Raw genomic sequence first — 132,424 nt, forward strand, 5'->3', positions numbered from 1 at the left:
TTAACATGTATTGCAAGTGTGGAAACATTAGATCAGCAAGGCTAGTGTTTGAGAGGATGCCGAAAAAGAATGATGTTTCTTGGAACTCCATTATAAATGGGTTGGCTTATAATGGACATAATGAAGAATCGCTTGCAGTGTTTGAAAGGATGATTATAGCAAAAGTAAAGCCTAATGAAGTCACATTTCTCGGAGTGTTATCAGCTTGTTGCCACACAGGTCTAGTTGATGAAGGCATGAGAATTCTCAACTTAATGACAAAGCATGGTTTGAAGCCAAGACCAGAACACTATGCTATCATGATTGATTTGCTTGGAAGAAAGAACAGACTTAATGATGCAGTAGAGCTTATTGAGAGAGCTCCTGCTGTTTCTGATCATGTTGGAATGTGGGGTGCACTCTTAGGTGCTTGCCGGGTCCATGGAAACACTGAGCTTGCTCGTAAGGCTGCAGAAATGCTATTTAAATTGGAGCCAAGTAATGCTGCTAGATATGTGATGCTGTCAAACGTTTATGCAGCAGGTAAAAGATGGGATGATTCTCGTCATGTGAGAAGGCTAATGGGTGAGAAAGGATTGAGAAAAGACGCGGGTTTAAGTTGGATTGAAGTAAAGAATATCAGGCATGAATTCGTTGCCAAAGACATGTCACATAGTTTTCGAGAACATATATATGAAGTTATCCATGAATTGGTGGATCAAATGAGTGAAGTGGGATATTCTCCTTGTGTTGAGATAGGTCTTGAAGAAGATGAATTGTGTGATTATGATCCAGGTTTTTTTATGACTTAAACAAGTACTGATTATTTTTGAGCTCATGCAATAGTGTGATTTCATCACTCTGCTTTTTCTTCAATTTCAGCTGTAAAATCATCTACCTCCTCAACTTATTTGTGAAACCTATAAATGAGGTTTCTGGAGTAATCACTTGGGTCAAAAAATTATGCAACAAGTGTAAGTAGGCTAACTATGCATGTTGTAGTACATTGAATTCAAGTTTTTGCCTTTATATATAAATTAGCTTATGGTCCCGTGCAATGCACGGATTTACCAAAAATTATAAATATAATTATTTTAACAACTTTTTTATATAGTATTTTTTTTAATGATAAGCATGAAAAAATTCGATATTCTGCTAATTATATTAAAAATTATGCATATCTTTTTAAATAATATTATTTTGCTTAAATTTTCTATAAGTTGTTACAAAATGTTTTATTGAATTTGGGACGGAAAGATTGTGTTTAAGTAGGAAAGTGTTTGGGGTAAAAATACCCTAAACGTGGCCCAATGGCCTAGTGACACGTGGCATCCAGCCGTTGGTCAGCAGGGCTCCAATCCTCTGCTGACACGTGTCCTCTAAACCCAAAAAGGGGAACCATCCCTTCCCCACTATAAATAGTGGAAGGACCCTCATTAATGGGGGTTGGAACATTTGTTGTTCACATTGAATACTCCTCAAAAAGAAAAACACTTACCCCGAGCAATATTAATTGCAGAATTCTCCCATTACGCGAGAAGTAACTTCCACATTACGTGCATTCTACCTCCCGTATCTTTACTAACTTGATCGTCGGAGGCGGAGCTCCTACCGCCAGGAGTCTTCGTGATTTTGCAGGCACAGGCGTCGAAGGGCATTCTTGGAATTGTAACTCTCCCGCAGGACACATCAAAAAACCCCGAAACATTTGGCGCCGTCTGTGGGGAGAGTACTTCTAAGATGACTTCTGATACTGTGTCACCGAATCAGGGAAAACGGCCTGTGGTCGAGCCTGAGGTCCAGACGGACCATGAAAGTGGCGACGAGATTGAAACATATGTGGCCCCGGATGGGTCTTTCAGAACGAAGCACCCTCGTGCTAAAGATAGAAGAGAACGGGAAATCAGCCAAGCTGCTCCCAACAACCCAGCCGGGCAACCGGATGGAATTGCCCAAACGGTAGAGGGCTCAGCCCCCGTTACAAGAAACGAACTCATGTCTTTCATGAATAGTTTCAAGGGTGAGATCAAGAGCCTCATCCGGTCAGCTACTCCAAAGAAGGGTCAGCCGGCCAAGAAGCCTTCTGGAAAGAAGGCGGTCAAAGAACGAGTTCCTACCCCTCATCCCAAGCCAAAGGAGGGGGAGGGCTTAAGGTTTGATCCAAGCAGACTCCGTTTTCCTCAAGGGGAGCTGCGAAAGGCCATCCGGCACGTACAGCGGATGGCTCCAAGAAAACATTCTCAGACGCCCGCACATTTCTCCAAGAGAAGCGAGGTCAGGCGTCTGCGTCGGCCTCAACGTCGACCTTCCCGGACAGTTTCCATGACGTCTCACACAGGCGTACGGGAACGAACCTTAGGAGCCAGACGGGCGAAGCTTCTGCCCGGTCTGGTCCCAAAGTGATCCAGCCTGGCCTATTCGGCACACCGAATGGGTTGGGTGGATCCCCTTTCATGTCACCGGGTCTTTTCGGTGGGCAAGCGCAGCAGCCGTTCCAACCCACGGACTGGCAGCTGCGCCTGCTAAATTTGGGGGAACAGCCAACGGCGTTCTCACCAGAGATAACCTAGGCGGCACAGCCGCCTAAGATCAAGAATGTTTTGGTGGGGGCCTATGATGGCACCACCAGCCCAGAAGACCATCTAATGGCCTACTCTAACCTCATGTACCTCCAGGGGTTAGATGATGCCGTCTGGTGTCGATGCTTCTCGGCTACCCTCAAGGGCATAGCCCAGCGGTGGTTTGGTAACCTACCAGCCGGGTGCATCAACAGCTTTCGAACTTTGGCGTACTTGTTTACGTCAAATTTCTCAATGAATATTCCTGCCAAAAAGACTAGCCTCGACCTAGGGGCAATACAGCAGGGCGACCGGGAGGGCCTCCGGTCGTACGTCAGACGGTTCAATCTGATGAGAATTCAGATTCCAGGACTATCAGACGAAGTGGCCTATACAGACTTCTTTCGAGGTCTGAAGGATGGGTCGACCTTTAAGTTTGACCTCGTCCGGAAGAGGGTTGCTACCCTCCAAGAGGCGTTAATTGAAGCTGAAGCCTATATACAGGCGACGGAGCTTTGTGCTGTCAAGCAGCTGTCAGATTATAAAAAGTCTGACAAAAAAGAGAGCCGGCAACAGCATCAGCCGGCAAGAAAGGAAGAAAAGAGAAAAGGGGTCTGGGCAGCTGACTGATCAGGACAGCCGGCCCAGAAGATCAGGCGGAAGTCAGAACCATATGTCCCCAAATACGAGTTCACAAAAGATTGCTCCACCATCCTCCTGGAAATCAAAGACCGGATGTCTCTCGACAAACCGGCTGAAATGAAAAGCCCCGTGAATAAACGGGACAAGAGCAAGTATTGCCAATACCACGAGGATGTTGGCCACGACACCAATGGCTGCTATAGCCTCAGGCGGCTATTGGACCGTCTGGCAGATGAGGGGGCCCTAAAATCCTATCTACCCAAGGCTAAGGGTAATACCCAGGCCAAGAAAGGGCAGGCGGCAAAAACCGGCCCAGTAAACTCCGAGACGGATGAAGAGACCATCTTCACCATAGCAGGCGGTTTTGCCGGAGGGGGTCCCACCATCCGGGGCACCAAAGACAACATCAGGAAGCTGGTCAACTCAGTGGATGAGGGCCAGGCGTCGAAAGACATCTTCCCTGAGGTCCTTATTTCTGAAAAGGACCGGGGCAAGGTCAGGCGGCCTCATGATGACCCCATCGTCATCGAATGCAAGGTTGGCCGGATCCTAATAGACACCGGGAGCTCGCCTGACCTAATCAGTTATCAGTGCTTGACCAAGCTCAAGTACACATCCGGTAACATGCACCAGGCTCCTCACCCACTAGTCGGTTTTGGGGGTGGAGTAGTGCACCCGGTCGGAAGCATAGATCTTCCGATCCGGCTGGGTGAAAAGGGGCAAGGACGCCACATGATAGTCAAGTTTTTAGTTGTGGAGGATCTGTCCGCCTACAACATGATATTTGGCCGTCCTACCCTCAACGCATCTAAGGCTGTCATCATCCCGTCCCTCATGTTGGTCAAATTTCAAAAGGATGATGGTACAGTCGGTGCCCTAAGCGGGGACCAGAAGACGGCAAGAGAGTGCTATCTCTCTGACGTCAAGACAATTATGGGTGCAGCCGGCCAGGGCGAGCCCATAGATATTGATAACTGCGACCCAACAGTCCCGGCTCCAAGGGCAGCCGGTATGAAAAGAAAGGCGGACCAACTGGCACCCGTCAAAAAGGAGAAATAGCAATCACTAGCCGGGGAAAGGTCAGATGACCAACGACCTCAGCCGGCTGGTGACTGCCTTGATGTCATCCTAGATGACAGCCGTCCTGAAAGAACAGTCAAGGTCGGGACGGTAGCCTTCGAACGGTTGGGAGAAGGTTTGCTCCAGCTGCTGAAGGAATTCAAAGACATCTTTGCCTTTGAAGTGGAAGAGATGCCAGGCGTCAGCCCGGATCTTTCTGTCCACAAACTAGCCGTAGATCCCAAAAAGCAGCCGGTTAGGCAGAAAAAGAGGGATCATGGTGGAGAAAGATCTCAAGCGGCAGCGGCTGAGGTCAAAAAGCTGTTGGATGCTGGATTCATTAGGCAATGCTACTACCCGGATTGGGTGGCAAATGTCGTTCTAGTAAAGAAGTCGAACGGTACTTGGCGGATGTGTGTGGATTACACAGATCTGAACAAAGCATGCCCAAAAGATAGCTACCCGCTTCCAAAGATTGACAGCCTAGTCGACTCAACAGCCGGCCATGCGTTAATGAGCTTTATGGATGCTTATTCCGGCTTCCATCAAATACCTCTCTGGAAGAAAGATCAGGAGAAGACGGCTTTTGTCACTGATCAGGGGTTATTCTGCTATACGGTGATGCCGTTTGGGTTGAAGAATGCACCGGCTACATTCCAGCGCATGATAAACACCGTTTTTATCAACCAGATTGGCAGGAATGTAGAGGCGTATATCGATGACATGATAGTCAAATCCAAGCTACAGACGGATCACCTAGCAGACCTGCGAGAAACCTTCACCACACTCAGGCGGCACCGGGTCATGCTTAACCCAAAGAAATGCGTATTTGGTGTTGAGTCTTGGAAGTTTCTCGGATTCTTGATTGACCAAAGAGGCATCGAAGCTAATCCGGAAAAAATACAGGCGGTAATTGACATGAAGTCTCCCCGCACTGTAAAAGAAGTCCAGAAGTTGACCGGTTTTCTGGCGGCATTGGGGAGGTTCCTCAGCCGGTCAGGTGACAAGTGCCTCTATTTCTTTCAGGCAATCAGGAAGAGGTCAAGGTTTGAATGGGGTGAAGAAGCAGAGGCGGCATTCCAGAGGCTTAAGCAGCACTTGCATTCTTTGCCAAGGCTAGTGAGCCCCCTACCCCGGGAGGTTCTGTACATGTACCTAGCCGTCTCTAATCACGCCCTTAGTGCCGTTCTCCTCGCTGAGAGAGACGACATTCAGCTGCCGGTGTACTTCATCAGCCATGTCTTAAAAAATGCTGAGCTCCGATACCCCATGATCGAAAAATTTGGGTTGGCCTTATTCGTAGCAGTCAAGCGGTTGAAGCCTTATTTTTTGGCACATCCAGTTGTGGTATACACAGATCAGCCGCTCAAGCGTACGATGACTGCTATAGAGTCATCCGGTAGAATGATCAAGTGGGCTGTTGAAATACAAGGCCTTGAGATAACTTTTGAACCCAGGCGGGCAGTGAAAGGTCAGGCGTTTGCCGACTTTATTGTCGAGATGACTAGGCCGGTGCACCCGGAAAACCCTGATCAGGTCTGGAAGTTATTTGTAGACGGCAGCTCTACGGTGAACGGTTGTGGTGCAGGTGTTATCTGTCATTCCCCGGAAGGGGATAAGTTTGAATATGCACTACGGTTTAAGTTCCAAGCCTCCAACAATGAGGCAGAGTATGAAGCCCTGCTAGCCGGATTGCGCATGTGTAAGGCAGCCGGTGCAAGAAAGGTCGACGCCTGCTCAGATTCACAGCTGATCGTTAGCCAATACCTTGGTGACTACGAAGCCACCCATCCGGCTATGATCAAATATTTGCAGGCGGTCAAAGAGGAGGTTGGGTCCTTCGATTAATTTCATCTGCGACAGGTGCCCCGGTCTGAAAACAATCAGGCGGATGCCCTCTCAAAGTTGGCATCATCAGCCTCCGGTGATGCTCCTAGGACGGTCTTTTGCGAAGTCATTGAAAAACGAAGTATTCAGAATGATCCCATTGGAGTCTTGGACAGAACTGCTACCTGGATGGATCCCATCCGGTCCTTTTTGACGGATGGTACCTTGCCGGATGACCCTTCAGAAGCATCAGCGCTCAAGAAGCGTGCTTCAAGTTTTGTTATGCATCAAGGGGAACTCCTCCGGAAGGGATACCTGCAGCCGTTTTTGAAATGTGTAACCCCGGATAGGGGGAGAGAAGTTTTGGAAGATCTGCACGCGGGGTTTTGTGCCTCGCATATTGGCGGCAGGTCCCTGGCCAGAAGAACCAGACGGCAAGGGTACTTCTGGCCCACTCTTGAAGCGGATGCCATGGATCTAGTAAAGAGATGCGACAAGTACCAAAAATTCGCTAAGTTGATACATCAACCGGCAACAGAAATCACGGCAATCCATAGTCCGGTTCCGTTTGCTAAATGGGGCATGGACATTTTGGGACCTTATACGCCTGCGTCAGGCGGCCGCCGCTACATTCTTGTAGCAGTAGACTACTTCACCAAATGGGTTGAGGCAGAGGCGGTAAAAGGGATTAAAACGAAAGACGTGATTTCTTTCATCTGGAGAAACTTCATCACCCGGTTCGGGGTTCCAATGTCCATGGTTTTCGACAACGGACCGCAGTTCGAAACGCCTGTCCTGAAGACCTGGTTGGGAGACCAAGGAATTTCCCATTGTTTTGCATCCGTTGGCCGTCCTCAGGCAAACGGTCAAGTTGAGGCTTTTAACAAGTTGATCTCAGACGGGATAAAGAAGAAAGTAGAAAGAGCCGGTGGACTATGGGCAGAGGAATTACCTCATGTCCTTTGGGCTATCCGGACAACCGAAAAGGGGGCAACCGGTGAGACCCCATTTCTCATGACATACGGCACTGAAGCAGTTCTTCCCATTGAACATTATGAGCCTACACTACGCATTATGTTATATGATGAGGAGGCTAACTAGGAAGCCATGCGGTTGGCATTAGACGCTCTTCCAGAGCGAAGGGGGAATGCTGCCTTGCGTCATGAGATCTACCGTCTGCATATGACTAGAGCCTACAACAAGCGGGTTCGTAAAAGAGCTTTGAAAGAAGGAGATTTTGTGCTTCGCAAAATGGAGGCAACCGGTAGGGCCAATGAACAAGGCAAATTAACCCCAAATTGGGAGGGACCCTACCGGATCTTTGAAGAAGTACGAGACGGCACTTACCGCCTGGAAACTCCAGACGGAAGAAAGTTGCCTAGAACTTGGAATGTAGATAACCTCAAAAAATACTACTTCTAAGTATTGTACATCTTTTGAAAATTTTCAAATGATTAATGAGAATTACATTCAATTTTGTATACAGCCGCCATGTCTTGTGCCTACCACAAGCGGCACCAGTAACTAATTTTTTCATCCGGTGACACCCATACGGGTGAATTCATCGAAGAGAACATCTCCCATTTGGGTGGTAAATTGTTCTAAGCGATCACACAGGCGGACAAATCCGCCTGACGATCCTTCGCACCAAAAAAGGGCAGGCTAGCAACCCCAAACTTGCAGCCGGCTCACTTTTTGGAAGGACAGCCGGTACTCAGTACCGCCGCCTGACTCTCTAAGAGCAGGCCTAAACATTTGGTCTAGGCCGTAATTCATTCAGGGGTATGCTTGCAAAAGCCCAACCGGTGAATGGACATCCTAATCTGGCGTGATTCTTTTGCGAAGTCCCGACCGGGAATTCAGTATAAACCGACTGGCTCCCGAATCTAATGTTGGCACTTAGTGTATATTCGAGCTATATCATATGGATAGTCGCCTGGCTTGCAAAGACCCAGACCGCTATCCAGGGGCAATTACCCAGACGCCATCCGGTTTGGTTTTGGGTCGAAATTTCTTCGCCTAGTTTGCGAAGACCCAGACGGCAGTGTTACCGGTGGGGTCTTCTTGGCAACCCTTGCAAATTTCTTCGCCTAGTTTGCGAAGACCCAGACGGCAGTGTTACCGGTGGGGTCTTCTTGGCAACCCTTGCAAATTTCTTCGCCTAGTTTGCGAAGACCCAGACGGCAGTGTTACCGGTGGAGTCTTCTTGGCAACCCTTGCAAATTTCTTCGCCTAGTTTGCGAAGACCCAGACGGCAGTGTTACCGGTGGGGTCTTCTTGGCAACCCTTGCAAATTTCTTCGCCTAGTTTGCGAAGACCCAGACGGCAGTGTTACCGGTGGGGTCTTCTTGGCAACCCTTGCAAATTTCTTCGCCTAGTTTGCGAAGACCCAGACGGCAGTGTTACCGGTGGGGTCTTCTTGGCAACCCTTGCAAATTTCTTTGCTGTTTGCGAAGACCCAGACGGCAGTGTTACCGGTGGGGTCTTCTTGGCAACCTTTGCAAATTTCTTCGCTGTTTGCGCAGACCCAAGCGGTAGTGTTACCGGCGGGGTTCTTTTGGTTATCCTCGCAGAAATATGTATAAAAAATAACAAGAATTCTAATATTGAAGTGCAGAAACATAAAAAGCATTCAAAAGCCGGCTCAGCCGGTGAAAATGTTTATATTCAAAATAAAAATTATTACAGCTTAGCCCATCTCATCCGGCGCTATTACAAGATAATGCTAGGCACGCAGGCCGGGAAGTAGTTGCTACTCCAGGCGAACAGTGAGCCGGTCCTATTCCGGTTGGTTCTGGGTTGGATCAGGGTGAGCGGCTGCGTCGGCTTCAGGAACGACTTCTTCCTCTTCAGCAGCCTCCGCCTGCCGTCGCGCAATCTCCTCCCTAACCCAAGCGTCATAGGGTCCGGGCCCCGGCTCATTCGCCTCCTCGGCCAGAATGGCAAGATCAGAATATTTGAAGGCGAGTTCCCAGACGGTGAAGTCCGCCTCCGGGTGGATGAGGGAAAACGCCCGTTGCATACGGTTTGCACAGTCATGCTCATTCTCTTCAATGAGCCTCTCCTGCTCCGACTCCAAGGTGGCCTTGAAGTTCTCATTGGCAGCAGCCGCCTCTTTGCGCAGGCGCTCATTCTCTTTGGCAAGGCGGCCATTTTCAGTCTCCGCCTTGCTCAGCCGTTGGAGGGGCTCTGTCTGTTCCTCCAACTTTTTATTGGCATCATCCAGGGACGCCTGCAGTTGGTCAACTTGGTTTTTCAGCTGATCAATCTGCTGTTGGAGGGCTTTGGTCTTCTCCGCCTGTTCCATGCGTATAGATTTAGATTCTAAGCCATGCATGTACAAAGAGTAGTCAGCAACATTATGGGCGTCATCAACAGCCCGTTTGCTTCTCCTTACCTCCTCAGACTTGCGGGTATAAGCTCGTTTGAGCCCCTCTACGCGCAGCATAGCCTGCAAAAATACAGCCGGTTAATACTGCATACTTAAAAATGCACGTCAAGAAAATTACCGCATGGTTGTTGGAGCATACGTCGGCCAGGTCGACCAGCACCCGGTCGGCATTAAAGGAGTTGATCCCAGGGATCGCCTCCTTCTCGTCCCTGGGGACGGCTTTCAGCATGGCCCGGGCATATTGTGCCCCGTCCGGCCAGCGGGGAGAATTATCTACACCAGAAACAGACGGTGAGAAACTCGCATATGCTCTGCCTATAGATTGCCGGCTGATTGGAGAATCCCCCGGCTGCGATCGAGACTGTGAATAAGACTTGACCCGCATGGGCAGATCAAGCAGTGTAAGGTCGAAGTTACCTTGGCGGCCCGAACGGCCTTCAGAGGGACCGGTTGCGGTCCTCAATGGGATGGCAGAAAGCACATCCGCAGATCCAGGCCCGTCTGGGACCCTTATTGATTTGCCGCCGGTAGTTTGCCGGTCGGCTGTCTTCTGCACCTTGGATGCAGACTCGTGTTGGGTCGGCGGAGGCCTGACCTGTTTTTGAAGGGACCGGGGCATCTGCTTCCCGTCCTGTAAACGAGAAAAATATAAGTTATGGGATAAAAGGATTGACATAAACGAGAAGGATCAGACGGTAATACCTTCTTCGCCGCCTGGGCAGCAAGTTTTTTCTCGAGATTGGCTTTCCGGATGTCGGCAGCCGACCTAGCCGGTGTCTTCTCGGTGGGCAGCATTCTCTTGGCTTCTTCTGCAGAGGAAGGCACACGGTTAGAATAATAAATAAGCAAGGAAATAAAAGCATCCGGTTCGAAAGAAACCGGCTGAGTTCCGAATACATACGTTTTTTAAACATGCTGCTTAGACCACAAGCGGACAAGAAGCATTCGTCCCTCAAAAATTCATGTTTGGGCACCCAGTTTCTAGGTACCCTTACTATCTCTCCGGATGAGAGGGTGTCAGGAACTAACTCAAAAAACCCGGAGTCAAGGATGGTCTCTCTATCATCCTCCGGGACAGGGGGCAGGCAGCACTTGGTCCCCAAGAGTTCTGGTTTCCGGTTGTAGATCCGGAATTCTCTGTTCTCTGCCGTAGTTGGGGCCTTAACCAAGTAGAACCGGTGCTTCCAGTCCGACCATTTGGATGGCTTGTCCAAGGTCATAAGGTATTTGGGCTGGGTGGTCAAGGTATACCAGGCTCTCCAGCCGCCTGGGCTCCTACTCAAGTAATGCATGTGGGCAAACGCCTCCCAGCCGGGGTTGAGGCCCTGCATCTCGCAGGCGGCGATATACCCTAAAATATTTACCCATGAGTTGGGGGTTAATTTCCAGAGACCTAGGCCATACCCCCTAAGTATGGCTCTTATTGTGTCGTGGAGAGGGAAGCGGACTCCAGCCACGAAGGCCGCCTCGTAGCACCCGAACCAAGCGTTCGCGTTCGGTTGTCCATCCTCCCACCATATTGTTCCCAGAGCAGCCGGGACTTTTATTGTATAGTCACCCCCCAGCGGCCGCCGTTTGATAAAATCTGGCAGCGCAGCCCGCATGAGCTCGCGGTCCTTAGAGGAGACGGCGATCATGAGAGGATCGTTCCTATTATCCCAAGAAGGCCTCTCCGCCTCCTCGCTATCCTCAGATTCGGTTAAGTAGCTGCTACTGCTACTTTGAACATGACCGGCATCAGAGCCGGCTGGGGAGTTGGAGACCTCCTTATCAGAGCCTACCTGCTCTCTGGTCTCCTGGAGGGGAGCACTCTCTTCGTTTAAAATGCTATCACCCGGGGTGCTAGGAGCGCCCCCGGGTGAGCCTCTCTGCTCTACCTCTCCATGCTCTACTTCACCGCCTGAAGCTGGGACCTCAGGCGGCTGCTCATCTGAGCTCCCACTTCTGTAGTTGGGATCTCTGGCAGTAGACCGGATTCTGGCCATTGTGTCCTGCACAGACACAGAGTCGGTCGATATGGGTGTTGAAAAAGGGTTGTCCCAAAGAACAGAGGCGGCAGACCCAGTTCTAGACTCAGCCGTACTAATAAACCGGCTGAGTTCACAGCTAGGTTCCGGGTATGGGTATAAGGGGTCCATCTACTTATGGGACCAATGAACAAAAATGCGAGTAAAAGACTCAAACGGAAATACATGAAAAAGCTAGAAAGAATAGAGACGGTACCTAGAAGAAAATCTGGAAATTCTCTAGGATGCTTGCGAAGACGCAGGCGGTTCAAAATCCGGCTGGGTTTCTCTGATTACCCTCTCGAAAACCTTTGGCTAGCTTGCAACGACCCAGACGGTCTGTAGACCGGTTGCTCTCAACGAATCTCAACTCCGAATGCTCTCAACTCTCAAATTGCCGGCTGCTCTCAAATCTTCAGAAATTTGGCAAAGTTTGTAAATGAGAGCTCGGGGGACATCTTCTCCTATTTATAGAATTTGTCCCAGAAGGTGAAAAGTCGTGACTCTTCGCCTTCTGCTTTTCCATCCTTCAAAAGGAATCTGAAGAGTAAAAAAAAAAAAAAAAAAAAACCTTTCACCGGCGCCACGTGGCACCCTGCCACGTCAGCACCAGTGAGGGGCAAATGTTTGGGGTAAAAATACCCTAAACACGTGGCCCAATGGCCTAGTGACACGTGGCATCCAGCCGTTGGTCAGCAGGGCTCCAATCCTCTGCTGACACGTGTCCTCTAAAAACCCAAAAAGGGGAATCATCCCTTCCCCACTATAAATAGTGGAAGGACCCTCATTAATGGGGGTTGGAACATTTGTTGTTCACATTGAATACTCCTCAAAAAGAAAAACACTTACCCCGAGCAATATTAATTGCAGAATTCTCCCATTACGCGAGAAGTAACTTCCACATTACGTGCATTCTACCTCCCGTATCTTTACTAACTTGATCGTCGGAGGCGGAGCTCCTACCGCCAGGAGTCTTCGTGATTTTGCAGGCACAGGCGTCGAAGGGCATTCTTGGAATTGTAACTCTCCCGCAGGACACATCAAAAAACCCCGAAACAGAAAGAAAATATTATAGTGTATTAAAATTGCCTAAGATAATCTGACAAAAAAAGGAAAAGAAAAAGTGGAGGGAAATTATTTATATAAATTCTTAAATGGACCTGGTTCACACTAATTTATTGTGGACCACTAACATTAGAGAAAGTATGGTTGTTTTATAAACAAAAAAAAGGTCACTATAATTTTAAAAAAAGGTCACTATGTTGAAATAAAAATCATTTTGGTAATATATAGGCCTAAGTGGATATTTTTGTAATAAAACTAATCAATATGAATAATAAAGGCCACTATGCTAAAATTAGGATAATAGCGTCGTATTTCAAGTTCACAATATTATTAAACGTTGTAGTAGTTTTAATAAAGGTTACTATGTTAAAAATAAGGTTACTATGTTAAAAATAAGGTTACTATGTTAAAAATAATGGTCACTATATTCAATATAATGTCAGTTGCGTGTGTATAGACCTCGGGTCCACAATAATATTATTGTGGACCAGGTCCACGCAAGTGTTTTTGAATTATTTAACCAGATTTTGCCACGTGTCATTTTTTATACGCCTTTAGTATATAGTTATTGATTGATAGTATAAATTCTCCAAAAAAATTTAGTGCATATAAAACCGTTAACCTTTGGGGTAGGTTAATGGGAGAGAGAAAGTGTAAAAATAATAATATAATGAAGAGAGAAAATTTTGCGGAAATTTTGCAATACTCAGGTTTTAGGAATAACCGGTTATTTACATGAGGTCATGTAATAAAATATTGAGACTTGATGGTTTTCATGTCTACCCATGATGATGTGGCACAAGATTGTGACACCCATGGATTTAAGAGCGAGATTGTGTGGTGGAGTTGGATAAATACAACTAATTCGAATTTGATTGAGTTAGACTCCAATTAAGGGAAAGTTATCCCTGCATTTCAAGCTCTTATTGGTTTATTATGGTCAATTTTGTTGAGGTTCATTTGTACCACCTTCCTTTTACTACAATTGCTATCTATAGGTACATGATTTTTGTTTATAAATAAAATAAATTTAAAAAAAATAAAAAATAAAATAAAATAAAATAAATAAAACAAAAATAAAAGAAAGAAAGAAAGAAAACTACATCCCAAGGAATTCATCAAAGATTGAACTAAAAAAAGAGTATACAAATTGTTACAAAGCTTCACCTAAGTCCTAATACTAAGTAATGTAGAGATCAATTTGTACCTTTTGAAGTTTTGAGTACAAGAATACACATTTCGGTTCTTTGATAAGACAAGTTGTTAACAGAGCTGAATTAAGTGCAATCAGCATATATACAAAGCCAATTAAACAATAAACACATTCCATGAACCTAAACATCCTAATGTATTTCTTCTTTTTGTTCCTCTGGAAACAGCTTTATATGGAGAGGCAAGTTGTCATACTTTCAAGAGACTGTACATTCGTCGTCATTCAACTCCCAAAAAGACCAACTTCTTGTTATCAGGCTTCGGTAACAAAAAAAAAATTTAGCTACAAAACACTACTGCTATTTTCTAAAACCTCATTCGCCAAACAACAATTAGCTCTTTTCTTCCTCTTCAGTGTCACAAAGGACAGCTCCTCTGTTTTTGGCTCTGCAGGGAGTACAAGACATTGATTAAGATAGCTTAAAATTTTCAGCAATGTAAAGCACAAAAAAAGCAAAAAGGTCAACGTTGGCAAATACAGCATACCTGCGGTATGCAGGTACAACACGATGAACAACTTTAGCAGATTTGCCTTCAGCAACAGCCTGTTTATCTGGGGTGAAGTAGAGAATACAAGAAGTCAAATTTGTTTTCAAAGCATTTACAAGGCAGAAGTAACAATTACAACAGCAAACTACAGATCTGGGCTGATTTAATAAATACTTGTCAAGTTAAGATTATTCGACATAATTGAGGGCTAAGTAAATGATATTCCATGGTTCAAATTAAAAAGTTTCTTTTGGGTGCTCCTCATTATTCATTTACTAAAGATTCGCCAGCTTTGAGCAAGAGAGTAAACGCTTAATGGCGTGCCATGGTGGCGGGGTGAGTGACTGAGTTCTGTGAGTGAGATTTATGTTGCATTTAGATGTAGGGAAAGCAAAATAAGTAAAATGCGAAGTGACAATTAAAACATAATCATTTGTGAAAGTTAAAGTGGTAGATACCATTTCCAAAAATAGTAAGTTGAGTGTAAATTAAAAGAAACATTCAAAAAAGAAAAGTGAGTAAGAAAGAAAGTCATTTGTAAGTTTGAGCAGGGTTAACTTATTATGGTCTGCTGCAAAAATTTCATTAAATGGTGAAACAACTTACTGTGAAGTTGTTTGAAGAGCTAAAATTTGGAGCTTCTAATTTCCCCTTTGCCAAAGCTAATTTTAGGCTTCTGTAGAAGCAGAAACAACATAAATTATATGCCCCACATACCCACCCCAACAATTGGCCTAATGTCTGTTTTCTCAAGTTGTGAAGCAATGTGAGAAACTTGGCCAAAAGCACCTAACTCCTAGTACAAGAAAAAGGAAGCCAAAGATAAAAGGCCAAAGTAACAACTGAAAAGCCTTGTTTTGACATGCGGTTCCTTTTTTTTTTTTTTTTTTTTTTTTTTTGTTTTTTGGCTAGAGGAAAATGATCGAAGACAAAAAATCCCAGTAATGTAGTCAACTGTGCAAGGAGGAGTCTGCTAATCAAACAAAAAATTACATTCACAAAAGAAATGAAAATTTTCCAAATGAAACATGTTAATACTCAGTACTATATTCACATGGATGTTTGGTTTAGAGAAGAAAAGGATTCAGATAAAATGGGATTATAGGAATAAAATTTGCTTGTCTAGGGGAGTAAAAAGTATCAAGACGAAGGAATAGATGATGGAATAATCAAGAAATGCATATTCACCAAACAACTCCAAAGTAGTTTTTAAGAGATGTTTTGCACTTTTACAGGAAGGATCATACTAGCCTCTCCAAAACAAACATTAGTTAATCAAAATTACATACCTGAGGAATTCAGTGCAGCAGTAACAGATGAAGAGTCAGAGTACATAGGAGAAACTATATTCCCACTCCCTGTTGTTTTCTGTAGCCTTTGTTGGTCCGACTGCATCATATCAAGCTTCCTCTTAATTGCTTGGCTCTTTTCCTATATGGGAAGGAGAAAAGTATATGATGGTCCAAGAAAAAAAAAAAAAAGAAGAATAAAAAAAGGGGGAGATTGATGCAGATCCCACAACATATGATGCCAGCCAATGCAAATGTTAATTCATCCACATCCACTGAGGTAAGCAATTGGCACAAAGAACATTACAATCTGGATGAGAAGCAATGCTTGAAACTTGAATAAGACTATACAGCAAAAGAAAAGTAAAATAATTATCAACAGCCTTCAAAATCCAGGATTTATGGTATCTTCCTTTAACATGGACTATAAGCATTCAGTGCAGCTATGAATGAAACCAAAAATTAGCAATGACAACGTGACCAATGAGTGCCATGACCTAGTCAGGAATCCTAAGAAGCAGATAATGCAGCAAAAGATATATTATGAACTATTGGTTATACTAAAGAAACTAAAATACCTTTTCTGCAGAAATCATCTGGGTCAATTGACAGCAGCGCTCTTGCTCTGGATAAACATTCAAACCAACTGTTTAATGACAGTTGAACAAAAGTGTAGCATGAAGTTGACAAGCAAACATGAAAGCAAAAAAAAATATTCAAGATTCTCATAGCAATATAACATTGTAATGCATACTTCTCAACCAAAAAATAATGTTACACCTATCAGTTCCAATGAGCTTGATAAAACATGCCATCTTTATTACACACTTCCTTTTAGTAGTCCGGTACTACTTATCTATATGCTCCAATCAAGGGTCTATATAGAATTACCGATTTCCAAGTATAGCAGAGGTAATGTTTCACAAAGGCGCAAAGCTATCTCCCAGATTTACAAACAGCCTCGAGGAAGACACTTTTGGGAAATTGGGATCAAAATGAAAAAGAAATAATCATTTAAACACTAGATGCAAGATACACTTACTCTCACAAATCAAGATAGAAGGAGAAACGGAAGATGAAATATCACTATATATGCAGATATTACCATTTTTTTCATGGATACTACGTCACCAATCCTATAAGGCTATCCTCCTTTGTTTGGGGTTTGGGGGGGTTGAGGCTCTGTGGTTCAGTTAGAAGTTATTTGAATTCCTAGCTATACAAGTGCGGAATTCAACTCACAATAGAAGTAAACAATTTTTAAAATGCGGAACTCAACTCAGAATATTAGAAAACAATGCTCATTCAACCTACAGGTATGGGTAACACCAACTACCTTCAAGCAGCTTTGTCAGGCACCTAGATACAAAAAATGTTCATGACTATATGTCTGTCTTTTCTTTGCTTCTTCAATAAGGACCTTTCCAGTCGTGCTTACTGCTTAGACATTGCAAATTTCAGGAGCAAATTTCTTTCCCCTCAATTTGATTCAGAATTCTAGTCTCACAAGTTCATATTTGATTCCAATTCAAAGTTCCGACAAACCACCACATAGTTAGTACTAACTAAAGTTAAAAGGCTTGGCCTGTAGACTTGAACTGAAGTATAATCCCTCAGGTTTTAATTCTGAGATGTATTAAATAGCAAATGGGAGCAGAAATAACCTTTTACAAAAGAATCTTGCAGGATATTGTATGCCTTGTAGAGCTCCAACGACAGATTTTCCACAACTCCACTTGCAGAAGAAGGTCCAAGCTTAGTAAGTGAAATAGATATTAAGGGCATTCCTTTAGTTTTACGAGCAATCAACTTTGCAGATGTAACCCCTACAACGAAGCAAAATTGACAATATTTTTGCAGCTTGAGTCAAGATCAAAAGTTGTAAGAAGTATGAAGCAGATATGGAGGATAAATCAGATGTCGGATCACACATAGATAATATAATTATAAATCACATAGTTAGAAAATTCAGTCAATTATGGGGAACAAATCAAGCTAGCCCGGCAACAATCTTATGAAAAATGGAAACATCCTGGAAAAATGCTACTGATGTAACAAAGACAGCATGTTCTTGTCAGCATCATAAGTTCAGATCCCAAGAAAATTGGTAAGGCACAATCCACAAAACTTGACTAATAAAAAAATTATCAAGAGAACAATAATTGGTAAGTCACAATTCAATAAACATTTACAAAGGAGAAAGTGTAGGCGTGTAAAAGGATCAAAGGAACAGAAAGCAGAAGGAATTCATTTTACTTTATTAGTATGGGTGGTTCAATAAAAAAAAAAGTTAGTGCTTCAGCAATTCACTGAGTTTTTCTTTATAACAAAAGAAAATTAAAGGAGCCATGCTGAAACAAATTTCTCTTGTGAAACAGAAAAGGGTAGAGATGGATTACCACTTAATTTAGGCTGCCAATCCATAATAAGCTTCACATCTTTTGATTTTAAAGAAGCAATTACATAATTCATAAAGTCGGAACAGGAACCACTGATGCCTATGCTATCTCTCTGCACATAGATAAAACAAGTTAGCATGAATAATGAAACAGTGAAAAATCATGAGAGGCATTAAACTTTAATCCACGTAAACTCATATGTCGAATCTCACACTACCTAGAGGAATTAGAGCAGAAACTACCAAAAATTCCTCTATCATGTGCTATATTCAAATAAGATACTATAAACTTTTCTACTCTCGCAGCAGGACAAAAGGTCGTACAGATTAGAAAGGACAGAATATCTAAAAACGATTGTGACAATATTTTTAGGATTTCCTAATTCCCTATAGCTGACATATTATGTACAAGTGGGATATTGAACCAAAGTCCTACCCATAACAGTGAAATCTGCAAGAAACACAATAATAAACAATAGTGACAGATTACGACCTCAAATTTAGTCATAAGTCATAACAAATTGCTTCCTTAATTTATTCACAGAAAAAAACCAAATAACCGAGGCTTCCCTTCCACGGAGTACTTTTGTTGATACTATCTTCTTATACTAGTATATTTTTATGATACTGCCTTCTTAATTCACCAAAGTCCACCTCATAATGTCTTTCTAAACTATGTCCAACTCATAATGTCTTTTCTAAACTATGTACAACTCATAACCATTGTCTTTATAGTACCACCAAAAAATTTTATTGCCAATTTTCTAGCCCTAAAAGTATACTACTTATATATAAAACCCTTAACAAACTATATCGATAATTCGCCAATATCTGGTAAAATCGATACATTTTGGAATCAATTTGCCTAACAACAAATGATATAACTAGCTATAATCATAGGTTAAGAGGGTTAATTCAACACCGCAACAAACTATATGGAGCAATGTGATCCTTATACTTCAGTGTTATAATTATAGCATTTGAACAACATAAAAATATACAGGCATATGTAATTCTGAAAAAACACCCCCAAAATTGTCAACTATACATACAATGATCAATGGACATGATTATAGAACCCACTTCTTAAACCCACCTCATCACAACAGGGTTTTTAGGGTTTCATCCAAAAAATTAGCTGTAATTTTACCCAGAAAACTTCCACAAGTATTAACAGGTATATAAAATTCTGAAAAATGCCCCAAAAATGCCAAATTTCACATACAACGATCAAGGACATGATATCAGAACCCATTTCTTAAACCCCATTTCATCACAGTAGGTTATTTTTAAAAAAAAAAAAAAAAAACTTTTTGGGGTTTAATTAAAGAAAAGTGTTAGAAATATACCCAGAAAAGTTCCACAAGTTTGGATTTTTGCAGCTTTAATTCTGAAAAAATAAAAGGGAAGAAAAAAGAATCAATACCATGTCATCGAGTTGGTGAACAGAGCGAAGAGCCTCCCAAGTGTAGGAACGAAAATCAGTGACATGAAAAGCGAGGTGAGAGGAGTCAACTGCAAAAACCCTGAACAAAAATGGGTTCAAAGCCGGAACTCCATCGCCATTAAAGGTAGCAGAAGCTTCAAACTCAGGTTTTGCTTCGCCGAAAATGGGTTGAAATTCTTCCAAATCAAACCCCATTTTCATGGATCAGTCCTCGAACCCGGGAAGCTAGAGGAATTGCCTTAGTACAGTCTATATTGTCGTTTGATTTTTGAAGGGGAAGAAGGTGTGTGACCTATGAAATCCTAAGATGCAATTCTAGTATTCCATTTTAATTAAGAATCATTCCTTTATACTATGTATAAACTACTTGATAATTCTCAATTCATCTTTGGTTTTTGAAATTAACGGTATTAAAATTAAAACTATAATACGGAAATCTTTAGAGAAATATAAATTAATAGTCAATCTTAAATTTGTTTCATGTCTCATATAATAAGGGATGATAATTTTGTTGCTCATAACTTAGCTAGATTAGTGCCTTTTGGAGATGAACAAGTTTGGGAAAATTATTATTCCCCGTCCATCTCCCCGTATGTACTTATGGACAAGCTTTCCATTGATTGATTATGGTACTTTTCCTTGGTTTCAATATATATATATATATATATAGTTTGATACGTGGGTTATGGGAATAAAAGATTGAGGATTAGAGGGTTGGATTAGGATTGGAGATTAGTTGGTGAAATTCATAAAAATTCGACTAGTGTAATACTAACCTACAATATATCACAAATTCGAGGCATGATTCAATCAATCATAAAAAATTATCATAATAGATGTTCAAAGATTTTTGGTACTCTCATCATGTGCATGTAGAGATGTAAAACTAACTCGATATTAAACCGACTAAAAAAAACCCTCTATAACTTCACCGAACTCAACAAAGACACCCGAATTAACACCTATCAAGCTAGAATGCCCAACAAAAACTCCCACAAATCTATTCCGACTGCACCGAACCGGCGAACCCGACTTAAACATCCAAATTGACACCTACTTAGCGTGTCCAACAAAAAACTCAGCTTTGAGACGCTCACCTTAGCACCTGCTCGTACATGGTCACTCTCGCTAGTCACTACCACACGGTCTTAAGGCTAGGGGTGTACACCAGTCCAAAACCGGACCGGACCTGGACCGGATCTGTTGGGACCGGGACCTGAATCAAGGGATTTTGAGGACCGGAGACCGGACCTGATTCAACAGGTCCGGTTCCGGGTCAGACCTGAAAAATCAGGTCCAATCCGGGTTTGGACCTGAACAGACCTGATTTGTATTTTTTTCGTTTTTTTTTTATTATTAATACATAACCTATTGGACCTGCATATGGACCTGTTTTGTGATTTTTAGACCTGTTACATAATTTAATAATTACATAAAATCTCAAATTATCAATCACAAAATTACATAAATTCTATAAAGCCCCAATTTTCAAACACCAAAAATACAAACCTTGTAAAATTAACAAATAATTCATAAAATTACATAAAGTTTCTAAGGCGTCAAATACTAGAAATACATAAATTCTCCAAAGACAACTTGAATTTTGACGAGTTATTTTCCCTTTGATTGCGTGATTCACACTAATGAGTCCACAAAAACAACTTCGTGTGAACTGGCCCAGTGTTTAGTAGTGTGAACTGGCAGCATTAATGATAATCTTCAAGCATGCCAAGGTTAACATATCCTGTAGTCAAAATCTGTCAATCTTGACAGTGAGAAAAAAGCACAGATTCCCTCCTCCCTCAACTAGCCAGCCACTTAGGCAAGGCCTGCAAGGGTACATAACAGCCTTGGTTGCAGACTTGCAGTTACAAGTAGTCGCCCTGAGACCAGACTGAATGTTTTACAAGTATCAATGATAGAAGCAGCATAAACAGAAATAGATGAACAGATAAGAGCAGCAATGAGCCTAGTATCTGATAATAACCAATGCAGCTTATGGTGGCATCCAAACTACAAGAAGTATCGATCTTCTAATAGCAATTTACCAACAAGTAGTAAAAATATATGAAGTATATCATACCATATAGAATAGAAAGGCCATTTATGTTTAGAGATGCAAGATCCTCTGCATTACAGAGTAGTTAATTACAAAACAGCCAACTGATGACATACAAAAACATTTATTGGTAAAATAACAGCATAAAAATCACTCTCGCCAACAAAAAAGAGTGGGAAAAATAATGAGCATAACAAGGAAAATTTGAGTCCAGGATCATCAAGGTGTAAAATTCAATTTGCCAACAGAAAATTATATGATAGTGACTGTAAGAGTGTACTAGAAACTCCTAACAAAACCAAATCTAAGTAGGCATATAAAGAATGGAAAATGAATGGCAAAAAAGCATCTGCGTATCTATTTCTAAATATTTAATCAAGTATACACGAAGCAAGTAATGAGCAAACAAAAACATGTCAGTAAATGAAGCAAGAGAGTAGTAAACCAACACTAATGCATATCGGAGATTATGAATAAAGTATAGGATTAATAGGTGATTGTATTGATTATTGATAAGAGGAATACAACGCTGTATATATAGCCATACAGAGGGATTGTTCTTTGCTAAGAAAAAGTTCAAGTTTAAGACATTTCAAGAGCACAACATTATGTATGTAGATGAATCAAAGAACTAGGAGGGCACAATGGACATACCAAAAATTCATGTATTACACCCTGCCTCAACGCACAAATTTAAATTACTTAGTACTCCGTATTATATAGTTCACTTTCCTTGTTCTTGTTGAAAAAGTGTTACACCCTGCCTCAACGCATAAACAATACAATCAGTACTGCGGTACATACTCCCTTATCTTTGTCATAAACAACACAATCAGTACCCACACGATACTCCACCCCTAGCCAGCCCCGAATACCTCTACCCCAAAAGTAAAAAAAGAAAAAACAGAAATTAAACTCACAATTCGAAAGAAACCAAAATTCAACAAGAATTCGAAACAAATGAAATCGAAAACAGTTACTTAAACTAAAAAAAAAAATAAAAAACAAAAAAAGAAAACATGAATTTGAAAGAAATGAACTAAAAAAGAAAAAAGAAATTCAACATGCAAACATCAAACAATCATTATAACCAATTGAAACATGAATAATCATATAATCACACTAAATTTATTATTTCGAATACAAAATACCCGAATATAATTAGATTTACATTAAAAAAAACAAAACAAACTTACAATGCCAAGCGGTGGCTGATGCAGCGTGCAGAAGGGCGGTGGGCGTCTAGTGTCTGGTGGACGTGGTGGTCGCCTGAGAGCGTGAGGGAGGAAGGCTTGCTGGGAGGGTGTCGGCCGAGAGTCTCTGAGAGCAGAGAGAGTGAGGGAGTTACGGAACTTAGGGTTACTGAGGCATGAGGGTTAGAGATGAAAAGTCAGGGATGGGTTGTTTTGATTTTTGAAAAAAAAAAATCACAATTTCCCGGGTTTCAGGTCCGGACCTGAAAACCCCGGTTTTGGACCTGATCCGGACCGGAACCGGAAACCTTGATTTTCAAGGACCAGGAGCGGACCTGAATCTACAGGTCCGGATCAGGTCCGGTCCCAACAGGTCCGGTTCAGGCCGGTTTTCAGGTCCGGTCCTTTTTATATTCACCCCTACTTAAGGCCATCAGCATTCTGCCCTCCCTACCCTCCCTAAGAAAACTTTGTCGGCCAAACCAAAAAAAAAAAAAAAGTAAAGAAAGAGCAAATTCATGCAAATCAACCGCGCTAAATCAAAGAAATCAAACCCAAATCTTGTGTCACTTAGTTCAGTGAAGATGCGGAACGGCAGAGTTTCATCCAAGAAATCATCTTTGTTAACTCGCACTCTCTATATAATTCTTCTTTTTGCTATTTCAATCTTCTTCTTTCTCCTATATTCTAAGGATGTTTTAGAAGATGAACAAAACCCACTTTTTAATAATGATTTTCAGTCTATTTCTAACCCTCATCATCAATCTGAGCAGGTAAAATTGATTCTTTTTACATGGGTAATCCCCAATTTCAATTAATTTGATATTGTTCTGTGTTCTTGAGCTTTTTTTGTAATCTCAAATTTCTGCCTTTCTGGGGTTGTTTTGTCTTGTGATTTTATGAATGAATGTTGATTTTGTTTCATTAATCATTATTATTCTATTATTGGGGTTTTGATCATTTGGGGTTCGGGAGATGATTAGATGTGATGAGGTCTGCTCAATTTGCTGTAAATCTGTGTAGATTGTCTATGTTATTGAAGTTGGAAATTTTAGTTGGGATAAAAAGTTGATGAATGTTACCTATTTTTAATTACTGTAATATTTGTTACCTGTGCTCTAGATTGACATTCAAATGATAAAAAGGATACTGAAGAATAATAAACTGTTTACTGGTATCTCTTTCTATGTTTTAAGTAATCTGAAATTGCTTCTATCTGTAGATAAGGAGTCCTGTGCACTATGTTGATGAGCATTTACCAGCTCGGACTTTCAGCCGTGACCTGCGCCCTTGTGTCAAGCCTACTGCTAGATACCAAGGTTAAATGTTTTGCAGTCATTCTTGCTTTTTCTTGAAGAAAGTAATAGTTGGAATTATTGTAACAGAAATTCTTAAGTGCTGCTGAAACTTTTTGATCTTGATCGCTATCATGTCAATGTTTACTAATGGGATATTTCCTTGACTACTTATTAAAGCGTACTAATATACTTACTAACTTGGTTCTGTATTTTCATATATGGTCAGTTGCTCAGGAATCTAACAGATATTTGACTGTAAAAAGCAATGGAGGGCTAAATCAAATGCGTACTGGTGTAAGTTACTTTGGCTTTTTTCTCTTATGATTTGTATAAGCTGGTATAGCGGCTTTGTTGAATTCATTTGCCAAAGTAAGATGCTGGCAATAAATTATTAGATATAGGTTTTAATCCGTTTGGATGGAAAATACCTGTAATAATTTAACTAGAAAAAGAATGCAATTTACCAAAACCTTTGCTAGTGCATACATGCTTGAGCTTAAATTCTTGTTCATGTGTATTTGAAGTATACATGTGTGAGTTTGCATGCATTTTTTGCAATGATGTATTGATGTGTACCTGATTCTGGCCTATTTATTTGAATGTTCATATATGCATATCTAGCAATGTTGAATATCCACACAATTAAGCATAAGCACATGATTTTACTCGGTTGCAGATTTACTCCTGTACCTTTTGTTGTTATTGATATTGATGTAAATGAAGCAAAATTCCAATCAGTGAAGCTTGAATTGTACTGAATCATAACCATCATATTGAGAAATTTGCTTTCTTTTTCAAGTTGTTTAAGCTTTCTTCCATGTTCTATTTGTTTGCTTTTTTTTCATTGTTGTAATAAATACCCTTGTCCCTAGATTGCTGATATGGTGGCTGTGGCACGCATTATGAATGCAACCCTGGTGATTCCCACTCTGGATAAACGTTCATTTTGGCAGGATTCAAGGTCTCTTTGGCAGCCCTTTGTAAAAGCTCTTCTTTGTTTCTGCTCTGTGGTTTCTTACCATATTTTAATTTTCTTGATCAGTGTATTTGGGGACATATTTGATGAGCTCTATTTCATGAGAAGCTTGCATCAGGATGTGAGAATTGTGAAGGAACTTCCTAAACAGCTGGAATCTGCTCCTCGAGCCCGCAAACACTTTGGTTCCTGGTCAGGGATGAGCTATTATGAGAATATGACACATTTGTGGAGGGAATATCAGGTGGGCCTTTTGAATTATTTATTGTTTTTTTTTCTTCTTTGTGGTACTTGGATGAGCAATTCTGTTTCCATATTCAGAACTTTTTTTTTTTTTTTTTTTTTTGGGGGGGGGGGGTATCTTGAGTTAAGCAAACCATTGTAAACCGTCTGGATGGTGTTTTCCCAAAGTATAATGGAATTTGACTTGTCTAGTCATGATATTCAGGTGATTCATGTTGCAAAATCAGATTCTCGGCTTGCAAATAATGATCTGCCTCTTGACATTCAAAGGCTCCGATGCCGTGCTCTATACCATGCTTTACATTTCTCTCCCCCTATTGAACATTTGGGCAAGGTGAATTTCTACGTTTACTTTACCTTGCTGTCTGAAGAAAACAGATTTTGTGGAGAAAGCCATTAAAAGAACTTCTAGTATTTGCAAGAGCTTTCCATGTTTTCAGTGTTTCCTTTAGAATGATTTCAAGAGGCACACTATGGGGTATGTTTTAAATCAGGTTCTGACTTTATGGCAGTGACACCACAGAGGCTTGTGGAGCGGCTAAGGTCACGTGAGGGTCAGTACATTGCTCTTCATCTTAGATATGAGAAGGACATGCTTGCTTTTACTGGGTGTACCTATGGTCTTTCTGATGCAGAATCTGAGGAGTTGAGGAATATGAGGTACTGATATTTATATTTGCAAACACCAAATGTATATGAAGCATATGCTTCAAAGTCTAAATCTACTGCAAGAAATGCTTAGAAGCACTTCTGGTTTGTCGTAAATGGAGCTTTAGTTTCAAGACAAGGACTGGCAAAATATAGACTTTCCCAAATTTGCTGCCTAAGGAGCAGTAATCTGCAAAAAGCAACATAATGGACATAATCTAAATTAACCGATTTGTAGAACCTGATTAGGTTCAGAGGGATACAAAAATGAATAGAAAAGGCAACATAATGGACATAACCTAAATGAACCGATTTGTAGAACCTGATTAGGTTCGGAGGGATGCAAAAATGAATAGAAAAGTTTTCATGTCAACTGATGTTTGTGGTGTGTATCAATAAGCCTTCACACCACCACTATTACATGGAAGATTTAACAACCTCCCATGTTTTTTTACATAACAAACTGATGCTTCTCTGCCCAAAATTGTCAGGGAGAACACACACCACTGGAAAGTAAAGAAAATAAACTCCACAGAGCAGAGGAATGCAGGCCTTTGTCCACTTACACCCAGAGAGGTTGGGATCTTTATTAAGGCTCTTGGTTATCCTCCGTCAACGTTAATTTATATTGCTGCCGGAGAGATTTATGGAGGTGCTAAGCGATTGGCTGAGCTGACTTTGCGATTTCCTAATGTGATTTTTAAAGTATGCACTAAAATTACATGCTTTTCCTTGTTAATCGACCCCCTACATTTTTTAGGACATTTGTGGAGAAGCTATCTTGGATTCCATCATTAGCTAGTTTTTTGTTGGCAGGAAATGCTGGCTACCCAAGATGAATTAGGAGCTTTTTCCCATCATGCTACTCAAGCTGCTGCTATTGATTATATCATTTCTGTGGAGAGCGATGTGTTCATTTCTTCTCATTCAGGGAACATGGCAAGAGCAGTTGAGGGTCATAGGCGGTTCCTGGAGCACAGAAAGACAATTACGCCTGACAGGTAATTGGCTGCTGGTTTGAAATACCAATGTGTCTTTATTTGTCCTTAGTGCTTGTGATGGAGTTCTTTTTTTTTTTTTTTTTAGGGTAATCAAACCATAAGATGGTTTGCTAAACTATCCTGAAACTAGAACCATATTTCCAAATAAAATTTCCAGTTATTAGAACCAAAAGTTATCAGAAGATTTTATTTGAAGGTAGAGAAGCCCTATTGTTTCTTTGGTTTGTTGGGGAATGTCGTATCTGTTGTTTTGTTGAAGTAACGACTATTGAAACGTAAAGAAGTTGCAGTTTCTCATAGTTTGCCGGTCAAGTTGGTGGTCAAAAGTATTTTTTTACTGTCAATAACTATTCTGTTTCTTATCTAGTTAATACTCTCATGAATTGCCAACATAGGAGGCCATTTGGGGTCAACACTAGTGAAGTAGTGAGATTGTAAACCATAACAATCTTCCATCCGTTCCTTTTCACTTTGGTGGTAGGTCCCTTGGATTGACATTCTTTAGGGGGGAGGTGGTGGCCTGTTGTGAAGGTTTAGGTTGGGATTTGGGAGAAGAAGGGGTTTCTATATCTATTTGCATATGTGGATGATACTATTCATTTCTGCATACAGTTGTCAGGAGGCCTGAATGCTTGTGTATTAATATAGACAACAAATCGATTAGTGATGTCAAATGTTCTATCTTGTGTATTAATTTTGTTATGTTTTCTAATATCATATGTTGACCTGTTTTCTGCAGGAAGGGTCTAATTGAAGTATTCGATAAGTTGGATTCTGGAAAACTACAGGAAGGGCCATCCGTATCCAATATTGTCAAAAGGATGCACAGGAATAGGTAAGATTAAAAGAGCTATACTTCAGTTGTGTTTAGGAAGTAGGCCATTAGCCATACTTTCTCCTTGCGACATAATTTTATATATCGTGCCAATATTGGTAAGTGTCACACTCTCGTTCTCTTTTACATTATAGGCAAGGGGCTCCAAGGAAAAGGAGTGTCCCTCCACCAGGAATTAAGGGCAGAGCACGATTCCGGTTTGAAGAATCATTTTATCAGAATCCGTACCCAGAATGCATATGCAAGTCATAGGATCATTTGCTGCAACTTTAACATGAATTCTTTTTTGTGAATCTGCTGATGGTTTTATGACTCCAGAGTATTTTTTTGGGCATGGCTTCACCTTATGTCCTTGTCACGAATGTGCAAAAATGAGCTAGGATATATGTTACTTTCCCTTTGTTGTAAAAATATATATCTACAATTTTGTTATCATTTTTTTTGGTAATTCTTTTTGTTTCATTACATCATTTAGAGGATTAGGGCTCTAAATTGGGTTAATGTTGTACATTTTACATTCTGATTGCGGCATCATCAGCTACTAAATTAGCTTCTCGAGCTTTTTATTCGTTATGCTTGTGTTTCCTGATATAAACGATATTTGATGTTTAATTCATGCATTGAATATACTTCTAGTTGTTATGCTTATTGAGTGTTTCTTTTAGCAAAAGAATTTTTTTAAAAAAAAGTTTGAAGGAGCTATGCAGCTAATGCTTGAATTTTAATTTTAAAAAAGTAGTTACATTGTAATTCATAAAATCAGAGCAAGAACCACCCATGCCTATGCTATTTCTCAAGAATAATGTAAAATTCGAAATTTTAGGCACTAAAACAAGGTAATAAGAATAATGTAAGTATATAACATTCTTAGATTGTGAAACATCATAACCAAAAGAAAAGATTATTATGAGCGTAATTTAATTACCGGTTCACTTCACTTAAAAAAAAAATATTGAGTAAAAATAATTTCTGTTTAGCAAATTCAGTATTCTTAAACAAGAATTATAATTGAAAATCAGTAAAAATAATTTCAATTCAGTAAAATTAATTTAAATTTAGTAAAAATAATTTAAGTTCCGCAAATATAATTTTGTTTCAATTGTATGTAGGTTATTATTGCCGCCAACATAAAATAAAAAACTGTAAAATTTTGGGCAACATTAAGCTTGAAACCGCCAAAGAATTAAAAAAAAAAAAAAAAAAAAAAAAAAAAAAAAAAAAAAACCACCCACCCACAAAATCAATCCTTGAGTTTCATCCTCCCATAGCAGCAAATTCGTTGATGTGTTGCGCAATTTCATCAGAAATTCATTGGTTGTCTTGATCGTGATCTTGGGTATAATCGAAATCGTGCTTCCAATTTCAGGTAATCTCTGATTTATGATGGTTCTTTTAATTTTATTTACATATTTTTCAAGAATCTATCAAAATCAAGTTTTTTATTTTTGTTGTAATTGAATTCTGATTTTAGTTTTTAGAGAAATTACATGCAAATTCATAAGTTTTGATTATAAGATGAAAATTGCAATTTTGGTGTGCTGGGATAGTTTATGATGCTTGAAATTCACAAGTTTTGATTATAAGTAGAGTGTTCTGCGTCCTTTTCCCCTTCCAAACTGATGCATGAATTGATTTGCGTTATATAGAAAGATTGTAAGGGTGAATATTATAAAGGCTATGCAATTCAATGTTGGATAAAATTCTGGTGTACACACGCACAAAGCACTTAAAGTTATGTACACCCGGGTGTATCGTACACCATTAGTATTTTGTTCACATTTTGATGATTGTTTATTTGTTTTCTTTCATCATCAAATGAAGTGCAAAAACTAACGTTGGTTAGTTGGGTGTATGGTACACCCGGGTGTATATAACAAATACCACGCACAAAGAAAATATAGAAATGAAGAGGGTATGTAGAAAACTGACCATAGTACTAAGCAGAACAACAATGAGAGTACAACTGATCATCATTCATCAATCATCACTCATTTGATACCTCTACAGAACCTGAAAAATGCAGTAATATAATTTCATTAAAAAAAAAAACCATCAGTTTGTTTATTCTATTTTGGCAAGGTAGCTTATGATGTTTATACTAGCGAGAATTAGCTTGGTGTTCTTTGGATCATAATCTATTAATACATCTGCATAATTTTACCAGACAGACTTTGAATCTGAATCTATTCGTTTCTGTTTTTTATCTTTTGGAAAATTATAGAGGATGGTTTCCGAATCCAGTATAGTTGGTGTTCTGCCCTCCAAACAAACATTACAGCATAGCCCAAGGTTACTGCAGGACAAGGAGTTAACTACAAGGTTAAGTCCCCAAATTAACTTTTCCACTCCATCAACACCAAGCAGTTCCCATAGTGAGCCACAAATCAGTAGGAAACGCTGTCGATTTTGTGAATCACAGCCCAGTTTTCATGCTACTAACCAGATTAATCTAGGCCTCAGTGATGAGAATTCATCAATAAAGCGAGATGTCCCTTTTGTTAGTTGGCCACAAAACTTTACATTTCAAAGTCATGAGGTGAATAAGTTTGTTCAAGGCTCTGAAACAAAACAGCCTTCTTTTTTTGTTAAGAATCATCATGAATTTCCAAGGAAAACATCACCTTCTGGAATTGGAATGAACTTGAACAATGCCGGTTTGTTTCCTTTAGATGGAAATAATAAGGGAAGTGATGAGGAAGAAGTGGATTCGTCTGTGGATTTTTCCAAGGCAATTGAGGATGCAATAAGCAGAATTGAGTCCCTTATTCCATCACTTCAAAAGCTTGTTAAAACTGACCAGTCATCAAACCAAAAGAGTGTTGATGATTTGGTTATGCCCAATATCTCAAGTTCAGCAAATCCTTTACGCAAGGAAAAAGACTTGGTAGCAACAAATGAGCTACGCCTCACTGACAATTTGGCTGTATTTGGTGAAAATATGTTTTTTAACCAAGGGAGTCCAATGGTTAGAAAAGGCAACTCTCCAGATCTTTCTCAGGTCAAATGGAGCAGGAATATTGATTCTGTAGGTCATGGTGATGGTATGCGACAACAGATGCTTTATCAGAATGGAGATTTTGATCCTATGAGAGGTGAGATCAAATGCTCGAATGTGACGCATAGATTGGTTGATAAACCGTCAGGTTGGGTATCAGCTCAAAGTGATGATAGAATGAATGGAGTAGAGTTGGTGAAGAATTCAAATGTTCAGTCAATCAGCCAGGTTCCTGGGCCTATGTTTAAGGCCGTCTTTGGTAGACCTGAGTCACTTGAAGGTAAATTGAGTAGGAATGAATCTTTTTCAAGTCATGCCTCAAAACATGTACAAGGTTTGAGCCTCATGCCACATCAGTCCTATTGTGGAGAGGCTATTAAAAGAGAAGCGACATTGAGGCCCTGCACACATGTTCCATCTGCGGGGTCTACAAGTTCCATGAGACATAACAGAACAAGTAATGCGCGTCCTCCTCATCAGAAATGGAGTCAGAGTCATACAAGTGGAAGAATTGCACAAGAAATGGGCCAATCATCGAAGATGATCAGGTCTAGGGATTCTTTTAACAGAAATAGTCTAATCAGGAAAAGTATTAAGGGGCCTTTGCACAGCAAGGTTGCACCTCATGATCAAATCTCAGAGGAAACGAGTTGGAATTCATGCACTTCTTCTGGCTCAACAACTCAACAAAGTGGCTCGCCGTCTTCTTTGAGTGGGAGTTATGAATTATCAGGAAGTGATAGTTATGATAGTGATGAAAGTGAGCCACTGCATGAGAAAGTGAGCCACTCAACAAGGATGAGAGAACAGCCTGGATACACTGATATTATCACTTCAGGATACAATGATACTTCTTCCTATTCTAACAGTAGAGATGACTACTCTGATGCAAAATCCTCGAGCCAAATGAGTTCAGAACGGTTACATAAGTGGGACCCACAAAAGGAAGGAGGAAAAAGGAAAGGGAGATTGAGGAGACTTGGAAAGAAGCTAGGGATGATTTTTCACCACCATCACCATCACCACCACCATCATTATAGGGATGAATCCGATGCACGTCATGCTAGATCATTTTGGAAACGACTTGGAGAGATGTTTCATCATACAAAAAATGCCAATCATCGTCAGAAACTAAAGTCAGAGAAGCCAAGAAAATCTGAGGTCAAGACTTTGGTGAAGAGGAAACAACCAGGACATTTTTATGCACTTGTAAGTGGGCTAATGAAGCACATGAGGCATTCTAAGAAACCTAAACAAGTGAAGAATGGTTTCAAGGGGCTTGGAAGTGGTCGTCATGGGGGTAAAAAGAAGGGGAAAAAACTGCTTTGGTGGCCGAAAATTCATGGGGGAAGAGGCAGAGTGAAGGTGCCCAACAAAGGAAAGGCCAGGCTCGGAAATTATAGGACAAAAAGTTTTGCTGCAGCTAAGATGATTTTGAAGAAATGAAAGTGTCTCATTTTATTTGTATCAATTATGTATATGTATGTTAACAATGTAGCATTTATTTTTCAAAGTTGCAAACATGAAAATCTCTTTCATATCAAAAAGATAAACTGCCTAGTATTTCTACATAATGTAATATTTTATAATTTCTTCCTACGTTTACTTATTGAATATCATATGGATGATGAAAACACATTAAGGTAATAAACAACTGTTATAATCAGGTCGGGTCATTTCCAAGTTAGGTCATTCTTGGATTCAAGTCGGGTTATGTTCAAGTCAATAATTTACAGGTTACAATCAGGTCGGGTCATTTCCAAGTCAGGTCATATTCATGTTCAACTAACTATAAATAGATAATTATCATTTTTATCAAGCTAATTATTTCCTTTGACTATAATATATATGACAATATACTAAGGAACTATAATCTATAATTTAGGAAGATAATTATCTCCTTTGACCATACAACAAATATATACTATATTTAACCTTAAATTTGAGGATGATGCTCCTTTATTTTGCTGGCCTGGACCAACTTGGTCTCTCAAGACAAAATGCTTTAATCAACAATAATAAGGTGGTCTAAATTGCATTTAAGGTGATTTGAAATCGGGTCAGGAACAATTTGGGTTGAATCTAGGTCTGGTCAATAACAAGTCGTGTTAATTTTGAGTCGAGTTAGTAACAAATCGGGTTGAATTTTTGGGTTGGGTAAGTAATAGGTAAGGTAAAATTTGGGTCAGGTCAATAACAAGTCGGGTTGAATTTGGGTCAGGTCAATAACAAGTCGGGTTAATTTCGGGTCGGGTTGAATTCAGGTCAGGTTAGTAACAAGTCGGGTTAAATTCGGGTTTTGACGAGTAAAAACGGGTTTGGGTCAATTTCGGTTCAAGTCGGGTTTGGTGCAAGTTAATTAAATTGGCCGTTGTAAACCGGTAATTCGATTCAAGTTGTAAACCGGTAAATTGGCCGTTTAAAAGCAAACTGAATGGTTCCACACACCCAATTGGACTCCCAAAAGGTATTTGGTACCATGGTAAACATTTCGGCAATTTTTATTTCTGGGTGAAAAAAAGTCAAAAAATTCCAAAATTGAAGGCTAATATCCACACTTTTTAAGAATTTTGGAGGTTCCGGGGCCCGGTGTCGAAAAGTCTTGAAATTCTATGGGATACATCTCGGGGTCATATAATGCCGTTTGGAACCATATATGATCATTATTTGTTGTCATAAATGTTTGTGGAAGGCTTGAATTAATGAAATCGGTGCAAGTTGTAAACCGGTAAATTGGTCGTTTAAAGGCAAATTGGATGGTTCCACCCACCCAATTAGACTTTCGGAGGGTATTAGGGACCATGGTAAACATTTCGGCAATTTTTAATTCCGAGCGAAAAAAAAAATCAAAAATTTTCAAAATTGAAGGCTAATATCCACGTTTTTTGAGATATTTTGGAGGTTTCGGGTCCTAGTGTAGAAAAGTATTAATATTTTAGGGGATACATCTCGGGGTCATATAATGCCATTTGGGACCATATATGATCATTATATGTTGTCATAAATGTTCGTAGTAGACTTGAGCTAATGAAATCCGTGCAAGTTGTAAACCGGTAATTAAATTGGTCTTTTAAAGGCAAGTTGGATGGTTCCACCAACCCAATTGGACTCCCGGAGTATATTAGGGACCTTGGTAAACATTTCGGCAATTTTTATTTCCGGGAGAAAAAAAAGTAAAAAAATTCCAAAATTGAAATTTGCGCTTTTTGAGAAATTTGGGATGTTTCGAGGCCCGATGTCGAAAAGTTTTGAGATTTAAGGGGATACATCTCAGGGTCATATTATGTCGTTTGGAATCATATAGGATCATTATATGTTCTCATAATTGTTTGTAGTAGGCTTGAGTTATTTTAATCGGTGCAAGTTGTAAACCGATAAATTGGTCGTTTAAAGGCAAATAGGATGGTTCCACCCACCCAATTGGATTCCCGGAGGATATTAGGGACCATGGTAAAAATTTCGGCAATTTTTATTTTCGGGCGAAGAAAAGTAAAAAAATTCCAAAATTGAAGGCTAATATCCACGCTTTTTGAGAAATTTTGGAGGTTTTGGGGCCCAGTGTCGAAAAGCCTTTAGATTTTAGGGGATTAATCTCAAGGTCATATAATGTCGTTTGGAACCATATATGATCATTATATGTTGTCATAAATGTTTGTGGTAGGCTTGAGTTAATGAAATCGGCGTAAGTTGTAAACCGGTAAATTGGCTGTTTAGAGGCAAATTGGATGGTTTCACCCACCCAATTGGACTCCCGGAGGGTATTAGAGACCATGGTAATTATTTTGGCAATTTTTATTTCCGAGTGAAAAAAGTCAAAAAATTCAAAAATTGAAATTTATTATCCACGTTTTTTGAGAATTTTTGGAGTCTTCGGGGCCCAGTGTCGAAAAGTCTTGAAATTCTAGGGAATAGGGGTCATATAATGTCGTTTGGAACCATGTATGATTTTTATTTGTTGTCATAAATATTCGGGGTAGACTTGAATTAATGAAATTGGTGTAAGTTGTAAACCAGTAAATTGGTCGTTTAAAGACAAATTGGATGGTTCCACCCACTCAATTGGACTCCCGGAGGGTATTTGGTAATATGGTAAGCATTTCGGCAATTTTTATATCCGGGCGAAAAAAAGTCAAAAAATTACAAAATTGAAGGCTAATATCCACGCTTTTTGAGAAATTTTGGAGGTTTCGGCCTAAATCCTAGTTTTAGTAGCATTTTCAATCATGAATTTGGTCTTCCCACCTTTCCCACAAATCCTTCCAATGGCTTGAGTCAAGTGATCCCCCTTAAGAGTACGCTTGACATCCAGGATATCGATTGTAGACATATGAAAATAATCATACTTGAGAAAAACATCCCTTACTTGCTCAGGTTCAAACCCCAACATGAAGGCTTGAACATAGCTAGCACACTTGTAAAGGTTGCTAATGTTTGTGGTGTTAGGCATAGTCTTAGTTCAACCTGTTTCGCCTTAAGGTTCATGCGGATGTCAATTTCATGTCATTGCGAATGGGCTCGTAAATCTGGCTTTTCCATGTTTAACAAGAGGTGTGCGACGGTGTGGTGGTGCATTCACAAAGCAGAACTGAAGTTCAACACTATCTGACACTTCTTGAGGCTGAATGGCCTCAAATTTTGGCTTCCTTGCCAATTCCATATTACAAAGAAAACTAAATCTATACATCCAAAGAGTATTAGCGCCTTTTATATACACTCAAATGCACAGAGGTACATGCATCCAAGGGTGGTTTTATAAATAAAATTTTTCAAAAGGGTATACAACCATGAACAACAATCAGACATTAAATTAAACCAACTTCGAGTTCTGCTCGGAGTATCATAAAACATTATATATATCATGCAAATATTACGGTTGAAGAATCCATCCAGCAACTTATTAATTTGGTTACTTTCACAATGATCACAATTCACAAAGGCAACAAATTAAATAATTATACTAAGAAAAATTCACTTTAAAACACCACTAAAATTGTTTGCTTAACCCTCTAAGGCCTAAATTAAGGGGTCGTTTAAATGATTTTAAAGAAGGAGGCACAATTTCAAAGACACACTAAGGGGACGTTTGGTTCATTAAACTGAAAAGGATAGGTATGGAATCTCAAATTAGGGAGGTATGGATTCTAAAACCCATACTTGTCTAAACTTGTTTGGTGTATTCTTTAGAATTATTTTTACATTTCATAAAAGGAGTGGATTGTGAATCTTGGGGGGGAAGGGGGGTAAGGTGGGTATGGGATTTAGGGGGATGGAGTAGAATTAGAACCCCTTACTATGAGATCTCATACCTAAATTGCCTAACCAAACAACAAAATGGATGGAACGTATTTTAACTTCATTCCAATCTATTCCAAAAACTTCAACCAAACAACCCCTAATAAGCTTTGGGTCATGCATGAACATCATTTTAAAAAACTTTAACACATGCACGACAACTTGACATAAAACTAAAGAATTTTTAGGAAGATTGCAGACACGGCATTACATGTGAATCGAGCATAATTGAATTCAATTTATGTAATATAGGCACAAACTTAACACAACACGACTTTTTCTTAGCATATTTGAATTTGATTTATGTAATATAGAAACTATTGGCTTAAACACAAAGTAGTTTTATTTACATTACATGTTGGATTCGGCATACCATTTTTATGTCGACAAAAAATTCAATCTGCATTGAATCCCTAATTTACATTCCTCATCGTTGTTCTCTTCCTCCTCCTATTTTCCCCAAATCATAATTAGGGCTTAGTTTTTTGGTTTTGGAAGACCTTGAATCCTGCTTCAATCGGAGCTTTTCGAGCTCATTCATGGCGTGCGCATCACATTACTCTTTCTTTGGTAAATCTCTCAAAAATCTCTCTTTTTTCTGAATAATTTTTATTATCAATCAATACTTTAATCTGGGTTTCTGCGCTGTTTTTCTGGGTTTTCAGCTATGGCGGCGGCGAGATTCAGCTCACTCTCTTCTCCGCGCCATCCGTAAGCTCTCTTCATTTCTCATTCCTATGTTTTTCATTTTTATTTGCTTTATTTTGGTGTAAATTGAAGTACATTGTATGATATTTCTTGCATTTGTAGTTTAGGGTTTTATTGAATTGCTAATTTCATGATAGTTTAGTAAAAAATACAGTACTTGATTGTGCATTAGTATTAGGTTATGGCAATTTTGGTTGTTAATTGTTGCAATTTTGGTTGTAGATGATTTCCATAAATTTTAGTTGATCATTTTTGTGATTTTAAATCCTTGATTAATAAATTGTTTATGGTAGTAGTTCTTTGTTGAATTCATTATTATATATATGTACAGGATATTTGGATATGATGCAATTGTCATGTTTGTTAAAGATTTAGCCGTGAATGTACGAGACTCTTGTCAACAGATGGTTCAAGGTTCTCCTTCAGGAAGCAATGGCTTTGACGAGGGAGAAGCGCCTCGAGCAGTTTTTAATGTGTTGGATGGCATTATAAAAAGCACCTTGGATCGCTTGAAGACCGTAAGGTGACCTTTTGTTGCAGAGTTTTTCTCTTTGCCATTATTGATTAAATTTTTTTGCTCACATCATCGTGTTTTTTTGGGTTTGCCCCCTTTACTAAATTTATCACCTTTGTCATGTTATGTAAGATTGCTGGATAAGTGAACCACATAAACTACCTAAAAACTACTGCAAGGCTCTAGGATTTTTTGCTGCTAGTTGCCTAATCTTCTCTGTAGCTATAGCGATTCAATGTATATCTTTATTGGGAGTGATTGTGTGTCTGTTGGATTATAGCCTAGCCGACTACCTTTTTTCGTAGAATTATAGTTGTGATTCCTATTTTAGGAAAAAACAATGGCTTTAGTGACATTTTTTTACCCCTAGCATTACTGATTACGTGTAAATGATTGTTCAATTATTTACGTGACATAGCCGATATGGGATCGTAACATAATACTAGTAGTTAAGAGTCTTAGATTCCCATGTTAAGGTTTATTTAATATAGACCAAATGGACCTAACTAGTCTTGGTAGATGCAATTTTGGAGTAATACTATTGGATTATTGAATATATATATGTGATTGATATTGCAGGGAAACTTTGTCAGTACCTGAAATTATCTTGGCGAAGATCTCCACAACCACTGATTTTCGAGAACTTGAAGCTGCTATTAGGCTTTTAAGTTTGGAAGGTAAGTTAGATGTTGCCCTTTGGCTTCGAAGCAAGCTAATCACAAATCATTATGTTCCTGATGTAATTACACACAATCACCTAGTCAATGCATTTTGTAAAGTTGGTTGTTTGGAGAAAGCTGATTATCTTGTTAGAGAGATGTTAGCCCAAGGCCCCTCTCCTAATTGTGCAACTTTCAACACATTTATCAAGGGTTATTGTTTAAAGGGTGATGTAGACAAAGCTTTGTCTTTGTTTTCTTCAATGGCTAATTATGGAATCAAGCCAAACAGGATTACTTGTAATATACTTATTCATGCTTTATGTAAAGAAGGTTTGGTGGAAGGAGCTAGGAATTTCCTTGCAGAGATTTTAAAAGATGAGTCTGAGAGGAAACAGATTGATTTAATTACGTCTACCATACTAATGGATAGTTATTTTAAGAATGGAGATATTGCTGAAGCTCTTGATCAATTGACGAAATTGTTGCAAGAGGGTAAACAATTAGATGTTGTTGCTTTTAATGTTCTTATACATGGTTTTTGCTCAAATCAGGAAATTAAACTTGCATTTAGTTGTTTTGGGGAAATGATTAAGAGAGGAATTCAACCCGATGTAGTTACTTGTAATACCTTTATAAGTTACTTCTGTAAATTTGGAGCTTTTGATGAGGCATTGAACATGCTTAGTATAATGCTTAATATGGGAGTGGCTCCTGATTGCATCACTTATAAGATGATTGTTCAAGGCCTCTGCTTACGTGGAGAGGTTGATAAGGCAGCCAAAATACTCAGCTGTATGTTAGAGAATTCCACTATCCCAGAGCCTGTTATTTGGAATTCCATTATCTATGGTTATGGAAAATGTGGAGACACCAAGAATGCACTGTCTATCAAAGAGAAGATGGTTGCTTTTGGCGTTCCCCTGAATACATACACCTACAATGCAATGATATATGCCTTGTTGAAAGAAGAGAACATCAATGGAGCTCTATCTCTAAAAAGAGAGATGGATCAGAGTGGACAAGTTCCTGATCTAGTGACATACAACATGTTGGTGGGTGCCACTTGTAATCTTGGGTTAATACAGTTTGCACTTCAATTGCATGATGAAATGCTTAGGAGGGGGTATCTTCCAGATGTTGTGACTTACACAGAACTGATCAAAGGTTATTGTTTAAAGGGTCAAGACAAGGAGGCAGAAGAAATATTTTTCAGGATATGGAATTCTGGCCTTCAGGTTGATCACGTCCCATGCCACATATTGGTTAAAAGACACTGCAGAGCTGAAGGGCTTAAGCAGTCACTTAGCCTCTTTGACAATCTATTGGATGGGTAGGAATGTGCATATGCAGGAGACTTAATGTGCATAATGCCTTTGGAGATTATGTAAGAAACTGTTATAAAGTCTAGATGATGCATTATCATCTTGGACTATTATGACTTGAGACTTGAGATGGCTTTGTCTAGATGATGAGCTCTCAGATCAAAGATAGGGGTGCAAGCCAATTTGAGCAGATGGGAGTGGGTGATGATTGACGATCCCTCCGATGACATCATACTGCTTTGTAAGTCAAGTAAACGATATCAAATCCCAGTGTTGTCAAACATTTGTCACTTATGGGTTATTACTTGCCCGAGAGTGCTTACAGACACAGTAGCACTGCAGCTGAGAAATTTGCAGTGCTCCATTTTGAGGTATGTGCCTTGGCATCTTTCATCTCTTTGTTCTGTGATCAGCTTAGCTTATACTGGCTAGGAAGAAATTTTGCAATGGATTTTGTATGATTAAGTCTGACTAGAACAATTAGGATTTGTGCTTGTGCATAGTGCCGTTGTAAGAAAAGAACACATGATTACATCTGGCCTTTTCTGGAAGTAATCTTGGGTATTGATTTCCTTTTTATTTATTTATTTAGTATGCTACTCTGACTTCTAGGTGATGCTAGAACCACTATACAAATCTTCATTCTTTATAGACATTTATACTTGTTTTTGTTCAAAAAAAAAAAAAAAAAAACATTTATACTCGTCTAATGTGCCCTTCAAATTTTACACCTTTTGTCTCCTCAATGAGATACCTACAACAGTTATTCTTAAAGATTCTTTGTGTATTATTTGATAAACAGGTACACTGGATGTCACTATCAATATGATTTGATACGAAGGATTATTGAGATTTCACTAATGGATGAGCACCAAGACTGTGCAGAGTGTTATTTGCTGTCAGGGTTAATCAAGTGGTGAGGAAGGGCTTGTCTAGGCTTTTACAATTCCAGCAAAAAACGAATCTCGGTTTCATTGATGGTTGTGGCAAAATAATACATGGAAGTTTGAGACGGGGGACAATATTGATGTACATAATTTACTCTGCTTGATGAAAAGGGAAAATTGTCTGAGGTGTAACTGTAACCATTGAGGCCAAGCTGGCTGTGGTATGAATATTGATTGCCATATCATTTACTGTTATATTCGCGAAAAGTAATGTTATCATAAACCAACAAACTCGTGAAGAGTTGTTAAAATTAAGTGTATTGCTATACTTGTTTTTCTTGAATTTTAATTCACTTGGGAGGGGATTGTGAAAACTTTGTCCCCCATCATATGTTTGTACACCTGAAATTAACAATTGTCAACCGAATGCCTGACTTATTTTCCCAGAGATTGATCTATTTTCAAAAATTTTGAATGGCTTCATTTTAGTCCTACCTTTTGGTGCTCCAATCTCTCCCTCCCTACCAATGTGAGTTTGCTGGATGCAGTTCAGTATAGTAAAAATTAGAAAGCCGAAAGTTATCCTCATCTAGACCGCCCCCTTAACATCTATGATGTGATTCATTGATCCTTGAATGTTAATTTTGGAGGTTGAATTCCTTTGACATTTCATTCTGAGAATCAATTATGGTTTTTAGCAAGGTTTTTTTAGCTTCATTGAACAAGCCTTCACATCGCAAGCGGCATAAATAATCCTTGGGGCTAGCCATGTTTATACCTCATATCATAGGAGAGTTTCTTACTCATGGAGCAGGTTGATCTCCAAGGATTCCACTGCCATGACATGCCTACCTCGATTGGCAAAACAGACAAAGTTTTCTAAAGATTTTTTGGAAGAAGACCCCAAGACCACAAAGTGTGACTGCGTGAGTCCTGAATGAGCAAGCTACAAAAAAGGAAGGGGGTCTGTAGATGACGACGTTTTCCAGATAATTCTAATGGTGGCATAAATTTTGATAATGAAGACTATGTATTCAACTTACTTATCATTTCTTCTTCGCTTGACAAAAAAAATCATGGTACAATTTGCAACATACAGCTTGCTTTGCAATTTCACAACACCTCACACACCAACAGAGCCAACCCCTCCCCTCAGCCCAAAAAAAAAAAAAAAAAAAAAAAAAAAAAAGGTTTAAGAACAATTTAAGGGTTGCATGTATTGCTCAAAATAATGACGCCGAACCCATCTGAGAGCCTAAACTTGCCTTGATATGCAGCTTCTTCAATGAGTCCATTCATATTATCTTAATGTACCTGAAGAACTGCTATTGATGCCTAAATCTCATCAACTGCTATCAAAATCTGCTATAAATGAGCATGTGTGGAGCTGTATAGAAACGATGATCTCATTTCAAGCTGCAATAACTTCCAACAAGAGATACAAGGTGTAAGATGAGTCTTCTGCTTGAAAATCATGATATCATAGGAAATGGCTAGCCATCAATAGTGCTGGTCTCTCCTTTTCTTCTGCAACCTCAGTCAAAACTTCATCTCTCATCTCATCAACCCTTTTATCCCAAATATCATCTACTAGCTTCCAGGTTTCATCACTAATAATTTGAGTTTCCATGGGACGAGGTGCCCCAAAGGTTGAAAATCCCACATTACCGGGTGCAAAGGTAACCCTCCCTGGACAAGAGATACCATGTAAACCCCATCTTCCAGCATAGACCAAAGCACCATACTCATCAACAGGATCAACAGCTGGCTGAGAAATTCGGGGAGATGTTTCATAAATCTCCCATATTTTTGAGGCATTAATCTCTCCCTTATCAAGGAGTTCATCAGTAATTGTCTCCACAGCAGCATAATGTTCCCTCAACACCGATGAACATTTCTCAATAGAAAAACGCATGTATTCCTCTCTTAGAGCTTCAAGTTTGGGAGCGAGATTTGGGACAAGATCGCGCTGATGTCTATAATATGCTTTTCCAAAAGCTGTCATCCCTGTTTGCAAAATTAAAAACTCAGCTAATCTTGAAGCTTCAAGAGTAGCTTTGGATGAAATCCAGCACAAGTTGTCTATCCCAAAGATCTCTTCTTCAATAACCCTGGGAGCACAAGCTCGAACAATGGAGTTCACATAATCTGATTTTTTCAAGAACACCCTTCCAGAAACTTCAGCATAACGCATTCTAGGCTGGCTTTGAACTGACTTAATGTTGGTCTCAACAAAAGGACGATATGGGTCAGGAAAATAACAAGCCAAGACGGCAATAGCTGCTTCTCTGTAGGCTAATCTCACCTTCAACTCCTCTGGAATTTCCTTTGTATCTTCTATTCCAGTTTCAAATGTACCCTGTTGCCTTTTCAAGGCCTCCAGTAGTTCTTCTCTGCCAATGTGGTCTTGATCTTTCCTAGCAGTCAATATTCCAGCTTCATTGAGAATATTCTGTAGCTCGGCTCCAGTAAAATCTTCAGTTAGCTCTGCCACTTCCTGCAGCAATACTTCTTTTTCCTCTTCAGAACGAAAAAACTTGTTCCTTGCATGTACCTTCAATATAGCCAATCTACCATCTTTGGAGGGTAGACCAACTCTTACAATCTTGTCAAATCTTCCTTTTCTCAGCAAGGCAGGATCAAGGATATCTAGTCGATTGGTAGCTCCGATGACCAATACCTGTGATGTGGAAACTTTAAACCCATCCATTTCAGTTAATATTTGAAGCAGACCTTGTTCTCTTTCAGCCCCGCCACCTCCAATGTCAGGACCACCACGCTTGCTACCAATAGCATCGATCTCATCAATAAAAATGATAGAAGGAGAAAATGATCTAGCACTAGCAAAAAGGTCCTTCACCCGAGATGCTGCTACACCAACAAACATCTCTACAAAATCCGTCCCATTGGCAGCAAAGAAAGGAAGTCCTGCTTCCCCAGCAATAGCTTTAGCTAATAATGTTTTACCAGTTCCTGGAGGGCCATGAAGTAACACACCCTTGGGGCAATAAATGCCTTTATCCTGAAACTCTTCTTCATTTTTTAGAATCCGTACAATCTCTTGCAATTCTCGTTTTATATACTCTTGGCCAGCAAAATCATCAAATGTCACTCCTGTTCTTTCTTCTGCAGATATAAATTTCGCTCGACTCTTCCCCAATGATCCCAATGCACGACGCTTAAGGGGCTGTCTCACCTTTTTGCTGGGTTTCCCCAAATCACAAGGGATTAACTTGGCATATATTGGCCTTGTAACACTATCAATCCATAGATACAACATTATGGAAAGAGCTAGCCTCATAGACCATACGACAGCTGTTGCAACAGAAGAATAGACTTCTGCAGGCACTGTGTTCTCATTTATTACATCAACACTTACCAATTGTTGATGCAACTTATGCCAAACATCATTCCAACAATCAATTGGCATCCGGTCAACTATGTGGCGCTTAAAAACAACTTCCTCTTTTTGGTTTTCTTCAGAGATTCCTTTTACCATCCCATCTTTGTAGTGAGGCAATATCACTGCATAGAAACCCATTAGCAACAAAATTAAAGATCAATTTTTAGGAGCACGAATGAACATAAACTCTCTGATTTGAGGGGAAGACCAGAATATATGAATACTAATATAGAGCTATAACAACAATCAGTTTTTTTTAGAACATCATATCTTAATAACATTAAAAGACACTCATTTTTAGTAAGTTATGAAACATAAAAAGCTGCCACTTTTAGATCGGATAAACTAGTAAATTCTTAAATTTAAAGTGCTTCAGAGCAACTACCCCATCCCCCGTGAACCACCAAGCAAATGTAACTAAGAAAGCGCAGCAAAGAGGAAAAGATAACTAGAGGGGGAGGGGGGAGGCAGATAGATGAAGAATAGAAAACACAAATGAATACAAAGAGACATGTTTTTCTAACCTGATATAGTCTGACCAAAATTTGAGTATTCCATAAATTTGACATTCTTTGTGTTTAAGAGACTCATAAATTCACTATAATCAATTTTGTGTGAATTCACAGGATCCCACTCAGTTCCTTTCAATTTCCCACGCATAGTCAACAAGGTTCTGCTCCATTCAGAGGCCATTACAAGCTGCCTCTCCAACTGCACATTTGCTTTGTTCTCAAACTCTTCCTGCTTCTTTACTCTTTCTCTTTCTGCATCTCTAACTTTCTGAAAGATCGCAGATGTTGAGCAATCATCTTAGTAGTGCAACATGCATAGGTAAAACTAACAGACTGCGGCTCAGCTTATATACTAATACTGTGGTCGTCACTTCCAACTGCCTAAGAAAGATAACTAAACTTTCAAAGCAAAATAGTTTTACAAGCATAAGATCATCATTATATAACAGCCAAAAAATGCTCAAATCGCATTGCCTCAGACACAAGTATTGGAAACAGGGAATGGTTTTGCGCGTGTAGATCATTATCATCATAAAAAACAGTACTAGTCAACAAAATGCTTACATCAAAGATAAAACAGCCCTAGCCAAAAGTATTGGATACAGAGAATTTTAAACAAGTTCAATATTGCCTCAGTAACGGGACACTTATTTTGCCACAATTGAGGTGTACCATATTCTATAACCATATCAAACTATCTAACAACCCTAATTGTATCTTGAAACAAAACAATTTACTTCATATTTGATACCTTGTTTTTTCATGCGTGTGGAGTACAAGCTTGGGTAGTTTGTCTTAGCTTGCATCAGCTCAAAGCCTCAAACTATAGAATAGATCTCAGAAATTCCAGACAAACCTCAGCTAATGACTGGAGCCTCATTAACGAGCTTCAATTATTAGAACATTGTTTTAAGCTATGATTTTCACGTTTCCAGATTTCTTTTAAGCTGTGATATTCCATCCAACAGTTTGCAAATATTTTAAGATTCTCATTAGTGATAAGCTAATATAATAATATTACTCATGTTATAACCCATTTTTAGAATTTATTCTTTGAATTTGCTCACGAGTTTTCAATCAGTTGTATCATGAACATCCTGTTTGCTACTTCAAAATAATATCCCAGTCTCTCCAAGAACACGATAGCATACTAAACTAAAATTCCATTAAATAGCTCCCCTCAAGGTTCGATTAATCCTTAAACATCTGACTATGCAACATGAATATCACTCTCAGAAACTAACAGGTCTTCTTCACTAAGCCAATAAGCATCCAATTAAGCATTTTGAATGCAGTACTTCACCAATTTCGAACAATTAAGCATTTCATCAGCTCCCTACAATAACCATGCTATTAAAAAATAAATAAAAAAAACTATTCTTCCAACAAACATAAACAAACAAAAAAAATTAATCACTAATTTCACCATCATCATCAATTCTAAATGTTAATTCAACTACATTTCAGCAATATTCTTGAAAATAAACCAGAACCCATTTCTCTTATTTAACCGTTCTGCCCAACTAATGGCAATAATAATTAAAATCATACTCATTTTTACAAATATTTCAGTAATTGACACTAAAATATGAAAAAAATAAAAACCCCACATAAAAAAAAATTATAATTGTTACAATAATAATAAGGAACTTAATAAAAGATATGAAATTGATAGAAAAATCGAGTGGAAAAGACCTGAAAAAGCTGAAATGCCTCAGTGTCATCTTCTTCAACTTCATCTGCTTGCTTATTATCTCCAGTTGTTGTTAAATTGGAGTTGGAATTGCAATGGGTTTTAAATTTAAGGGTTTTTCTGGGATTAGAGAGACGAAGGAAGGAATTAATGGAGCAAAAATTGGGAGATTTTGAAGAAATTCTCAACTTAGAAGATGAAGAAGAAGATTTAATGGGGTTTTTAGAGGAAATTAAAAAATGGGTATTGTTGAAGAAAATAAAATCAAAATTTTTGCAGAAATTATTGGTAATTGTCATCATCATCTTGCTGTAATTCTAATGCATAGGATGAGATTAGAGAGGAACTTCACAGTTCACAGTTGACAGGAGGACATTTTTCAGGGGTTTTTGGGATGAACTCACTTTCAGCTTAATGGGGTTTTCTCTTTCTATCTCTCTTTTTTGGGGGTTGGGGGTATTTTTGTAACTTCATAACCTTCAAAATCACAATTTTCTTCCTTGATTTCAAAATTTTCGGATTAATTTTTAATTTGAATTTTAATTTTAATTTTAATTGGACTCAAATTAAATCAACATTCAAATGTGGCTCTAAATTAATGATCTTTAATCTATACTTAGTATATAAAAACTCTAATCAAGTAAAACACATGTCTCCATCCTATTACATTTCAATATCTTATTCTCTAACTCAAGTGCCACATGTCTTCTTACATTATTAATTTTTATTACACTATTTTTCTTTAATTCTTTCATTAAACTTATATTTCATCTTCCATGCCCACTTCATCTTCATCTCCCCTTTTCAATTCAACCTTTTGTTTTTCTCTCTTTAATTTTAGTCCCTCCACCTTCTTTATTTAATCCTCATTTTTAATTAAAATTCCAAAATTTTAATTTTTTAAATCATGTTTTCATTTACACATCATAACCATAATGACTTATTGATATTTTCTAATTCATATTTCAATGCAAATATTCTATGAATAAATTGTGCATTGCACGGGCTAGAAGGCTAGTTAGGGCCTGTTCCAATTGACTGAACTCTGCTGAACTGAACTGAACTGAACTGAACTTATTAATTAGTGATTTTTAATGATCTTTGATTATTTATTGATTATTTATTACTATACAATATTATTATTATTATTATTATTATTAATTATTGATTATTAATATTATTATTATTTATTGATTATTATTATTATTATTATTATTGATGTTATTATTATTGTTATTATTATTATTATTATTTATTGATGATTATTATTATTATTTATTTATTATTATTATTATTAGTATCATTATTTCAATTATTATTGTTATTATTATTATTATTATTATTTATTGATGATTATTATTATTATTATTATTATTATTATTTATTACTTATTGATTATTATTATTATTATTATTATTATTATTATTACTATTATTGTTGTTGTTGTTGTTGTTGTTGTTGTTGTTGTTGTTGTCGTCGTCGTTATAATAAGAGCTTAAAAGAATGAAATTTGGCTTTATATCATTAGCAATATCATTAGACGTAAATTAAGAGTTGAACTGAACTGAATTTCAACGGAAGTGAACATGCCCTTAGTGTAAACAATGTATACCATACCTAGTACTCCCTCTATCCCTTAATTAGATTTCTTTCATTATGTGAGGTATAAATGCTATAAATAGAAATCTAATAAAGAGACGGAGAGAGTATTATAAAACACAAATTACTAATGAAGTAATGATATGTATTCTATTGCTTTAAATAAGTTTATACTTACATAAAATAAAATGTTACTCGTATATTATATTTTTTCACACAAGTTATTATTTTGCTTATCTATATTCTGTACTAAAATAATCACCAAAAATATCCCAAGGATTATATGTGTCAACTCCTCATAAAATATTTTCCCACCCAAAAACTTAGGAGTTTTTTTTTGTTGTTGTGTTTTTTTTTTTTGTTGGTAATTTTATTTTATTTAAAAAAAATATTATTATTTAAGATCCCATATTCAATTTTGACCGAATAATAGATGAAAGGTTTGTTAATTTTGATACTAATTAAATCATCATACATCTAAAAAAAAATCATCAAACAAAATTAATTTTCTATATTATGCATAAAGAAAATTTAACCATATATTACATGAAAAATCCGAGCATGGCTCGAGCATTAACTAGTTTTAATTCTATTACGGAGTACATACTAGACCTTGCTAACTATTTTGTTAAGCTTTGAATCAAACTCAAATTCAAGTCAAATCATGATGCGTTTTGGTTTAATGTTCTTATCATACTTACATGTCCTTTTATCATGCTTTTAATGTTGTAAAAGCATAATCTGCAAACTTTAAAATTACTAACTTATCAATTAAGCTTGCATGTAAATTCAAATAAATAGAATACGGACACAAATTAAAATATTTTTAATCTTACTATGGTCGGAAAATAATGCTTCACTCTATATTTCACTCCAGTATATCGGATTATTTGCTTGCTAAGTTGCTATTGCCTATCAACAAGCAACTAAACCAAAAATTATGATCAACATTTTTCAAGTGGAATATATATATATATATATTATGCATTATTTTCTAGTGTGATATCACCAAAGTAATGACTAGTTGTATGATGAACTGTTTTTTTTTTTTTTTTTTTTTTTTTTTTTTTTTTTTTTTTTTTTTTTTTTTTTTTGTGTGTGTGTGTGGGAAAGAGTGCATAATAAATTGATAAAATCATTGTAGAGACACGTGAAGAATGATACTTTTCTGTCTATATGCTTAAATAAAAATAACCTGACAAATTTCTTCATTTTCCATCATTTTTTCCAAATAATTTCAAATTTAAAAATTATGTACATCAATATTAATTTCCTATTTTCAAGTTTCAAAGAGTTCTGATGTCCAGGGATAAAAAAAAAAAAAAAAAAAAAAAAAAAAAAAAAGTTTCATTGCAATGCCATTGCCAGTGGAATCATCTTAGTGCATTGAGTCTGATCTTGCGGCTCTTATATGTTAGAATCGTAAAAGCCTTGACAAGCTCTTCCTTCACCGTGAAAAGTACAGAGGCAGCGAAAACACTCTGCACAATCTTCGTGCTCATCCCTTTATAAAATCCCAGTAATCCTTCATACCGGATCATTTTTACAATTGCATCCAGTGTACCTGTTGAGCAAAGAATTTGAAGAACACCACCAGAATAAGTGTCTTATAATCTATAGTGGAGAAATAAGCATGTCAGAAGTTGAAGACATTAGATTAAAGTTTGAAGACCAGATGATACTGTGGTCCTGACATCAATCAGAATTTGGAGTGGAATAATGTAAGAAGTATAATGCATCGGGTGCCTTAGAAAATCGAGGTAAATGAGTAAACTTGCAAATTTGCATGAAGCAGACAACAACCTAAAGGTGTACAATTGTATAAGAAATGAAATGTCACACGATTGACAATATCAAGCATTCTACGTGAAGCCTTAAAGATAGTATGCATTTCAGACGCACCTGAGTATCTTAGTGAGACATTACTGCCAATATCTTGTTTTGCCTGTAGTCTTGACTGCAAAATTATTCCAAATTCCACAGTTAGTTAATATTTCAAAAGCCTTTAAGATGATGTGAAAAAATATTCTTCAATTAAACATAATGTACATATCATGTTGAAGAATCACAACATAGCACATGACTGTTCACAAACAACATGGACTTTTAACCCATTATAAAATTATAAATAGTTATAAATTTTTTATATAGCAGGAATCATGTCATGGGATGATTCCCAGGCAGTTGGTAGCAAAGGCAGATCTCAAGGAGGGTGTTGCAGCAGTTGATAGCATATCCAGGTCACAAATTACCTACATCATGGCAGTGCCAGATAAACAGCCCGATTGTTTATGCCTTGAATCCCACACACACACACAAGCATAAACAGGGTGACTAGAGAAATAGACTACTGCAATTTAGTGGCTTTTATTTTGTCACAAGCATTTAGCAAAATCTTTAATATATCAGCAACCAAAATACCTTGACTACCAGCAACGGATATGTTGTAACAGTTGCACCGAGTTTAGCCACAGCACCAAGAAAGAAAACCTGTTCACATAACAGTTAACTCAGATTCTCAACACCTCAATTGATGATACACATCTTATGCGAAATTCGATTAAAAGCATGCTTATAGGAAATTTGCTGAAACAGTCCATAAAATGGGGAAAACGTTGGGAATAATTGGGGGATGGGTTTTTGACACTTGTTACATCCCATAATACCCTTATTATGCTTTTATTCAAGGTTCGGGACCGGGACCGAGAATGTGGTGATTGACCCCATGATGGGGGGACCGTTTGTGTTGTTGGTGATGATCTGATGATGAAATGAGTTAATTGATTGTTTACATGAAGTAAGATATGAGACTTACATCGGTGGCACATCACAAAACATGAGTAGTTTGTCCAAATTTATCAATCAACCCATCACATCATATCAATTAACACACATGGGTAATATGATCATCCATAGTTACTATTGTCAAATCAATCATCATATCATATCATGTATTCATTTCTATTACTATTGTCAAATCACGTCACTATTATTGTTATATGACATCATTTTACCTATATTGACATCACTTATATAACACAATTATACTTTTATGAAATCACTATTGTCAAGTCACATCATATTAGGACATCACATCATTATAAATAAAATTACATATCATTATAGTCAAGTCACATCACTTCAATATACTTTTATGACATCATTATATTTATATGACATCATTATAGTCAAGTCACATCATATTATTACACTCATGTGACATCATTATATTTCAAGATAGAGTCAAAAAACTCATTCTTGGTATTTTATAGACATCTTTATTAGAGCTGTCAATTCGGGTAAACGGGTCGGGTAAGAGTGGGTCGAGTCAACTCTGGTCGGGTCAATTCGGATTAATTCTATAACCTATGTGGGTCGGGTTTGGGTTGGGTAATGCTTGAGTCGGGTCACATCAGGTCATACTTCTTATCGGGTTTGGGTCAGGTTTAGGTCGGGTTAATAACAAGTCGGGTTACAATCGAGTCGGGTGAACAATAGGTTGGGTTTAATTCGGGTTATCACGGGTTAAAAAAGAGTTAGGAAAATTCTCGGGTTCGAGTCGGGTTCGGTTCAAGTCAATAATTTGCGGTTTATAATCAGGTCTTGTCATTCTCAAGTTTGAGTCGAGTTTGGTTCAAGTCAATAATTTGCGGATTAAAATCAGGTCGGGTTATTTTCAAGTTGGGTCAATCTCGGGTTCAAGTCGAATTCGGTTCAAGTCAATAATTTGCGGGTTATAATCAGGTTGGGTCAATTTCAAGTCGGGTCATTCTCGGATTCAAGTCGGGTTATGTTCAACTCAATAATTTGCAGGTTACAATCAGGTCGGGTCATATTCAGGTTCTACTAAATATAAATAGATAATTGTCATTTTTATCAAGCTAATTATTTCCTTTGACTATAATATAAATGACAATATACTAGGAAACTATAGTCTATAATTTAGGAATATAATTATCTCCTTTGACCATACAACAAATATATACTATATTTAACTCTTAAATTTGAGGATGATGCTCCTTTCTTTTGTTGCCTGGACCGACTTGGTCTCCCTAGACAAAATGCTTTGATCAACAATAATAAGGTGATCTAAATTGCATTTAAGGTGATTTAAAATCAAGTCGGGAATAATTTGGGTTGAATTTAGGTCGGGTCAATAACAAGTCGTGTTAATTTCGAGACGGGTTAGTAACAGATCGAGTTTAATTTTTGGGTTGGGTAAGTAATAGGTCTGGTAAAATTCGAGTCGGGTCAATAACAAGTTGGGTTGAATTTTGGTCAGGTCAATAACAAGTCGGGTTGATTTTGGGTCAGGTTTATAACAGGTTAGGTTAAATTCCGGTCGGGTTAGGAACGGGTCGGGTTAGCTTCAGGTTAGTAAAAAGTCAATTTAAATTTGGGTTAAAACAGGTTTGGGTAAATTTCGGTGCAACTCGGGTCCAGTGCAAGTTAATTAAATTGGTCGTTGTAAACCGGTAAATCGGTGCAAGTTGTAAATCGGTAAATTGGCCGTTTAAAAACAAATTGAAAGGTTCCACACACCCAATTGGACACCCGGAGGGTATTAGGGATCATGGTAAACATTTCAGCAATTATTATTTCCGGCGTAAAAAAGTCAAATTTTCCAAAATTAAAGGCTAATATCCACGCTTTTTTAGAAATTTTAGAAGTTTCGGGGCCCAGTGTCGAAAAGTCTTGAAATTCTATGGGATACATCTCGAGGTCACTTAATGCCGTTCGGAACAATATATGATCATTATTTGTTGACATAAATGTTCGTGGTAGGATTAAATTAATGAAATTGGTACAAGTTGTAAACCGGTAAATTGTTCGTTTAAAGGCAAAGTGGATGGTTCCACCCACCCAATTGTACTCCTGGAGGATATTAGGGACCATGATAAACATTTCGGCAATTTTTACTTCCAGGCGAAAAAAAGTCAAAAATTTCCAAAATTGAAGGCTAATATCCACGCTTTTTGAAATTTTTTGGAGGTTTTGGAGCCTGGTGTAGAAAAGTCTTGATATTTTAGGGGATACATCTCGGGATCATATAATGCCGTTTGGAACCATATATGATCATTATACGTTGTTATAAATGGTCGTAGAAGGCTTGAGCTAATGAAACCCGTGCAAGTTGTACACCGGTAATTTTTCCGTTTGAAGGCAAAATGGATGGTTCAACCAACCTAATTTGACTCTCAAAGAGTATTAGGGACCATGGTAAACAATTCGGCAATTTTTATTTGCGGGCGAAAAAAAGTCAAAAAATTCCAAAATTGAAGACTAATATCCACGCTTTTTGAGAAAATTAGGAGGTTTCAAGCCCGGTGTCGAAAAGTCTTGAAATTATAGGGGATATATCTCAGAGTCATATAATGCCGTTTGGAACCATATATGATCATTATTTGTTGTCGTTCGTGGTAGGCTTGAATTAATGAAATCGGTACAAGTTGTAAACCGGTAAATTGGTCGTTTAAAGGCAAATTGGATGGTTTCACCCACCCAATTGGATTCCCTAAGGGTATTAGGACCATGGTAAACATTTTGGCAATTTCTATATCTGGGTTTAAAAAAGTCAAAAAATTCCAAAATTGAAGGCTAATAAATCTACTCTTTTTGAGAAATTTCGAATTTTTCGGGCCCGGTGTCGAAAAGCATTGAGATTTTAGGGGATACATCTCGGGGGTCATATAATGCCGTTTGGAACCATATATGATCATTATATGTTGTCATAAATGTTCGTGCTAGGCTTAAGTTAATGAAATCGGTGCAAGTTGTACACCGGTAAAATTGGATAATTCCACCCATCCAATTGGACTAATGGAGGGTATTAAGGACCATGGTAACATTTCGACAATTTTTATTTTCGGGCAAAAAGAAGTAAAAAATTTCCAAAATTGAAGGCTAATATCCACGCTTTTTGAGAAATATTGGAGATGTCGCTAAGTCTTGAGATTTTAAAGAATACATCTTGGAGTCATATAATGTCGTTTGAAACCATATATGACCATTATATGTTGTCATAGATATTAATGGTAGCCTTGAGTTAATGAAATCGGTGGAAGTTGTAAACCGGTAAATTGGTCGTTCAAAGGCAAATTGGATGATTTCACCCACCAAATTGGACTCCCGAAGGGTATTAAAGACCATGGTAAACATTTCGGCAATTATTATTTTCGGGCGAAATAAAGTAAAACAATTCAAAAATTGAAGGCTAATGTCCACGATTTATGAGAAATTTTGGAGGTTTCGAGGCCCGGTGTCGAAAAGCCTTGAAAAATTAAGGGATACATCTCGGGGTCATAAAATGCCGTTTGGAATCATATACTTCCTCCGTTCTTTTATTATTGCACCACTTGCCTTTTTAGGAAGTTTCACAAATATTGCACCATTTCTTTTTTAGGAAAAAATTTGTTTGTGTTCACATTACAAATACCAAACATACCCTTGCTTTTTCACACTTACTTTTTAATTTATCAATATGTCACATAGGCAATTTTGTATTTTTACCTTTTTCTCTCTTACTTTTTTCAACTACCAAAATATTTGTACCCAACCCTTATGGTGCAATAATAAAAAAACGGAGGAAGTATAATCATTTTATGTTGTCATAAATTTTCGTGGTAAGATTGAGTTAATGAAATCGGTGCAAGTTGTAAACCGGTAAATTGGCCGTTTAAAGGCATATTGGATGGTTCCACCCACCCAATTGGACTCTCAGAGAATATTAGAGACCATTGTAAACATTTCAGCAATTTTTATTTCCTGGCGGAGAAAATAAAAAAATTCCACAATTGAATCCACGCATTTTGCGAAATTTTAGAGATTTCGGTACCGGTGTCGAAAAGTCTTGAATTTCTAGGGGATACATCTCGGGGTCATATAATGCCGTTTTGAACCATTTATAATAAGTATATGTTGTCATAACTGTTCGTGGTTGGCTTGAGTTAATGAAATCAAGGCAAGTTGTAATTCGGTAAATTGGTCGTTTAAAGGCAAATTGGATAGTTCAACACACCTAATTGGACTCCCGCGGGGTATTAGGGACCATGGTAAACATTTCGGCAATTTTTATTTCCGAGCGAAAATAAGTGTAAAAATTACAAAATTTAAGGCTAATATCCACGCTTTTAGAGAAATTTTTAAGGTTTCGGGGCCCGGTGTCGAAAAGACTTGAGATTTTAAAAGATACATCTCGGGGTCATATAATGTCGTTTGGAACCAAATATGATCATTATATGTTGTCATAAATGTTCGTGGTAGGTTTAAGTTAATGAAATCGGTGCAAATTATAAATTGCTAAATTAGCCGTTTAAAGACGAATTGGATGGTTCTACCCACCCAATTGGACTTCCGGAGGGTATTAGGGACCATGGTAAACATTTCAACAATTTTTATTTCCACGCGAAAAAAAAGTCAAAATTTTCCAAAATTGAAAGCTAATATCCACGCCTTTTTAGAAATTTCGAAGGTTTCGGGGGCCTGATGTCAAAAGGCAATGAGATTTTAGGGGATACAACTCGGGGTCATATAATGCTGTTTGGAACAATATATGATCATATACGTTGTCATAAATGTTCGTGGTAGGCTTGAATTAATGAAATCGGTGCAAGTTGTAAACCGGTAAATTGGTCGTTTAAAGGCAAATTTGATGGTTCCAAACAGCCTATTGGACTCTCGGATGTTATTAGGTCCATGGTAAACATTTCATGAATTTTTATTTTCGGGGAAAAAAAAAGTCAAAAAAATCCAAAATTGAAGGCTAAGATCCACGCTTTTTAAGAAATTTTGGAGATTTCGAGGCCCTGTGTCGAAAGGCCTTGAAAATGTAAGGAATACATCTCGGGGTCATATAATACCGTTTGGAATCATATATAATCATTTTATGTTGTCATAAATGTTCATGGTAGGATTGAGTTAATGAAATCAGTGCAAGTTGTAAACCGATAAATTGGTCGTTTAAAGACATATTGGATGGTTCTACCCACCCAATTGGATTCTAGTAAGATATTAGGGTCCATGATAAATATTTCGGCAATTATTATTTCTAGGCGAAAAAAAAGTCGAAAAAATCAAAAAATTGAAGGCTAATATCCACCTTTTTGAGAAATTTTAAGTCTTTAGGGCCCATTGTCTAAAAGTCTCAAAATTCTAGGGAATACATCTCGGGGTCATATAATGTCGTTTTGAACCATATGTGATCATTTTTTGTTTTCTTAAATCTTCGTGGAGGCTTGAGTTAATGAAATTCGTGGAAGTTGTAAACTGGTAAATTGTTCGTTTAAAGGCAAATTGGATGGTTCCGCCCACCCAATTAGACTCACGAAGGGTATTAGAGACCATTGTAAACATTTTGGCAATTTTTATTTCCGACGAAAAATAAAAAAAAAATTCCAAAATTGAAGGCTTATATCCACGCTGTTTGAGAAATTTCGAAGGTTTTGGGGCCCGGTGTCAAAAAGAAGTGAAATTTTAGGAGATACATCATGGGGTCATATAATGCCGTTTGAAACCACAAATGACCATTATATGTTGTCATAAATGTTCGTGGTAGGCTTGAGTTAACTAATCAGTGTAAGTTGTAAGCTAGTAAATTGGTCGTTTAAAGGCAAATTAGATGGTTCCACCTAACCAATTGGACTCCCGGAGGGTATTAAGGACCACGGTAAACATTTCGACAATTTTTATTTGCGAGCGAAAAATGTTAAAAAATTCCAAAATTGAAGACTAATATCCACGTTTTTTGAGAAATTTTGGAGGTTTCGGGACTCGGTGTCGAAAAGACTTGAGATTTTTAGTAATACATCTCAGGATTATATAATGTCGTTTGGAACTATATATGATCATTATTTGTTGTCATAAATGTTCGTGGTAGGCTTGAGTTAATGAAATCGGTGCAAGTTGTAAACCGGTAAATTGGTCGTTTAAAGGCATATTGGATGGTTCCACTCATCCAATTGGAATACCGGAGGGTAAAAGGGACCATAGTAAGCATTTCGACAATTTTAATTTTCGGGCGAAAAAAATTTTCAAAATTGAAGGCTAATATCCACACTGTTTGAGAAAATTTTGAGGTTTCGAGGCCTGTTGTCGAAAATCATTGATGTTAGGGGATATATCTCGGGGTCATATAATATTATTTTAAACCATAAATGATCATTATTTATTGTCATAAACGTTCGTGGTAGCCTTGTGTTAATGAAATCGGTTCAAGTTGTAGAATGTAGATAGGTAAATTCGTCATTTAAAGGCAAATTGGATGGTTCCACCCACCTTATTGGACTCCCGGAGGGTATTAGGAACCATGGTAAACATTTCGGCAATTTTTATTTATAGGTGATAAAAAGTCAAAAATTTCCAAAATATAAGGCTAATATCCACACTTTTTTAGAAATTTTAGAGGTTTCAAGGCCCGGTGTAGAAAATTCTTGAGTTTTTAGGGGATACATCTCGGGGACACAATGCCGTTTGGAACCATATATGATCATTATATGTTGTCATAAATGTTTGTGGTAGGCTTGAATTAATGAAATCGGTGCAAGTTGTAAACCTGTAAATTCGCTATTTAAAGGCAAATCGGATGGTTCCACCCCCTAATTGGACTCCCAAAGGATGTTAGGGAATGTGGTAAACATTTCAGAAATTTTTATTTACAAGCGAAAAAAAAATCAAAAAATTCCAAAATTTAAGGCGAATATCCACGCTTCTGAGAAATTTTGGAGGTTTCAAGGCCCGGTGTCGAGATTTTAGGGGATACATCTCGGGGTCATACAATGCCGTTTGGAACTATATATGATCATTATTTGTTGTCATAAATGTTCGTGGTAGGCTTGAGTTAATGAATTGGTACAAGTTGTAAATAGGAATGTGTAGAGTGCGGTCTATACCGCACCAAGTCGCAAACCAAACCGCAATTTAGCGGTTTGCGGTTTGGAAATTGCGGTGCGATTTTTAAATTTGACCAAACCGTGGTTTTGCGGTTTGGTGCGGTTCCAAAAAAATTTCAAACCAAACCGCAATGTAAAGCGGTTTGCGGTTTGAACCGTAAACCATAAAATCAATTCTATAATATATATTTTAATAAACAAATATAAAAAAAAATCTTGATATTTTTTAGGGTTACTGATGTTATTTTGCAATACCTAGTAGTCGACATTCTCATCTATCCCTCCTCTCCCTCATTTTTCTTCCTCTCTGTATCAATTTGGCAATTTCTACTTCTATTTCTCCTTCAAATCTAAATTTTTGAGAGATCAAGACCATTGAAATTCAGACAATCGACCACCATTTAAACTCCCTTTTTTTCTTTCTTTTCGACAACGGAAAGTATTCTGTAATTTCATATTATCTCGCGTTCTATATTAGAATTAGATAATTATATTAATATTAGTATTCGATTAATTATTAATATTCGATTCATTTTTAATGAATAAATTAGTCTATATAAATATTTAATAATTTTTGATTTTCTAGCGAATGAATGATTCATAAATGAAATTGAAATGACAAAACAATTCTATGGAATTTTGTAAGACGGAAAGATCTTTTGAATCTGATTATTCGATTATATTGACAATTTCAAAAAATTGCTCATATTATATTCATAGTATGATGGAAGTTTAGCCTGTATGCCCCCATCGTCTAGCGGTTCAGGACATCTCTCTTTCAAGGAGACAACGGGGATTCGACTTCCCCTGGGGGTAGGGTACTACAAAAGGAAGTTGATCATAGATTAGCAATAAGCTTCAAATTGAATTGATTCTTCCTGGGTCGATGCCCGAGCGGTTAATGGGGACGGACTGTAAATTCGTTGGCACTATGTCTACGCTGGTTCAAATCCAGCTCGGCCCAATAATCCGCTCATTCATTATGAGACGAAGGTTTTTGTCTTCCCGAAACGGCTGATACACGTAAAAAAATAATCCAATTTTTTGTTATACTTTCTTTTTTCTATTTGTTTGCTTTATTTATTTGTTTCGGGAAATTGAAATTCTGATCAGAATAATGATCTAGATTCATATTATGGTATGGTCTTTAAGTTAAAATTGTTAAAGTATAAATAGAAAAAAAATAGAAAGAAAAAAAGAAAACTCTTTTTCTTTATTTTATCAATAGATTTTGAAATAAGAAAAATTTACTAGCAATTCGTGTCGTTCTCACTAAAGAAAGTCCATATTCATGTGAAATGAAGATAAATATATCACTCGCGTCTCTGTTACAACACAAAAATTCTACCTAGAAATGCTTTGAGTCAAATCATATAAGAAAGTAAAGTATAGATACTGTATACTTTAGTTCCCTGGGATTGTAGTTCAATTGGTTAGAGCACCGCCCTGTCAAGGCGGAAGTTGCGGGTTCGAGCCCCGTCAGTCCCGACGGTTCCAATAATCCATAAATATATCAATGGATCTTTCCACTTTTTTGGAAAAGAACAACAATAGAAATTCACTTTCAATAGGAAGTCTTCGGATGATTCTTAGGTCTTTTTTTTTTCTTTTTGAGTTTATTTTCTTCTCATTTTCAAACAAATAGAAAAATTTCCATTACTTGAACTAGAACTAATTCCTAAAACAGATATGTGGCTTAGTACTAGAAATTTTTTTGATTGGTAAGATTCTATTTAGGATTTCAAAAGATAACATAGTAGGTCTGGTTTTTCAATTTCTCGCGTCTATCTAATGGAATCGAATTCCAGATGTTTCTCGGGAGTACATGTATAAATCGAATTTGTTTCTTGTACAACACCCAATTTTTTATTAAAATTACCTTGACAAAATACTTTTCAGATTGATCCCGTTTCCTTCTATTTTTTGTTTTTGGATTTTTGTAACCAGTGGAAGTGGAAACGAAAAAGTGAAACTTCATTAGATGATTGATTGTAGAAGAAAGACGTCAGGTTCTGGAAAAAAGAGTAAAAAAGAACGATAACTTAAGGGAATTCTTGATTAGATAACAAATTCCATTTTTCTTTTTTTGGATTCAGTATGGATAAAAGAGCTTCCTATGGTATACTATTCAATTCGCGACGGCGAATTGATATGATAGCTCATATATTGTTATTCCTGATATTAATCTGATTCAATATCATCAACAGATAAAATTTGGATCATCTCTATGGGATTAAATCCCGAGTTAATGGTACGTAAAAAAACGATAAGATTATGGAAGTAAATATTCTCGCATTTATTGAAACTGCACTATTCATTCTAGTTCCTACTGCTTTTTTACTTATTATCTATGTAAAAACGGTTAGCCAGAATGATTAATTTGAATGAAACTTGATTTCGTAGTTCTTTGACGGATTCCAATTGCATTTCTTAACTGAAACGAGCAGGAGCGAATCAGCAATATTCGATGAGAGCTGATAGTATGGTAGAAAGATTCATATGAATCTTTCTACCATACTATCAATTAGATTAGTCTTTTTTCGTGTAAGACGCTGTACTATAAACTATAATTTATGATAAAGATACAAACTTAATCCCAGTACCTGCCGAAAGAATCAACGAAAAAAAAGTAAAGTTTGGTATATATTAAGAAAAAACCAAATTAGTAATCTTTTTTTTATCATTGCCAACCCAAGAAGGAAAGTAATTGAATTGATTGGCTGGTGGATAGATGCTCGAAAGAGTTCGATGGTATGAAAACTTCTTTAAATTTTGCAATCAAATATTGAAACAAAAGAGATCCGCTGTTCTCCATTATAATAAAACTTATCTAATTGAATTTTGATAAGAGTCCATTCGTGGAAATTTCAGAAAAATTCAATTAGATAAATTTCCTATCATCTATATCTCCGTTCGAAATATAAACGTGGGAATTATTGAAATATCTTTTTTATTGACATTATTATCTTTAAATACACTTTGCGAAGCGATCGATAAAACAAATGATAATGATACAGTTTTATTCCTCAACGAAACTCAATTAGTATTTCTAGAGTCCACTTCTTCCCCATACTACAAGCGAAAGAGAAAATGTAAAGACTACCATTAAAGCAGCCCAAGTGAGACTTACAATATCCATGTGAATTATGTCCCCTATTTCTATGAATATGAAGGAATTTTTCCATTATTGTTTCATAATAATAGTGAAATCCCTGGTACAGAGTCAAAATTTTTTGGGATTATTCCTTTAATGAACTAATCCAATACCTGAATACTCAGCTCAGAGACTCTTTTGAGTTTGTATACAAACTATATTACGCTTTTCTTTATCCACAATTGGAAATTGGTTAGATATTCCCTCCCGCCGACTTCAAGGCCCAGTCAGTAATCACGTCAATAGGGCTGGAAGGGAATGGAGAGTTTTCGATAGTCCTTCTACTACTTACTAAAAGTCAAATCTTTTCTTGAATCCTAGACACAAAAATTTACAGAACTTTTTTTTTTGAGAACCCCACAAATACAAGTACATACAACTTGATTGCTAATTGCTCGCCTCCACTACAAGATTCACAAAGAAATCTGAAGTAAGTAGTACTTTTTTTAGAAAATTTAAATCTTGTTTAGAAATCTATCATATTCATGTGTAAATGTTGTGTTTTACATGATCAAGTTGTTATAAGCGTTCGTTTTATACATAGCATCAAATTTGATTTTTTTTTTTTTTTTCATTTTATTTTTTGTTTATAACCTCTCAAATTTACAAGTCACAAATTTTATGCAAGTAATTTGTGTGTGGTCTCTTTAATTATAAATTTTGTGCAACTAATTAATTAAATTTTTTTGGTTTAGTTTGTTCATCTCATACAACGGAGTCGAGTACAGGGTCTTGCAAAGTAAGTATTACTTCCTCAATTTATTAGCATTTTTCTACAATATTAAATCATGCATAATGATTTTGCTTACAACTTATTTATTTTTTGATATTTTGACATCTAGATGTCAAGTACAGAAGGTAGTCCAAGTTCTGTGGGGACTCCCCTTGCTGAAGATGATAATGAGGAAGGATTTCTTGAGAAAGAGGATATGCCACAACCTAAACAAAAGAGAAAGGCTACTAAACAAAGGTCAGACATATTGGATCACTTCACTAAATACACTGAACATGGGCAAGGAATATGTAAGTGCAAATATTGTGGTATGTTTTACAATTGACACATGAAAGATTGAAATTGAAGACTTTTGTAAAAACCAATTGTAGAAGAGTATGTCTTACAACTGACACATGGACTTCCTTGCAAAAAATCAATTATATGTGTCTAACTGCCTACTTTATTGATAATGATTGGAAACTAAACAAAATAATATTAAATTTTTGTCAAATATCAAGTCATAAAGGGGAAGCAATTGGTAAGGCAATTGAGAAATGCTTGCTTGCATGGGATATTGAAAATGTCATGACTATTACAGCTAATAATGCAAGCTCTAACGATACATCTATTCTTTATTTGAAAAAAAGAATAAACAATTGGGGGACAAGTGTTTTGAGAGGAGAATTTTTGCATGTACAATGTATTGCTCACATAATGAATTTGGTTGTGAATGATGGTTTAAAAATGATGAATGATTCTGTACATCGTGTTCGAAATGCAATAAGGTTTATTAGGTCATCTTGCAATAGAGTTGAACGGTTTAAAAAATGTGCCGTAGAAGAGAAAATTTCAACTCAAATTATGTTGTGTCTTCATGTTCCAACTCGGTGGAATTTGACTTATTTGATGTTAGACACTGCTGTGAAATATGTAAATGCTTTTGAGAGATATGATGATGAAGACCCACATTATAATGATGATTTATGGGATGTGGATGGTTATGGGAAGGGGTTAGGGAAACCTATGTCAGATGATTAAGATCATGTTCTGATAAAATTGTTGAAAGTTTTTTTATAATTTGAATGTTCGTGTTTCTGGCTCATTATATGTGACTTCTAATGCTTATTTTCATAAGGTTTCTGATGTGGATTGTCTATTAAAGGAATGGTGTGCTAGTTGAGATGATAATTTTAAGAACATGGCTATGAAAATGAAAGAAAAGTGTGAAAAATATTGGGGTGATCCTAAAAAGTTGAATGTAAAGTTGTTTATCTCTGCTATACTTGATCCTCGTTACAAATGGGATTGTGTGGAGTATGGGATTTGTCAAATGTATGAGATTGATGTAGCTTTAAGTATATGCAACACAGTCAAGAAAGCCTTTAAGTATATGTATGATGAGTACAAGGGCTCACAAGTGACAACTAATTCAAATAGTACTCAGAGTGAGGGTTCAACTTCTAGTGGAGTAGATGGTGAACCTAGTATAGGAAATAAGGGAATAATAAGGGCTAGATACAAGAAACTTAAAGCTACAAAAGATGATGTGGATGCCAAATCTGAGCTAGATAAGTATTTAGATGATGATACGGAGGAGGATGTGGATGATATTGATATTTTAAAGTGGTGGAAAACTCATGGTGCACGATATCCTACTCTTTCTATTATAGCTAGTGATATATTAGCTATACCTATTTCTACGGTTGCATCTGAAAGTGCTTTTACCACCAGAGGTCGAGTACTTGATTCATTTAGGAGTTCATTAACTCCTAAAATAGTAGAAGCTCTTGTTTGTGGTCAAGATTGGCTTCATGTATTACCCCTTAATGTTGAAGAGCCACCGGAGGATATTGAAAAATTGGAAAGTGGTATGTAGTTTTGTCCCTTTTATAGCTATATAATTCAATTGTTTAAACTTATCATTTATCTTCCATGTTACATAACACATGAATTTCTTTTATTGTAGATCTCTCCAAGATTAGTTTATCTCCACCCATCATTGACATAGCATGAGGTTTATTGACAAGAAATTACAGAGGTTGCCTCAATTCAGATTTTTAAACTTGGACATAGAAACTAATTTGATTTCATGTCTGACTTATTTCTTGATTTTCTTGGACTGCAGAAAAAATAATGGCTATGCTGTGTACAAGGCCCATTTGTTCATTTCTCTTGTGCTGTTGGAATGAGTTGGTGTGGGAAGAAAACATGGAAAGAAGACTTATATTGTATTTATATTTACTGAATTGTGTGGGCCATAATTGAGAAAACCAAAAGTTTTCCTTCTTACTTTTCGTTTATTATGCTTTAGAGTCGTAAAGCTTTTTCATTTGTGATATAACTTTTGGTTTTTGTATTAGATAAGTTATAATGGAGTAGTTTACTTAATGATTTTGCTTCATGTTTGCCTTTGCATCGTATTTTGCGGTGCGGTTAGTATATAATTGCGGTTTGGTGCGGTTTGATAAAATCACAAACCGCAATTTTGCGGTTTGAGATCCAACCCGCAATTTTGCGGTTTGAGATCCAACCCGCAATTTTGCGGTTTGAAATCCAAACGCACCGTACACAGCCTTAGTTTTAAACCGATAAATTAGCCGTTTAAAGGCAAATTGGATGGTTCCACCCAGCCAATTGGACACCCGGATGGTGTTAGGGACCATGGTAAAAATTTCGGCAATTTTTATTTTACGGGCGAAAAAAGTAAAAAAATTCCAAAACTGAAGGCTAATATCCAGGTTTTTTGAAAAAATTTGTAGGTTTCGGAGCATGGTGTCGAAAAGACTTGAGATTTTAGGTGATAAATTTCCGGATCATATAATGTCGTTTGGAACCATATATGATTATTATATGTTGTCATAAATATTCGTGGTAAGCTTGAGTTAATGATATCGGTGCAAGTTGTAAACCGGTAAATTGGCCATTTAAAGTCAAATTATGTGTTCCACCCTCCCAATTAGACTCCCGGAGAGTATTAAGGATCATGGTAATTATTTCGGTAATTTTTATTTACAGGAGAAAAAGTCGAAAAATTCCAAAATTGAAGGCTAATATCCACGTTTTTTGAGAAATTTTGAAGGTTTCAAGGCCCGGTGTCTAAAATCCCTGAGATTTTTGGAGATACATCTCGGGGTATATAATGCCGTTTGAAACCATATATGATCAATATATGTTGTCATAAATGTTCGTGGTAGCCTTGAGTTAATGATTCGGTGCAATTTGTAAACCGGTAAATTGTCAAGTTGGATGGTTCCACCCAATTGGACTCCTAGAGGGTATTAGGGATCATGGTAAATATTTCGCCAATTTTTATTTACGGACGAAAAAAAAGTCAAAAAATTCAATTGAAGGCTAATATCCACACTTTTGAGAAATTTAGAAGGTTTTGGGGCCTGGTGTCAAAAAGCCTTGATATTTTAGGGGATACATCTCGGAGTTATATAATGCCGTTTGGAATCATATATAATCATTATATGTTGTCATTAATGTTCGTGGTAGGCTTGAGCTAATGAAGTCGATGAAGTTGTAAACCAATAAATTTTGTTTAAAGGCAAGTTGGATATTTTTCACCCACCTAATTAGACTCCCGAAGGATATTAGGGACCAAGGTAAACATATCGATAATTTGTATTTCAAGGAGAAAAAAGTAAAAAAAAAATCCAAAATTGAAGACTAATTCACGCATTGTGCGAAATTTTGAAGGTTTCGAGGCTCGGTGTCGAAAAGTTTTGAAATTCTAGGGAATAAATATTGGAGACATATAACGCCATTTGGAACCATGTATAAATATGTTGTCATAAATGTTCCTGGTAGGCTTGAATTTATGAAATCGGTGCAAGTTGTAAATCGGTAAATTGGTCATTTAAAGGCAAATTGGATTGTTCCGCCTACCCAATTGGACTCCCGGGGGGTATTAGGGACCATGGTAAACATTTTGACAATTTTAATTTCCGGGCGAAAAAAAGTAAAAAAATTGAAGGCTAATATGGTTTTTGATAAATTTTGAAGTCTTCGGGCCCCGTTGTCTAAAAGTCTTGAAATTCTAGGGAATACATCTCGCAGTCATAAAATGTCATTTGGACCCATACATGATCATTATTTGTTGTCATAAATGTTCGTTGTAGGCTTGAGTTAATGAAATCGATGAAAGTTGTAAACCGGTAAGTTCGTCGTTTAAATGCAAATTGGATGGTTCCACCCACCCAATTGGACTCCCAGAGGTATTAGGGACCATGGTATACATTTCCGCAATTTTTATTTCCGTGCGAAAAAAAAGTCAAAAAATTCCAAATTTGAAGGCTAATATCCATGCTTTTTGAGAAATTTCGAAGGTTTCGGGGCCCGTTGTCGAAAATAAATAAGATTTTAGAAGATACATCTCGGGGTCATATAATGTCGTTTGGAACCATTTATGATCATTATATATTGTCATAAATGTTCGTGGCAGGCTTGAGTTAATGAAATCGGTGCAAGTTGTAAACCTGTATATTGGCCCGTTTAAAGGCAAATTGGATGGTTCCACCCATTCAATTGGACTCCCGGAGGGTATTAGGGACCATGGTAAACATTTCGGCAATTTTTATTTCCGGGCAAAAAAATAAAGTAAAAAAAAAATCCAAAATTGAAGGCTAATATCCGAGAATTTTTTGAGGTTTTTTAGGGCCCGGTGTCGAAAAGGCTTGAGATTTTAGGGGATACATATTAGGGTCATATAATGCCATTTGGAAACATATATGATCATTATATGTTGTCATAAATGTTCGTGGTAGGCTTTAATTAATGAAATCGGTACAAGTTGTAAATCGATAAATTGGTCGTTTAAAGGCAAATTGGATGGTTCCACCCACCCAATCGGACTCCCAGAGGGTATTAGGGACTAGGGGTGAGCAAAAATTCCGGGTACCCGGAATTGGAACCGGAACTGGTTAGGAACCGGCGGGTCCGGAACCGAGATTGGACCCGGTGGTTCCAATTCCGGGTAATAAATTAAGGATCCGGTTATAACCAATTCCAATTCCAATTCTCAACTTTTTGGACCCGGAACCGGTTGGGTACCCGGTTACCCAATATATCCTAAATTAAATAAATTTTAAATAATAAAAATATGTTAAATGTATCTAATTTGTACAATAAAAAAAGTATTATTAATACCTAACATGAATACAAATAGCTTAATGCATATATAAATATAAGTATTAAACACTAATAATGATACTAACTAAAATAGAATTATAATTTGTATTATATTTTAACAATTACATACATAAATGGGTACCCGGAACCGGAACCGGTACCCAATGGTTCCAATTCCAATTCCTAAAATTTAGGACCCGGTTTAACCAATTCCAATTCCAGTTCCGAATTTTAGGACCCGGTTCTAACCAATTCCAAGTCCGGGTCCTAAAATTTTGACCGGGTACCCAGTTTGCTCACCCCTATTAGGGACCATGTAAAACATTTCGGCAATTTTTATTTTCGGGCGAAAAAAATTCAAAAAAATTCCAAAATTGAAGGCTAATATCCATGTTTATTGAGAAATTTTGGAGGTTTCGGGACCCGGTGTCGAAAAGTCTTTAGATTATAGGGGATACATCTCGGGGACATATAATGTCGCTTGAAACCTTAAATGATCATTATTTGTTGTCATAAATGTTTGTGGTAAGCTAGAATTAATGAAATCGGTACAAGTTGTAAACCGGTAAATTGGTCGTTTAAAAGCAAATTGGATGGTTTCACCCACACAATTGGATTCCCGGAGGGTATTAGCCTATTAGGGACCATGGTAAACATTTCGGCAATTTCTATACTCAGGCGAAAAAAAAGTTAAAAAATTCCAAAATTGCAGGCTAATATCCACAATTTTTGAGAAATTTCGAATTCTTAGAGGCCCAGTGTCGAAAAGCATTGAGATTTTAAGGGATACATCTCGGGGTCATTAATGTCGTTTGGAACCATATATGATCATTAAATGTTGTCACAAATGTTCGTGGTAGGCCCGAGTTAATGAAATCGGTGCAAGTTGTAAACCGGTAAATTGGTCGTTTAAAGGCAAATTGGATGGTTCCACCCAACCAATTGGACTTCCGGGGGGAATTAGGGACCATGGTAAACATTTCGGCAAGTATTATTTACGGGTGAAAAAAAGTCAAAATATTCCAAAATTGAAGGTTAATATCCACACTTTTTGAGAATTTTTAGACATCTCGTATAGAGTTGTCAATTTGTGTAAACAGGTCGGTAAGAGTGGGTCAGGTCAACTCGGGTCGGGTCAATTCGGATTAATTTCATAACCTATACGGGTCGGGTTTGGGTTGGATCATGCTTAAGTCGGGTCACGTCGGGTCATATTTCTTATCGGGTTTATAACAGGTCGGGTTACATTCGAGTCGGGTGAACAATAGGTCAAGTTTAATTCGGGTTTTCATGGGTTATAACGGGTTATGGTAATTCTTGAGTTCGAGTTAGGTTCGGTTTAAGTCAATAATTTGCGGGTTATAATCGGGTCGGGTCATTCTTAGGTTTGAGTCGTGTTCGGTTCAAGTCAATAATTTGCGGGTTATAATCAGCCAGGTCATTTTCAAGTCGGGTCATTCTCGGGTTCAAGTCGGGTTCAATTCAAATCAATAATTTGCGGGTTATAATCAGGTTGGGTCATTTCCAAGTAGGGTCATTCTCAGATTCAAGTAGGGTTATGTTCAAGTCAATAATTTGCAAGTTACAACGAGGTCGGGTCATTTCCAAATTAGGTCATATTCGGGTTCAACTAACTATAAATAGATGATTATCCTTTTACTATAATATATATGACAATATATACTAGGGAACTATAGTCTATAATTTAGGAAGATAATTATCTCCTTTGACCATACATCAAATATAAACTATATTTAACTCTTAAATTTGAGGATGATGCTCCTTTCTTTTACTGCCTTGACCCACTTGGTCTCATTAAACAAAAGGCTTTGATCAACAATAATAAGGTGGTCTGAATTGCATTTAAGGTGATTTAAAATCAGGTCAGGAACAATTTGGGTTGAATTTAGGTCGGGTCAATAACAAGTTGTGTTGATTTTGAGTCGGGTTAGTAACAGATCGGGTTGAATTTTATGGTCGGGTTAGTAATAGGTCCGGTAAACTTTGAGTCGGGTCAATAACAAGTCGGGTTGAATTTGGGTCGGGTCAATAACAAGTCGGGTTGATTTCGGGTCGGGTTTGTAACAGGTTAGGTTAAATTCAAGTCGGGTTAGAAAGGGGTCGGGTTGAATTCAGGTCAGGTTAGTAACAAGTCGGGTTAAATTTGGGTTTTGACGGGTTAACACGGGTTTTGGTCAATTTCGATTCAAGTCGGAATCGTTTCAGGTCAATAATTTACGGGTTACATTTGGGTCGACTCATCTCCAGGTCAGCTCATGTTCGGGTTCGGGTCTCACATACTCTAGTCAACTAGGGTCTAGGGTTGGTTTAAGGTCGGGTTCGGGTCACCATTTTTTCAAGTTCAGATGGCTCCGTTAATAATCGGTTTGAGTCAGTATTTCAGGTTGGGCCAACTTTTGATAGTTCTGATCTTTATAAGTGTCTTATGGTTTCAAACCTCTTTATATGACCTCGGGAGTCACCCCACACATTCAATTCATTGTTTGAAAAAATGTCGAAATCGTGTATTATAGCCTTCAATTTTGGACAATTTTCCACTTTTTTTGACCTGAAAATAAAAATTGCCAAAATGCTTACCATGGATTCTAATACACACCAGAAGTCCATTTGGGTGGGTACAACCATCTTATATGTCTTTAAACGGTCGATTTACCCGTTTACAACTTTTACTGATTTCATAAACTCAAGCCTATCACGGACATTTATGACAATTTTATAATGGTCATATATGGTTCCAAACGGCATTATATAACCCCGAGATGTATCCTCTAGTATCTCAAGACTTTTCGACACCAGGTCCCGAAACCTCAAAATTCCTCAAAAAAACGTGTATTATAGCCTTCAATTTTTGAAAACTTTGACTTTTCAGATTTTACCATGGACCCTAATACCCTCCGAGACTCCAATTGAGAGGGTGGAACCATCCAATTTTCCTTTAAGCGTCCAATTTACCCATTTACAACTTCCACCGATTACATAAACTCAAGCCTACCACGAACAGTTGTGAATCATGTGATTTTGTATTTACATAAAGAACCAAAAGCAACCAAAAGAAAAACATAGGAAACTTCAGAATAAGTTGCATTAGGGAATGGTAAACGGCTATACGCTGCACCCAGCATTACAACGAAAGACAAATTAGGTCAGTGCAACCCAACCGCTAAGAAAACTGAGGTTCAGCTACATGGGATCAATAAGCATTCCTTACAAAGTTACAAGACCGATTATGAGAGAGGCTATTAGGTGACTAGTGGGTTAGTGGCTTATTCCAATCTTTTTCCTTAACTTATAAATTTGCAGATAGGTCATTCCCTCCCACTCTCCAGCGCGCCCCAACTAACCCCTTGTGGCCTTGGGCGAAGAGTAAATGTGCAAAGGAAGGACCATATCATGCTATCTACATTGGCTTCAACTCATTGTCCTTAATAATATAACCACAAGGGAAGATTTCTAACATAAATATTTTGAACAGAGATCACTACTCGGTTGGCCATTTAGGACAACACTGTGTAAACCTTGCCGAAGAAATCGCAAGGTGTGATGATTTAAGTTGAATTCTGAGTTTGCCAAAAAAAAAAAAAAAAAAAACAAAACAAAACTCAGCATCATCTTACCTCCAAAGCCGTTATTTGCTTCACTCCATGCTTGTTAGTTGCTCGTTTTTCTTTGAGAGACCTTAGTGAAGTTTCATAAATCATGAATTGGATTGATGGGTTGCAAACCTGAAATGGTTCACTATTGTTACTTCAAAGTCAGAAGATTTCCTTTGTTATTATTTCTCATGGATCAATGAGAGACTAACCATTATCAGAGTAGGAATAAGGCCCTTCCAAAATCCTCGAATTCCTGCTTCACTGTAAACCTCACCTGCCTTCAAAGGTTTAAAAGGAGGATTTCAAACGACTATCCACAAAAAATGAAAGTGTATTGACTTAAATTAATTTTCCATATTATTATCATTTTATTTACACAAAACATGTTTCTTGAACATTGACATCCTAAAGATCAAGATCTAAGGGCCAAGCCCACAAGTTCTTTTCCAGGGGTCACACAAAATAGAAGGCTATTCACTGGAATGATGAATGTGATGCTGAATGTCTTATACAGCCCAATTACCCACATACAGAAACATTTTGAATAGGAGTCAAAATGTCAGTGAGGTAAATGATCCAATTGCACCCTTGTATAAGACAAACTAATGCTTTTCCTTGACCCCAAAACATGTAAAACATACTAGACAAAAAAAAATAAATTTTTAACAAATAAACCTTCTCAGATTTGTTCAGAAGTATATATAGTCAAACACCACATAAATAGCATTAGAATGATACTTCTATATTGTGGTCCAACATGTGGTGACTTTTACAAAACAGCTCATTGTCTAATGGAACCTGAATGTGTTTGCAGGAAGCTATCTTGCACTTTTTTTTTAATAAATAATGAATCCAAAATTAACAAAAAAATCATGTCCACCGATACGTACAGCTTGCAGCGTTCCATATGGTTTCGGTTTTGACGATTCAAGTTCAGCTAACTTTACTAGCAAGGTGGATGCTGTCGCACTGTTTTCAGAAGCTTCCTTCAAAAGGGCATCCCTTTTTCTCTCCATTATGTTTCTTTCTGCTTGGGTTTGTGTCTAAAAACAAAGATGCTGTGAGACATTAAATAAACCATGAACTCTGAAGTACATAATGCACACTCTGCAAATTCAAATGTGAAGCATAACCAAAGTTCAACCTCAGAAAGACTACAGGCAATGTGGGTATGAATAATTGAAGACACCTATCTATCATTTTCATCCGGAAAGTTCCCAGTTATTCTAGCTAAATTAGTAAGGTTTTTGAAAGCACAACACAGCACAATTTGCCTTTTGTGTACCTTGAATTTTATATTCAGGGGTCTTTAATTTTCTTCACAGCCCATATTCAAATCTTTAAACCAATCTATTCAGCAGTACTCTGATGCCCTACCCCCCAAAAAAGAAAGAATATGCATGAAGCTCAAACTTTATTACGGTAAGTATGCTAATTAGGATTCCCTCCCAGGGAATCAGGGACCATCAAAATACATGCTTTCTCATACATCACATTATGTAAGGGAATACTCTGAAAGAACCTGCATGCGAGTGACGAGTACCCACATTGGATTTGTCAGCAAAACATTCAAGCATCTGCAAATATATAAAAACATATAAATCACCTATAAATAAAAAAAATACAATATATACACAAGTATAATAATAAAGGAAATTTCTTGATTTTTACATGAAAATGAAAGGATTTAACTCTTTTTCTCAGAGACGAAACTCAATTTTGGTAAACAATCCCAGAGGAAAACTAGAAAAAGAATTGCAAATAAGCAACCATAACTGATGCGCCAAAAATACTAAAATACAATAATGCATCCAAACGGTTTTACCCAGCCATAGCTGCAACAGCAAGCCATGAAATCATTCCAACATTTCCATCACCCAACCCTTTCACCTTGCGTGCTGCTGCAATTGACTCGGCCTTGTTCTTGAAAACTTGGTAGAAGTAATAATAAACACCCTGGAATGAAGAAGATGAGAAGTAAATAGAACAAATTAACATTTAATACAGTACATAATAAACTTTGTCTGGACAGGCTATGATTCCAAAACACAGAAGTATAACAGTCAAGCACTTAGCTTGTTGAGAAGGTGACACACCCTTGGGGCTATTAAAAAAAGAAAATTAATTGAATTTAAATAGAACCTAGTACTCTAATCCATTCCCCAGTAGATCATGAGCTTTTAAGCTATACTTATCTCAAAAAATATCAAGTAGGATGCATAACAGTTGAACATGATAATGCTGCCAGCCGTTCATGGAATAAGAAATTGTACCCGGGAACAAGGTTGAATCATGTCACTGAAACTGGCCATACTATGAAAGTTTCATTTTTCTTTTCATACTTCAGCATAACAGTTTACTTCTTACAATTTAGATGCACAATTTATATGACGATTGTTTCCCTAAGGTAAAAGGTAGAATTTCAAAGAGTATAGACTGACCTGTGAAGCAATAGTTCCAAATAGGGAAGGCTTCAGGCCACTGTAAAGTCCACCCCAACCCTCAGTTTTAATAACCTGAACATTTAAAAGAAAAGAATCAGGTTGCCATTCTTGTGAACTTTGACTTAAAATAAAAAATCAGACATGGAGGATTTGCATCAAGCAAGTATGAAATTGAAATTTATCATATTATTATTGGTGAACTAGAACTAGCCTGAAGCAATTGGACAAGTGTGCCTCCAGGACGCTGATTTCCAGAGGGAGAGGTTCCATGGCCAACATCAAGCCCTTTCTTGACAACTCTCTCAGTTTGCTGGCGTGTGTTAACCTACAATCACAAAGCCACAACCAATTCTACTGGTGCTTTATTAGTTATATGTACAGATTCTACACTAGAAACTCACAAACATATACAGAAAAGTTACACCAGATTTTATACCGTTTGAAGAGGGTATGTTAAAATCTGAGCAATTAAACCACCTCCCGCTCCTGCAAGTCCATTAGCTAAAGCGCTCGACATGCCTTCTCCTGATCAGCGCGTCACAAGAAGAAGCACTGCTTTTCCCAGAAATGTGGATAATATAAGAATTACAAATCTGAATTCTAGAAACAGTATTTTTTATAATTTTTACACATGCAGTGAATTAGTAATTTTACCTATAGGTCTTGATGTCCTATACTAACAATTTCAACAGGTTGTTTAATTGTAATTTTTCTAATCCTACCGTATTCTTCCCATATGAAATATAAAGCTTCTCTTCACATACTATTTTCTCCCGTATAGTTACATCTATTTCCCCACCTCCCACCCCTTTTCCCCAACTTGTGAAAAGTATTTTACGAAACGGATTCTGGGATTCCTTTACTTTTGTACAATTTTAGTTACTTGTGAACCTGTGTAATCATCCACATATCTTTCTTCCCCGGTTCATTAGCCAAATCTTTCGAAAACTCTTTGCTTTATTTAGTTAGTTGATCAAGCCAAAAACTACAGACTCATCCCTCTAGGATTGGACTTAAGCTCTCTGATGAGGCCAATCCCCCATTAATGGCAATTTTTGGTCCCACTCACTCCAGCAGCCCAAAATCTAATGATCTATCTATGTTGACTAAGAAAATAAAGCCTTCTCTTCTGTAGAGATTAGAGAATAAGGGACTCATCGCCAATTTTTACTACTTGTATATGGTATAGCTTAGTCAGTAATAGATAAATTATGTTACTCAGGCTCTACATTTCACCTAAATTACCCGAGTCAAGTATTACTCCAACAAAGATATGGACACTTACGCTTCACATTGGACTAAAGCTATGTAAGATTTTCATTAAATGGCTGACTCAAAACCGGAACACATAATTTTTCCCTTATAGTAATCTAGTCTTAGTTTAGATCACCATGTATGGATGCTATCTTTGGTACCCAGCAAACAGTCAGTTCTCTACACCTCGCACGACACAAAATCCTCTTAAGACCACGAACTTCACACGAATCTATTACCAACAATAATCCAATTAAGGTCTTGCACTCAAACTTTTCCTAGAATCAATTAATCCAAAATGCAACAAACTCCAAAACAAAAACTAAAATTCATCAATCTTTCTCCAACCAGGCCCAGCACCCATCTTCCCCTTTCCTTTTGTATCACTCACACCATAACAACAATTCGGATCAACACCGGCATATAATATGATCTTAGCCGGATTCAATATTCGATAGTTAAATTGATAGTGTTGTCAATCACCCTATGTCCCCATTTCCTTCTTTGGGGATTATAATTCCTAATTTCCACAGAACTATTAGAAAAAATGTCTTAAAATCTCCTGTAAATACTAAAATTTCAGAAACATATTTGTCCAAATCTCTTGAACAAAATGATAAATTTCCTGATTTTTCTAACGTAGTAACTGGTAAGCTATCAATAAAAAAAAATAAAAAATAAAAAATAAAAAAACCAATAACATAAAAATCAGAAAGAAAAAAAGAATAATAATAAAACCATAATTATAATCACTGTATATGTACTCTGATACAAAATTTAAGGGTAACCTTTTAGCAGAGAGAATTAATTCTACCAAAAATTGAGAATAATTTCAATGAATTACAGAAAATAATCAAGGAAATATCAATTAGGCTATGAAAAATGAAGAAGGGGATAAGAGCAAATTACCATTAATCTCGGAGAATCAGTGCGTCAATATTATTTTCCGCAAAAGAGCAATGTAAGAAGTTAAGAACAACTCCTAAACAAGTGGATAACATTTTCTTTAACAGTCAAAAATTACTCACTATTTACTCAATTAACCATTTTGTCACCATTAACATTTACAAGGTTGGAAATTTCAAATTTGGGATATTTGTGTCCATGGCCTGGTTTGCGTCCAAAGTTGCAACACTTTTTATTTCACTGTATCATTTTTTATAAGTTTTAAAGTCCGTGTAATGTCAAGGTTATCACATGTAAAGTATTTCAATACATCTCCAAATTTTTAAGTTGACGTGCTTATTTTAGTCACGTTTGTCAATGTAAATTTAGTAATTAAATCTAATTATTTAGTAATTTGGTGGGTTAAATGTTAATTAGAAGAATTTAGAGTTTAATTAAGTTAATTAGAAGGTAATTAGGGGAATAAGTTTCCTCTCGCAAAAAAAAATTGAATGTAGTGGTTTTTTAAAACCAAAAAGCTTTTTAAAATTATTTTTTCCCAAAATGGTGCTTTTAAAAGGTTTTTTTTCTTACAAATTTACCATGTTAAAATTGTTACAATACGTAAATTAGAAGTCCATTTGCATTCAGCATACAAGTTGTACGTCCTACGAAGGCGGGAAATAAACAATTCTTCAATGTTTTATGCAGTAATGAATTATGTAATTGACAAAACCTACAACAAAAAAAGAAGCTTAATTGAAACTAATTAAATCCTATACAATAAGAATTGTGGATCAATGTCATTTGGTATGGGACGTTCTTCAGGGCATATTGGTAAACAATGAGCTATATTCGTCGCAGTTTCCAAGTATGATGCATACTTATGTTTTAATACTTGTCCTACATTGTAGTCTTCAACTCCATTGTTATCATCTATGCTTAGTACTTGTACATCAGTAGCTAAATTTTGAGTAAAGAAATCGCAATCAATGTCACTTTCATGCATGATTTTCTGATATTTTTGCTTGCTAAAAGTCCATTCTCCAGTTTTCCAATTGAAGTTGTATATTGCTAGGAAACGTTGCCCAAATGAAGCAATCAATTCTAAGGCCAACAAGATGAACTCGAACTCTTGGTTTGATAGATAGTATGGAAAGCTGATCCTCGCCCATCCCGGCTTCACTCCTAGATAGCCCTAAAAAATACAATATAACTATATTTAATGTTCTAAATTTAACTCTATAATTATAAAGATAACATGTACGTACTATGTACATATATGTAACATTGAACTTAATGTTCATGGATTAATACAATGTATAATCAAAACACGATCATTAAAACGTACCTTCTCTACATAAGATCTCAAGGCAAGTGAATGATTGTGATCGATTTTGAGCAATTGATGAGCATAAGGCCCAGCACAAGCACACCCTCCTCTAGCTTGTATCCCAAACAAGTCATTAAGTAGCTTCACAACGAACGCCCCGTGAAGTGGTTTACCTCTTTTCTTACCACTTTCTTCCCACATGTAAAGCCTACTATTATTATCACCTTCACTGGTTTTCTCATCATATGTATATGTTGAATGTGAGTACACTTGAAACGACAAAATCGCTTGTCGTTTTGCTCTCGTGTTACCTAATATAAAGATCCTATGGTTAGGAAGAAGCCTTTCCAAGGCTTTTTCAATGAAATAAGTCTCTTGTTTGTGAATCACTTCACACCCTATATATTCCTTTACCCATATTGCCAAGGCTGCTTTGATCTTTTGGATGATTGGTGGAGTCCCCGCGTTTTCTCTCTCTTCCACATCATCCACATATATCGTGTTCTGCAATTTCAGTAACACGCTATACATTACAATATGTTCAATAATATATAATCTCACTGTCTGAAAATAATTGTCCTCTTTGTAATCTATAACTAAATCGCACCACATAAATCATTTCGATGTATATGCAATGAAATTGTATAAAAAGCTATACAAAAATAAATTCGAACCTCTTCAGTAAAGCAATTAACAAAATCGACTGTGCCACCTCCACAAGTAGAAGGAGGAGAAGATCCCAAATAATATAAAGCTTTGTTCATCATAAGAATGCCAGGAGACCCTGGTCCTCCAAGGAACTTGTGAGGGCTAAGAAATATTGCATCGTAGCCGTCCGTCTCCCCTGATCTCATCTTGATCTCCACATATGGCCCACTGCGTACCACGTATAAAAAATCAAATACAACTAATGTTAGTAAAAAAAGACGTGTAAAAAGGTGTGTATGTAGATGCGAAATTTTCGCATATACACTAATATTAATACGTAGTTCTATTCAAAAAAAAAATACGTAATTTGTATTTTCATATGACCTATCATTAGATAATATGTTAAATGACGGAAATATACCAACCTGGAAGCGAAATCAAAGCAAACAAAGGCTCCATAACGATGAAGAAGAATAGAAATTCTTCTAGTGTCCAAACAAGTCCCAGTTACATTACTACAAGCAGAAAATGATCCCAAAATTGGTCTTTTTCTAGACTTGTAATACTCAAGTTTTTCCTCTAATTCTTCCAAGTTTAGCAACCCATCTTTATTCATCCCAATTTCAACCACTTCAACAAGACTTTGTTTCCAAGAAAGATAGTTAGAATGATGCTCATGTGGCCCCACAAAAACCACCCATCTTTCTTCATTACTTAGAATTTGTAACATTCTATCCCTTAAAATTGATGGCACTGCTACTCCCATGACTTCTTGAAGTCGTTTTATTGCTGATGTTGAACCCGACCCACAAAATATTAGTGCATCGTTTCTACCACCTCCTAAACACGACTTTATGTAATCGTTAGCTTGAGTTACCATCTTTGTTGTCTCCTGACCCACGTAGCTATCACACGTGTGAGTGTTCCCTGTATTCATATATAAACAAAGATATTAACGGTCAAGATTGACAAAGGAAATTTAAGTTAAGACGGAAAGAGGGTCTAACGTACCATAAGAAGGAAGGACGTGTTGCATGATATATTCTTCAATGTAGCGTAGGCACCTCCCACTCGCGGTACAATCTAAATAAGTAACTTTGCGCTTACCAAAAGGAGAAATGAATTCCAAATCATTTCCAATTAAGTTGTTCCTTAGCCAATCTAGCTTCTTCCTTGTGCTAATACCCTCCTTAACACCATACTTAGAGTAATAATTTGGCATTTCATAATTATTAGAAAATTTATGACATTCTAATAAATTACATGAAGAATTAAATAGACACATTTTTATTTAATTATGTTGATTTATGCCACTAAAATTTGGTGTTTGGGACTTTGGATTTGCTCGTTATATATGCATTTATTATAATGTTGGTCCAAGTTAATATTTCAATGGGTCAACTACGTGTAGTTGCTGCTGAAAAATCAATTACCAGCAACTACTTTCTAGTTTCTACTGTATTTTAAAGAATCAATTTGAAATAAAAATAATAATATGATATTACTAAAATAAGTTTGTAGTTTAATGGTGGGAAGCTACTGAACTAGTGAAAATATAATCAGTGGGTGAACATCAACTGCTGGACTTTATAGTAAAATGGTTTTGCATGCACAAGTTGTCAAGTTGACTGCTTGAAAATATACCCCCTTTTTATTTTTTTATTTTTTTAAAATGTGGTTTTGATGATTTCATTAAACCAATTAGAACTTGCTATTGATGTCATTAAGGGCTGTTTAAGCCAATCTACATCAAGTAACTTACACTATTACTCCCTCCACCCTACTTTTACTAAAAATTATTTTAATTATAGTGTAAGCGCAAATGTTTTTTTTTTTTTTTAAACATTTTCAAATAATATAATAAAGTGATCACCCCACTTTTTATTTGGCTAAACATTTAACTTTTTGCCAAAATAAATCTTACTAACACGACATGAAAATGTCCTTACCCACCATGAGCATGACATGACACAAGACATACGGTAACGGGCAATGATCGTACATGGTATCATTTTTTAAAATTTGGCACAATATCATAGGATGAGCGCGAGCAAATTGTCCGTGCGACGCTTGAATCCATAATACTGGATTCAGGTCACCCTTACTTGTATGCATGTGCTACAAGTATTAAATTGGAGAAAACTACACGCAATGTCACTAACTTTACCGCAACACATATAGTAAGACACATAGACATAATCAGGTTGCTCCATATAAGACTTGTTGTACCAAGACATCTGACAACTCGTAAAAACAAGCACGGCTCGCAGCCTAGTTGGTTTAACCAATAATACTAAAAGGGCCCAGCATGTCATGAACAACACGAGTCCAATTCAACATTTTCTCCATTTTTAAATGATTACAGGAGTCCAATTCAACATGAGTTTTACTTAATCCGTTTCATGGATAACCCACTTTAGCGAAAGGCAGTAAGGCACCATAGATCTCGAATTTCCCGCCAAAACAGAAAAGGCGCCAAACACCCTCCTCTTCTTCTTCCTCTATCAGATAGGTAGAAATAACCGAACATTTCCCAAATTATTTCTTAAAACCCTAAAATTTCCGAGTACAATTCTGTCGATCTTGATTAATTTTACTCAATTTCTCATTAATCCACTGAGAAAATGAAAGGAGGAACAGTTCAGATCAATTGGCACGACACTAAGCCAGTTCTAACCCTAGATTTTCATCCCTTTTCTGGACTTCTCGCTACTGGCGGCGCTGATTTCGATATCAAGGTTTTTCTCTTTCTCTCTCCTCTATTACAAGTTTTCAACTCTTTTCAATTAAACCCTGTTTTGAATTTTCGATTGTAAATGCTTTAATTGAAGAAAATCAAATAATGAGCGATATTGTGGGATACTTTAGTATCATTGTAAATTAACCGTCTTTATGTCAATTTTGGGGCTGGATTAGGGTTAGGATTTGTGGGTTCTTGTTAATATTTTCAATTTTGGTTGTAATTTTGATGGCAGTAGTGCTATTAAAAATTCGAATTCAATTAGATCCCATTTTAGGGTAAGTTTGAATCTTGAATAAGTTTGTGCAATTGGGCATGAGAATAACGTTTCTGGGAATGAATGAAAATGATCAAGTATATCATCATAGTAGTCGGTAATATTGAGATTAACATTTCTGTTTTTGATTTTAGGTCTATTATTGTTTTAACAAATATTCTAATCATGTGTCTTTAACATGAAATGGACTTGCTTGCAAACATGCTGCGCATCTTTGGATATTTAGATTCTTGATAGTTTCATTGTTTCGTGTATGTTTAATCTTAAAATCTGTGATGGCATTGACCTGTTCTGAGCGTTCTCCTGTGTTTCAACTGCTTGATGGGATTATTTCAGATTTGGCAAGTGGATTCGGAAGAAGCGCAAAATAAAATTCCAACAGCTTCCTATCAAACTAGTCTTTCTTATCACAGTTCTGCCGTGAATGTTCTTCGATTCGCTCCTTCAGGTAATTAATCTTGCAGACTTGCTCAATGCACTTCCAATTTTTCATTTCCTATTCCCACATGCTAAAGGGTCTGAAGCAAGATAGTATAAAAGATAAAATGCCAGTAGCCTCACCTTTAGGGCTACACTAATATTGTTCTTGGTTGCTGTAATATGTAACAATTGATGATTTGACAAATTTGGCTTTCTCAAGTTTTTTTTTTTTTTTAGTTTGTGAAGTTTATATTTTCTGCCAATGACTCATCACGCTTGATTTTGAAAATTGTTGAACTTATACCTGAAGATTCAGTGATGATGCTAGTGTGCTAGTTGCCTAGTTTTTCAAGAGGAATATGAGTATCTTCCATCAGTTGATGTTCAAACATAAAGTGTCAAACGTTGTGCTACATGATAATATGTTTTATATATTAAGATGATTTGCAGACTAATTGCGTTTAAATTATTGGGAGATAGAGAGGGGGTCTTGGACATGATAGGAGGACTGACTGACGAGATTAATTAGATGAAAGTTTCTTGGTCTGTTCCAAACTTCCAAGCTTTCAATCTGTGTTTGGAAATATTTATGCTTCAATGTCCTTGTTTATGATTTCTTGTGCAGTTAAAGAAGTATGGAGGTCAAATACTCAAAAGTAGGTGGAACTAAAGTTGTACAATGTGTTTGGAAATCCTTGTTTCTAGTTTGCATGAATGTGGACAGTCTGCATATGCATGTATCTAGTTTTGCATGAACTTCCTTGCGGCTTTGATGATTATGCTAATAAACTTTCTTTTGATTGTGCTGTGGACAGGAGAATTAATTGCTTCAGGTGCAGATGGTATGTAAATTACTTGCTGTGAGCCTGTGATATTGAAATTTCGGTTTGGCTTTTCGTTGCTTATTGATTTCTGAATAGAGTTTTTATTAATGTAGGAGGTGAACTTATATTATGGAAGTCTCATCTATCAGATGCTGGTCAAGTTTGGAAAGTTCTGAAGACGTTGTCGTAAGATTACCTTCTGGATCAACTGTTAATCTATCTTTAGCAAACCTTATTTTGTTGATTCTATCTGTAAGCATATTGTTAGGCAGTGTAGAAAAGTAGTGGCTAAATGAGATATGAAAGCAGTCTTTCTGGGTTCAAGTTTATGAAATACATGGAGATTTGTTTACTTTAATCACTGTATAAAACCTGTATATGTCATGACTCGACAGCTTCAATTCTCAAGGGATTGAAAACCATTAATCTAACCTGATTTGATCATTATTCATTGTAGTGAAATCTTGTTTTTGAATACCAGGTATATGCAAATCTGGACTTCCACAATTCCGTTTTCTTAAGATTAATATTGGCTTGTTGTTTATTACGAGTATCTGGGAATCATGATTATCAACTGGGCTATGTGGTTGGTCATTGGTGGAATCAGCAGATTGTATGTTAGAGGACGGGATAGATTGGCATCTATAATAGTTTTTAGTTTTTAAAGTGTTAGCATCCTGTGTGTCTGATGTAACTTTTTTACTTTTTCAGATTTCATAGAAAAGATGTATTGGATCTGCAGTGGTCCAGGAATGGAGCTTATCTTATCTCTGGGTCTGTTGACAATTCTTGCATCATATGGGATGCTGAGAAAGGTACTCAAAGATTTTGAATTGTATGTGAAATACCTGCCTGTTGTTGTTCCATTGTTGTTTAAATGTAAATCTTTGTCATTCAGGCTCTGTCCATCAGATTTTGGATGGACATCAACACTATGTTCAGGGAGTGGCATGGGATCCATTGTCCAAGTTTGTTGCATCTCTTAGTTCTGACAGAACTTGCAGAATTTATGTTAACAAACCTCAGAAGGCAAAGGGAGTAGAGAAGATGAATTATGCTTGTCAGCATGTGATTGTTAAGGCAGAACAGCAATCTGCAGATGATACCAAGGTTAGTAATGACTTGTTCATAGACTTCATACCAACTGTGTTTAGTGTTGATGAGTACTGACATTGTCAAAGTTGGGTATGCAGTGCTTGAAGAGTCATCTCTTTCATGATGAGACGTTGCCATCATTCTTTCGAAGATTAGCCTGGTCACCTGATGGTTCATTTTTACTAGCACCTGCTGGTAGGGATTCATTTACTTGTGAAATTATATGTTTTATCCTTTTTTTTCCCTCTTGGTAGGAGGTAGATTTATCCCCGTTCAGGGGAATTTTCCATTTATTGATAAATGTGGAGTACATCAAGATGAAAATCTTATGAGGATGAAGAATCTGAAGTTTCTAAGAAGCTAATACCAGATATCATGAACTTGATTTTAATTTTAACATTTGACTGCCTTTTGTTGCAGGTTTATACAAATGTTCACCTGATTCTGAATCTATCAATACTGCTTATGTATTTTCCAGAAAAGATCTTTCAAGGTAAGTTGCATCTTTTGACTCCAGAATGGAAAGTTGTTGCCTGCTCCTTTTTTAAACGACTTTTTTGCATTTTAATGCATTATTTTTGTTATTTTCTTGATTCAATGAGTACACCTCCCCTGTTTTGAGCACAACTAATCTATTTTCATTGGCATCCAGACCTGCATTGCAGCTTCCCGGTGCCAGCAAGCCTGTAGTAGCAGTGCAGTTCTGCCCTTTGGCTTTTAACCTTCGTGGATCAAACTCAGGTAGTATAGTTTTTTAGTTTGATGCTATGGTGAATAATTTCACAATTTGATGTTATTAAATGAACCTTTATTGCCTTTGACAGCTGGGTTTTTCAAGCTTCCATACCGGCTCATTTTTGCTGTGGTAACTCTGAATTCACTGTACATTTATGACACAGAAAGTGTTGCCCCTCTAGCTATCTTGGCTGGTCTGCATTATGCAGCCATAACAGATATAGCATGGTAATGTCCTCCCTATACTTATTCCCTTCTGTAGGAATAGCATGGTTAACTTTATTTAGCACTATCATCACAAAATGGATACTGAAACTTGAAGCTTTTGATAGGTCGCCTGATGGAAAGTATTTAGCATTATCATCACAAGATGGATACTGCACATTGGTAGAGTTTCAAAGTGACGAACTGGGAACACCTATCCCTTTTCCAGGTTTGTCTTGTCATTTTTGAGAAATTTTGCCTTTTATTCTGCACATTTTCTATCACTATATTTATTCTTTATATGACTTTCTTAGATGGAAAGACTACTAGTAGTCATGTTGACGAGACTTCTAGTCAAAAGAAGCCTGAAGCAATGGTGGCCAAAGCTTCTGTAAAAGACAGCACTGTTATTTTAGAGAGTAACCAAACTGCAAAAGATAGCCCTGTTGTTTTAAGGAATAACCAAACAGATAACAAACAGGCATCACCAGTGGCAAGCACTCCTGTATCTAGCAAGCCAGCTAAGAGGCGTATTACTCCCATGGCAATCGATCCTTGACTTCCATCATCATCTTTGTAAAGTTCATGTCGTAATCATCTCTCTGCTCCTAATCCCTGAGGTTTGGATTTTCTTCCACATTTTGTATAGTGAGTCATGAACTCTTGAAGGGAAGGGTCCATATATCAGCTAAGATTGCAAGTGTACCATGAAATGATGCTAATACATAATTTGATATCGATTTTAATGTTCAAAACTCTGGAGTTTGCCAGCAACTTAGCAAGTCAGTATCTTCAAGTTTTATGGTTTTTTATTCCAGCAATTGGTTACAAATGCGGACTTAATCTCGCACACTTGAGATGCTGATATTTTGGGGATTTGGTGTTAATGCAGCTGGAGTATCCTGCTTTCACCGTTATTACTGCTTATTAGGAATTTCAGAATTTGGCATTAATGGTGTATTTCCCAGTTAGAAGATTATCATGTCACTGAATCACACTTGACCTTTTGTACTCTGTATGTAATATTAGCCCTTTCATTTGTGTCATTTTTAAAATTTGTTACCAGAAGCATCTGAAAAATGCAATCATAATTTTTTTTTTTCTTATTAAGAAAAATATCTCGTGAAAGAAAGAAAGAATTCTGAACTTTATTTGTTGAAATGTACATACAAATTAGCAAATTTAAAGCATCATGGTTAAACTTATTTCGTTCACCATTGATTTATGTCCTCAGTGCATGCATACATAGCATGTTCTTCAGCTCATTCACGAGTTCTTGTTCTCGATTTGAAATTGATCAGAGTCAGAAGTAGGTGCAGCTGTTTGGAGAAAATGATGAGGATGATGTGCACCCCTATCATGCGAAGTCCCACTCACTATTTCATCAGTTATTTTAGTTTCATGAGTATGGATGTCATCTTCGAAGGTAACGAGCACAGCTTGCTCGCCATAAGGACCACGTACAGCTTCTTCATGAATGTGCATATGTTCATCAACAGTAATATTATCAGTCTCCTTGATCATTCTCTTTCTTCTCTTCTTGATGAAGCAAAACAATGCAGCTGAGAGGAATGCAAGAAAGAAGACGCCTCCAAGAGACACAAAGACAATGATGATGGTAGCATGGTGCCCTGGAGCAGGAGGTGGAGTAGGCACCACATGAGGAGGTGGTGGTGGAAGCTTTGGTGGCAGTGGTGGTGGCTTTACTGCTGGAGCAGGTGGAGGCACATGGTGTGGAGATGGCCTTGGAGGAGGGTTCGAGGGCTTTGGTGGAGAGAAAGGATGTGGAGGCGGTTTGGGTTTTGGTGATGGAGGAGGGTTTGAAGGCTTTGGTGGTGGGAGAGAGTGTGGAGGTGGTTTAGGTGTAGGCGATGGGGGAGGGTTCGAGGGCTTTGGTGGTGGGAGAGAGTGCGGAGGTGGTTTAGGTATCGGCGTTGGAGGAGGGTTTGAGGGCTTTGGTGGAGGGATAGAATGGGGAGGTGGCTTTGGTATCGGGCCTATCGGCGTTGGAGGAGGGTTTGATGGCGATGGTGGGGTTGGTTTTGTTGGAGAAATGGGATGAAAGGGAGGTGCTGGTTTCGGCGGGAACGGGAAAGCATGTGGTGGTGGAAAGGGGAAAAATGGATAGTTGAAATTTTGAGGTTGAGCCATTGAAGCTGATTACAATAAAAGAGAGCAAATGAAGTTTTGAGCAGATGATGTTTAGGTGTTTGAATAAACACATATATAAAGGCGTCCATGAACTCAGTTGCTTGAATGTTGATTGAACTTCTAAGTTCATATAATTAAGAAACTTGCACTTCATTCTAAGATTTTGAGGCTGTCATCTTGTATTTGAAAAATACTTGATGACTCTTGCTAAGTTTGCTTTCACCACTAGGATTTTCCATACTAAAATGTTTGAAAATTGATCAACGAGCTCTTGCATAGTTGCATGTTTTTACTAAAATGACCCATTATGAATCAACCCGTAATCGATAATTTAGTACTCGTATTAAGTAAAATAATTCACATTCATTTTTAACCAAAGGCATATAATTGATTGTAATATGGAATTTTAAAAAATGATTGTAATAAAACATTAGTGAGATTGGAATGTTGTTTGTTTTTTTTTTTTTTTTTTGGTAATTGACTAGTAATTTGTCAATTTAATTTTGAACAGGGTGATTAGAAATATTTAGAACATAGTCTTTCAAAGTGCTAGATCTAGTTTCCGTTAGATTTAAACAAATGCTACTTTGACATTGACACAAAGACTAAAACCAAAATGTATTGCATTCCAAGCATCTTTATAATGAGTGATTGACTGCTTTTAAATACAGAGAAAATAAAATAATTCTATCTTTCTTATTTCTTTTTGTTTTCCTTAAACTTAAAGACCATAAATCACATGGTTATAATTAGTAAAAGCTTGAAGCCAAAGCTTTGAAGACATCTTTGTTTTGCTCATTCTAAATTCATATAATTACAAAATTTATTAATCATATGCTTCTCCCACCCAATTTCGAACCTCAGTCCCCAAACAATCTGAAAATGAGCAGTTTTTCTCTAATCCCTGTTTTTATGAACCGGTATCAAACATGTCGATCAATGATACAATCTTACACAATGCACAGACGTTCTCTGGATATGGAACCAAGTAGCCCGAAGATATTGGAAGAGAAAAGGTATGTACAATTTTGCAACTTATATGTTCTATAATGAACAACTATTCATATTTTCTACATACAACAATTGATCAAAGGTGATTGAAAGAATATAACCTTGAACCTCCCAAGGCTTCATTTACAGCTCTTCTTCATACTGCAAATCGTGGAAGGAAAAATCTGTAGTGAAGGCCAAAGGGCAGTCTCTTTAGCAGAACATCTCTGTACTGATACAAACGCCGCAACTTCTCCAATGTGTACCTGTCCTATCAAATAGAGGACAAGTAATGTATAATGGAGTACGTAAGTCGAAGAATCCAACTTGAACTTTCTCATTTCAGTCATTCTGCAAACAAGAGTGAAATGAAAGTTAGAACTATGTTGATATATCCTGAAGAATGTTTAGAGCAACGAGTTCTCCAAGGAGGAGCTGGAAGTACAATTCCAAAATTGACAAGTACTCCAAAACAGGAATGTGTTCGGAATGTGTTTAAATGTTGGATACAAACATGTAACGCGATTCAAAAGTCTGCATGATTTAGGATATTTAACAGATACTTGAAATGAAAATGCCTTGTACTACTATACATGTTATGGAATAGCTTAAATGTTACGGAATACTTAGTAATAGAGTAATTGAAGCTTTCATCTGATCTAGTGAAATATTTTGGTAGAATGACCACTAATAGGCTAACAGCCTCTATCTATAAAGAATTCCATTTGGAAACTGTTCATGAACCTTCAGCATAACAAAATCCAATAAACAAATGGAATAAAGGATTACCTTGAGGGTCCTTGACCTATCCCCAAAACACAATATAAATGACAATTTTAAAAGATGTGAATTTCTTAGCACATGTGGTCTAAAAATATAATTATTGTTTAACAATGCATTTTCTATTTAATGCCATGAGATGAAACACACGTTCTGGGATTTTATTATTCAATACAACTACACACTGTCAAAACTGACAACCAAGTAGCTAAAGAACTCGGAATAGGCAAGGCCCAAAAGGATAAGAAGACTTCCCTCTAAAATCAACAGTTGTGTTAAAATTATTTAACTGACAATAGAGGTTAGAAACGTTGAAATCAAAATTTGAGCACCCAGCATGACTTAGATGCAAAAAAATGAAATTTAAGGTAATGCAGTAAAATGATAATCAACAATGACATGAAAAAGGGTCAGATAAAATGTTACTTGAAAGATTGAAATCAACCCTATTCTAATCATTTTTAGGCAGTACCTTGTCAGAGAAAAGGTCAGACAACAGAATTTCATTCCAAAAGTCAGGAACCCCAGGCAGACACCAGTGGCTACAATCAGCAAAAGATTTACGGTCACTCCAGTTGCCTACATGTGCATCACCCCTAGAAGCAGACATGGAAGTGATACGCAACATTTTAACAGGAAATCTCATCTTCTTCACTATATCGATTACCACATCTGAGAATGGGCTCTGATGCTTAAAATCATAATCTGATTCTGGAAATTGCATCACTGTGCAATGTGCGCTGGATTGGATACTGGTACAAACAAGATAGGGAAATGAATAAACTAATCAAATCAGTGTATTGCTAGGCCATGCACAGATGCGCATACACAAGCTGTAAAGTAAGGGAATAATTCACAATTGTATTACATACGAAGTTTAAATCACTGAGTAAAGTTATTTGAATGAAATACACTTTATTTTTATTTTCTCAATAAGCTTAAACATTTTCTTTTTTTTTTTTAAAGGGCTAGTTTTTCTTGTAGTTCAACACTCAGATCAATTCATCAATGGCAGAGGCAATAAATGTTTGTGTAGCACATTACGATAAGCTAATTTTGAAGCATGTAGATTGTAGAGGGAATTGCTCAATGTACCTCCAGTGAGATGGCTCAAAAGTACGAAAGTAAACACGTGTTCTCTTTGAATCTACTGAAGCTTCCACCCACGAAGCCCAGGTGGCCATAGCTGTTTTAAAGGCCGAAGGTATTGACATCCCAAGCTTCAGTGAACCACCTAACTGAAAATAGCAACCCCTGTTAGGAGACAATTTAAACGAATTTAGTTTATGAATAGGAAAAAAAAAATAAAAATAAATGCAGCCACACTTAGGGATCTATGCATTTTTAAACTAAAGATTGACACAATCGTAATACATCACAACCAACATGCAATCTAGCAATTGGCATGCCAACCACAAGCTATAATGGCTTGTCTAGGAATTAGGATGTATAAATCAATACCAAGAATAGAATTACTGTTTCCTTATACATGATAGCTGCTCCAATAAGTCTCCACTCTTATGATTCAACAAATATACAAACCATCATCACTTAAAATTATGTCTTCACTGGGTGTTACCCTTTCTATATGTTCAGTCTTGCCCTTTCTATAGTCTAGATCAATGAATTGGCTAGGAGGAAAATGATAGAAAGACACCCTACAAACACTATTCGTGCTTATAGTAATGACAATTTAAATCATTGGCATAAATTTAGCTAATTTCAATTTCCTGTAACATGCTAACTAGTACTGTTCAACATGTTGCATGGAAGGCTATAGAAGTATGTTCCTTAGATCAATTAAGACATATTATATCCATATCTGTCATTCATAACACCAACCAGATCACCCTATTCCAGGCATTCAACACCTGCATTACTCTTCAAGGGACATAATCAAGGAAGGAGCAGAGAAGTATTGACCAATATCCATTGATACTTATTTTTGTCACTCCTACTAACCCATATCCATCTGTTTTAGTATTGACCAATGCAGCTCCCATACGTTAAGGCTGTGAGAGTGACAACATTTTCTTTAGGTCTAGACAAAAATTTAATAAAGAGCAGCTACCATTCAAGAGGTACAATAAGTAAACTTATCAATATGCACTATTAAACTTTTAGCATGGTTGTCTTTCAAGGATGACTGTTGTATTTTCCCCCAAATTTTAAAATCCTCAGAAGTGCTCACAAGATGGCTTTTTCACAAAAATCATTAGAGATAGTTTCTTTGAAAAAGAGGAAGAGAGGTGTAAACCTGTAAAACATAGGCCTGGAAATACATCTGGCTCCACACAAACATACATATAACCCAACATCGAAGTGCACATGCTGAGATACAAGTACACATACACAAAACATAAAAAAAAAATATCGTGTCTTAAGTTATGAGATCACACTAAACTTCACAGAATTGTGAACTCCTAAATATTTTGTGAATACTCTAAATAGTATTATATGACTAAATTCCTCACGTGCAACATCTTTTTGTAAACTACAAAATACAAAGTTGCATAAAATCCATAAACTAACATAGATCACATGCTTTTATATGCATTTGAAGACTTACGTTTCATATAACTTTGACGGTATCCACCAATGTCCCGAGTTGAATATTATTGCATCTGAATTAACCCATTCCTTACTAATGGCATCCATTTTGTCAAGCTTGAGTGTTGACTTCACTCTCTTTGGAGAATGCTTTGTTGCAATACCAGGTTGAACCAAGAAAACAGACCGGTAAAACTCCACAGATAAATTAAAGGAACGAAAGCGAACAGCCAAGTGTCTTGTGGTTTTCGTTATGTTCCTTCCTTTCACTTCGTAAACACTCTTTTTGTCCTCCACTCCTGTCATAAGCAGGCATATAAAAGACTCCCATTGTGTCCGACTCATAGAATCTCCCACAAAAACAACCCTTTTACCTCGAAGCCTTTCCAATATGTTAGATGCATTAAAAGCAGGGATGTCACAATCTTTGGGCTTCCATCTCCATCTAAGGTATTTTTTATTCTTCCTCCCATTGCCCAAGCAATTGAAACCTTGTTCCACAAAAGGACACTCAGAAGAATTGTACAAAGGATAGTTGTAGTCCGATACCCAACTCCCATCAAAGACATCACAATTACTCGATGAAGCTCCATACTTATGAAATACCAACCCCAAATCGGGAAAAATATTGAAATACCCAAAAGATAAACATAAGTAAAAGGTGATCAATGGTCCAGTAATGAAGAGAAAACACAAATTCCGAGGGATCAAGCTATCTCGGCGAAGTCCATTGGAGTTGTCTGACTTATCTTTATGGAGAAACACTTTTGGACTACCAATAGCAGTGGCATTCTTCCTATTTGTAGATGTACTCCTACTAATAGATGAACCACTACTGAAAATGTTCATGGTCTTAAAAGATCACAAAAACACTCCTCGGAATTACACATTACCAAAACCATAGATTCCAAATTACCCTAAATTCCAATTTTCTATAGATTCATTCGACCTCCATCATTCAACTCAAAATTGCATCAAAACCCTCAAACCCCACATACCCATTAATCCAAAAATCAAGCTGAATAAACAACAAACTATTACAACCTGGAAATCTTCTTAGCCTCAAAGCTCAATTTATAATGCAAAGCACAACTGCAAACACAAAGCAATCATATAAACAAATACACAAAATATGGATTAATTTCCAAGATTCACCAACATCAAAGAACAAACACAACAAATTAAAGTATACCCAACTCATTAATCATGTAGAAAAATAAAAGGGTATCATTCAAATCTCAAGAAAATTATGTTTCATACAGAATCATATAATACAATCATATAAGGGTAGTTTAGAAAGAAAAAATGCATGAAAAAATTACCAGTTTAGAAGCTGAAGAACGATCTCCAAGCATCAAATAATGCAGAATTAATGAGTGATTTGACGAAGAAGAGAGAAAATGGGGAGAGAGTGGAGAAGCATGAGAAGAAGATTCGAGGGAGAAAGGGTGGGAGCCGAGCAGCACATGACTGAATGAGACAGAGACTGGACAACGGACTGTATTTTTAAAATCTATTTGAGTAGTTGTTACATTTTGCCAACCCAGAAAATGATATTTTACTGCCAATTTTAGACAAAAAAAAAAAAAAAAAAAAAAAAAAAAAAAAAAAAGGATAATTAGTTTTCAAAAATAGTTGTAAAAAAAATTATCATCTTTAAATGAATTAATTTTCCTTACGAAGTTGCTTGTATTGAAATGATATCCCTCCCTGAGATTATGATGTGTGTAATGTTCTCAAATGAATTATAGATTTTATTAAGATCGGAATATGTTATTGAGTTAAAGTGTTAAACCCATAATTTTGTTTATGGTTAAAGTTTTAGAGACAAAATGATCCGGTCCAAACTGAATTGAGATTTAAAGTGACAACTCTACATTATAGTGGCTTGACCACTTAAAGATTGATACGTTTCTTTTATCATGCTTGTCAATAGAAATATTCAATCGAATATGTCTTTAATTATATTATTGGAAAAAATAACTAAAAATTGAATTTTAATTAAGTACGCATTAAAATGAATGTAAAAAGACCTCACATGACTATGTTTTTTAATACCTTTAAGTCACAAATGTTAGTCAAAGTAAAGTTAATGAATAATGTCAAAAGTCAAAATGTGTCATCTGAAACGAAGGAAAAAACTCATTAATGTAAACCAATTAAATAAGATTAATGTGACTGGTACATTGATAATAATTCTTGGTAAATTAAATTTCAAGGGTTAATGTAAAAAATATAAAAAATTGTTTGTGGGTGAAACCAAAGCTGTCAAAAGTTGACCCGAAATACCGACTCAAACCCGATTATTAACCGACCAATCTGAACCCGAAAAAATGGTGACCCAAACCCGATTTGAAACCAACCCTAGACCCGAATTGACCCGAGTATGTGAGACCCGAACATGAACTGACCTGATACCCCAACCCGAATGTAACTCGTAAATTATTGACTTGAATCGAACCCGACTTGAACCGAAATTGACCCAAACCCGTTTTAACCCGTCAAAACTCGAATTTAACCCGACTTGTTACTAACCTGACCTGAATTCAACCCGACATGTTACTAACCCGACCCGAATTTAACCAAACCTGTTACAAACCCGTCTCGAAATCAACCCAACTTGTTATTGAACTGACCCAAATTCAACCCGACTTGTTATTGACCTGACCCGAATTTTACCAGACCTATTACTAACCCAACCCAAAAATTCAACCCGATCTGTTACTAACCCGACTCGAAATCAACACGACTTGTTATTGACCCGACCTAAATTCAACCCAAATTGTTCCTGACCCGATTTCAAATCACCTTAAATGCAATTTAGACCACCTTATTATTGTTGATCAAAGCAATTTGTCTAGGGAGACCAAGTCGGTCCACGCCAGCAAAAGAAAGGAGCATTATCCACAAATTTAAGAATTAAATATAATATATATTTGTTGTATGGTCAAAGGAGACAATTATCTTCCTAAATTATAAACTATAGTTTCCTAGTATATTGCCTTATATATTATAGTCAAAGAAAATAATTAGCTTGATAAAAATGATAATTATCTATTTTATAGTAAGTTGAACCCGAATATTACCTGACTTGGGAATGAGATCTGATTGTAACGTGCAAATTATTGACTTGAACATAACCCGACTTGACTCTGAGAATGACCCGACTTGGAAATGACCCAACCTGATTATAACCCGCAAATTATTGACATGAACCCGATAATGACACGACTTGAAAATGACCCGACCTGATTATAATCCGCAAGTTATTAACTTGAACTGAACTCGACTCAAACCTGAGAATGACCCAACCTAATTCTAATCCGCAAATTATTGACTTGAATCGAATCCGACTCGAACCCGAGAATTACCCTAACTCGTTTTAACCCGTGAAAACCAGAAATAAACCCGACCTATTATTCACCCGACCCGAATGTAACCAGACCTGTTATTAACCCGACCTAAATCCGACCCAAACCCGGTAAGAAATATGACCCGAAGTGTCCCGACTCAAGTATGACCCGACCCGCATAGGTTATGGAATTAATCCGAATTGACCCGACCCGAGTTGACCTAACCCAAACCCGACCCGTTTACCCGAATTTACAGCTCTACCCGAAACCTCCAAAAATTCTAAAAAAACGTGGATATCAGCCTTCAATTTTGGAATTATTTGACTTTTTTCACCCGGAAATAAAAATTTCCAAAATGTTTACCATGGTCCCTAATATCCTCCGGGAGTCCAATTGGCCGGGTGGAACCATCCAATTTGCCTTTAAACAACCAATTTACTAGTTTACAACTTGCACCGATTTCATTAACTCAAGCTTACCACGAACATTTATGACAACATATAATAATCATATATGGATCCAAACAACATTATAACCCCGAGATGTATCCCCTAAAATCTCAATGCTTTTTGACACTGGGCCCCGAAACATTCGAAATTTCTCAAAAACCGTGGATATTAGCCTTTAGTTTTGGAATTTTTTAACTTTTTTTTGCCCGGATATTAAACATTGCCAAAATGTTTACCATGATCCCAAATTCCTTCCGGGAGTCCAATTGGGTGGGTGGAACCATCCAATTTGCCTTTAAACGACCAATTTATCGGTTTACAACTTACACCATCCCGATTTCATTAATTCAAACCTACCACGAACATTTATGACAATAAATAATAATCATATATTCAAAACGACATTATATGACCCCGAGATGCATTCCCCAAAATTTCAAGATTTTTCGACACCGGGCACCGAAGACTCCAAAAATTCTCAAAAAGCGTGGATAAAAGCCTTCAATTTTTGAATTTTTTGACTTTTTTCGCCCGGGCATAAAAATTGCCGAAATTTTTACCATGGTCTCTAATACCCTCAGGGAGTCCAATTGGGTTGGTGGAACCATCTAATTTGCCTTTAAACGACCAATTTACCGGTTTACAACTTGCACCAATTTTATTAACTCAAGCCGACCACGAACATTTATTACAACAAATAATGATCAAATATGGTTCCAAACGGCATTATATGACCCCGAGATATATCCCCTAGAATTTCAAGACTTTTCGATAACGGGCCCCGAAATCTATAAAATTTCTCAAAAGTGATGATATCAGTCTTCAATTTTGGAATTTTTTGACTTTTTTTGCCCGAAAATAAAAATTGCCGAAATGTTTACCATGGTCCCTAATACCCTATGGGAGTCCAATTGGTTGGATGGAACCATTCAATTTTCCTTTAAACGGCCAATTTACCGATTTACAACTTGCACCGATTTCATTAATTCAAGCCTACCACAAACATTTGTGACAACATATAACGATCATATATGGTTCCAAACGACATTATACGACCCCGAGAAATATCTCCTAAAATCTCAAGCCTTTTCGACACCTGGCCCGAAACCTCCAAAATATCTCAAAAGCATGGATATTAGCCTTCAAGTTTGGAATTTTTTTACTTTTTTCGCACGGAAATAAAAGTTGCAGAAATGTTTGCCATAGTCCCTAATACCCCCCGAGAGTCCAATTGGGTGGGTGGAACCATCCAATTTGCCTTTTAACGACCAATTTACCGGTTTACAACTTGCACCGGTTTCATTAACTCAACCCTACCGCGAACATTTATGACAACAAATAATGATCATATATAATTACAAACAACATTATATAACCCCGAGATGTATTCCCTAAAATTTCAAGACTTTTAGACACTGGGCCCCGTAGACTCCAAATTTCTAAAAAAACGTGGATATTAGTCTTCAATTTTGGAATTTTTTGACTTTTTTACGCGCGGAAATAAAAATTGCCGAAATGTTTACCATGGTCCCTAATAGCCTCCGGAGTAAAATTGGGTGGGTGGAACCATCCAATTTGCCTTTTTAAACGACCTATTTACCGGTTTATAATATGCATCGATTGCATTAACTCAAGCTTACCACGAACATTTAGGACAACAAATAATGATCATATATGGTTCCGAACGACATTAAATGACCTCGAGATGTATCTCCTAGAATTTCAAGACTTTTCGACACCGGGTCCTGAAACCTCCAAAATTTCTCAAAAAGTGTGGATATTAGTCTTCAATTTGGAATTTTTTGACTTTTTTTGCCCGAAAATAAAAAATGCCGAAATGTTTACCATGGTCCCTAATATCCAACGGGAGTCCAATTGGGTTGGCGGAAATCATCCAATTTGCCTTTAAACGGCCAATTTAATTACCGGTTTACAACTTGCACGGATTTCATTAACTCAACCCTACTACGAACATTTATGACAACATATAATGATCATATATGGTTTCATATGACATTATATGACCCTGAGATGTATTCCTTAAAATATTAATACTTTTCTACACCAGGCCCCGAAACCTCTAAAATTTCTCAAAAAGCGTGGATAATGCGTGCCTTCAATTTTGAATTTTTTGATTTTTTTTGGCCCGGAAATAAAATCTGCCGAAATGTTTACCATGGTCTCTAATACCCTTCGGAAGTCCAATTTGGGTGGGTGGAACCATCTAATTTGCCTTTAAACGACCAATTTACCGGTTTACAACTAGCACCGATTTCATTAATTCAAGCCTACCACGAACATTTATGACAACAAATAATGATCATATATGGTTCCAAACTGCATAATATGACCCCGAGATGTACCCCCATAGAATTTCAAGACTTTTCGACACCGGGCCCCAAAACCTCCAAAATTTCTCAAAAAACGTGGATATTAGCCTTCAATTTTGGAATTTTTTGACTTTTTTTTCACCCGAAAATAAAAATTGCCAAAATGTTTACCATGGTTTCTAATACCCTCTGAGAGTCCAATTGGGTGTGTGGAACCATTCAATTTGCTTTTAAACGGCCAATTTATTGATTTACAACTTGCACCGATTTATTGGTTTACAACGGCCAATTTAATTAACTTGCACCGAACCCGACTTGAACCGAAATTGACCCAAAAACGTTTTAACCTGTAAAAACCCGAATTTAACCCGACTTGTTACTAACCTGACCTGAATTCAACCCGACCCGTTCCAAACCGACCCGAATTTTACCCAACCTGTTACAAACTCGACCCGAAATCAACCCGACTTGTTATTGACCTGACCTAAATTCAACCCGACTTGTTATTGAACCGACCCGAATTTTACCATACCTATTAATTACCCAACCCAAAAATTCAACCCGATCTGTTACTAACCCGACTCGAAATTAACACGACTTGTTATTGACCCGATCTAAATTCAACCCAAATTATTCCTGACCCGATTTCAAATCACCTTAAATGCAATTTAGACCACCTTATTATTGTTGATCAAAGAATTTTGTCTTGGGAGACCAAGTCGATCCAGTCCAGCAAAAGAAAGGATCATCATCCTCAAATTTAAGAGTTAAATATAATATATATTTGTTGTATGGTCAAAGGAGATAATTATCTTCCTAAATTATTGACAGTTCCCTAGTATATTTCCATATATATTATAGTCAAAGAAAATAATTAGCTTGATAAAAATGATAATTATCTATTTATAGTTAGTTGAACCCGAATATGACCTGACTTGGAAATAACCCGATCTGAATGTAACCTGCAAATTATTGACTTGAACATAACCCGACGTCAATCCGAGAATGACCCAACTTGGAAATGACCCAACCTAATTATAACCCGCAAATTATTGACTTGAACCGAACCCGACTCAAACCCGAGAATGACCCGACCTGATTCTAACCTGCAAATTATTGACTTGAACCGAACCCGACTCGAACCTGAGAATTACCCTAACCCGTTTTAACACGTGAAAACCCGAATTAAACCCGACTTATAGACTATAGTTCACCCGACCTGTTATTAACCCGACTTAAACCCGACCCAAAACCGGTAAGATGTATGACTCGACGTGATCCGACTCAACCATGACCCAACCTAAACCCGACCCGCATAGGTAATGGAATTAATCTGAATTGACCTGACCTGAGCTAACCCGACCCACTCTTATTCGACCCAAACCCGACCCGTTTACTGAATCGACAGCTCTAGGTGAAACACATACCAAGTATATGATTAATCAAATCCAAGTTTTTGAAGATAAACTCCATAAATGCTTACTTTGAGAAACTAGATGTCTTCATTCGATTTTGAAAGGCATAATTCAAAACTCATGATTAATAGTTGTGTATTTTAATAATGTGACGTTGTACTTTATATCTAGTTGATACTCGAGTCATAATCATACTTCGTACTAATGTAATATTGTACTTAACTTAATGTTCTACTTGGCAGTCTACAAATACGATAAGTGGCCCAAAAGAGATCTGGGCTTGACTTGGATATTCTTCAGATTCTACAAAATGGATTTTCATGTATAACTAGCCCAACACAATATTCCGTTTACCAATATTAAAATTAGACTATCTTCATTTTTTAACCTTCCTTTCCTTTCTTCTTTCTGGGCGTTTAATTTCTTTTTTTTTTTTTTAAACTTATTTCAAGCAAAAATTATTAGATAAGCTTAAAGCTTAAGTAGAATAAATTCTCAGTAATTAGATATAATCATAAACAGTAATATTTTTTTGGTAGTAAGAGAGTTACAAGGCCGAGTGATGAGAATCGATCTATGATCACCAGAAAACGGGAGGGGAACTCTTAACCACTTGAGGTATCCCTCTATCTCACAATAATATTGTTTATGACGGAGTGGCTAGGTAGCTATAATCTATTGTTTCAATACTATGTTGCTTCGATTCGTCCCTCTCCCACCCTAATCCATTTAAACATTTAAATTTAGCTAAACAAAGGTAGCAGTGTGTGTTGTGTGTCTTTGTATGTTAAGTATGAGGGAGGGCCATGGCACAAGGCGTACACCTGCCTAACCAAGGCACGCTACCAAGATACAAGGCATTGTCGCATTGGGCATGGGCATGAGATATGTAGACAAGACATCAAAACACTTTGTCATTAAAAAAAACACTATCTTTTTGCAAATGAGGATACAACCTTGGCTTGCCATAGGCCAATCCAAGGTCACTTCAAGGCAACACAAAGGCCAAACTACTCAAGACATCTTAAGACATGATAATAAGGGGTGAGCCAATACATCACTGAGATGGTTTTAAACACCAAGTTGACCACCTAGGACCCTCTGGGAACCCCAAGAAGCAACTTAAATTAGTGAGTTCTCAGAATGCCAAACTTGAATATACATACACAAAGTTGGATTATTATCAAAGATTTTGGGACCTAGAGTCGAAAATTAAAGTGATGATATGGGAGGTATCTTAGAATCAAATAATGTTGTTTGGAACATATATGTCCACTAGCCAGTCACATAAAGCATGTAGAGACTTTGAGTTAATAAAAGAAGGCATGTACATAACCGGTTAAATTAATAGTTAAATGCAAAAATAGATAGTTTTAACCACTCAAGTGGTCTTTCGAGGTCTCATACTCTCATAGGGTCCATAGGAAACACTTGGATCTCTTTTACTTTTGGGTCTAAAAAAAAAAAAAGTTTGTTTAAATTGAAGGTTATAATCCATGTATTTGGACCAATTATAGAATTTTTTATTTACTCTCAAAATTAAAGTGAGCTTCAAGGTTGAAAGAGAAACGACTGAACTGGAAAAGTACACATCTTTAATATCCCAAGAGAAAAGCCTAGCAAAAGTCGAAGAACAACATGCATATAGAATGACCAAAAAAAGACCCATCAAGATGAATTTACCTTTTAATAAACTTTATCTCAATTAAGAAACATTGGGATACCAAGTAATTTCTTTATCAAACATGTCACTATGAAGTTCGGACTATGAGGAATAAATTTCACCCTTTTTTAATTTTATACCTCCTCCGTCCCATAATAATATAGTTATTGTTTGTGTTTTTTCACGGTAATTAGAAATAGAAGAAAAAAGTGGTGAAGTACATTGATAAAAGTGAAAAGTAGGCCAATTGACCAAATTGGTAAATAAAAAAGACCCTTAGTGGCAAATTGGTAAAAAAAACTTACTCCGGCGACAATTTGGTAAAAAAAAGCTAACTATATGCGACAATTTGGTAAAAAAAATAAACTCCGGCGACATTTAGCCTTAAAAATCTTATTTTTGTCGATAAACTCTTTAAAAATCTTAATTTAATTTGTGTTTTGTGTTTTTAAATTTATTTTTCCCATTTAAGATTTAGAATTACTATGGCCATCCCCTTTTTATTTTGCTAAATCCCAATACCAATTTTTTTTAACCCCTTTTTACAAGAATTTCATTAATAAGGGGTATGAAACTTAAGTGAAATTGATACTTCAACATTTTTTTTCTTGAAATTGTTATTTCCATTAAAAGGGCTGACAAAAAAAAATGAAAAGCAAACTAAATTAAGTATTCGTGAGTACTTTGTCGGAAATTTTTGTATTTTTTGGGTTAATTGTCGCCTGAGATTATTTTATTTACCAAATTGTCGGTTAGGGTTATTTTATTTACCAAATTGTCGTCAGAATTATTTTTTTTTACCAAATTGTCGCTAAGGGTCTTTTTTTATTTACCAATCTGGTCAATTGGCCGTGAAAAGTACAATTATTAACAAAAGTTAAAGAGATAAAATAGAAAAAATACAAGACACGTGCAAAATTCAAGAGTAATTTAGGATGTACAATGAATAAAATTAAAAAAGTGAGGGTATAATAATCTTTACACATTATTCAAAAATATATACGGAGTAGGAAATATGAATAATATTTTGAATCTCCAAAATAGAAAAATAAAAACTATATTATGGAACAGATAGAGTAAGGGCCTATTCACATTTAATGAACTGAGTTGAGCTGAACTGAACTGAACTGATTGAAGCTGAACTGAACTGATTGGAGCTAAACTGAACTGAACTGAGCTGAAATGAATATTTTATGAGAGAGGAAAATTAAGAGCTGAACTGAACTGAACTGAGCTGAAATGAATATTTTATGAGAGAGGAAAATTAAGAGCTGAACTGAACTGAACTGAGCTGAAATGAATATTTTATGAGAGAGGAAAATTAAGAGTTGAACTGAACTGAACTGATTGGAGCTGAACTGAACTGAACTGGTTAGAGCTGAACTGAACTGAAATTAAGTAAATGTGAACAGACCCTAATTTTTAATTAAGGGGTTAGTTGAATTTTATGACTCACATGCATATAAAAACTTTATATTATAAATACAACCATGGCCTGCACTTTCCCTAATACAGTAGCACTTACCCTAGGGTTGGAATAATTATGCTTTATTTAGTAAGCAGCTTTAGATCATTTTTAGTAAGTTCAATCCCTCCTTTCACTTCTGTCCTTTTCCTATTTCTCTTTTTCTGTTCCCTCCGCTTAGCTCATCATTTCTATTTCTTTTTTTTTTTTTTTTTTTTTTCTTCTCCTTTTTGTAATCCTTAATTTCAAAGTTTATACATGAAGGAAATATACTTTATAAAATTGTTGGTATGAATTTGTCCTTCTAATTTTGATAGTTAAGCTTTTAATTGACTAGCCCTAAATTATTTTACTTTAAGTAATCAATTAGTAGTAGTTTATATCATCATTGTTGTCATAATCTACAATCAACTTCATAGTCATATCACGTTATATCTTATTTGTCAAAAATTATACTTAATTACATAATTTTGAGACTAGATTTATATTTTTTCAATTTTATATAAATATATTTACTTCAACATGGATGATTATGGGCTCCCGAATTCCCGATATAAAATACTAATGTTTGGATTTGTAGCTAAAAGTACTATTTCGATAAAATTGTAATTATTCTTAACCATTAATGTTTTATCAACCCTACCATACTAATTTGATCTTCTTGAAAGTTATATTAATAAGGTTTTCAATATAGATAAAATTAAAACAATTAACTTACTAAGACTTAAAAATTGTCTAACGTATTATGGGGCGCCATGAATATTAGAGGATAGTCAATTAGTTAAGCATATATAGCGTACTCTTATTACATATTGACAAGTGTTTAGCAGGTTCGTACACTAAAATAAATATTTTTTTTTGGTAAAGAATAATTGTATTTACATACAATATACTTCGTACTAACTAATAATATATATATAATATATATATATATATATATATATATATATATATATAATACTCGGTAATATTCAAATCAAACACATGCATGGTAAGTTCTTAGAGATTATATCGATTGTTAAATGGATAGTCTTTTCCATAAAAACATAATTACGTTTGCATAATTTTTCTAACAACATTCTAAATTTGAAGAACACGTAATTAACACTAAGTATTTATTTCTAGTAAAAGTTGGGTGCCATATTTACCTTACGTGAAGAAGGATCAAAGATATTAAAGCTTCTTAATTGTAAAAAGTCCATGAGATCATCACATATACATATATTCACACATGACATTGTATGCCTCCTTTTTCTTCTCCAAACTTTACGTCGCAATGATATTGTAGTGCATTACCCAAAAAAATAAAAATAAAATAAAATATATATATATATATATATATATATATATATATATATATATATATATATATATATATATATATATATATATATATATACATATATATATATATAATAAAATTGTTGATCACACGTAGAATTAACATGAAACATTAATATATTATTATTATTATTTAACACAATAATGTCGTGATGTTATATCATATGATTTGATAATGTGTATGTTGTCAATGATTGATTGATGTTGATGTGATGGCTAATGTTTAGAAAATTAAGGAAAGATATTCCTCCATTGATAGATGAATACTTTGTATGTTACAACTATGAATCTTACACTGAGTACACAAAAGTTTTAAGTCTTATCTAGTTCTAAAACTAATAAGGAAATTAAGTCTAAAACCAAAATCATCAAATTTTAGCTTCCTTAACGTAATACATCACATAATCATGGGCAGAAGGGGACGGGAGCAACCTGATCTCTCCATAATGTACGACTTCGTACTATTTTTACTAGTATGGAGCTAAAGATAATTAAAACAAATTCAGAGTTTTCGATCTCTTAAAAATAATATTCTAAGTACGTCTTTGATTGATCAAAATAAGTTGTATCATGCACTTTGTAGAAGTTGTTTTAATTTGATTTAAAGGTCATAGACTCATAGCAAAGACCTTCCATTTAATAGGAGATTTTCTTACTCCGTATTATTCTTTCCCTATTTTAAAGAGGTTTGACTAGTCAAAGTTAAATTGAGGGCCGGGAACACATGAGGGGTTAAGATGTGTAGTTGAGTTATTCACTTTTTTTTTTTTTTTTTGAAGGCAAGTTGAGTTATTCACTTTATATGGAACTACACACCAATTAAGTTTTAATTTTGATTGTAAAATAGTGACCTACTTTTTCTTAGCTTATTAACTTTTTAATTGTAGTAGGACCTTATTATAGCTTAATCACAACGCAAAATTAAGTCACAGTTAGCTCCTTTGTTGATTAGTATAAAATTTCAAACTTTGAAGAAATAGTAAATAATGCCTCAAAACATCTCGATATTTAATTTGACAAAGCAATTCTTTTCTTTATGCACATGTTTGTCCAACAATATGTCAAAACGGTTTAAGGTTTTTTTTTTAATGAATTATTTTAGGAACTAGCAATAAATTAATGCAAATCAAATCTCGGGTAAAAGTAGTAAATAATTTTTTGTGTTTTCTAGCTCTCCAATGATCCAATCCATTTATGCTGGGAGGGACTTCATGCAAAACCAACTAGGGTTGTTTTGGAACCGAATTAAGGTTGCAACCAATTGAAATAATTCTAATACAATATATATATAGAAGGATATGGAGTCTAATTTTAGGTTATTTGGAAAAATTGTCACAATTTCTAGCATGTTTATAGTTTGTGATTATTTACCAGGCCACCATAACATCCATATCATATCCGTAGATAGATTAGTGAATTAGGATATGAGTATACTGCAAGTTTCGATAAAGGGATGAAAGAGAGTGAGTGATAGCTCAGGACGGTGGTTAGAGCTTCACTCTATAATACTAGTATATATGCATATTATATATATATATGATTATATGAGAGAAAATCCAAGTTTATCAATATGATAAACAAAATTTGTTTATCAAATGGCAAAATTGTAAATAAGCAGCTTTGGTCATGTATAATTATTATTATGCAACAATTTATTAGAAGTATTATTATTGCAATCTCTCACAGAATATAAATAATAAATGCTGTGTATTGCAAGTCAACCCATAACATATATAAGTATTAAGTACTGAATCGTACTAACTTCTTCGAGATCCAGATCGCAAACAACGTAGCACAATGATCAGCACACATTTGTTTTTTTTTTTTTATTTTTTTTTTTACTTTTATTTTATCTCGAACCTTTTTTAATTTTTATTTGTTATGTGAAATTCTTCCTGAACTTTACAAAATATGTAGTATTAAAAAAAAAAATCCATATAAGATTAACAGTTGAATAATTATTGATCGGATGCTAATATATGTCACTTGCCAATCATTACCAAACCGATTATTGTCTTTTCGATAAAACAAATGGTACAACTTCTATACATGTATAAACAAAATGTTAAAATTTTAATTTATCAAATAATAATGACAAAACGTTAGAAAAATGAGACATTAAAGGGAGGAAGGCATGATGGGAAAACAAATAGCTTATCATCAAGTTGTAAACTAAGCTTCAATATATAAAGTTAAGTTAGCTTCAATATATAAACAAATAGCACTATACTTTAATTTTAATAGTAGTATATAAGTTTCGATAAACTAAATTTAGAAAAAAAAATAATAATGGTAGTATAACTACTCATTTTGATTTGCAACTAGAATAAGTTTGGATAAGTTTTGTTAAGTTTAGACAAGTAAAATTTAAGATTGATTCTAAATAAATTAGCTAGGTAAATACAATGTACATTTACTATAGTGAACTATTTTTTTTTTTAAAAAAAAAAAACTATTTAAATTATGAGTATTTGATATCACTTTTGTTTATTGTTTTTTTTTTAAAATCACTTTTATGTGCCTTCTACAACTTAAAGAAATATTATTAAGTAAGAATAGTTTTGTTTTAGTAAAAACTTATAAATAGTGTTGCCCAATATACAAGTGACTTCTAATAAAAATAATAACTAGTTTTAATATTATTTTAATTGGTATGAATCCGTATTAATAATTCTTTTTGGGCAAAATCCTTTTTACTTTTGATTCCCTAGGAAGAAAAATATCTAATTAATTACTTAATTAGGGTTAAAACCCTATAATCCCTAGTTTGTTATTTGTAACAACTTAATTAGTTCATATATGAGACTATCTTAGTTTCATCGCAATTCTCAACATTTTGGTGCATTACTAGTACCTAATTCAAATCTAAAGTGGAAGTTGAACTGTGATGTTAAGAAGATTGATTGATTCATTTATTCAGGGTTGAATTGTTATGTAATATAGGATGACTTTGTTACATACAAAGTAATTATTATATAGGCTAAACACGAGGCATACGTTTCATCTATATAAGACTTTAGGATTATTATTATTTCTTTTTTCGTCCCCTCAATCTTGGTAATAGCTAGACTCCTTATTAAACGTTACTTGCAATAAAAGCGGGTGACCTCTCTACCATAGTAAAATTAAGATTTCCGATTCCTCTCTTTCTTGTACAATTGCTACTAGTAATCTAGTTGTGTATGTATAGCTTTTCTTAATAGTTCCACTTTCCCTAGCTTAATCATTTCTATTTAGTACTTATCACTACCAAAATCCCCTTTTCTGTACAGAATTTATTGTCATAACTCAAAACTTTAGTTTTTAACCATCCATTTTTTTTACCTCTCAAATGTGTTGGGATTTGGGAGAGAAATTTGTGTTAAAGTAATAAAAAGAAGAGGGGCATCATTGTCTTTTCATAGTGCCATATGCTATGTTTGGCTAACTTGGGATGGAGCAAACTAGGCATGAGTTTCAGTTTCATATTAGTATGATTAATATCATTAGAAATATTTGCCAATTACTACCGCAAGTTAATACCACTTTGTAAATTACTACCGCAAATTAAAAAAAGTTGTGAATTATTACCGCAAATTTTTTAAGATGTTGCGATTACTACCAAACCCCCATTAAACCCAACTATGACGTCATTATAGCTCTTTAACCCCCATTAATCCCCCGTTAAAGTGATATAATGACGTCATAGTTGGGTTTAATGGGGGTTTGGTAGTAATCACAACATCTTAAAAATTTTTGCGATAATAATTCACAAGTTTTTTAATTTGCGGTAGTAATTTACAAAGTGGTATTAACTTGCGGTAGTAATTGACAAATTTTTCATATCATTATGGTTGCAATATATTTGTTCTTTTTAATTAATATTCCATTCATTTCAAAATAATGTAAAGAATTGATTGGAAAATATATAAGAGAGAAATGAAAATTGTTTAATCTTGAAAACATAAAGCAATTCAAAGTACCGTGTATGAATAAAAATTTATACGACAAAGTACCGAGTATAAAAACTTTTAATTTTACTATACACATTTGAAATAGAAAAATGAAATCATTAATGTTTCAAAAAAAATAAAAATGAAATCATTAATTTTCGAAGGAGGGAGTATTCCTTGTGCATGTGTATGAACAAACCCTATAAGTGTTACGTTGAAAGGGTGTAGTTTTATTATTGTTTTAAACCATTATTAATTATTATACTAGTTTTGCTACAGTAATTAATTTTATTTTGTTGTGGCCATTGAATTTTATACCTTTTGGATTAAAAGTTGATCGATCTTATTTATTTATCTATCATCAGCATTTTTGAAGTCATTTTAGATGGATCGGAATCTATAATGTGTAACACAAGTATGCAACCCATCTACAATATATGAAGTAATTAATTTAAACTTTAAATCATTTTTGTATGAGTTGTCGTCCTTTTGTTGTTAAAATTAAAACTTTCTACTCACATTATAATGTTTTGAGAGTATATGATTCACCCCTTTTTAAAAAAAATTCAATCTTACACATAATTTTAAATAACTTTAGTTTACTCTTTAAATAATAAAATTAGTACTCCGTATTATTTTTATTCCAAATTATTGCATTCAAAATACTAGATATTTATTATATGTTTGGCTTAGCGCCACGCGTCCACACCTACATTGCAATTTTACTAGTAATGTAACGGCTAAAGCCAACTTGATATTATATATGTAGTACGTATTCCTCACTAGAGAAGCTAAGTTAAGAGATATCACGCGTTGCATCCTCCCACTTCTAGTCGGCTAAAATCTAATATCATTAAAATTATATTTAATTTTATAAATACGGATGTTTTCACGTGTAATTAATATAAGAGGTGCAAAATATATAACGAATATAAACTTATTTTTGACAACCCGTAAAAGGCTATTGGAGTATACATACGTCAAACCCTAATCATATGTCCTTGAATAGAAAGATCATAATGTGTTGAAATTTATGCATAGGATGGTAAGGCCACCTTTTTAAGCACTTCATTAAATAGGGTTTGCAATTCATTCTTTCCTCTCTTTTTATTATTTTTCTCCACTCCAAAATCACATAAACCTTCATTATATTTTACTCATGTCATGGACATCAACCACATACATAATAATAATAATAAACTCCACATAAACCACAACTCCACCATCATCCATTGGGAGAAAAGCCTTAACCTTTCCATGGACATGGATCATCATCATCAACATGAACATGAACATCATAATCATCATGTTCATCCATTTATACATGATAATAATAATCCGGTATGGCAAACCTACCATAATCTTCCTACACCACACTCATCTCAACCATCCATTTTATCATCATCATCATCATCATCATCATCATACATCATCAAACAAACAAACATACAAGAACAAATTATAATAGAGGAAGATGAGCATGAGTTTGAGGAAGAAGAGGAGCTAGGAGCTATGAAAGAAATGATGTACCGGATCGCGGTTATGCAACCCGTGGATATTGACCCGGCAGCTATCCGTAAGCCAAAGAGAAGAAATGTTCGGATCAGTAATGACCCGCAAAGCGTGGCAGCCCGACATAGGAGGGAACGGATATCCGAAAAGATTCGGATCCTCCAACGGTTAGTACCCGGTGGTGTTAAAATGGATACTGCCTCTATGCTTGATGAGGCTATTCGTTATGTTAAGTTTCTTAAGAGACAAATCCGTCAACTTCAATCCGGATCCTCCAATCACCAACCACCACCCGTCCCCACCTTGTCGCCTTCCGATTGGCCACCGCCTCCCTCGGTCTCAGCCTCACTCTTTAGTCCCTACTCTAGCCCCGGGAGCTCAAAAGTGGTGCTTTTTAGGGATAATAATAAAAACGGTAATCATCATCATGAGGGGATGATTTTTCAACATGGAGGTAATTAATTAATTAATTAATTAATTAATTGATTGATTAGTTTAATATCAAAATTGATTATATATGTAATCCCTAGGGTATATGTATGTACGTACCTATGTTGCATTGTTGTAATAGATAAAATCATTAGCATTATTATTGAGAAATAACTATAATGCTATTGTCAATAATTAAACAATAAGTAATAGGATGTACTAGCATTGTAGTTAACTCGAAATTGTTCTATTCTAATGACATGTATGTATGTACCCTACGTGTGTATGTATGCGCGTGTATGTGCGCGTTTGCATAGGTGTACTTATACATGTACTAATTTGTAGTTAATTAATTTAATTTGTATCTTTGGACAATGCATGTGAGAATTTAAGAAAAACAGAATGAAGAAGAAAAAAAGTTTGTTAGGATATGATTGACCAAGATATATGGCGCCAAAAGTAATGGTCATAGGACAGTTAGTTTCAGGCTATGAAGATTGGTCCGTCTACCCTTTTTTCATGGCAAACTATATAATATAATCATGTAGATGTATAATATAAGCTCAAATTGAGAATATATAAATATAGACTCATTACATATACGTATAATATGTAACAAATTAAGTGTTTGCAAGTTGCCGGAAAATGAGTTCTCCGGGAATAAAATTTAGTGACGTGAGACTTTAATTTATTTTAGTTTTATGAAAAATGATTTATATTATATAAACTATATATATTTGTATATATACTATATAGTAGTAAATATAATTTGGAAAAGAGCTAATGATGAAAACTATAGTATAAAATAAAAAACATGAGCATGCAAAGAAGAAACGCACGCTATGATAAGAGAGATGCATGAAAAATTGAAAATGGCTGGTTGTGAAAAGATTACGTGTGGAGAATTGCACTGCAACCATTTGCACATCACCCTTTGAATCATTACATTTTTTAATGGCTCATCACTCCTATTTTCCCTATTTTTTTCTCTATAATTTTAACTATATTTTTTTTCATTTTTCTATTGATTAAAAATTTGAGGGGTTAAGATTATTATTTATTTATTTTTGTTTTCATATCGTTTTTGGGTTTGAAAGTTAGTATATGACTGAGTTGAGTGATATATGGTGATAAAGCATTGGATTGGAATTGGTTAATTTGGTTAACTGTTGTTAAAGTTATTATTCCGTATACGAAACTTGATTTTTATGTTGATGAATTTGTTTGGTATCACCACTATTTTAGAGTTTTTATCGTTGAGACTATAAATATTGTACCGTACAAGTTGCATTGTATGTAAAATGAAATTTTGAATTAGATTAAATTTTTTATAAACAACCCCAAAAAAAAAAAAAAAAAAAAAAAAAAAGGAAACTACTTTAATCCAATATGCAAACTATAAGTAACACTAAACTGCTAGAACCGGTTTATAACTTAGCTCAATTTATTCTTTTTGAATTAAATTAGTCAAAAGATAGTGAATGCTTAATTAATAAATCGATCAAACTTTCAATTTAATCATTTCCTTGCATGATTTTGGCAAGAGAATGATGAAGTTTGCTCCAATTTATAAATTCATACATTCATCCAAAGTTATGTACTTGTTCATTTGACATTCTTTCTAACAATTGTACCATGACTTATAATTCACAATATAAATAATTTCTCTAAAATTAGCTTAAGACCCATACAGTCAACTAAAGTATTGTATCAGTTTGTTTCATGAATTTAGCCATTTTCCTTTGTCTTAGTATGATTGTCTACTTTATAGTCAAAGATGCATTTTTTTCATGTACAACTTTTCATCAAAATATAGCTCAATTTTTTAAAGATTATATTCTTATAGTATCAATTTTACTCAATTTATTTTTTGTAGTATTTATTTTATGTACTTATAACTTAATGTGCATTAAATACTTTATGAATTCCAATTTTAAAGCTGAGTTAAAAAGTAACATGCATTTTGCAGTGTATACATGTTTTTAATTCAACAAAGTAAATCTGAGCTAAAATGCTTGACTTTGATTGTGAGTCAGTGTTCAAGAATTTGAGGCTTTCCTTGATTTTGTTTAGCTCACGGGTCTGAGGCTCTGAGCTATAGGTATTGACCTTTTACAAATTGTACTTATGGCTACAATTTCAAAGTGTTGGAACAACTTTATATCATCTTGAGTGGCGAGCCGGTGAACCCGTCTTTCGAACTCAATAATATCTCAAAATTACGATTAGATTCCTCGTGATTTTAATGACTATTTCGAATAAAATTACCCAAATTTAGACTCAGTTTTGATCTAAAATATGTAAAACTATGAAGCATCTTGTAACTGTCAACCAAGTAAGTGATAAATTGATCAAATAGAAACTAAGGGCATGTTCTCATTGACTGAACTCAGCTGAACTGAACTGAACTGAGCTAAACTAAACTAAACTAAACTGAAATGAAATGAATATTTTATAAGAGAAGGAAATTAGGAGCTGAGCTGAACTGAACCGAACTGAATTTCAACGTAAGAGAACATGCCCTAAATAATTCAAACTTGAACTAAATTGGACACTTACCTAAAATGACCCAAACTCTGAGTTTCTTAATTGAAAAGGAGTCATTTATCAAGTCATCGGAGCTTGTAGTGTATGATTCAGTCTTTGAAAGTCATGCTTAACGGCCTAAACCTAGATATTTATATGATTTGTTAGCATATATAACAAAAACTTTGTATATGTTAATGACATAAAATAAAATATATCACCACAAGAAATTAGAGAGATCATCATATAATAGATTGTACCAATGATGAACTAGAATAGTAACTCAGATCAATTCCTAATCAATATTGTCTTGACCTCTCAAGAAACCCAAAAACCTTGATATTAACCTTTGCGTCACTTGATAAATGCCTAAATCAAATTCAGCTTTACATACATGCATTGACTTGAACAATATGTAGTAAATCCAAACCAAGCCAAATATATTGCATACTGACCTTTATTATATAAGAACAACTAACAACCTTTTATTTTCACCCTTACCAACGCATGTACCTCGTGGGTTTTTTTTTATTATGATGTTACAAACTAAACAAGATTAGTCATATACTTATCACTTAAAGAAAGATTAACATAAATACATTTGTAGTTTTGTACGAGTACATCATTATAAGTAATAAATAAATGAGGGAGAAACTATATGTGTATAACTTCCACATGCTAATGTAAGGCAACAAGTATTTTATATTTCCAATTCCAAAAAATCCAAGGTCATGTATATGCAAGTGTAAACTTACTTTGATTAAGAGGAATAATTTACAAGTAGCATATACTTGAATAATGCTTGTAATTTATAAAGCAATTCCCTACATAAATTAAGTATAGGTAAGTGATGAATCTATGAGTAAAATCCAAGGTATTGGTTTTTTGGGGAATCGAAGGCATGTATTTGTCTCCCTTTAACTGGAAGTTTGTTTCTTCAAGATTGCACACATGACATCATCCACGATGCCCCTTTGTTATGTGATAGAATTCTAAACAAAAAAATTGTTTGCAAGTCGTTGAACCCTAAGCTTACTCAACATCTAGTTCAACATTTTTGGAGTTGCAAGAGAGCAATCATTATTATCGTCCCCATTTTAACTTTGGCCGTTTCCACGAGTTCGATTCTGATAGCGTATCCCCTTATTCATAGGGCTAAATATTTCACATGGAGAAACCAAAAGTTTACATTGATGACCTGCCTGAAGACGGACCTAACCAAAAGTTTAACTTGATTGGATTTATATTCAATCAGATTTGCTTACAAACTCATGAAAGAGATCAATTTTTATCATTTTCTTAATTAACGTCTCTTACCTTTATAAATTGAATCAGTAAGGTACTTGAACCATACTTAAATTTGTTTCTTGTGATTTTCCCCTGTCTTTAAGTCAAAGTTGTGACTATATAATTTTTTTGAACCAAACAATTATTCTACCATAAAAGCAGTAAGTTAACAATACAAGTTATCTAACTCAAACAGATTAGAATGTCTTCAACCATGCAAGTTCACTAAGCCATTTAAGGTTGTAGAAACACTACCTTTCGGATTTCAGACCAAGTAATATTCTACCTGAACGCAAAACTGCAGAAGTGACCACCTATCAGGCATAGAAGATGATTAGATGGGTATGCTATAACTTCATTTAGTTACACTCCTATGTAATGAATTACAGCCTGCAGGACGAAACAAAACACAGCTATATTGTTACAAAGCTATATCACTTGCATTTGATCATGAGTCCAAAGTCGAAAACTGCCCAGCATTCTGTGCTAGCAAAACATTCTTGAGTGGCATATTGCCCAAAACAATAAATGACTACCTCAAAGAAATGCCAAACTAACAAAATCAAATTCATAGATTTATCTCATACATTACAAGCTAGCTAATTTATCTAAAGAGCAAAAATACATGCAGAAAAAGGATTACCTCTAATGCATAAAATGAATGTACAAGAATTTTAAAAGACCCAGCTACCACTAATATGGTACAGGAAAATCATATTCAATACAGCAATCCTTTAGTCAGATTTAGCTCTTTTGATGTTTCCCAACGTATGCCTGCAAGAACACAAATTAGGTTCAGTTGAGTTTCGCTAGCTTTTGCTTCTATGAAAGAGATTCTGCAATATCTATGATAGCAGGATCTAAAGGTGAATTTGAAAACAGAAACTCACCTGTACAAGTTTGTCAATTTTTTGCTTTGAGCACGACAGATACATGTCTATTTTCTCTTTCGTTTGAGGAATTTGAGGCCCTAGTGTCTCTGTAACTTTGTCAACCACTTTCTTCACTATTGTCTTGTAGGCATCTTTGCTTACATGACCATCCTTCCATGAAGGCTTTAAAAGCTCCTTCACAAACTCTGCTAATGCAAATTTGAATTGACGGAGTCCCTTTGTATCTTTCAACTTTTTATCGTCATCAGCTCCATCATCTGCACCCATATCCTGAGAAGGCCCGTTTTCCGGTGCCTTAATTATTCCTTCATCTGTTGTTTTGCCATATTTCTCATCCTTGGATGCTGCAAGAGGCTCTTGCTGAGTCACGTCATCCTTGTTATGTATTTCATTCTTTGAGATGTTCTGCTCAACACTCAACAAATGATTACCCAAGTTTGGCATCTTTGGCTCAACGCTATTACATAAAGGATCATATGGCTTTAGTGCTTCAGGAGCTTGATTTAGCTGGATTATAGCAGCAGAAACTGGAGGAACAGGTTCTGCTATGTCAGGTGGATTAGACAAACTACAGGGAGTAACAGCAGTCGAAAATTGTGAAAGCTGCTGCCTGCTTTCAAGTAGTTGGGTCAGAGAAGCGGTGAGATGGGAGAGTTGTGCCAGTTGCTCATTGCTAACAGAGCTTTGAGCAGTAGCAGATTCTGGAGCAGCTTCAGATGAAGCTAAACTGACCGCATGAGACCCATCAACCTTTTTATCCAAAAAGGCCGATGGATTATGCGAAAGTTGCCTTTGCATTGCCTCTCCTTGAGAAAGATGTGAAGATGGAGACAACTGACCCTGTCCAGCATTCTGTGATGAGACTGATAGCTGATTTTGTCCAGGGGAAGGAAGTCCAGGAAATGGCAGCTGAATTTGTCCGGGGGGAGGAGGTCCAGGGAGCGGCAGTTGATTTTGTCCAGGGGGAGGAGGTCCAGGGAGCGGCAGCTGATTTTGTCCAGGGGGAGGAGGTCCAGGGAGCGGCAGCTGATTTTGTCCAGGGGGAGGTCCAGGGAGTGGCAGCTGATTTTGTCCTGGGGGCGGATGTGAACAGAGTGACGGCTGATTTTGTTCAGGAGGATGCGAAAAGAGTGAGAACTGACTTTGTCCAAGAGGAGATTGTGGAGGGATTGACAGCTGAATTTTTCCAGGAGGATGCGAAGGAATTGATGGCTGACTTTGTCCAGGAAGAGAATGAGAAGGGAGAGACAGCTGAGTTTGCCCAAGTGGGGGATTTATGTTTGTATTAGGGCGAACATTGACACTCTGATCAGGCTGAAAATTACCTTGCCCTTGTGGGAGATTCAATGGTTGATTCTGAACAATACATGAGCCATCATGATCTCGAACATCTCTCCTTTCCCCAGAATTCAACATAGGTTTATTATCCTTGTAATCTGGATTCTGGTCAGCAAAAGGATCATGAAATACTTTCTGTTCCTGGAATCCAGCTTGGTAATGCTTCTCATATGAAGCTTCTCCAGCCACATCTTGCTGAACAGCTGAAAAAGAAATGTTAGGTGCAGTTTGTGAAGATGAAGAGTTCATGCCCTGCTGTTTAATATCCTGAGGGGAAATCTCCATATCACCAGAAAAATTTTCCGTCAAGCCAGGGACGTTATTTTCTATCTTCCACTGAAGTGCCTGCTTTTTGTCCTGGATCTGAGATTTGCCTAAATTAGTCGATGTTTCTCGTGTTTGTTTTATGTCTAGCATGTCATGGCTCCAACAATCATCCCCAGGTCTTGATCCAGCCATGTCTTTAGCCACTTCTGTGATCTCATTTTTATCATCTTCCCAACCATGTGCTGCAGGATTATTAGGTACTGTAGTAACATCACACCAACTTGGACCATCCCAACCTCGGTCACCCTCATATTTATGGTCTGGACCCCTCCCATCACCTTTATATCTTGCTGTAGTCATTTCTTTCCTTTCATTCTTGTCCTCTCCCCAACCTTGCACTGCTGGAACAGTTGAGACAGCAGTCGCATCACTCCATCTTGGACCTTCCCAAACCTGGCCACCCTCACTTTTATGGTCTGGGCCGCGCCTATCACCTCGGGACCTCCTATCTGGACTATATATTTCCTGAACCTGATGAGAAAATTTGCAACGAGTTCCATTACGACAATTTCCAGCAGCAAAAAACTTGCATGGAGTTTCACCTCTTTTAGGAGGCTCAAATTCATGATTCCGGTCAGGATAAGTATCCCTCCGTCTGTGGTCAAGATCACGATAGGTATCCCTACTTCTATGATCATGATCAGGATAGATATCTCTACTTCGAAGGTCATGATCCCGGTTCCTGTAGACATCTTCAACTCCTTTATCAAACACATCACCAGCAGAATCATCATGCACATACCTGCACGAATCACCTCTTCTACACCTACCCTTCAAAAATTCGTTACAGATATGAGCAGATTTTTCAGTCCTTGTAGCACAGTCTTTGGTGTCATCAGGAGAATATCTTGAACCTCCAGTCTTTTGACGTCTACTTTCCCAATCTTCTGGTGAGCTGCATTCCAGTCGCCTATTATCATACATTTCATCCTGGTGAAGAAAATGACAGCTACTCCCTCTCCTGCATCTTCCAGAAGAAAAATCTCTACATATTTGTGCTGGAACTCCAGATCTGCTTCTACTCCTATCATTCACTGCTGGCTCCCGTCTAAAATTATGAGCTGGACTCTGGCTCCGGCTCCTGCTCCTGCTCTTACTAATCCTAGACATCAAACCAAATCTTAGGAGATTAGGAAAAACCAATAAAAATAAATATAAAAAATAAAATAAAAAAAAAACCTTTAAGCATCTAGCACAATAAGCTGATAACAGAAGGGAGACATGAATCAAATGGTAAAGGGTAAACTAAAAGTTTAAAGTGAATGATTGTCTACCCCTTGTTTCAACATATTAACCACTTTGAAAAACCTAGTCTACAATATTTCATGTAGGATATAACAATAATAAGATGAAAAAAAAAAAAAAAAAAGAAAAAGAAGAGTGCCTGTTAGATCTATGGAAGAGAATAGGATATCAATCAAAATTCTAATTACAAAATCCAAAGAAACATAAAAAGAACAGGACATGGCATCTTACAAGTCGTACCGGTGTGATCGACCCCAACCATTCCTGGGGGACCGACTTGAAAGCCGAGGTCTCCATTCATCTAGTCCTGGAGAGATTCTTGTGCAATTACCTTCTCTATCCCAAGTCATTGCGCTTTCTTTGCTGCGACTATCGTGTCTACGTGAACCTCTATCAGGTGAAAGGGGCTCTCTAGGCTGTCAATTGAAATTATCATCTACAAAGTCAGCTTAATATACCAAAAATTACCCCTAAGCAAGACCATTAACCTATTCCATCATGATAAAAACTACCTACCCTCCGTGTCTGAGCCCTATCATAAAAGTTTTCAGGTAGTGCTTCAGCATCTTTATGGTCCCATTTTGAATGGCGTCTCTTGCTACTTCCACTCATTTCTCCAGATAAAATAGCAGGATTGATTACTCAAATGTGAGCTCTGCAAGAAGCATTGAAAGAATAAAAGGTTAGTTATATAATTAAGATATTACAAACATAAAAATGCTCTTTTTTTCCTTTTTTCTTTCTTTTTTTTTTTTTATAAGTAGAAATAAAACTGCTTTTATAAATTTATAGTAAAAAAAAAATCTGTCAAGACAAGACATATTAAGCAGAAGTATTCATTCCTTCTCAATCTATAAACGGAAGCAAGAAAATATGGTTTTCAAATGATGTATACTACCACCGAAAATCAATATCAATATAAATGTAACAAATTTCAAACTCATAAAACTTTGCAAGCAAGTCAAAGTTCGGTCACTATTCATTAGCCCCAGAGTCACTTCCAGAGTTCGAGTTTAAACACTAATTCCTCTGTCCAGTTAAGAGACAGGTTGGCTATACACACAAGTGTGAAACATCCAAAAGCAATTAGCTTACACTATAAGCATATTTGACAAAGCAATCAGCATATCTTCCAACTGGCCAAACTAGTACTCATTTCTGAGTCCCCTCTCTTCATATTATAGCGTATAAAGACAGCAAAAAAAATGAAGAAAAAGTAAGTAAACAGATCTGCAAGTGGGGTTCAAAAGGTTATTGTTCCTCCGCGTGCTTGTACAATATTTTCTCAAAAATATTTAGTTTATCAATCTCCTCAATTTACCTTCAATTGGAAGTTTGAAACCCTGCATATCAACAAAACTAATTTTGGAAAGAGGTTGTACTGAATTACTGATAATAGGCTAGAATGTTGGGAGAAAAAACAGAGCAATTTCAGCTGCTATATATGATGCAGGCAAAAGGGATACCGAAGGCAAAAAGCACCATTTCCAATTAAATTCCAGTAAAGAGACACCTGCCTTTCTGTAAATTAGAAGTTAAACAAAGAGGGCAAGCTGTCCTCGATAAAAGAGCAGCTAATGACCCTCTCCCCGGTCTCCCCTACCCAGAAATAATAATTGAAACTGTGTCTCCAAAAAGAAAGCCCTAGTGTTAGAATCTGGCTCCTTTTTATGTATTAGATTCCCTTTAGATGCTTTCATAGAGTTTAGTTTATGTTTTCTAAGCTTGAGGTCCCATTATTGTGTTACTGTCAATTCAGTGTTCGCTAGGGATTCTCCTTGTAATCAAATTAAAACTCTTTAGAGGGTGAATGATTAATGAAATCTTCACTCTTATTAAAGATAGAAAGAAGGGGCAGATTGATGGAGGAAAAAAACTACTATGTCTAGCCGCTTGAAAAAAGAAAGTCTCACTCCAAGAATTAGCTATCAGCTTTGAACCTTTAATCAAGCCTTCTACCAAGTATTGCCTTGCTTTTATGCTTGTTTGTTGATAGACCTTTATAGATATAGTGTCTTACTTGCATAATAGCTCCCCTCCAAACCAACTTGATGCACTAAGAACTCGTGGTTCAGACCCGCTTGTGCCCATCTTGAAGTATCGGCCGTCACACGCCCTGACCACCTGCACTCCGTCGCCCAAATAGAAGTGAGTGCTCCCTTAATTTAATTGCCCGCTTGTGTTGTTTTGTGCTCACAAGCTCCTTTTCTGCTCAAGGCTAGCGTTCTTACTGTCAAAAGGTTAGAGCGCGCCACACATTTCGGGGTCCAAACTCCAAGACCATGACACCTAGGATAGAATAAATTATAAAATTGAGTAATTACACCTTAATTTTGAATAAGCATCTTCTCATCAAGCATTGATCAATCATAAGAGCCCATGAGGTGAATAATTAATATCTCGTATATTAATATCCATGGTTAGAAAATCCAAATCCGATTCAATACCATGTTGTCATAATGTCATGGGAATAAATGATGTGTTGATTGTAGACCGCATCGCGGTTCTCACAACACAAATTTGAATTCAATGTCTTTTAGGATTTTAAAATAGGTATACACTATTAGAGTAATTAGAATAGATTATAAGGGGCTTAAAGCCATTAGTGGGAAGACATGGGGAATCCTTCATTTGAGTTAAACAAAGAATTTGATGTTCATATGAGATTATGGATTATTGAACACCCCATACTAAATTGAATGATTTTGGTTTTGTTAATTAAAATCCTTTAAAATTCGGCCAACCTGAAATGATACAAATGCATATTTGCACCACCTTTATTTTTTATTTTTTTATTTTTTTTATGTTCTACTCAATTACTATAAATACGCAATTTAAAAGAGTATCGAACAATGTGCTTGGATGTAAGATAAAGTATTAAATGATGTAAAAATGTGGATTTGTGCAAGTAAATAATGCAAGTGAGTGTAGAAAGGAGTAATAATTGTCGTGTTGAAAGCCATGAAAAGGAAAGACAATAGAAGGGATAAATCAAAAATAGAATGAAGTAAAGTAAGTGGAAAAAAAAATTTAAATGAAAAGTGAACTAAACAAAAAAGAACGGAGGGTGTACATTGGTGCATGATTTTGCATTTTCCAAAGATGGCATGCCATTAGAGCTTATTTATGTCATTTCAAAATTTATCTATTCTATTCACATTATGAATATTTTATTAGTAAAAATGAGTTTTCTTCATTTAAACACGATGTTAATCATTAACCATTAGTTTCATACAACAAACATAACAATGAATCATTAAAAATAGTTTTAATCATTAAACATTAGTTTCAGTCCATGAAAATTAGTTTTGATTGTAAAATTAGTTTTTATTAAAGTTTAATTAATATTATTGTTAACTGTCAAAATGGGCTTAATTGCATTAGCGTTAATAGGAGAGCATCACTCCTATATTGTATAAGATAAAATAATAATTACCCAACATACACACTAATGTGCAATTTACAAGGCTACTAATTTTTTTAAAAAGAGGTTCTTTCTACAAAAAACATAACAATGTTTGAACTTTGAAGCATAACCAAATCATCCCTATTTCCTCATATTTGCCACCAATAATAGTGATTTGTTCATATAAAAGCTACCTTGCCCCGTTTCTTTTCATTCTTTTCAACTTCTTCGAATAAGAGAGGCACCACAATCTCTAATATGACGTCATTAGACCTCCGCCACTGGCAAATGAACGGACAATCACATACAAGCACCACCAATAGCCAAGTCTTGCTTCTTGCTAGTGATAGTGTACAATGATTTTGAATAACATTTGGTTATTGGAAAGTTTTGGGCATCCTCTTATGCACACAAGGCCATATACAACAAGTAGACTTAAAATATTGTACGCTTCTCGGGTACCCGCTTTATTAGAAGGGCTCACAAGTAGACTTAAAATTCTATACCATCTTTATTAGAAGTGCTACTTAGAATAATTCACTTCAACTTTTCAAGCTAAAGCTTTATCAATAGGTGCCATTGTTTTCTTAGCCTCTTCGTGCAACGGTTTCCATAACAATGGATGGCCATTTTACAACCCAATAAACTCAAGCCAAGCATGGTTGAAGAGGAAATTATTCACCAAGAATGTTCATAAAAAATGGCATATTCAACTTCATTCCCATGTACCTTCTTCACCGTTGTTGCTTCATAACAAAACCATATCATTACAGTTTGTCAAACAACTTTTCTTCTTAATCTTGATATACGGCCATTTACAATAAGTTAAAACACCTTTTTATTGAAACTGATCACCTTATGTATCCATGTTTGGGCCTCCACTTTAACTTCGAAACATTAGTACAGTATAATGTTGCTCGTATGACATGTGAAGGTTTACAAGCTTGTAGAAAGATCATCACTCCTAAGTTCCAAAAATGAACTAATCGAACGTCACACAATATCGATTCGAATTTGGCGCCTCTCTCGGTTCGATTGTCATTTCTTGTAAATAAGGACATAATTCTTTGAAAATAGGATGCTATGAGATGGAAATGTTAGCCAACCCAACCATAACACTCAACTTTTTTTGTGTTTATTTCAATATGGGATAAGGGCTCCAATCACGCCACTTAGTTATTCCTCCATTACAGCAAACTTATCATCAATATTAGACATAATAAGGTAGGAAATTTCGATTTTTAAAAAAAGGTAGGATATTGAGTTCCAACCTTTTATAATACACCATTACTTTACTTTAAGCTACAGTCCATGTAACACAAATTAAGACTTTACCCTTAACTGACAACCATCAATTCTTTTGTAAGGAGATTGATAGTTCACTTCAAACTCAATTCAACTCCCACATCAATCTCTCAATTCTCCTAGCATAATCGTTAAATAGTCCAAATCATTATCCACTCCATTTTAAATTTCTTTGTCAACTCAACCATCCAAAATGGGGAATATCATCATCCAGGAGCAGTGGAGATCTAAAAACCTTTTGATATAAAGAACTAGGAAGAAACCACCAAGTGACCAAGGTGTAAAGAATTATTGCTACATTAATCTCCTCCAATACTTAAGTCTTTGACAAAGACTAAAAATGATCCAACAACCCATCCACCATAAGCAACAAATACTAATGCATGGATATACCCCAAATCGACATCTCTTATACCAAAATTAGTAAAATCTCCCAAGATATAGTAGGCCCCATTCTTGTTCTTGAGCTTATGAGCACTAGCAGAGCGGGTGTTAGGAAAGCAGCTTATTTTTACTTAGCAAAGTAGATGACTACAACATCTCAAAGGAGCAGGACCTTATATGTAAACTCCCTTTTATTGAAGCTCCTCTCGTGTGCTTTGTGTTCGATTTGCATATTCGCGTAAGATATTCATTTACACTTGAACTCTGCCAAACTCACTGCCTAGATAAAGGGGGGTTACGATAGGTCGGTGACCACATCACTTGACATGAGCCCAATGATTAAGAGTAGTACTAGGATGGGCGACCTCATGTGAAGTACTCATGTTGGTTCATGCAGCCCACCCCACTTATGGGATATTCCTTTACACTCGCTTTATCAAGTATAACCTTTAGCCTTACCTTTACAAATTGTAACACAAGTAATACTATAATGACATTAGCACATTTCTTGAATTTTCACGCCCAAAGTCTTACTACCTAATGTTATAGTTAAAGTAAGACTTCGGGATTCTCAAAATCCCTCAAGTGTTGATCCAAGCTCCCATTACCACCAAAGGACCCAATAGACATGGACTTAGCAAATAGCATTAGCTTCTTGAAATTGATGTCCTCGATGTCTAAAATAATCATAAGCACATGTTCAAAGCATCATTCACCATTCATTCGCCTTTATATTTGGTGCAAAACTCATCTTCCAACTCCTTGCTTTTAAAAGGCATAAAGATGTATCACTTGTTCATACAAATTGTGAAAAGTATGTCCATAAAGGATTATTCCATGAGCATGAACGGAAGTTGACTTGTTATCATTTGCAATGTACATCTTACATTGTCCTAAAAATATTAACATACACTTAAAGCATACACTATTGAATATCACATCAAATAGTCATGATACGCTCATGAATAAAACTTAAAAAAAAAAAAAAAAAAAAAAGAAGAAGAAGAAGCCAATATTAACATCTTAAATGTTCTCCTAGTTTAAGTCTAAATTATTCAAATTATTAATATAAGTAGTACTTTTGCACATGGGATTTTGGAACAATTGTACTACCTCACCTCATATTTCATTTAATTTATTAATTACATTTGACTTTGTTCAAGTATACAACAAGTAAATTTAATAATATAACAAGTTAATCAAAATATAAATAAAAAATAATAAGGAACATAAAATCTTGAAACTTAACCAATGTTAGAAATAATGAATTAAGAGTACAAAATGAATAACCATACAAATTCTCCCACATACAAAGCAATAACAAGGACCACTGATATGGCAAAAATAATTAAACTAATTTATTGAAATAAAGTTGCATATGTATAAATTGTGAATACTTAGATTTCCCTAACTCCTAAATGTTCTTCCCATTTTGACTGTGCACATTTGCTAATGTATTACTTTATATTTATGGTTGCATATAAGTAAAAAATATATATATAACAATTGAATATGAATAAACTACTCATCGAAACGAAACAAATAAGACCAAAAAATTAAAAAAAAAAAAAATAGAATAGGAAGAAGAATTATGGAATCAACTAATAAAGAAATTACAATATCAAACCTAGTATTCTATCAAAAGGGAAAAAGTTACAACACCCAGAAGATAAAGCACATGAATTTGACATCAAATTATATTATATTATATCTATTTCATTTTTATTGTTTTATTTGGAATTTGTACAACATTAATAAGACTTTAAACCTCAAGATTTAACCTTTCAAAATCAAATTTGGCTATCTAGTTAAGTATTGCCATAATCGAACCTAAATCATTAACACCAAAGCATCCAATCCCTCTAAAAGGCCAAAATCTACCTTCTAAATTGTTAATGGAAAAGGGTATAAATGAAAACATTGGGAAAAATACCTATTCGAAATCACATATTGAAACACACAAAAACAAAAATCCATCAATACTCTAATAAGATTAGTATAATCTAGATTTTTTATAAAAAAAAAAATAACTCTTAAAAGGTAAAGTAGCATTCTACATATGAACATCCAAATAGGGGCTCATTCATGAAGGAAATTCCATAAATAGAACTTTAAAGGGAAATGTTCTCAAACAACCAAATTCCCATGGAGCAAACCTCCCTCTCCTTGCACCCTTGAAAAAATTAAGAAAATCTATAAATGTAAGCTTTTAAAACTACATAAGAATATGACATGCCATAAAAATCACTAACCCGTTAGTATAGCAATGCGAGCATTTGATCCAAATCATCAGGATGCAATTTCGAAACCAAAAAATTTGTGCAAGTGCCAGGACTCACGATGTTAACAACCAAGTATAAGGCTCAGATTGTTGCTTCATAAAGCTACAAATATTCTACTACGATGGCCACCTTATTAGCGTAAGGTACATCTTTTTAAGAGCCTTTGCATCTCATCAAACATAAAAATATCCACAAGTTCCATAACTTAACAAAGAATTTCCAATGAAATAACTCAAGACTCAAGAGGTAAAAGCTTCTCCAATCTCCAGGCCCCCCACCACAGGAATAAGAATTGATTTCTTAAGATGTTCTGTCTATAGTGCTTATACCAAGAATTATAACAAATGACTTTACACTTAAGGCTCAGAAAGGTAGTGTTAAGATGTATGAGAAAATGACATTCGGGTTGAACTGTCCTCCAAAGTTTAGAGACGTAAAGCACTTCTATGAAAAAACCTCAGCATTCTCACGACCAATTTTAATGACTAGCTCAAATTCCTCAAAATTCACCAATAAAATTCCCATAAAGGATGTAATTTTAACTGTTTCAGGAACCACATTATTTTAACTGCATCAGCCACAATCGATGAATCTTTGTATAACTTCCAAGCTTCCCATGTTACTGCAGAAAATTTATCTGGTATTAGTTGTACTCTTGGAGCTCTTAGAGTGACATCAAACCAAACAACAGTAGGAACTACCTATCCTTCAACACAAAAGGCTAAACTACATTCCTATCACCCAACTATACACAATTAATAAAACCTAAAAAGCCCCATTATGGCATTCGATACTACTATAGTACTACCGCATAATTCTAGGGTCAATTTTTCTATTACACGATACTCCACATAAACCTTAATGCCATTTAATTTTCACAACCTCTTTCCACAAATTAACAGTCCAATAGAGTCCGAAAAGCTACCGAGAAAAGTGTAACAATAAAAATAAGTTTTTAATTAAAAAAAATAATCTTATTCTAAACGTGGCTCTCACTCAATCACACAAGAACGGCCCCTCCCCTCGAGCCAGAACCGAAGGGCGGCCGCCCTGGGCTCGGGGAGAAAGGGTCCATTTTTAATAGTCCCATCCTACAATCAAGATGTATAAACAACAGCTTGCAACACATTAACAGCCAAATTTGACTCAACTATCAAATCAGGCTCCAATAATCACATTAACATCTTCTCACGTAAGAATATCAACACAATTTGCACATATCAGAATTCCAGCAACAAAACAATCACTATAATCATTCATAACCTCAGTAATAATCAAAAGTTCAACTTTTTAACATTACAAGAACCCTAAAATTACTATACTGAAAATCAAATCAATGATAAACCCTAGATTGCGAAATTAAAAATCGATAATTTAAAAAGTACAAAAAAGTAAAAACATCTTACCTCGAAGCTGCTTCAATGGAGTAGAGAAAGCCAAGAATCCGGTTCGATGGAGAATTAAGAGCACGCGCTTCAATGGAGGAGAGAGATTGAGAGAGAAGGAGGTGTGCAGCGTAAAAGTGAAAAGCTCCAAAGGAAGAAAAAATGAAAACTTCGGAGGAAGATTAGTGATGTCTGCCGTCAGATCTACATTATATCAACGATCATTAATTATTTGTATTTAATGTAATTATAAGAATTAAGGTAAATTATTGTAAATAAAGTAATGTAAGATATTACGGAGTACGAAGTTTATACTTCGTACGTCATTAGTCTTAAGTTGAGAATTCATGATAAAATAATTAGCCTATTTCTTCGTTGCACTTTGTTAATAAATGAAGGTTGAATAGAATATAGAGCTGTCAAAAGTTGACCTGATCGGACCCGAAATACAGACTCAAACCCGATTATTAACCGACCCATCTGAACCTAAAAACAGTGACCCAAACCCGACCTGAAATCAACTCTAGATCCGAGTTGACCCGAGTATGTGAGACCCAATCCCGAACATGAATTGTCCTGGAGATGACCCGACCGGCCGACCCATATGTAAGCCGTAAATTATTGACCTGAACCGAACCCGACTAGAACCGAAATTAACGCAAACCCGTTTTAACCCGTCAAAATCCAAATTTAAACCGACATGTTACTAACCTGAACTGAACTCAACCCGACCCATTCCTAGCCCGACCCGAATTCACTACTAAAAATCAGCTGAATTCCGACGGATTGCTTCCGACGGACATGTAAATCCGTTGGAAAAACTAAAATTTCCGATGGATATATATTTCGTCGGAAATTTCCGACGAATTCATCAATTCCGTCGGAAAATCCGTCGAAAATTTCCGACGGAAATGAAATCCGTCGGAAAATAGGTAATTTACGACGGATTTTATATCCATCGGAAATTACCTATTTTCCGACGGATTTCAATTCCGTCGGAAAATTAATGATTTCCGACGGATTTTTCCGTCGGAATCATTAAAATTATATTTTTTTAAAAATATCTCATAACCTTAAGCTAATAAGTGGGCGCCGCTTCTCTTTGTGGCGCCCTATCTCCTCCTTCTCCGTCGCTTTCTCTTTCCTCCTCTATCTTTCCTCTTCTTTCTCCTCTGCAGTTCTTCTTCTCTTTCATCTTCTCTTTCCCTCATCTTCTTTCCCCTCTACCAATCAAATGTCGAACATCATCTTCAAGTAATGGTTGTTACGGTCAAATTCGAGCTTGAAATCCTTAGATCTAAAGGTTTCATGGTCGAATTTGACCGTATAAAACCATATTCGAGTGAAATTCAAAGGAAAAATGGTAATATAAGTATGTTTTCTTGGTTTTATTTGTTTGTTTTTTTTTTGTTAATTTATGGGCTGTGAATTTGTATGTTTTGTATTTTTTTTTAATTTTTGGGTTTAATTACTGTTGAACGTGGTGGATGGGTGGCAGACCGGTGGTTAGTTAGGGTTTGGGGTGGGTGGGTATCTGGGTGTGGGAGGTTTTTATGGGCTAGTGGGTTAGGGTTTGGGGTCGGGTGGGGATCTGGGTGTGTGGGAGGGTGGGCTACTGGGATCGGGTTTGGGGGTTGGGTGGGGATCTGGGATCGGGTTTGGGGGTTGGGCGGGGTCTGAGTGTGTGGGAGGGTGGGGCTACTGGGTTTTGGGGTTGTGGTTGGGTGGGCAGTGGCGACTGAACTTGGTGGTGGGTGGTGGTCAGGGTTTGAGTTTAGGTTTGGGTGGTGGGGTTTTGGTGGGTGGATCTGGGTTAGTTTTGGTTTAGGTGGTCGGTGGTGGTTCGCTTAGGGTGGCTGGTGGTGGTTGTGGGGAATATTTGAGGAGTTTTTGTATTAAATTTGTTGCGGTGGAGGTGGCAGTTTAGCGGTGAGGGATGATGGTGGTGGGGGTGGTGCGGGCTTTTTTTTTTTTTTTTAAAAAAAAGGATTTTCCGACGGAATTTCCGTCGGAAATTTCAGACAGACTTTTCCGTAACTAGAAAACCTCTTCCGATGCTAAAAATCCGTCGAAATTTCCGTCGAAAAAGTGTTTCCGACGGAAATTTCGTCGGAAAAGGTCGATTTGCCGACAAATACTATTACAACGACACGTTCCGACGGAATTCCGTCAGAAACACGATTTCGACGGAAAACAGGGTGTTTCCGACGGAACTTTTCCGTCGTAATTAAGCTGTTTTTCTTGTAGTGATTTAACCCAACCTGTTACAAACCCGACCCGAAATCAACCCGACTTGTTATTAACCTGACCCAAATTCAACCCGACTTGTTATTGACCCGACCCGAATTTTACCAGACCGATCGCTAACCCGACCCATAAATTCAACCCGATCTGTTACTAACCCGACTCGAAATCTACACGACTTGTTATTGACCCGACCTAAATTCAACCTAATATGATCCCGACCTGATTTCAAATCACCTTAAATGCAATTTAGACCACCTTATTATTGTTGATCAAATCATTTTATCTATGGAGACCAAGTCGGTCCAGGCCAGGAAAAGAAAGGAGCATCATCCTCAAATTTGAGTTAAATATAGTATATATTTGTTGTATGGTCAAAGGAAATAATTATCTTCCTAGATTATAAACTATAGTTCCCTAGTATATTGTCATATATATTATAGATTTATAGTCAAAGAAAATAATTAGCTTGATAAAAATGATAATTATCTACTTATAATTAGTTGAACTCAAATATAACTTGAGTTGGAAATGACCCCACCTAATTGTAATAACCTGCAAATCATTGACTTGAACATAACCCGACTTGACTCCAAGAATAACCCGACTTGGAAATGACTCAACCTTATTATAACCCACAAATTATTAGCTTGAACCGAACCCGACTTGAACCCAAGAATGGCCCGACTTGAAAATGACCCGAGATGATTATAACCTGCAAATTATTGACTTGAACTGAAACCGACTCAAACCCGAGAATGACCCGACCTGATTCTAACCCGCAAACTATTGACTTGAACTGAACCCGAGAATTACCCTAACTCGTTTTAACCCGTGAAAACCCGAATTAATCCCGACCTATTGTTCACCCGACCCGAATGTAACTTGACCTGTTATTAACCCGACCTAAACCCGACCCAAACCCGATAAGAAGTATGACCCGACGTGACCTGACTCAAGCATGACCCAACCAAAGCCGACCCCCATAGGTTATGGAATTAATCCAAATTGACCCGACCCACTCTTAACAACCCAAGCCCGACCCATTTACCATAATTGATAGATCTAACAAAAACCTCCAAAATTTCTCAAAAAACGTGGATATTAGCCTTTAATTTTGGAATTTTTTTACTTTTTTCACTCGAAAATTTAAATTTCCCAAATGTTTACCATGATCCATAATACCCTCCGGGAGTCCAATCGGCTGGGTAGAACCATCCAATTTGCCTTAAACGACCAATTTACCGGTTTACAACTTGCACCGATTTCATTAACTCAAGCTTACCACGAACATTTATGACAACATATACTGATCATATATGGATCCAAATGGCATTATATGACCCCGATATTTATCCCCTAAAATCTCAATGCTTTTCAACACCGGGCCCCGAAACATTCGAAATTTCTCAAAAAGCGTGGATATTAGCCTTCAATTTTGGAATTTTTTGACTTTTTTTCACACCGATATAAAAATTGACGAAATGTTTACCATGGTCCCAAATACCCTCCGGGAGTCCAATTAGGTGGGTGAAACCATCCAATTTGCCTTTAAACGACCAATTTACCGGTTTACAACTTACACCGATTTCAATAATTCAAGCATACCACGAACATTTATGACAACAAATAATGATCATATATGGTTCAAACGACATTATATGACCCCTGAGATGAATTCCCTTGAATTTCAATACTTTTCGACACCGGGCTTCGAAGACTCCAAAAATTCTCAAAAAGCGTGGATATAGCATTTATTTTTTGAATTTTTTTCGCTCGGAAACAAAAATTGTCGAAATGTTTTCCATGGTCTCTAATACCCTTTGGGAGTCCAATTGGGTGGGTAGAACCATCCAACTTGCCTTTAAACCGCCAATTTACCGGTTTAAAACTTGCACCGATTAAATTAACTCAAGCCTACTACGAACATTTATGACAACATATAATGATCATATATGGTTAGAAACAATATTATATGACCCCGAGATGTATCCCCTCAAATCTAAAAACTTTTCGACACCGGGCCTCGAAACATCCCAAATTTTTTAAAAAGCGTGGATTTCAATTTTGGAATTTTTTGACTTTTTTTCGCCCTGAAATAAAAATTGCCGAATTTTTTACCAAGGTTCCTAATACCCTCCGGGATTCCAATTGGGTGGGTGGAACCAACCAATTTGCCTTTAAACGGCCAATTTACCGGTTTACAACTTGCACCGATGTCATTAACTCAAGCCTACCACGAACATTTATGACAACATATAATGATCAATTATGGTTCCAAACGACAGTATATGACCTCGAGATGTATCCCCAAAAATCTCAATTCATTTCGACAGTAGCTCCGAAACCTTCGAAATTTATCAAAAAGCATGGATATTAGCCTTCAATTTTGAATTTTTTACTTTTTTCTCCCAAAAATAAAAATTGCCGAAATATTTACCATGGTCCCTAATACCCTCTAGGATACCAATTGGGTGGGTGGAACCATCCTATTTGTCTTTGAACGACCAATTTACTAGTTTACAACTTGCACCAATTTAATTAACTCAAACCTACTACGAACATTTATGGCAAAAAATAATGATCATATATGGTTCCAAACGGCATTATCTGACTCTGAGATATATTTCCTAGAATTTCAAGACTTTTTGACACCAAGCCTCATAACCTCCAAAATTTCTCAAAAAGTGTGGATATTAGCCTTCTATTTTGGAATTTTTTCACCTTTTTTTTGCCCGGAAATAAAAATTACCGAAATGCTTACCATGGTCCCTAATATACACTGGAAGTCCTATTGGGTGGGTGGAACCATCCAATTTGTCTTTAAACAACCAATTTACCGATTTACAACTTGCACCGATTTCATTAACTCAAGCCTACCACGAACATTTATGACAACATATAATGATCATATATGGTTCCAAACGACATTATATGACCCCGAGATGTATTCCCTCAAATATCAAGATTTTTGTACCTAACCTCAAAAATTTCTCAAAAAGCGCGGATATAAGCCTTCAATTTTTGAAAATTTTGACTTTTTTTCGCCCGGAAATAAAAGTTGCCGAAATTTTTACTATGGTACCTAATACCTTCCGAGAGTCTAATGGGTGGGTGTATCCATCCAATTTGCCTTTAAACGGTCAATTTACCAGTTTACAATTTGCACCGTTTTCATTAAATCAAGCCTATCACGAACATTTATGACAACATATAATGATCATAAATGGTTCCAAACGACATTATATGACCTCGAGATGTATCTCCTAAAATTCCAAGTTTTTTCGACACCAGCCCTCGAAACCTCCAAAATTTCTCAAAAAAATGGATCTTAGCCTTTAATTTTGGAATTTTTTGACTTTTTTGCTCATAAATAATTTTGGAACCCGAGAATTACCCTAACCCGCTTTAACCTGTGGAAACTCGAATTAAACCCGACCTATTGTTCACCCGACCTGAATGTAACCCGACCCAAACTCGATAAGAAGTATGACCCGACTTAAGCATGACCCAACCCAAACCCGACCCGCATAAGTTATGGAATTAATCTGAATTGACCCGACCCGAGTTAACCCGACCCACTCTTACCCAACCCAAACCCGACCCGTTTACTCGTATTGACAGCTCTAACAGAATATGTGAACAAACGAGAATATAAAACAACAAAAATTTTGTATACATTCGGTTTACACTAATATTAGTGTACATCGAGCAGTATAATGATAATTTTAAGCCAATTTAGGGTAACTTTTTGTCCTTTTTTTGGTAATTTTGAACATAATATGATTTTTTTATTTTTTATTTTTATAAATAGGACAAGAAAAGTTTTATAAGGTTAATAAAATTACTTTCAATCACTCCTAATTGAATTTTAGTCATTTAAAATGTGATTCTTTACCAATAAAGGGGTAGATTATTTTTATTTCTATTAGGTTACTTTTTATACATATTAGAGTAACTTTTATTCATTTTAGAGGTAACTTTTGATCACTTTAAAAGATCTTTATAATTATTGTACACCCAATTTTTTTAAAAGTTTGAATAAAAGTATAAATATTAGAGAGGGTGTTTAGGGTCCAATTAAGCCAATTGGGCCTAGTCATTAAATGATCCAATATTCCAAGGTCAAGGCCCAAGACTCCATTAAGCCAAGTCATCATAAGGTCAAGCGGCCAAAATTGTCATGGTCAGCCCATGATTAGGTCCGGCCTAGTCATTCTCCTCCCTTTGTCATGCTAAGGTATAAAAGCCTTCCATTTCACCATTTATGATTCATTCACAATAAAAGCCTCAAGCATTAACTCTCTTGCATAGATTTTCTCTCTAAACACTGTTTGACTTCGGCATCGGAGGGGTCTTCCTCGGATCCACCCCTGAGGCCAGTTTACGTGTGTTTGCTGTGCAGGAAACCTTCGGCCCAGCGTCATTTGGACCGGATTAGTCTTCATCCACTTCCCTGGACCTTCGGCAAGGTCCCATTGTTTTCACCCGAAATAATTTGGCGCCGTTTGTGGGAAAGACTTTAAAAAAAAATCTTTAAGCCAATCAAAATCGTCTTGAAAAAATCTTAGTAGCAATGGCTAAGAACCGCAAGAACAAGCGACTAAGTCAAGGAGCAGGCAAAAGGGCTAAGACTCCTACACCATCACCTTCTCCGGACCGGAACTCCTCTAGGGGTGCCAGTTCGGGAGGAGCATACCGGGAGGATTCCCTTTCTCCCATAATTCACCAATCTCATCATAGACCGAGTCCTCCTCGGTCTAACAAAATTCAGTCCGATCGTAGGACTCAATCAGTGCCTCAAAGTAGACCTTTGACCGTCCACTCCCACTCCCACACTCAGCCGAGGACCCCTTTAACGAGGCCTAGCTCGGAAGAGGTGGCAAGAGCGTTGGCGGTACTAATGGAAGCAATGAGGGCACAAAATATGCCTCCACCTTGTGATCGAACTCCTCCGCATACCAGACATCAGCGGAGGAAGCTCGACCATGAGGGGAAGAAACCTCCCTCCTTCAGGGAACTGGAAGAGTAGGAAGAGGACACTTGGAGAACTGAAAAAGAGAGGAAAAAGAACCCTCATTTTTTCAAAGGATCCTCTACCTCTCGGCCAGAAACTCACAAATGCAGTAGCTCTGCCTCTCGGCCAGAAACTGTTCGTCGAGAACGACCAAAGATTGTCCGCTGAAGCGTCCTCGACCGACTCGGCGGCAGGGAGCCGAGTGTGCATAGCCGCCTCTCGTTCTGTAGCCGAGGCCCGAACTTCCCAGACAGGGAGGAAAACCACTCCTACCTCTTTAAGAGGGAAAAGCGATGTCCCTTCGACCAAGAATAAGGGTAAGGCCGTGATGCTTCCTACCAGTTCTCCATTCGAGCAATGGATTCTGGAAGAGCATGTGCCGACGGTTTAAATACCGTCGCACATTACATATGATGGGACTTCGGATCTGAAGGACCATATTGCCTCTTACGAGGGGCACATGCATCTCTGTCCCAGGTCCGAAGCGACCTGGTGCAAATATTTTCCCACCACTCTCAAGGGTGTCGCGCAAGCATGGATCTCCAAGGGAGTAAAGGAAGGCTCTATAGCGGGGTGGGGCGACCTGTCCACCAAGTTCAAGAGCAAATTCTCCACGGCAAACCGCCGAGAGAAAACCACTGCAGAGCTCATGGGCCTGCAGCAAGGGGAGACCGAGAGTCTCCGAGACTACTTGACTCGTTTTAGCAACGAGTCATCCAGCGTGTCTCAGCTGGACCAAGGGCTGACCGTTTTTGCAATGCAGAATGGCCTTCAGCCCGGAAAGTTCCTTGACTTCATGGTTATGCATACCCCGCAGACCCTGGAGGAGGCTCTGAACGCCTCAGATAAATTCATCCGAGCCGAAGAGTGGAACAAAACAAAATCCCAACCCCAATCTGGGGGTGGGAAGCAAAAACAGTCGTCCGAAGGCCAAGGCCAGAAGGCGAAAGGGAAGGCGAAAGCCTCCGAACAATCTTCGGCCAACGAGCCGAAGAAGTAAAAATCTGCCCCTTTCACAGGCAGATACGAGTCCTACACTCCGCTGGCCCTTTCGCGCGCTAAAATTTACAGCGTGACGAAAGAAGAGCAAAGTTACAGGAAGCCGAGACCGCTCCCAGAGTGGTATCAGCGCAAAAATAAAAATCAGTGGTGTGAGTTCCACGAATCACCGGGACACAACACTGAGGAATGTATCCAGCTGAAGGACTAGATCGAGGATATAGTCTGGAGGGGATATTTGAAAAAATACATCGCGAATCACCGCGAGAAAAAAGAGGCTGAGAAATCTGAAAAGGACTCTCGGCAAGAACTCGACTTCCCCCGAAAAAACAGCAAAAATGCGGAGGGAAAATTTCCTCCAATTAACGTTATCTCGGGAGGAATATGTTCTCGGAGGGAGCACAAATGTCACCTTAGGGCTTTGACCCACCAGGTGAACAATGCTACCATCCAGCCTCCCCAGTCGCCGGTGCCGAACATGACGTTCACATCCGCCGAGTGTCGGGGGGTGACGTACCCTCACGAGGATCCGTTGGTGATTATCGCCACGGTGGCCAACCACGACGTCAGCAAGGTTCTTGTTGATGGTGGAAGCGGAGCAAACATTTTGTTCCGAAAGGCCTTCAACCAAATCAAGTTGAAGCCCAAGCACCTCACGCCGGTACCCTACCCGGTATCCGAATTTAATGGGGCTTCAACTTATCCAGACGGGAAGGTAACACTTCCTGTCACCATCAGCTATGATGAGGCAGCCAGGAACGTCATGACCGAATTCTTGGTCATCGATGCTCCTTCTGTGTACAACATAATCATGGGGAGACCCATTATTCACGATATCCAAGGGGTAGTCTCGACATATCAC

General features: G+C 36.5%; 14 protein-coding genes and 2 non-coding genes across 21 annotated transcripts in view; 9 read left to right on the forward strand and 7 right to left on the reverse strand.

The window, feature by feature from the left end:
* The window catches only part of LOC110681687 (pentatricopeptide repeat-containing protein At2g21090-like), a 2,094-nt gene extending 1,097 nt beyond the window's left edge, over positions 1-997 (forward strand). Inside the window, exon 1 of the mRNA XM_021857824.1 lies at positions 1-997. This exon is cut by the window's left edge and continues 1,097 nt beyond it. Within this exon, the coding sequence (XP_021713516.1) occupies positions 1-791 (791 nt within the window). The 3' untranslated portion in view covers positions 792-997.
* Positions 998-13,627: 12,630 nt separating this feature from the next.
* LOC110682003 lies at positions 13,628-19,746 on the reverse strand. Its single transcript, XM_021858201.1, has 7 exons — positions 19,342-19,746; positions 17,917-18,028; positions 17,182-17,343; positions 16,096-16,142; positions 15,518-15,659; positions 14,226-14,292; positions 13,628-14,126 (listed from the first exon to the last, which is right to left on the reverse strand). The coding sequence occupies exons 1-7, from the start codon at positions 19,561-19,563 to the stop codon at positions 14,072-14,074; spliced, it is 807 nt and encodes a 268-aa protein (XP_021713893.1). The 5' UTR covers positions 19,564-19,746; the 3' UTR covers positions 13,628-14,071.
* A 2,828-nt stretch (positions 19,747-22,574) lies between these two features.
* Positions 22,575-28,188, forward strand: LOC110682004 (uncharacterized protein At1g04910-like). Its single transcript, XM_021858202.1, has 11 exons — positions 22,575-23,387; positions 23,837-23,933; positions 24,139-24,206; positions 24,785-24,873; positions 24,955-25,132; positions 25,337-25,465; positions 25,655-25,791; positions 26,271-26,484; positions 26,596-26,780; positions 27,520-27,615; positions 27,750-28,188. The coding sequence occupies exons 1-11, from the start codon at positions 23,133-23,135 to the stop codon at positions 27,865-27,867; spliced, it is 1,566 nt and encodes a 521-aa protein (XP_021713894.1). The 5' UTR covers positions 22,575-23,132; the 3' UTR covers positions 27,868-28,188.
* A 291-nt stretch (positions 28,189-28,479) lies between these two features.
* On the forward strand, positions 28,480-32,237 carry LOC110682005. Its single transcript, XM_021858203.1, has 2 exons — positions 28,480-28,981; positions 29,837-32,237. The coding sequence occupies exon 2, from the start codon at positions 29,840-29,842 to the stop codon at positions 32,054-32,056; it is 2,217 nt and encodes a 738-aa protein (XP_021713895.1). The 5' UTR covers positions 28,480-28,981; positions 29,837-29,839; the 3' UTR covers positions 32,057-32,237.
* Positions 32,238-36,272: 4,035 nt separating this feature from the next.
* LOC110682007 (pentatricopeptide repeat-containing protein At5g24830-like) lies at positions 36,273-40,310 on the forward strand. The gene is made up of 5 exons (XM_021858206.1): positions 36,273-36,472; positions 36,568-36,613; positions 36,942-37,133; positions 37,704-39,479; positions 39,911-40,310. The coding sequence occupies exons 1-4, from the start codon at positions 36,442-36,444 to the stop codon at positions 39,118-39,120; spliced, it is 1,686 nt and encodes a 561-aa protein (XP_021713898.1). The 5' UTR covers positions 36,273-36,441; the 3' UTR covers positions 39,121-39,479; positions 39,911-40,310.
* Positions 40,311-41,026: 716 nt separating this feature from the next.
* Positions 41,027-46,032, reverse strand: LOC110682006 (probable inactive ATP-dependent zinc metalloprotease FTSHI 4, chloroplastic). The gene is made up of 3 exons (XM_021858205.1): positions 45,606-46,032; positions 43,923-44,178; positions 41,027-43,520 (listed from the first exon to the last, which is right to left on the reverse strand). Exons 1-3 carry the CDS (start codon positions 45,906-45,908, stop codon positions 41,476-41,478), a joined length of 2,604 nt encoding a protein of 867 aa, XP_021713897.1. The 5' UTR covers positions 45,909-46,032; the 3' UTR covers positions 41,027-41,475.
* Positions 46,033-48,275: 2,243 nt separating this feature from the next.
* Positions 48,276-74,440, reverse strand: LOC110682008 (peroxisomal nicotinamide adenine dinucleotide carrier-like). Of its 3 annotated transcripts, none has more exons than XM_021858207.1 (12): positions 74,313-74,440; positions 72,586-72,701; positions 72,361-72,474; positions 72,147-72,221; positions 71,531-71,661; positions 71,228-71,282; positions 70,596-70,748; positions 69,915-69,983; positions 69,727-69,834; positions 49,624-49,692; positions 49,105-49,159; positions 48,276-48,766 (listed from the first exon to the last, which is right to left on the reverse strand). In XM_021858207.1, the coding sequence occupies exons 2-12, from the start codon at positions 72,664-72,666 to the stop codon at positions 48,576-48,578; spliced, it is 1,101 nt and encodes a 366-aa protein (XP_021713899.1). In that variant the 5' UTR covers positions 72,667-72,701; positions 74,313-74,440; the 3' UTR covers positions 48,276-48,575. The 3 variants fall into 3 exon arrangements, with proteins under 3 accessions (XP_021713899.1, XP_021713900.1, XP_021713901.1); XM_021858208.1 differs by having other exon boundaries at positions 72,586-72,704; XM_021858209.1 differs by lacking the exons at positions 48,276-48,766; positions 49,105-49,159; positions 49,624-49,692 and adding an exon at positions 60,976-61,182 and having other exon boundaries at positions 74,313-74,434.
* Positions 57,970-58,053, forward strand: TRNAY-GUA. Its single transcript has one exon. It is a non-coding gene; the product is annotated as a tRNA-Tyr (tRNA).
* Positions 58,504-58,577, forward strand: TRNAD-GUC. The gene has a single exon. It is a non-coding gene; the product is annotated as a tRNA-Asp (tRNA).
* On the forward strand, positions 61,182-62,996 carry LOC110682009 (zinc finger BED domain-containing protein RICESLEEPER 1-like). Its single transcript, XM_021858210.1, has 2 exons — positions 61,182-62,826; positions 62,925-62,996. The coding sequence occupies exons 1-2, from the start codon at positions 62,157-62,159 to the stop codon at positions 62,969-62,971; spliced, it is 717 nt and encodes a 238-aa protein (XP_021713902.1). The 5' UTR covers positions 61,182-62,156; the 3' UTR covers positions 62,972-62,996.
* Positions 74,441-74,934: 494 nt separating the features above from the next.
* LOC110681688 (probable cysteine desulfurase) lies at positions 74,935-77,588 on the reverse strand. The gene is made up of 5 exons (XM_021857825.1): positions 77,281-77,588; positions 76,695-77,196; positions 76,296-76,497; positions 75,640-76,125; positions 74,935-75,486 (listed from the first exon to the last, which is right to left on the reverse strand). Exons 1-5 carry the CDS (start codon positions 77,552-77,554, stop codon positions 75,058-75,060), a joined length of 1,893 nt encoding a protein of 630 aa, XP_021713517.1. The 5' UTR covers positions 77,555-77,588; the 3' UTR covers positions 74,935-75,057.
* Positions 77,589-78,617: 1,029 nt separating this feature from the next.
* On the forward strand, positions 78,618-83,610 carry LOC110682010 (chromatin assembly factor 1 subunit FAS2-like). The gene is made up of 12 exons (XM_021858211.1): positions 78,618-79,007; positions 79,623-79,734; positions 80,522-80,548; positions 80,644-80,716; positions 81,242-81,345; positions 81,429-81,640; positions 81,724-81,820; positions 82,046-82,118; positions 82,278-82,366; positions 82,450-82,588; positions 82,693-82,793; positions 82,879-83,610. Exons 1-12 carry the CDS (start codon positions 78,894-78,896, stop codon positions 83,121-83,123), a joined length of 1,386 nt encoding a protein of 461 aa, XP_021713903.1. The 5' UTR covers positions 78,618-78,893; the 3' UTR covers positions 83,124-83,610.
* Positions 83,611-83,830: 220 nt separating this feature from the next.
* On the reverse strand, positions 83,831-84,715 carry LOC110681769 (leucine-rich repeat extensin-like protein 3). Its single transcript, XM_021857894.1, has one exon. The coding sequence runs from the start codon at positions 84,713-84,715 to the stop codon at positions 83,831-83,833; it is 885 nt and encodes a 294-aa protein (XP_021713586.1).
* Positions 84,716-85,694: 979 nt separating this feature from the next.
* LOC110682011 (protein trichome berefringence-like 7) lies at positions 85,695-90,796 on the reverse strand. The gene is made up of 5 exons (XM_021858212.1): positions 90,358-90,796; positions 89,055-90,127; positions 87,581-87,739; positions 86,958-87,237; positions 85,695-86,056 (listed from the first exon to the last, which is right to left on the reverse strand). The coding sequence occupies exons 2-5, from the start codon at positions 89,882-89,884 to the stop codon at positions 86,048-86,050; spliced, it is 1,278 nt and encodes a 425-aa protein (XP_021713904.1). The 5' UTR covers positions 89,885-90,127; positions 90,358-90,796; the 3' UTR covers positions 85,695-86,047.
* A 15,327-nt stretch (positions 90,797-106,123) lies between these two features.
* LOC110681689 (transcription factor HEC3-like) lies at positions 106,124-107,317 on the forward strand. Its single transcript, XM_021857826.1, has one exon. It carries the CDS (start codon positions 106,148-106,150, stop codon positions 106,955-106,957), a length of 810 nt encoding a protein of 269 aa, XP_021713518.1. The 5' UTR covers positions 106,124-106,147; the 3' UTR covers positions 106,958-107,317.
* Positions 107,318-111,137: 3,820 nt separating this feature from the next.
* Positions 111,138-123,505, reverse strand: LOC110682013 (zinc finger CCCH domain-containing protein 38-like). Of its 4 annotated transcripts, none has more exons than XM_021858216.1 (6): positions 123,324-123,505; positions 121,888-122,539; positions 115,057-115,195; positions 114,781-114,956; positions 111,628-114,397; positions 111,138-111,511 (listed from the first exon to the last, which is right to left on the reverse strand). In XM_021858216.1, exons 3-6 carry the CDS (start codon positions 115,150-115,152, stop codon positions 111,482-111,484), a joined length of 3,072 nt encoding a protein of 1,023 aa, XP_021713908.1. In that variant the 5' UTR covers positions 115,153-115,195; positions 121,888-122,539; positions 123,324-123,505; the 3' UTR covers positions 111,138-111,481. The 4 variants fall into 4 exon arrangements, with proteins under 4 accessions (XP_021713908.1, XP_021713907.1, XP_021713905.1 ...); XM_021858215.1 differs by lacking the exon at positions 121,888-122,539 and adding an exon at positions 116,561-116,829 and having other exon boundaries at positions 114,772-114,956; positions 123,324-123,504; XM_021858213.1 differs by having other exon boundaries at positions 114,772-114,956; positions 123,324-123,504.
* Between the last annotated feature and the right edge of the window lie 8,919 nt (positions 123,506-132,424).

Source organism: Chenopodium quinoa, unplaced genomic scaffold, assembly GCF_001683475.1.
Source record: "Chenopodium quinoa cultivar QQ74 unplaced genomic scaffold, ASM168347v1, whole genome shotgun sequence".
Classification (NCBI taxonomy): Eukaryota; Viridiplantae; Streptophyta; class Magnoliopsida; order Caryophyllales; family Amaranthaceae; genus Chenopodium; species Chenopodium quinoa.

Excerpts from the sequence above, each read along its gene's own strand:
- LOC110682003 (XM_021858201.1), bottom strand. The coding sequence starts at position 19,563 with ATGAAAATGGGGTTTGATTTGGAAGAATTTCAACCCATTTTCGGCGAA. Across the intron at positions 17,344-17,916 it reads TTGGCAGCCTAAATTAAGTG|GGGTTACATCTGCAAAGTTG; the intron begins GTAATCCATCTC and ends GCTTCGTTGTAG. Across the intron at positions 15,660-16,095 it reads AGATGATTTCTGCAGAAAAG|GAAAAGAGCCAAGCAATTAA; the intron begins GTATTTTAGTTT and ends CTTCCCATATAG.
- LOC110682004 (XM_021858202.1), top strand. The coding sequence starts at position 23,133 with ATGCAAATCAACCGCGCTAAATCAAAGAAATCAAACCCAAATCTTGTG. Across the intron at positions 23,934-24,138 it reads GCCTACTGCTAGATACCAAG|TTGCTCAGGAATCTAACAGA; the intron begins GTTAAATGTTTT and ends ATATATGGTCAG. Across the intron at positions 24,874-24,954 it reads TCATTTTGGCAGGATTCAAG|TGTATTTGGGGACATATTTG; the intron begins GTCTCTTTGGCA and ends TTTCTTGATCAG.
- LOC110682005 (XM_021858203.1), top strand. The coding sequence starts at position 29,840 with ATGGTTTCCGAATCCAGTATAGTTGGTGTTCTGCCCTCCAAACAAACA.
- LOC110682007 (XM_021858206.1), top strand. The coding sequence starts at position 36,442 with ATGGCGTGCGCATCACATTACTCTTTCTTTG. Across the intron at positions 36,473-36,567 it reads ATCACATTACTCTTTCTTTG|CTATGGCGGCGGCGAGATTC; the intron begins GTAAATCTCTCA and ends CTGGGTTTTCAG. Across the intron at positions 36,614-36,941 it reads CTCTCTTCTCCGCGCCATCC|GATATTTGGATATGATGCAA; the intron begins GTAAGCTCTCTT and ends ATATATGTACAG.
- LOC110682006 (XM_021858205.1), bottom strand. The coding sequence starts at position 45,908 with ATGATGATGACAATTACCAATAATTTCTGCAAAAATTTTGATTTTATT. Across the intron at positions 44,179-45,605 it reads AGGCATTTCAGCTTTTTCAG|AAAGTTAGAGATGCAGAAAG; the intron begins GTCTTTTCCACT and ends GCGATCTTTCAG. Across the intron at positions 43,521-43,922 it reads TTTTGGTCAGACTATATCAG|TGATATTGCCTCACTACAAA; the intron begins GTTAGAAAAACA and ends GTTTCTATGCAG.
- LOC110682009 (XM_021858210.1), top strand. The coding sequence starts at position 62,157 with ATGGCTATGAAAATGAAAGAAAAGTGTGAAAAATATTGGGGTGATCCT. Across the intron at positions 62,827-62,924 it reads TATTGAAAAATTGGAAAGTG|ATCTCTCCAAGATTAGTTTA; the intron begins GTATGTAGTTTT and ends CTTTTATTGTAG.
- LOC110682008 (XM_021858207.1), bottom strand. The coding sequence starts at position 72,666 with ATGTCGAGCGCTTTAGCTAATGGACTTGCAGGAGCGGGAGGTGGTTTA. Across the intron at positions 71,662-72,146 it reads TTGGAACTATTGCTTCACAG|GGTGTTTATTATTACTTCTA; the intron begins GTCAGTCTATAC and ends TCTTCATTCCAG. Across the intron at positions 49,160-49,623 it reads ATCCGTTGCTGGTAGTCAAG|TCAAGACTACAGGCAAAACA; the intron begins GTATTTTGGTTG and ends ATAATTTTGCAG.
- LOC110681688 (XM_021857825.1), bottom strand. The coding sequence starts at position 77,554 with ATGTGTCTATTTAATTCTTCATGTAATTTATTAGAATGTCATAAATTT. Across the intron at positions 76,498-76,694 it reads TGCTTTGATTTCGCTTCCAG|TGGGCCATATGTGGAGATCA; the intron begins GTTGGTATATTT and ends CGTGGTACGCAG. Across the intron at positions 75,487-75,639 it reads TGAGATCTTATGTAGAGAAG|GGCTATCTAGGAGTGAAGCC; the intron begins GTACGTTTTAAT and ends TGTATTTTTTAG.
- LOC110682010 (XM_021858211.1), top strand. The coding sequence starts at position 78,894 with ATGAAAGGAGGAACAGTTCAGATCAATTGGCACGACACTAAGCCAGTT. Across the intron at positions 81,641-81,723 it reads AATCTGCAGATGATACCAAG|TGCTTGAAGAGTCATCTCTT; the intron begins GTTAGTAATGAC and ends TTGGGTATGCAG. Across the intron at positions 82,589-82,692 it reads GCCATAACAGATATAGCATG|GTCGCCTGATGGAAAGTATT; the intron begins GTAATGTCCTCC and ends AGCTTTTGATAG.
- LOC110681769 (XM_021857894.1), bottom strand. The coding sequence starts at position 84,715 with ATGGCTCAACCTCAAAATTTCAACTATCCATTTTTCCCCTTTCCACCA.
- LOC110682011 (XM_021858212.1), bottom strand. The coding sequence starts at position 89,884 with ATGAACATTTTCAGTAGTGGTTCATCTATTAGTAGGAGTACATCTACA. Across the intron at positions 87,740-89,054 it reads CCGTCAAAGTTATATGAAAC|GGGTTGCTATTTTCAGTTAG; the intron begins GTAAGTCTTCAA and ends GTCTCCTAACAG. Across the intron at positions 87,238-87,580 it reads TTTGAGCCATCTCACTGGAG|TATCCAATCCAGCGCACATT; the intron begins GTACATTGAGCA and ends TGTTTGTACCAG.
- LOC110681689 (XM_021857826.1), top strand. The coding sequence starts at position 106,148 with ATGGACATCAACCACATACATAATAATAATAATAAACTCCACATAAAC.
- LOC110682013 (XM_021858214.1), bottom strand. The coding sequence starts at position 115,152 with ATGAGTGGAAGTAGCAAGAGACGCCATTCAAAATGGGACCATAAAGAT. Across the intron at positions 114,398-114,771 it reads CGATCACACCGGTACGACTT|GATTAGTAAGAGCAGGAGCA; the intron begins GTAAGATGCCAT and ends TTTGATGTCTAG. Across the intron at positions 111,512-111,627 it reads AAATTGACAAACTTGTACAG|GCATACGTTGGGAAACATCA; the intron begins GTGAGTTTCTGT and ends GTGTTCTTGCAG.